Source organism: Medicago truncatula, chromosome 1 (assembly GCF_003473485.1).
Source record: "Medicago truncatula cultivar Jemalong A17 chromosome 1, MtrunA17r5.0-ANR, whole genome shotgun sequence".
In the NCBI taxonomy this organism is placed as follows: domain Eukaryota; kingdom Viridiplantae; phylum Streptophyta; class Magnoliopsida; order Fabales; family Fabaceae; genus Medicago; species Medicago truncatula.
In genome coordinates, this window is record NC_053042.1 from 53998827 (window position 1) to 54142574 (window position 143748).

The 143748-nt window shown below is 33.5% G+C and overlaps 14 protein-coding genes and 2 long non-coding RNA genes across 23 annotated transcripts in view; 13 read left to right on the forward strand and 3 right to left on the reverse strand.

The window, feature by feature from the left end:
• LOC25485533 (putative lipoate-protein ligase A) overlaps nucleotides 1–1587 on the forward strand; it is a 4182-nt gene extending 2595 nt beyond the window's left edge. Inside the window, exons 3-5 of one of the 2 annotated variants that reach the window (XM_013614768.3) lie at nucleotides 138–376; nucleotides 579–727; nucleotides 1025–1587. In XM_013614768.3, coding sequence (XP_013470222.1) covers nucleotides 138–376; nucleotides 579–727; nucleotides 1025–1237 — 601 coding nt within the window. In that variant the 3' untranslated portion in view covers nucleotides 1238–1587. The remainder of the gene's footprint in view (nucleotides 1–137; nucleotides 377–578; nucleotides 728–1024) is intronic. The other variant, XM_024771886.2, reaches the window with a different exon arrangement.
• Nucleotides 1588–8287: 6700 nt separating this feature from the next.
• LOC25485534 (GDT1-like protein 4) lies at nucleotides 8288–11914 on the forward strand. 2 transcript variants are annotated; one of them, XM_039830034.1, is made up of 12 exons: nucleotides 8288–8471; nucleotides 8567–8635; nucleotides 9196–9255; nucleotides 9380–9427; nucleotides 9663–9751; nucleotides 9867–9903; nucleotides 9983–10030; nucleotides 10424–10492; nucleotides 10579–10623; nucleotides 10723–10784; nucleotides 11053–11125; nucleotides 11731–11914. In XM_039830034.1, exons 1-12 carry the CDS (start codon nucleotides 8454–8456, stop codon nucleotides 11767–11769), a joined length of 657 nt encoding a protein of 218 aa, XP_039685968.1. In that variant the 5' UTR covers nucleotides 8288–8453; the 3' UTR covers nucleotides 11770–11914. The 2 variants fall into 2 exon arrangements, with proteins under 2 accessions (XP_039685968.1, XP_013470223.1); XM_013614769.3 differs by having other exon boundaries at nucleotides 8297–8471; nucleotides 11400–11907.
• A 4329-nt stretch (nucleotides 11915–16243) lies between these two features.
• Nucleotides 16244–20817, forward strand: LOC25485535 (protein SEEDLING PLASTID DEVELOPMENT 1). Its single transcript, XM_013614771.3, has 9 exons — nucleotides 16244–16873; nucleotides 17361–17575; nucleotides 17776–17926; nucleotides 18043–18234; nucleotides 18435–18597; nucleotides 18685–18935; nucleotides 19101–19277; nucleotides 19367–19528; nucleotides 20326–20817. The coding sequence occupies exons 1-9, from the start codon at nucleotides 16430–16432 to the stop codon at nucleotides 20629–20631; spliced, it is 2061 nt and encodes a 686-aa protein (XP_013470225.1). The 5' UTR covers nucleotides 16244–16429; the 3' UTR covers nucleotides 20632–20817.
• A 4314-nt stretch (nucleotides 20818–25131) lies between these two features.
• LOC112417082 (glycine-rich RNA-binding protein RZ1B) lies at nucleotides 25132–30332 on the forward strand. Of its 2 annotated transcripts, none has more exons than XM_024771906.2 (4): nucleotides 25132–25278; nucleotides 25350–25480; nucleotides 28579–29060; nucleotides 29828–30332. In XM_024771906.2, exons 2-4 carry the CDS (start codon nucleotides 25370–25372, stop codon nucleotides 30063–30065), a joined length of 831 nt encoding a protein of 276 aa, XP_024627674.1. In that variant the 5' UTR covers nucleotides 25132–25278; nucleotides 25350–25369; the 3' UTR covers nucleotides 30066–30332. The 2 variants fall into 2 exon arrangements, with proteins under 2 accessions (XP_024627674.1, XP_024627682.1); XM_024771914.2 differs by lacking the exon at nucleotides 25132–25278 and adding an exon at nucleotides 26069–27683 and having other exon boundaries at nucleotides 25344–25480.
• Nucleotides 30333–35199: 4867 nt separating this feature from the next.
• On the reverse strand, nucleotides 35200–37821 carry LOC25485537 (40S ribosomal protein S3-3). The gene is made up of 6 exons (XM_013614773.3): nucleotides 37432–37821; nucleotides 37191–37338; nucleotides 36925–37096; nucleotides 35943–35997; nucleotides 35715–35846; nucleotides 35200–35565 (listed from the first exon to the last, which is right to left on the reverse strand). Exons 1-6 carry the CDS (start codon nucleotides 37459–37461, stop codon nucleotides 35389–35391), a joined length of 714 nt encoding a protein of 237 aa, XP_013470227.1. The 5' UTR covers nucleotides 37462–37821; the 3' UTR covers nucleotides 35200–35388.
• A 1525-nt stretch (nucleotides 37822–39346) lies between these two features.
• Nucleotides 39347–42663, forward strand: LOC112417083 (uncharacterized). The gene is made up of 2 exons (XR_003007560.2): nucleotides 39347–40284; nucleotides 41155–42663. It is a non-coding gene; the product is annotated as an uncharacterized lncRNA (long non-coding RNA).
• Nucleotides 42664–46005: 3342 nt separating this feature from the next.
• LOC25485539 (uncharacterized) lies at nucleotides 46006–47930 on the forward strand. 2 transcript variants are annotated; one of them, XR_003007564.2, is made up of 2 exons: nucleotides 46006–46377; nucleotides 47219–47930. It is a non-coding gene; the product is annotated as an uncharacterized lncRNA (long non-coding RNA). The 2 variants fall into 2 exon arrangements; XR_003007562.2 differs by having other exon boundaries at nucleotides 46009–46377; nucleotides 47247–47930.
• Nucleotides 47931–63987: 16057 nt separating this feature from the next.
• On the forward strand, nucleotides 63988–66092 carry LOC25485541 (uncharacterized). The gene has a single exon (XM_013614777.3). It carries the CDS (start codon nucleotides 64101–64103, stop codon nucleotides 65889–65891), a length of 1791 nt encoding a protein of 596 aa, XP_013470231.2. The 5' UTR covers nucleotides 63988–64100; the 3' UTR covers nucleotides 65892–66092.
• A 3165-nt stretch (nucleotides 66093–69257) lies between these two features.
• On the forward strand, nucleotides 69258–71018 carry LOC25485542 (uncharacterized). The gene has a single exon (XM_013614778.2). It carries the CDS (start codon nucleotides 69258–69260, stop codon nucleotides 71016–71018), a length of 1761 nt encoding a protein of 586 aa, XP_013470232.2.
• Nucleotides 71019–72311: 1293 nt separating this feature from the next.
• LOC25485543 (uncharacterized) lies at nucleotides 72312–74497 on the forward strand. The gene has a single exon (XM_013614779.3). It carries the CDS (start codon nucleotides 72514–72516, stop codon nucleotides 74296–74298), a length of 1785 nt encoding a protein of 594 aa, XP_013470233.1. The 5' UTR covers nucleotides 72312–72513; the 3' UTR covers nucleotides 74299–74497.
• An 11565-nt stretch (nucleotides 74498–86062) lies between these two features.
• On the forward strand, nucleotides 86063–88191 carry LOC25485544 (protein NUCLEAR FUSION DEFECTIVE 4). Its single transcript, XM_013614780.3, has one exon. The coding sequence runs from the start codon at nucleotides 86132–86134 to the stop codon at nucleotides 87917–87919; it is 1788 nt and encodes a 595-aa protein (XP_013470234.1). The 5' UTR covers nucleotides 86063–86131; the 3' UTR covers nucleotides 87920–88191.
• A 940-nt stretch (nucleotides 88192–89131) lies between these two features.
• LOC25485545 (protein RNA-directed DNA methylation 3) lies at nucleotides 89132–96986 on the forward strand. 3 transcript variants are annotated; one of them, XM_039830035.1, is made up of 19 exons: nucleotides 89132–89423; nucleotides 89584–89846; nucleotides 90100–90255; nucleotides 90370–90528; nucleotides 90615–90698; nucleotides 91362–91426; nucleotides 91516–91851; nucleotides 92000–92051; nucleotides 92152–92307; nucleotides 92398–92547; nucleotides 92638–92734; nucleotides 92830–92979; nucleotides 93067–93121; nucleotides 93211–93275; nucleotides 93446–93518; nucleotides 94417–94453; nucleotides 94596–96324; nucleotides 96355–96429; nucleotides 96568–96986. In XM_039830035.1, the coding sequence occupies exons 1-19, from the start codon at nucleotides 89231–89233 to the stop codon at nucleotides 96621–96623; spliced, it is 3951 nt and encodes a 1316-aa protein (XP_039685969.1). In that variant the 5' UTR covers nucleotides 89132–89230; the 3' UTR covers nucleotides 96624–96986. The 3 variants fall into 3 exon arrangements, with proteins under 3 accessions (XP_039685969.1, XP_024627701.1, XP_013470235.1); XM_024771933.2 differs by having other exon boundaries at nucleotides 94596–94689; nucleotides 94780–96429; XM_013614781.3 differs by having other exon boundaries at nucleotides 94596–96429.
• Nucleotides 96987–99881: 2895 nt separating this feature from the next.
• LOC25485546 (serine/threonine protein phosphatase 2A 57 kDa regulatory subunit B' beta isoform) lies at nucleotides 99882–103408 on the forward strand. The gene is made up of 2 exons (XM_013614782.3): nucleotides 99882–101192; nucleotides 102665–103408. The coding sequence occupies exons 1-2, from the start codon at nucleotides 100056–100058 to the stop codon at nucleotides 102992–102994; spliced, it is 1467 nt and encodes a 488-aa protein (XP_013470236.1). The 5' UTR covers nucleotides 99882–100055; the 3' UTR covers nucleotides 102995–103408.
• Nucleotides 103409–111029: 7621 nt separating this feature from the next.
• On the reverse strand, nucleotides 111030–117621 carry LOC25485548 (probable pectate lyase 18). Its single transcript, XM_013614784.3, has 4 exons — nucleotides 117250–117621; nucleotides 116259–117153; nucleotides 115940–116145; nucleotides 111030–111417 (listed from the first exon to the last, which is right to left on the reverse strand). The coding sequence occupies exons 1-4, from the start codon at nucleotides 117378–117380 to the stop codon at nucleotides 111159–111161; spliced, it is 1491 nt and encodes a 496-aa protein (XP_013470238.2). The 5' UTR covers nucleotides 117381–117621; the 3' UTR covers nucleotides 111030–111158.
• Nucleotides 117622–135971: 18350 nt separating this feature from the next.
• Nucleotides 135972–140235, forward strand: LOC25485549 (uncharacterized). Of its 2 annotated transcripts, none has more exons than XM_024771957.2 (4): nucleotides 135972–136243; nucleotides 137990–138997; nucleotides 139094–139258; nucleotides 139838–140235. In XM_024771957.2, the coding sequence occupies exons 2-4, from the start codon at nucleotides 138455–138457 to the stop codon at nucleotides 140144–140146; spliced, it is 1017 nt and encodes a 338-aa protein (XP_024627725.1). In that variant the 5' UTR covers nucleotides 135972–136243; nucleotides 137990–138454; the 3' UTR covers nucleotides 140147–140235. The 2 variants fall into 2 exon arrangements, with proteins under 2 accessions (XP_024627725.1, XP_024627728.1); XM_024771960.2 differs by lacking the exon at nucleotides 135972–136243 and adding an exon at nucleotides 136290–136410.
• A 2395-nt stretch (nucleotides 140236–142630) lies between these two features.
• On the reverse strand, nucleotides 142631–143647 carry LOC25485550 (transcription repressor OFP13). Its single transcript, XM_013614786.3, has one exon. The coding sequence runs from the start codon at nucleotides 143479–143481 to the stop codon at nucleotides 142717–142719; it is 765 nt and encodes a 254-aa protein (XP_013470240.1). The 5' UTR covers nucleotides 143482–143647; the 3' UTR covers nucleotides 142631–142716.
• Nucleotides 143648–143748: the final 101 nt, after the last annotated feature.

The window sequence follows — 143748 nt, forward strand, 5'->3', positions numbered from 1 at the left end:
ATAAATCTATCTAGCAAATGAATGTTACATTCTACAGGCCACTTGTTGATTTGCTTTATTTATGTGATGCCTCCTTCATTCCCTCGCTCTGAACATGGGAAGTAGGATTTGATGTCAATGTGAAATATTTTACATAGGAAACTTTCAGAACTTGTTGAAGTCAAGTCTGTGTTGCGAGATCATATACCTATCATCAGAAGGTTTACTGGGGGAGGAACTGTTATTGTTGACAACGGCACTATCTTTATTACACTGATATGCAATAAAGACGCTGTTCCAAATGTTCAACCCTTTCCCCGTCCAATTATGTCATGGAGTGGTCAATTGTATGGTAGAGTTTTTGAAGGGCTTGCTGATTTCCATCTCCGTGAAAATGGTATATTGATTGAGTCTCGTATCTAGATCTTTTTTACAATGTTTCTAGGACCATTCATTTTTTGTGTTAAATGAACACAATAGTGCAGAGTTATGTTTAGTTCAATGGTTCATTTAAAGTCTGTGTTTAAAATTCAATCTGTTTCATGAATTTTATAATGAATTTCTGTTCCAATTCTTTTTTTCTTCCTTTGTGTTCTAAGATTACGCGTTTGGTGATCGAAAGTTTGGTGGAAATGCTCAATCTATAACCAAGAACCGGTGGGTACACCACACATCTTTTCTATGGGATTATGAAGCCAAGAACATGTCTTATCTCAAGTTACCAACAAAGGCTCCCAAGTATCGATTAGTAAGTTTATATTTCAATATTTCTTTGCCCCCTGCTTGCATTTTTGTGGGGGTGGTGGTGTTTTTTATGTCCCATCCTACTCATCTTGAGTGGATTTGGGTTACTTTATAATAATATTGGCTGTTAAAAAAATAAAAAAATTCTTTTCTCTACATGAGAGTTATTAATTCATCAATATGCTTTATACCATTTAGAAGTGGGTTATTAATATCTCCACACATTAAACTCAAACAGTGTTAAGATTACTTGCTTCATTTGTTTATCGATCAATGCTTACATTTGTTTGCTTTGGTGCAGACAAGAGATCACATGGATTTTATATGTCGAATGAAGGAGCATATGCCAAGATCAGAATTTATAGAGAGAACTATAAAGGCGGTTGGAGCTGAGTTTTCTGTGAGTCCCGTTAGCTTGGAGTCCGTAAACAATGATTCTGTTTCTGAATATGTTCATACTACGAAGCTACTAACAGAGCAGGAAATTCGGGAAGCTTCTATTGTTCAAACTTGAAAGTATAGTTACAAAAGGACTGACAATAATTTTTGAGTAGCATGCGAGAAAAAATTCGTCGATGGGGGAAGGAGGATGCTGCTGAGGAACTTGCTTTCCCAAGTTGAGTGCTGATGAAATTTAAATGCCATGTATTTGAAACTGTTGTCTGATCAATTTATACTAAATAATTCTTTCTGACCAAATTTTGCTAAAATGTTCTTGTCAGTAGGTATTGTTTTTATTTCATTCTGAATTCTCTACTATCATCTTCTTATTTAGATGCTATTTTTCTCTCAATACTTTCCTTTCTTGTAGCTTGTAATATCGTAATCTATTAAAATAATAATAATTTTCTATCATTGTTTTTATTTTGCTGATCTTTTGTTGGATGTTTGTTTTCTTTTATTCTGCAACTTTTTTAGCAGTGTTGTCAAATAGCGGTTATCCTGTTGTAGCATAGTGGAATTTGAACAAACCACTATTGTTCTACGATACACAATTTAGTATAAAATATTGTCAAATTGCAGCTATGATGTGCTATAGCATTGTACCGTAGCAGAATTTAAACAAACTGCTATTTGAATGATATGCGATTGACAATATTGGTTCAAAAGCATATCTGTTTTAATGTGGTGTCCGCCCATGGACTAGTTCTGCGTTTAAGTTGAAATTTTCATGTCATGAGACTCAAGAAGGAGCAAATTTAAGAATAAGAATGTATGGAGTAGCCAATGTTTAGATTTTTAGTATTTGTGTGCGAACCCCTCTCGTGCCAAAAAAATAAAGGGGAAAAAATGTTAAATGTAATTTTGGCACAAGAGAAGTTCCAATCATGCATAGAAGGATCAACGGTTATCTCCGCGAGGCTTAGATCAGTTGATATGAATATCGCATATTATATACAGAGGCTGAGGTTCGAACCCACAGACATCCCAAGGGCCGGGGTTCGAAACCCGGACATCCCACATTTAAAATATGTGAGTTTTAATCACTAGATTATTTTGAAAAAAAAAAAAAAGAAGGATCAATGACTGGACCATGCAACTATAAATGCGTTTGGATTTTAAAATCCAAAGTACTTGTTTTTATTTTTTATTTTTTATGTTCTAATTAGAATTGGTGTAAGAAGCGACTTTTTTTTTTTAATTTTATAATTAGAATTGGTGTAAAAAGCAACTAGCGACGGTTGAACCAAGGCTAAAACGAAGTTAATTTTTTTCACTTTGAAAATGATAAAATTTTGATTTTATAATCCGAAAATTAAAGTATAATTTTGGAATTTCAAAGGAACTAGAAACTTGGAGGATGGAAAGAAAAAATCTCAAATATAACTGATATCATCGTTATAGCTAAGAATAAGGTCGCTGTCTTGTTCAAAACCCGCACGCCATTTTTGAAAGCAAGAGTAGTATAATATAATAATACTAATATTCTGATTAATCTGAAAAATTAGTATTTGTCCATTTGCGATTGGAATTTAACCCAGCTATGACCTTTGCGAAACGACAATAAAATAGGGATAACGATTCAACGCAAATCTTTGGTGTTGCGTATAATTTAAAGTGATTTGGTGATATAGTAGTATAACTAACTTTACATATATTGCAACCATTTTTTTATTTTTAAACGAAGTGGTGAATACCATGCAGACAATTGCTAGATCTCAAATTTAAATTTGTACGAAGAGTTACACTTACATCCATCAATTGTGTCCATAGTCAAAATGATAAACCGTCACAAACTCATATAGGCATAGTTTTAAAACTCGGTTCGGTTGTCGACTCGGTAAGGATACTGGGTCACTGGGTTATTGGTCGAACCATTAGGTCACTGGTCGAACCGCATGATAGAACCGGATTAAACCGGTTGACTCGGTTAGATGACTCAGTCTCTATATTAAATTTGTATTGGTATTAAATCGGATTGAATCGGATGACTAAAATTTAAAATTTCCCAAGTTCCTTGCAAATTTACCATTTTTTAAGATATAGTTTTCCCAATTCATTTCATTATATTTTTTCCCTAATTGATTGCCCTTTTAAAATTTTTTAATCTTCATAAAAAAATGTCAAAAACAATGTTAGGCATGACATTTTTTTTTTTTTTTAAGGGAATGCATGGTAAATTTCTTTTTGAGGGAAGGGACGCATGGTATATTTATTTATTGATATAAATATAATATGTAAAAAGACAAACTTGGGCCAGCACAATATCTCAAGTTAAGTGAAAAGGGAAAACAAGGGCCCAAATCCATTGTCCCCTCTATTCACAACCCTAATTGGAAATTATCATCTCTCAAATGGGAGTGTTTGTTGCCGCCACTGCTATTTTACTGTCTCTCTAGTCATCTTTTCTTCAACTCACCTTCTCTCTAGTTCTCCAACAAATCTAAGACAGATGTGAATAAACAAAGAACAAATCTAAACTTCTCTCATCATCTTTTTCAACTCTATGTAATTAAAACAACAAAGTGATGTGTTTGAAAAAATGGGTCACCACTCGATTTTAGCTTTTGGGAAGAAAGCTGATGCCTGAGAGATGACCGCCTTCATACATCCCTTCTAATTTTTTTTTATTTTTTTTTTTTACTTTTCAATGCATTGAATCGGTCCGGTTCATTAAACCGGCCGAGTCGTCGGTTTTTACCGGTTTTATCCGAGCCACACCGGTTTTCACCGGTTCAAGTGCACAGCCGATCCATTAAGCTGCTCGAACCGAACATACCACCGATTCCCGGTCTGACCGGTCCGGTTTTTAAAACTATGCATATAGGCAAAGTGGAAAACGTTTTTTTTTTTTTTTTGAAGGAAGGCAAAGTGGAAAACGTTAAGTTCCAATTCCGCCAGAAAATATCAAATATATTTTATTTTTTTTCACAAGTGAAAATAACAAATTTCATATTAATTGTAATTAATTTTTTTATGCAATTCTTTTGATCTCGTCAAAATTTATTGTATTCTTAAAATTACAACCAATCAATTAAGTTTGAATGGTTAACAAGTTTCATAAGAAGATTTAAATTTGATTCCTGGATAGAACTATTCTTGATATATTTGTTTGTAATAAACAGTGATTTATTTTTTCAATTTTAAATATGAGGATAGAGTATCCCATAATGTCAAAATTTTGAAATGAAATTAAACTAAAAAAATCAAATAATATCTGAAAACTTAATTATGTGTAAACCCCGTTAATTTTTTTAAATAAAATGAATCACGTGCTTGGCACGGGAAGTTACACTAGTATTTACTCCCTCCGTCCCAAAATGTATGTCACTTTAGAAAAAATATTTGTTCCAAATTGTATGTCGCTTTACAATACCAATGAAAAATTAATGTTAGTTTTCATATTATATCCTTAACTATTTATTACTACCTCTTCTTTCAATTCCTTCATTTATCTTTCCCATATCATTTATTGAGGACAGTTTTGTAAAACAACTCATAATATCTATTTCCCACACAATATCTTCTTATCTTCTTATATATTAAAGTTAACAAGTAAGCCCTAATTTTAACCTAAACCCTATTGCATAATTTTACTGTTTTAACCCTAATGTTCACACCTAATCTCCTATTTTCATGAACAATCCTATTGCTCTCACCTAATCTTCTTATCTTCTTATATATTAAAGGTAACCCGTAAGCCCTAATTTTAACCTAAATCCTATTGCATAATTTTACCGTTTTAACCCTAATGCTCACACCTAATCTTATATTTTCATGAACAACCCTAATGCTCACACCTAATCTCATATTTTCATGAGCCCTAATTTTAACCTAAACCCTGTTGCATAATTTTACCGTTTTAACCCTAATGCTCACACCTAATCTTATATTTTCATGAACAACCCTAATGCTCACACCTAATCTCATATTTTCATGAGCCCTAATTTTAACCTAAACCCTGTTGCATAATTTTACCATTTTAACCCTAATGCTCACACCTAATCTTCTATTTTCATGAACAACGCTAATGCTCACACCTAATCTCCTATTTTCATGAACAAAGCAAATCGGCATCGCTTTATTTCCCCTATTTCTTCAAAACAAATCGCCCTATTTCTTCAACAAAACAAATCGCCCTATTGGAATAAAAGGGTTTTGAAAGATTATAGCAACATTTTTTTTTGTTAATATTACACTTTTCATCCAAATTAGAACTGAACTCTCTTTGTTAAATATTTACCACAAAATGCACCTGAATTTTGCAATCTATATAAACAGGTGGAAGAAACATTTCAACAAACAGTTAAAGGGTATCATTTACGGTAAAGGCCAAATATTCGATAAAAGGAAAATTATTTAAATAAAACATTTTACATGTTCAGGTTAAGAATGAACTATTTTTAGGTACATAATATAACATTAACATATAATTTTTACAAAAGAATGAAGTAACATTTTTTCAAAAAAAAAAGAAAAATATGAAGTAACATACCAATAATATAATATTGACATATAATTTTAACAAAAGAATGAAGTAACACACGATTGATAAAAATTAATATTTTTTTGGTGAATAAGCGTGGTGTCTGAGGTTCGAATTCCAACATCTGCATATATTTGGGACCACATATTTCATTCTCTTTGATATGCATTGAGATTTGTTTTTGTCTACTATATCTACAATGTATATGACCCGTGCGGCAGCACGGGTGGAAAGTCTAATTAATTACATTTTTTAATATGTGTGAAATGTCTAAAACATCATATAATTTGGGACGGAGTAACATTTAGGAAGTTGCTTGATTTGTCACTTTTCCTAAACTCCAATAAACCGAGGTTCATAATGTTTATTGATCAGCTTGAGGCAACTTCCCTAAATTCCATACTAAATAATTGATTCAATATATAGCTTGAAAATCACTACTCATCACTCATCCAACCAAAAGGAATCAATTAAAGATGGTAGTAGCCTGAGTATATTATCCGATAATACTACTTTTTTTTAGTGCCACTGAATTGATAAATGAAAACCTCAAAACAGTTATTATTTTGGCCAACTATGGTCGGTCACTGCTGGTCTTTTCTATTTTTACATGTCAATGTTTAGATATATATATGTGGCAATATCCATCCCAGCATCTGTCTTTTTCTATATCATGGTTGTTAAATTTTATTCATTTGTATAAAGTATAAAAAGAAACATAAATCTTCATTTTATAAAACGTTAAAAGGCGTTGCTTTTTGTCAAGAAAAGGTCATCACTTTATTTGCTATCCTTATTTGATTAATTCTTTTAATCAAATAAAAATGTCTTTTCATCCAAGCTAGAGCTAAAAAGTTCCTTACAATTTACAAACACTTGTAACCGATACAACAATCATTTTGTCACAATCAAGTTAACCGATAAAAAGTTCCTTGTTTGATTAACTTTTTTTTTTTTACGACAAAAAAAAGCATATATAATGTTTTATTTTGATTTTTTTGATAATGTTAAGCTAAAGTAAAAGAACTAAAATTAATTATAATTAGTATTTAGTAAACCAGGCAAACAAAATACCAGCTTGTAGTTGGTTGAATGGTAGAGGACTAGGACAACATAGGATATGTTTTGGAGTTCAGGATAATAAATAGGAGGGGATGAGAGAGCTCAGAAAAAAAAGGTGGAAAAAAACAAAAAGAAAGGAAACATACACATATAGTCTTTCAATATAAATTTCTCTAATATGGAAAAATAAAACATTACATTAGACAAAGATTTTTGAGAATTTTGGATGACTAATATTAATTCTTTATTTTTTTTTTATATTTTTATAATACTCTCAGAATTAAAAATATATATGTTACTTATAAATATTTTCTTCCCATTCACCGCAAATACGTCCTATCAATTAAGGTGAAAAATATATTTATTTTTTCTTCTTCCCCTCCTTCCAAACCCTTCCCCATCCCACTCCAAACGCTCAAAGAGAAACCTTAAGAAAATGGTTAAGGGTTGAGAAGATAATTCATCTTACACAAGAGATTAATCGCCACTAAACCAATAAATAAATGGTTATAATAAAATAACCAAACAAGCAAGTACGTTAATGAGTATGACAAATACAACTTATATAGTAAAACAATGCAAAAACATTTAACATATTAATGCGTGAATTCGTACTCATAATTTTCCTTTTTTTAAATGCGTACGTGTTTCTTTAAAAAGAAAAGTAATCTTTACCAAAAAAATGTGTATGCGTTTTGTCGCTATAGTCTTAAGAAAAAAAATTAAAGAAAAATACTACAGGATGAATGACTCAGCATTTATTATTAAATAATTAAAAGTGTTTTTTGTCTCTGGTGAAATAATTAAAAAGTGTTTTTTTTGTAGTGAATTAAAAAGTGTTTTTTTTTGGAATTAAAAAGTGAATGAATAAGTGAGCATAACTCAGTTGACAAGAACAACGAATTATTATATGTAAGAGTTGAAGTTCGAATTTCGGACACCCCACTTATTCACTTTGTAAGGTGAATTATAACTAGAGGAGTGTTATTTGAACAACCATTTGGTTGACAACTTTTGGGACAACCATAATTTACAAAGAAAAAGTTGGTATTTGCACGAAAACCAAAGCAATAGAGAGATAAAGTAAAAAGTAACGTGAGTATGAAAGAGAAAGTTGTTGCAAAAGTTGTCACAAAGTGGATGTTTAAATATCATTTCTCTTATAACTATTAGGCTACTTGAAAAAAAAAGAATGAATAAGTATTTCAAAATTTGATCGTAAAATAAATAAATAAAAGAAAATGTTAATTAGTGAGCACTAATTAAGACTTTTAAATGATAACTTATCATAAAAATATGTATAATTAAAGTATCAAAAATCAAAATATTTAATTTTTTATAAAATAATTTATTTATTTGAAATCCTGACCCGGATCGGATCACTCGTTAACAAGACTATAAATAAAAAAGAAGCACATATTTGTTTGATGCTTAAATATAATTATTTATTTATTCAGATTCGGTGAAACGGAATTGAATGCTATACTCTGAATTTGTGATCGGATCGATTAATATTTAATTACTGTATCACAGTGAAAAAAAGAATCACGCAGTTGAACGCACGCGCGCACTGTGTCTTCTTCTATTCATTCATAAATCATAAATCATAATCATATCAATTCAGTGTTCGTTCGTTCAATCCCTTAACTGGTAGCAAACAATTAACACTCAAGCAGAGAGAAGAAGAGAAGAAACAACAACAACTCTCTCTCTCTCTCTCTCTCTCTCTCTCTCTGCAAATATGAGCTCAATTGTTCAGGTTTTTCCTCCTATCAATTATTTCATCTCAATTTTTCATTTTCTGTTTTTATGTCAACGCTAATTTCATTTTTATATTTGTTTCATTTTGATTAGGGTTTTACAAAGTCACTCGCCATGACCGTTCTCTCTGAGATCGGTGATAAGACTTTTTTTGCAGCTGCGGTTAGTTTCTTACTTACTTCATTCTTTAAATTCCCCTTTTTCATCATTATTATTTATTTTCTCACCTCAAGCTACCTCATCTCAGATATCACACTCTTTATTTATTTAATTTCATTTCATTCATGTGTTTCAATTTCACCAATCAACTCAATAACTATTCAACTTTTTTTTTTTTATAGATAATAAGTGTTCCAAGTTAATTAATTAATTATGAATATAGCAAACATTATTCAGTTACAATTCATTATTAGTAAAACTTCATGGCTTTATCTTTGTTGGAAGTGTTGTTTCATTAATTCAGTTTCAATTTCAAATGTTAGTTGTGTTGTCTATTATTATTTCATCGCATAATTCCTGAAATCGAAGGGGTGTTAATAATAATATTTGTTTTTGTTGTCTCAAGAGTAAAATTCAAAAGTCTTCACTGTTTGATATATTTGATGCTTTTTTTTAAGATAACAAATATATCAAACAGGAAGGGCTTATGGTTTTTGTTTTTCTTGTCTTGAGACTAAAATTAAATAATATTGACTGTTTGATCATTTGATGCTTATTTCAAGATACTGGCTATGCGACACCCACGACGCCTTGTCTTAACGGGTTGCCTCGCAGCTTTGATAGTAAGAATCTTTTTCTCTTTTTTTTCCCCTTTCTTTTCTAGATTTGTTATCTTTGTTTTCAAAGTAGTGGTATTTTGGTTATTATTTTAATTCTCATAGTTCCTTGTAAAATTTTGAATTATAGGTGATGACAATTCTCTCTGTTCTTGTTGGTTGGGCTGCTCCAAATCTGGTGAGCATTCTTTTTTGCCGGTTTAACTTCAGAATCATCATTGTTGTTTGTTTATTTCTAGATCATTTAAAGCTGTTATCTTATCGTGACTCGTGGCACTAAAACTGTTTGTGCATATATTTTGATAAGATATTCAGCATGAATATTATAGGCGTTATCTATTCTAACTCTTGTTTGGCTGCATTATCCTTTTTCTTTGATTTCTTCCCTTATTGATTTTCGTGCTATTATGCAGATCTCTCGTAGTTGGGCTCATCACATCACGACGTTATTGTTCTTCGGGTTTGGACTTTGGTCCTTGAAAGAGGCTATATTTGGAGAAGGGTGATGATTTACTATCCCCTCACCTCAACATGATTATACATTTCTAATGAACGCAAGTTATCATCTGAGCAGGAGTTTTTTGTACTCATTTGTAATGAATTCATTTGATGGACAGGGAATCAGAGGAGTTGGCTGAAGTTGAAGCTGAATTGGTTGGTTTTTCAACTTTATTTGATTTCTTATGTTAAGTCAATTTTTATCTTCTTGACAACACCCTTGTATTGTAATTAGGACAAAGATTGGAAGGCTAAAAATGGAGCCACAAAAGATAGCAAAAAGGTAAAATAATATCTGTCTAATTAAATATGTGTTGCATTCTTTATGTTTGCCTCCATGTCTCACTCTTTTGATCTGAGCATGCATTAAAAGTTTATATCAGTCCCTTAAGACCATGTGCGGTCATATTATGTAGTATTTAAACATTTCCATAGAAAATATTTTGTTTACTTCATGTGATATTGATTACCAACTGGCTAAGATATCTTCGGAAAATCCTTAGAACTACTACAACTGAACAAAGAGTGAGTTTCTTGAATATCTATGTTAGAATTAATTGCTGTGAACTTATTCATACTTTTTGAATAGGAACTTAAAATTTTGCAAGGAAAGCTTTAATACCAAAATCTTCAATTGCACTACTTCTTAATACACATTATTTGTCTTATTTTTCAGGTTGATGATGCCACAAAAAAACATAAACGGCCATTTTTATCTCAGTTCTTCTCTCCGATCTTGTTACAGGTAATAAATTAATAGTATCTTCATACAATATTTAACTAAATCCAGAACTATGTCAAATTTGATTCCTTTTCATATCCATTCTGCAGGCATTTTCTATCACTTTTTTTGGGGAATGGGGTGACAAGAGCCAGGTAAGGATAGTTAGAAAACATGTTTTATTTTCTTGTATATATTGGAGTGCATGTTTCATCAGTCGTCGTTACTAATTAAGCATAACTTTTTTTGTTCAGTTGGCTACCATAGGTTTAGCTGCAGATGAAAACCCGTTTGGTGTGGTTCTTGGAGGGATTCTGTAAGTTTTGACTATTGATTTTGTTTTTGTCTGCATTATAGGATAAACTGATTTCCTTCAAGATTTTGACTATTTTTTTTTGGTTGCTTGCATTTGTTTCTTCTTCATTAATTTTTTTCTAGAATTATGCATAAATGCCTGTGTACCTTGCAAATGTGACTATGTGTAGTGTTTGTTTAGAGGCCTAAATATGTAAAAGATACGTCCAATGCCTAAGGTGTTACAAATTTCTTAGAAGAGGACTATAATTATTAATTGTTTATTACAGGGGGCAAGCGTTGTGTACTACTGCTGCTGTTATTGGAGGGAAGAGTTTAGCATCTCAGATTTCTGAAAAAGTGGTAATATTTTTTATTTCTTAATTTTCTTTATATTTACATTACAAGTTGTCCATATGTTTTTGTCGCATTTTTTTCCACTTTTTTTAATTCAGGTAATTTCAAAATTAGTTTAAACTACCAAAAAGTAAATGAAGAAGAAATAATGGAAAACTTGATGGAATAATGTAGAATAGATGCCACACTTTTTACGTTATAGTGTGCAATTCTAATTTACGACACTACAGTAAATATTAAGCGTGCATGTCATCTAAATGCTGTATTCAACATTTGGCAGATTGGACTATCAGGTGGAATTCTTTTCATTGTTTTTGGTATCCAATCATTCCTTTCTCCAGTCTAATGATGAAGTCTATGCTATTGGTTAGTGATTATTCTCAATGCCTTTCTTTGACAAGATATGTTTAATGAACATGCTTGTTATAGTGGTTGAGATTGGATGCCAAAAGAGCTTGCCTTTCCACCTTGGGTCAAAAGCTTTCATTCTTTTCACCCTTTTAAAGATTTTATTATGGTTTATAATAAAGATACCCTTGTAGAACTGAACAGACCCAAATTTAATGTAGGAAGTTGATTGGATTATATTCCTTTTCAACACGTACTTGCAGGAACGGATTCTCTCACGGGAGATTTTCACAAATTTGTAAATGTTTATGAAGAGAGTTTTCCCATGACAAGGTTGTGTGAAATTTGTCATGTGAAAATTAGCATAAAAGGATCCATTTCCATGTGCCTACACTTAATTGCTTTATCTTCATCTCTCAATCTTTTGATGCATGTGTGAATTTCCAATGCTTATTGCTGGTGGAATAAATTATTTTTAAAGAAAAAAAAAATGTTTCTTTAATTTTTCATGTTTTTTTTTATTAATTGCTGTGCCCCTGGGATGCTGTCTAAGCTGGTAACTGTGAGAATGACCCTGCCTATGAAGTAATCAAACAAGATTGAGGTGAGGTAGGAGGGAAGAAAAACCAAGCTTGTTTGTATGATTGAGTTTGAATGCTTGATTTTTGGACTGTTGACCCAATACTCTTGCACTGTGACATCTCTGTCCATGCACGCCTGTATGCTGTGACGGATCCAAAAAGTGTAAGTTGTGGTTGCAACACCTATATGGGGATCCTGCTCCTCTAAAGTTAGTAATTCACTTTAGAATGTAAAGTTAGTAATATTGACCATTAATTAACAAATCAAAGGTAGATATTGTAGGCCATCATTACAAATCACGAGTTTGTTAAAATAGCAATCCCTAATTTTCTCACTTCACATTTTAGTCACTTTTGAGGATCCTAATCCCCTATATGGTATATATGATGTTCAAATTTATGAAAATCTTAGCAGGGACAAATTCCCCCAATGTCCCCAACATCAAGCCCTCCCTTGCTTGCATTAAAATGGCTTTCCTTCATTGGAGCACAACATAAGGATCTATTTGATTTGAGAAAACTTTTCTAATGTCTTCTCCCTTCTCTACTAATAACTGCAAAATGCTATCTACGCCTTTCCAAAAAAATATTACAAAATGCTATGTTTTGTCACCTTGTTTCCTGCTTTAAAAATTTATACTGGAAATGTTGGAAACAATTAACTAGAGGAGAAGAAAAGTAAAAGTAGTGCGGCTTTTTATAAATATTAGCGAATTTGAAAATCAATAGATCCTGTAAGTGAGATTGACAGAAGCCATAAATTCCACGTCACACAACGAATCATAATCTTTTCTTTGCAAGGGAGATACACTTAGATCGGGTAGAATAGAAATCTCTCAAGTGTTGTATGTAAATCCATTTGACTCGGATGGATTTTTTGTTTAGAATGGTTTCTTGCTATGCTAATACTAATTAGCAACAACCAAGCTTTATCCCATCAAATGGATGAATTTTGGTTGTCACAAAAGTTGTCACATATATGGATGGTTAAATAACACAATTCTTTTAATTATAGTTTCTCCTTACACACAATACTTCCATGCCAGTTAACTTGTGTACATCTACTAACTTTTCAAAAGCTACCTACTGGGTTAAAAGTTTGAAGTTCTTGTAGTGACAGTAAACATATTATTTAGTTTTTTTTACCCAGAATTTAAAATTGGATTTTGCATTTCAACCGTTTCATTGCTTCCCCCTAATTTAACTTCATAAAAAATTTGAACTTAGGAAAAAAACCATTGGTGACTAATGGAATACTCAATTTTGAGAAACTTTCGTGAATTAGGGATTACCAGGTCTCTTTCTCGAACTGAAGGGTTAATACGAAATTAAATAAGTTACTAGTAAGTATGTCTTGGTCAGCAAATCCAAGTGGACACTTGTAAATGAATAATGTGCAAGATATTAATATTTTTTAGCAAAAGATCTTTTTGATATTAATTACTCCCTCCGACCCATAATAACTGAGTCATTTGCAAAAAAATATTGTCGCAAGAATCTTGATCCATTTCACTTTCCAATATAACATTAATTACTTTTTTTTAATTATAACTCTAATTAATAATACTTTCACCACTCTCAATTCAATATACTCTACTTTACATTTATGATAAAGAAGAATAGACCAGTACACACAAAACTATTTTTCTCTTTCTTTCGTTTATACACTTTTCTTAATCTGTATGAAATGATAAACTGACTGAGTTAAACTGGGACGAAGGGAGTAATATTAACTTAATGCCTACAAAGTACAAAATGTGTGTATCACTAGATATCTTCCGTCAAGCAAAAGAGTTTGCTCAGGTATTCTTATTTGTTTATGGGTTATGTTAACCGGTGCCTTCGAGCACAGGTTAAGGAAACAAAAAAAATAAAAAAGTTTTAAATTAAAAGAAATACTTTTTAAACTTTTAATGAGTTGACTACATAAATATCAATGTGATATTAATATATTTACTACTTTAACCATTATCCTAGGACACCCGTTAACATTACACTTTGTTTATTTAATGTATCTAAACCGGTTAGTCCAAAGAAGTTTGCTTGTGCAAATTCAAAACTGGTTTACGTTAGCTGTTTTTCGGTTTTGGCCCTACATCAGTCACCAACCACCAATTGTTAGAAAGTCAAAAACTATATTGTTTGAATTTTCTGATATCTGTGATTATATTTTGCTGTTGCTTCTTTCTTTCCTTTAACTAAAGTCAAACATTATTATTAGAGTTTTTGTTTTAAAGGAAATACTATAGTAGTTTCTTTAACTCTGTAATTGTCCACATATACACCTATCAAGTATCAACGCTCCCACCTCTAAAAAAAAAAAAAAAAAAGCTAAACTCCACTTTTCGCCCCCTAAGTTTTAAAATGTTGCAATTTTGGCCCCCTATTAAAAAAATGGCAACAGAGCATATTTCCCCTAAACATAGGGGGCCAAAATTACAACATTTTGAAACATAGGGGCGAAAAATACAGTTTAGCCAAAAAAAAAAAGTATCAACGCTCCCACAATTTTTTGGAGATATACTTCACGAGGACGTCATGTTTTATATCTATGTCTTCTTTTGACACAATTTTGTGTATGTCTGAACAGCATAAAATTCATATTTTTAAGATATACTTTCGATTATCGTAAAAAACAGATATATACCTCCGAAACAACAATACCTACATTCAATTTTTTTTTTAGAGGGCACAATACCTACATTCATTATTCATTTTTTTCCGATGAATCAAGAACATTCATATTCATTAAGTTTTCAACAAATTAATTTTTAACAAGAAAGAGTAGTATATGGTTTCCTGACGTAGGAAGATTGACTGCACGTATTAAAGATGTGATATGTATGAAAGGTTCGGTGTGAATAGTGCAGATTTGAAATGTTCGATTGACTTAAATTATACCTTTTTAGAAAGGGAATCAGACCAGGAGTAGAATACATCGCTTCGTCATGATGTATGAGCATTTTAAGCCATCCGGATTCATCTGAAGACCCAAAACCAGATTTTATTATTTCAGCTCAGTTTTATTATTAGTCTATTTTGTTTTTGGGAGATTAGTCACTTTAATCCCTGAATAGGAAATGAGTCGTCACTTTAGTCCCTGAATGCAGATAAATTGCAAAATAGTCCATGAATGTAGACTTTGTTAGTCAATTTAGTCCCTGAATGCAGACTCCGTTCGTCAATTTAGTCCCTGAATGTAGACTCCGCTAATCACTTTAGTCCCTAAAATTGACCAACAGAGTCTACATTCAGGGACTGTTTTGCAATTTGTCTGCATTCAGGGATTAAAGTGACTACTTTTTTTCCATTCTGGGACTAAAGTGACTAATTCCCCTTTGTTTTTTGTTTGGATTTTCGGCCCATTAGAGTTTTGTTATTTCCCTAGTATTTAAGCTTAACATTTGTAGTCTAAGATACAGTTTTTCATTTAATAAAATTATTGAGAACTTTTCTCAATTTCTGGTGGATTCCAGAAACCCTAGATTTATCACTTGCAACTTGTTTGTTTATCATTCTAGGTTTAACGCTTGCTTAACTTTGCTTTCTACTGTGTCATTTCCCTACAAAAAAAGAGTAGTATATGGTTAAAGGAGTCACGGTGTATTTATTTTTACTCAAGTCACGGTGTTAATTCTAAATAATTAACATTGCTATTGTTAAATGATCCGATTGAGTCTCAATTTAAGAGGAGGGCGCTCATATACTTTTACACATTCAACAATTTAAGAATATATGAAAAATATGAGACTCCAATACAATTTAGTGCTAAGAATTTAACTTTGAAAAGATTGAATTTGAATCTTGTCAAAAGACAATTGTAAAATATTTACTAAATAATTCCCATTTCCTTATGCATCAAGACATATATAGATCAACACATATTTTAAATCTGTCTGACAAAAACCCTAAATGATGAACCTAATGATTATTGATTAATGAATGATAACGAAAAATATTTTAAGTAGTGATTGTGATAGAGCAGACCAGAGCCAAAATAAGAAGAAATAATAAATAAATAAATAAAAAGAAAAGTCGATGGTAGGAAGATTTTTGCGTGACGGAAAACCATTGGCCAAAATGTGTACTTTTGTGTGGTGAGCAGTGCTCGTTCGTTTGATTCTTCTTACCAATAATAATAATACTCATCTCACTCTCATGTTTGTTGCTTCCTTCTTTTTTCTTCCCATAGAACACAAAAATAGATACCAAAGAATCTTCCCTCTTCTCTTCACTTTCATTTTCCCATTCTTTAATTATTACATCATTTATCATTTATTATATATATATATATATATTTTTTTTTTTATATTACTATAACTAGATCAAACATACAGAGAAACATAACAAAACGTTAACACATAGGAAGAGGAGATAGAGAATGAGAGCAATAAATTCGCATGTTGTCTTAATTGATCTTCACTGCACCTCATGGCAAAGGAACAACAACCTTAACAATAAACAACTGTTTTCTTCATTTCATCGTTCATCATCTTCATCAAGAAGACTCAATAAAGCGATTCAATCTTCCAAATCATCTTCTTCAGCTTCTCCTCAAATCCGACGACCCTCCGATCGTTACCCAATCAGAAATGGATCCTCACCGTCGAATTTGCAACCCGAAACCACCGCAGAGCTTGATATGTTTCTGGAACTTCTTCCTTTGGAGATGAGGATGGAATTGTATCGTCACCAAGAGATTGGTGGACTCATTGAAGTTGTTATGGATTTAGGTAGAAAGCCTCTTGCTAGATTCCCTTCTGGTGATTGGGTCATTTCTCAACGACCCATTAACCATGATGATTTACGCCACGCCATTTCTAAGGTACCACTCTACCTCTATTTTTTGGATAAACAACTTAATTAAGAGCTTATGATAAATATGGCTTAACTCAGTAGTAGTTTGCTAGCTAAGTGATTTGTTTATTTGGAAATTGTTTTGACTTGTGATTATTAAACTTTACTCAGTTTGTATTTTTAATGTGGGGTCCAATGTTCTTTATTAACTTTTACATTAATTAATTGGATTAAATTAGTCTTTTTTTTTTTTTTTTTTTTTTTTATCTCCCACTTTTACGTATGATGCATCATGCATGGTTAAATAAAATTTATACCTTTGCATTCATCCACTATCTGCTACTAGCTTATGCCTAAACTTGTATTTTATCAGCTATTGCTTTTTACCAAACTGAGTTTTTGTAGTGTGTGTGCTAATGCTAGCTAATTGACCATAACTAAGTAAATGTCGAAAGGTTCCTTTTTTTGTTGTTGAAGAGTAATGGATATAATGGTTGTTTTGTTTCTTGTTATAGGTTGGTGAGTTTTCAGATGACAACCGATCTGGTATTGATAGCTCTTTGCATCGTATAAGTGCAATTCGGAACCGTCAGATGCAAATTATTGGCCTTACTTGTCGTGTTGGTCGAGCGGTGAGTGGCAGTGCTAAAATTATACATGATCTGGTTGAGGGAGGAGGTTCTATATTGGTCATTGGACCTCCTGGTGTTGGTAAAACTACCTTAATCAGGTCAACATTTTAATTTTGCTTTTTACTATGTCTGTATGTGGAACTGGTTTACTATGCAACTGATTTTCGCTTTCATTTTCTGTTTTATTTCATGTTTGTTTCTTTGAAAATGCTACTGGACTGTGTTTGTTTCTGTTTTCCTATCAGTTTCCTTTTTATTTTATCTAGTTTGAATGTCTGAAGAAGCTTTGATTGTGCAGAGAGACTGCTAGGATGCTGGCAGATGAGTTCCTGAAGCGCGTAGTAATAGTGGATACATCCAATGAAATTGGAGGTGACGGAGATGTTCCTCATGCAGGCATAGGCAGGGCGAGGAGGATGCAAGTTCCAAATGTTAATATGCAGCATAGTGTTAGTACTAATCTCAGTCATTTGGCTTAATTGACTGCTTCATCTTTATGAAAATTGTTTTGATAATTTGTAATCTAAGCTTCTGTGGTGCTGTTTTGTTTTGTTTATTTGTACAGATTATGATTGAAGCAGTTGAAAATCATATGCCTGAAACCATTATAATTGATGAAATTGGAACAGAACTTGAAGCATTAGCAGCAAGTACCATTGCTCAAAGAGGAGTTCAATTGGTTGGAACGGCACATGGAACAACCATTGAAAGCATAATGAAGAATCCTTATCTTCAGATCCTTGTTGGTGGTATAGAGGTGCAAAAGCTACTCTTATTTATTTTCCTTCAAGTTTATGATTTATAATAAAGAATTGTTAGTTAAATAGATCCATCCATTCCAGTCCCATCCTTCTTTCAAAGATTGAATCAATCTAAATTTTTTTGTAGCATATCCTAATGAAATATGTATAGCGCGTGTCCACGTTAATGATGTTCATTGGTCATTTATTTGAATAGAGTGTAACTCTCGGGGATGAGGAAGCCAGGAAAAGGAAAGTGCAAAAGACAATTCTAGAAAGGAAAGGACCACCTACATTTACATGTGCTGTTGAGATGATATCCAAAACTGAATGTCGTGTTCATCATAGGTTAGATGCAACTGTGGATGCTCTTTTGGCAGGTATTCCTCATCTTCTATAATGGAATATCTTATTTCACATCTAACTGACTGATGCAGTAACTAACTAGAAAATCTTCTTTGATACAGGAAAACCTCCAGTATTTGAAGTCCGTCATTGGGATGATTTTTCCAATGATTTGGTGAAGCATGCTCCAATACCTGAGATAAGCCATGAAGAAACATCGGATTTAAATTTAACTAACACTAATATCACAAGTTCTGACAGAGAGTATGACGAGGATGATACATACTACTATCCCACTCGATCCATGAAATGGAGTGATAATAGTGGATCTGTGATCAAGAGGAGTTCACCAATGCAAGTGTACACCTGCAAGGTAAATTATTTTAGGGTTTGCATGTGCTGGTAGAGAATATTATCAGGATTCAGGAGCTTCGATAACTGTCTCATTTTCATGTTCCATTGAAGGAACAAATTTCTTAAAACTCATCTTATTTTTTTTCTTAATAACGGGCACTGTTTTCTTGTTGGATGAATTTAGATTCTTGAAGCTGATCTAGTACAAGTAGCAAAAGTGATGGGGTTTGAAGATTTAATAGAAGTAACTGATGACATTGGAACTGCTGATGCAATTCTTGCATCCGGTTCTGAGTTACGACAGAATTCATGGATCCGTGGTGTTGCGAAATTCCACCAGTTACCTGTATTTGTTCTCAAGGTGCCCTTTTGCTATTGCTACCTCTTTCAGCAATTGCTTCAATGTGGTCTCCTTTTGCCTTATAATGAATTTTTGTTCCTTCATTGCAGTCCAATACCATGGCAAAAATGGTAAAGGCAGTAAAAATGATCCTCGGGCTAGAACCCTTTGGCTCCACGATGAAGAAGCCATCAAATGACTCTCCAGATATTGAAATTGACGATGACGAACCAAAGCACAAACCATCGCTGGAAGAGATTGACGCCTTAGAGGTACAACCCTTTTCTGTCCACTCAATTAGTATCTAATTTCTCTTCTTGAAGTCCCATCTTCTGTGCGAAATATTTATCTATGCTGTGTACTAGAAGTCTAGCAATTGCTTCACGTGCTTAGTTGTTTGGGTCTTAAAGAATGATTGGCCTTTTCTTTTTAGCGCATTTATTGATTGAATTCCTTTTGTGTATACTCATTTGTGTTGTTTATAAGTATTCTAGTTTACCACTAGCAGTTCTTAGATTTGGGTTGAATCTAACTTATCCTGCAAAATTGGCTTGTAAAGTATAAAATGTCTTTCACTTATAGATACTTTTTAATACTATACCACATTTAATGTGTAACTTTCAACACACACTCTTAACACCTATGTCTTGACATTATAGAGCGTGACCCAAGTGACCTATTTTTTTGACATAGACCACCCAAGTGGTCTGATAACATGTGGCCCAACGGATCTTTTACAGACTCTAATCTTAGAATTTGAATTATCTAACCTCCCTAAACCGACTTGTGAAATTTGAGTTATCCAACCTCTCTAGACCAAATTGTAAGTTGAGGGATGTCTCTCACTTGTAAACATTTTTTAAGATCATATCACATTTAGTCTTAGGACTCTATCCATTAATCTCAGTTTCTGATTTTTTAACTCGAGGGCTATTTTTCGGATAAATTGCTTTCATGTTAAACAATTGTGTTTGAATTGGAAAAGTCTACATTGCCTAGATTATTTATTATTGTGTTATCTATGTAATATCGACATTATGATAAATTTTATTGTATTCGTATATGGCAGGAGGTTCGGCTAGCGATAGAGTACATAGTGATTCCTGGTGGAGAGGCTGTGGAACTTCTTCCAAGACGTTCTGAAATTATTGACCGGCAGATTGAACTTGTGCAAAGCTATCAGTTGGCTGCTGAAAAGTCAGGTACAGATCAAAACACCAGGTTGCAGATTCTTCCCTTGAGGCTAAGTACCAAAAGATCCTCCAAGTCTAGTTCTGTTTCCCGCAAGAAAAGAAGTTCTACCTCAGAAAAATCTGCTGGTAGTGATGGCGGCAATGGTACCACTGTCACTAGGCTTCCTATTTTACCTGAATGATTCAAAATTTTCTCCCATCCTAACATATTTCCCTTCATTGGTTTGTACATGTATGTATGTAATAACATGTACAGTCGTGTATGTGGTGTAAAACTGTAAATAATTTATTTATAGTATTTTGTTCATCCACAGAAAATACAAAGATTTCATTCCTGGAATGTAGTTCGATATTTAATTTTTTATAAATTTATTAAATATTGTTGACTCATATTAGTAATTAACGAAAGCCAAGCTAGCATTAGCATTAAAAATTGTACGTATAGAAAAGACTAAAGACAGATGAAGATCCTTCCAGGCTAATTGTTGAAGTTGAGAAAATATATTGTGTTTTTTGTTAAGTTTTTTGTGCTTAGATTGATTGTTTTTGAGAGACACTGAACTTGAACCACGAGGCAAGCAGAAAAACGTTACATGAATCAAACTTCGAGTCATTGGACGTATCCGTACTGCCTCAAAACCCTCTCGGGCAAGTGACGGTACACCCTACGAACACCGCACATAATCCAGCCTGAATACCAGAAAACCTCCTCTAAATCCTGGATCTCCCTGTGCTCTTCGTACGGCCTCTAGCATACGTCATCAAACTGTATACGATCAAGCAGTGACCGATACGTGACCCCCTCTCCGTGACCCTTCTGAAGCTTCCACCTCGCCGCAACCAGATAGTTTTCCATGTAGTCAGTGTTGGGATCAACACTGTAAAAGCCAGGAAAATGCGCCAAAAACCATGTTTGCACAAACCAAACAAATCACATTTAAAATAAAAGTTAAGGTTCACATTTATAAGTTTCTTACAGTGAGCAGCGTCACGCTTCCCCCAAGAGCTCTATCTCCAGGCCTACACGCCTCAGCTAACTCGTCGTATAGGTATGCGAGTGTCATCCCTCCCCAGGAATAATTACGCATCCCCGCGTAGCCCTCCTCCATGGTTGTCAGATAGACCAACTCGATACGTTTGTTGCTTCTATCACCAAACAACAAGCATCCTACAAGATATAAGAGATAGGACTTCACACAAAATGTCCTAACCCTCTGCAGCTCCTCCATTTCCTCTGCATCCTCCGTATCCGCCAATACGTTAGCCCTACCAAGGTGCCTCGTATATAGCTCCCTCAGCTTCGGGTAACTAATGTACCCGCCGTACTCTGTACCACAAATTTTCTCCGTCTCCTGGTTGCGACACACCCAAGTGCCTCATCAGTAGTGCCGCTCCCTCATGTTTCGGCATCTTCTTCCCATGGCTCAATAGTCATCTCCCCCAAGGGCATGTGAAAAGTACTGGTCTTGGGATGCCACCTCTCGCATAGAGTCATCAGTAGGGCATGAGGCACAGTGGCGTAGCCCGGGTAAACCAAATCATGTAACCCGCTCTCCCTAAGCGGATCCCAAAACCAATCCTAATTCCCGTTTGGGCGTCCGAGACTCAAGATTTTAGCCCCATGATTAATCGGTTTCACCACACGCAGTTTAAGAACCTGAAATAATAGAAAAATAAACATAGTTTAAACAATTTATACATTAAACAATGTAAACATTTAACTAAACAAAATTAAACTTAACAAATTCAAAAATAAAACATAACACAAGTAAACCTTAAAACTTAAATAAAACACATAACAAAATAAATTTAAATCATAATTAAACATAAAGAAAACAATAAAAGTTGAAATAAAGAAAATATAAAGAAAATAATTAAACATAAAGAAAATAATTAAAAAAAAAAACACATATAAAAGTTGATATAATAATTAAACAAATACACATAAAAAGGAAATAATTAAGCATAAAGAAAAACCATTTAAAAAAATTACAGTTACGTTTTCTGAATTATACCAAAGCGGCAACGCCACATGATTGGCATAAGAGTGCAGCAAAGATAGGTCGTCCGATCCTCCAGGAAAGGGAGGGTCCACAGATAACACCTCTGGGGCAGCAGCTGCTGCAATGTTATCATCATCTCCTACATGCTGCTGCTCTGGTATATGATCCTGGTCATACCCACCATCCGTAACATCGTGGTGTACCTGGTCCTGATAATTCAGGTACTCCATCTGCTGGCTCGGATCAACCACCTGCGACTCTTCAGGCTGTGTAGCCTGAGAAGCCTCCTGCGAACTCCCTGAACCATCCACCCTCCGGCCTCTACCCCTCTTTGGGATGTGGCCGCTTTGCCGCTCCCTCCGGTGGCTCTGAGTCATCGCAGACCTACCACCAATCATCTTAGATGGATCAATGGGGTCCTGATCGGCCATATCTACAGAAAAAATTATAAAATTAACATCATTCAACTTATACATTCAACCACTTTATCAAACACACTAAACCTAAACATAACCTAAACTTTCACATTCAACCACTTTATCAAATAAACACATTGAACCTAAACATTATCATACACACTATCATTCACATTCAAACATAAATAATCAAATGCATTATCATACACACTCAACCTAAACATAACCTAAACTAAACATAAACATTCATCTTCGTTGAAAAATTAAAACCACATTCAATCTAATTCAATATATACTTCTTCGAATTACAATCAACATCATATCCATAACCTAAACTAACTAAATAATCAATAAAATTGTCATTGAGGCATTTTATCAAACACTTTGTGTGCAAAGTATCAAACATACTCAAAATGTGTTCTTTTGCCACCATTCAAAACCATATTATACTCTAACATCATTCAATCATCAATCAAAGTCAGTACATTCAATTATAAACTACATGCAATCATCAAAAATTCAATTCCTACATCAACCCTAACCACATGAAAACTACCATTTTTTTTTTTAAAAACCTACACAAACTAACATTATGATTAAAATTGAGTCAAGATACTTACTTGTGATTAAATGGAGATGATGCACTTGATTTTGCTCAAAAATCGAAATGGGAGAAGTTGTTTGGTTTTGGAAAGTTTTTGAACACTTGAACAATACTCAGAAAACTGAGTTTCTGCTTCTGTTTATGTTAAGTTCGCATCGGCAGTTAACTGCTGAGGAAATCTTCGGGAGTTAACTGCCGCCGGTTTTCTAAAACTTCGGCAGTTAACTGCCGATGAGCATTTAGGTAAATTACTCGCGTGTCTCAGCTAAACCTAATGTGTCAAGAACAATTCTCAAAATGTTACTGTTAGGAATGAAATCTATTTTGCAATTAGGCTGATAAGTTAAAAAGTAAGTATATTAAATATTAATTTTTTCTCTCCGATAAATATATGATAATTGACTTAAAACTGTTATAATCCTATAAATATAGTGATAAATCACTTGAAACTCATATACAACTGCAAGGTTTCAAATTTTAAACACGGATGAAATCTTTCAGCCTAACAATCACAACATTATCAATTAAGTTAAAATCTACCAACGTTTGTTGACTCAATTTAAGAGATAAAGTACTACTGACCTATAGTGTGATTACAAAATTCACACACCTTCCACATTTCTAAAAGGCTACACATGATTTTTGGTCTAAAATAATTATTCGTAGGCTAGAAGATTTTGTTTTTCTTTTCCCAAATGTATATTGTTGAAGTTGCTTTGAGAGTGGAAAGAAATTGTTTCCTATTTTTCGATGTGGATAATGCCCTTTGCACGTAATTATAGAGACTAGTCTCTCTCAATACTGGATTCAAATCTATAATATTTAGTTAAATTGAAAGAGATCTCATACTAATCATCTGAGTGCTCTTGCGTCAAAAAAAGTTGCTTCTTTAATTTTTCTTTAATTTCATTCTAAAAAAATAAAATATTGTGTACATTATTCTTTGAGTAAATTACACAATTTAATCTTTAACAATTTTGTTGTTGCTCAATTTTGTCTTCTACAGGAAATAATATTCAAACTGGTCTCTAAATTTTTTATACCAAAAACAAATTAATTCTTCCATTATTATGAGTCGAGAACCAATTTAGATGAGACTCCCTTTTTAAATGACAATATTGTATACATTATTTTAAAAATATTATACTAAAGTGTACATTTATAATAGGGTTAATAGTGCTTGTTTTGGACCTTCATGACAAATTTCACCCCCTGTAATTTGAGAAAATTTTAGTCTACCCTCTTGTAATTTGAGCAAATTTCGGTTTATCTCTTAATAATTTGAGCAAATTTCAGTTTACCCTCTGTCATATCATCGAATATGCACATCAAATGACCTAGGGAGTATTTTGAAACAATTTTTTTTTTTCAAGGACCGAATCCAATTATTTTTACATGAAACAAACTCGGAAATGACCTATATAAAAGGGGATAAAACATTATTAATCCTTTATAATAAACATACTCGTAGATAAATTGACAAACATCATTTAAATTTCACACACAATTTATAAGGTTCAAGTTCTAACCTAAACAAAGATGTTATTTCAGATATGGATATTGTGAGCTAAATCTTACAAACTATAATAATTTTACTAATAATTAAATAAAATAATTTAGTAATTTTATTACTTTCTTAACGGAAACATATGTTATGTATGATTTTTTTTAACCTTAAAAAGGACGTCAAGTAACGACAGTCGGAAATACTAATAGAGCGTTGGTTTTGGAATCTTTGACACTGTTCCAACCTTCAACCTCAAGGGTTTCCTTCAAAACCCTAAATTTCCAAAATTACTCATTTTTGTAAGCATCTTCTTCATTTTCAAATTCTATAACATTTCTTTCTTCAATTATACCCAAAACCGTGGTTTCAGGATTTGCGAAATTGGAAGCAATGTCTGGAAAAGAAGAAAATCGAATATTTGTTGGTGGATTGGGTTGGGACGTTACGGAACGTCAGCTTGAACATGCTTTTGATCGTTACGGCAAAATTCTCGAATGCCAGGTACCTCTTTCTCTTCCAACCCTTTATTTTCCCCAATTTGTTTCCATTCTCAGCAAAATATACCATTTTTTTTTTCAAAATTAATTTTTTTTAGCTGTAGTGATTGTTGTCACATGGATAATTTTATTTTCCTGAATGGGTTGGTGTCAGATTTACAGTTTATTTTAATTATAGAAATTTAAAGTTGATTTTTTTATACCATTTTTGATGTTTTCATGTAATCCAGCTTTGTTTTATTATATTTTTTATTAAAGAATTAATCTTCATAATTATTGTAATTTTTGGCATGATTTTGATTCTTGACATTGCGTAGAATTGCGGTCAAATTCAGCTTTTATGATGATCGTGGGACATAAAAAGTCACCACGATTTTGCGACCTAGATTGCGTCATGGACCTTTTCTTAAAACTGTTAAGGTCTATCAGTTGTTTATGTTAGGGAAGTTGCGAGTTTTGGTTAGGATGCACTCTATTTTGAGTGTGTTTGTTTACTAATTGAAGAATTTATTATGTTTGGATTCTTCACTAATTTTTTTCTCTGTTTTTCTGGAATGCTGTTGTGAACCTTTTGATCTTTGAGATGCGGTAGGTGGGTTTTTTGAGTTATGTTTTAGCAGAGTGATCTCTTCATGTTTGAAGCTCGTTTTCAATTTTCTGATAAAATAGTAGTTTGTGGTAAAGGTAGAGCTCAAGGTGGAGATTAGTATGGTTGAGATATGTTGAATTCGGTGATATGAAAGTAGCCAAGGGAATATCAGTCTGATCTGTTTGCTATTGTTCCGAGAGACAAGGTTCATTAGTAATAATTTTTATATAACTTGGAAGGAATATTTGGCAGTAAGATTGGGCTGAAAACTGGACAAAGTTGATGCCATATTGAAGCATGTTATCCTGTATTTGTTTGTTGAAATGAACGAATATGTGCCATGTCTCCGCTTCCTTCCTCTTCTAGTAGTAAATCTGTTATGCGACGATGATACTGATGACTACACTACTAGTGGGATGCGTGAAAAACTTTTTGTGCTGGAAATTCCTTGTTTTGCTTCTGGTTCTAGATCATATAATTGTAGTGAATTATAACGCGGTATACCCAGAGCAGATGGGTATTATTGGCTTCTGTCCCATATGCTGCCTTTGCTTCCGCCTTTTATGTACTTTCTGCAACCCATAGCAGGTGTGTATGACCAACCACCATACACCACCGACAGGTCCTGTGAGTACTCTAGTGCTGCTGAGCTTAAAGTTTTCAAATCCAAAGCATTGGGATCATAGGCAATTGCTGCTCAGATAGTGGGTTCGTATCTCACCAGTTGGTCTACCTGTTATAGCTAGTTTTGAAGGCCGAATGATTTTTTTGAATTACTTACCACGTTTTACATCAGAATAGAATTGATTAGTTGGAAAGTTTTGCATTAGTTTTGAATGGTTTTGCTTTTGTCAGTGTAGTTTTATAGAAAGAATCCATATCTGCACGAGAATTATTTTCTGCTAAAATGTCGAGGTGTTCACCAAGTCAGTTAAGGGGTGGCAGAATTACATGAAATGCTAGGCATATTATTGCAGTATAATCAATGTTATGCATTTGTCTTGCATATGACGAGCATATTGCTGCCTAAGATTGATTATAATTTGCACCTGGGGAGGAGAATACTCACAGAAGGTGCTGGTGTGCGTAAGAAGTGAAAGCATGATCTCCATGAGGAACAATGTCAATGCAATGGAAACCATGCCTGTAACTTGCATGTTGTCTTTGAGAATTTCGAAAAAAAAAATATACGCTGGTAGATATATTTTGTTTTGAAGAGCAGTCTCTGTGATATTTGTCATAAAATTGGAGCTACAACATAGTGGTTTAGCAACTGTGGAAGCGAAATCAATACTTGGTTTTTTTCCTTATATGCTGTTCATTTGTGGCTGCAATTTGGTTTAATGTTAGTTCCACTGATTGAGAAAATAGTGGTATTCGACATAATACAGTGCTTTTTAATCAAGTAAGTCAGATGCTAAGATTATATTTGTTGGATTAGACTGTTTAAATTTATATCATGAAGTCATGAACCAGAATGGAACAAGTTGAAATTCTTACTCAGATTGTGGAAATGATTTTTGTAAGAGATAATTGTTGTCAAATATGGGCTTTGGGATTCGTCTGAATACTTAGCTGTATGAAAACTATTCTGGTGCTTTGTCATCAGAACACAGAAGTAAGTTGTCTGGTTATACATTTGCTTTATAGTGAATGCTGTTTGCATGTTTCACGTAAATAAAATACTGAAACTCCTTACTCAATGCACAAGTTTCTATGGTCACAATTTGCAATTTTTTGTTTATAAATTTAATGTCCCGGTATTTTTTTATGCTTGTTTATGTAAGCGTCATTCTTTGGACCTATAGAAATTTTGAGTAGTTTTGCAGCAATTGCATTGCTGTTTTAGTGGCTAATTTAAGCTATGCTTAGTTGACATTAAATCTGTCAGTGTCTGAGAAAATTATATGTATACTTAGGAACTGGTTCTGCTTGGTAACTTAAATTGTATCTATAATTGATGGGGATGTGGGAAAAGAGCTGGTATTTGAATAGAGAGAACTTCTGTAAAGAACTGATAATGAAATCGATCTTTGAAGATTTTTTTTTTTTTTTTTTGCTCTTTTGTGACATGAACTACTTATATAGGATACAATGGTGAAAAAGGGCTCTTTTGTGACATGAACTACTTATATGTTGTCTTATTTTTTCACCATTGTATCCTCATCTTGTTTGTATGATGTGGTTCTATTTTACTGGTTTTGTAAAGAATTTAGTTTTTTTTTTTTATGAGAATGTCTTCATATGTATATGACACTTTGTATAATTACTGAGTAACTTGACATTTCTTATTAACTCTGACTGGTTTAGCTAATTGTTCTATTAAACATGTTTTATATGTTCAATACAATTAATCTTGTTTTGCAATAGTTACAATAATGGCCTCTCAACGGCGTTTGCATCAAAAGCAACATTGATATTTTTTTCATAATCATACATGCCGGTAAAAATTGTTGACATTAATTATTCATATTTCCATTATCCGGCATAAGTTTCAAATGTTCTTCCTGTAGATCATGATGGAAAGGGATACAGGACGTCCACGTGGATTTGGGTTTATTACATTTTCAGACCGTCGGGGAATGGAGGATGCAATCAAAGAAATGGATGGACGGGAAATTGGTGATCGCATCATCTCAGTCAACAAGGCACAGCCCAGGATGGGGGGTGATGATGCAGACCAACGTTACAGAGGTGGTTTTTCTTCTGGTGGTAGGGGAAGCTATGGGGCTGGAGATAGGGTAGGACAGGATGACTGTTTCAAATGTGGGCGTCCAGGGCACTGGGCCCGAGATTGTCCTTTGGCAGGAGGTGATGGTGGTCGTGGTCGGGGTGGTGGTTCATTTTCTTCACGTCCTAGGTTTGGAGGGGATCGCCTTGGTGAACGTGAGCGATACATTGATGATCGTTATGACGGAGGACGTTATGGGGATAGGGATCGTTTAGACAACCGAGACTACAAGTATAGTGGCCGTGATCGCTATGCTAGTGACAGGTATAAACAATTAATTGTTGCTACCGAATTACACCACTCTTGGTGCTTTTGCCATAGCTATAAAATAATTATATTAATTATACATTTAGAGTATAAAACAATTATAATAATTATACATTTATGTCTAATTATATTTATTGGTTTATAACTTGTTTACATGGATATTAACAAATGATAGAAGGTTTATCTAAAACTTATTTAAACTGGGAGTGCATAGTTATTAAATTTATTAGACTTTTAAAAATAGTTGAATGATTTCCGTTTAAAATGTTATTTTTCTTATTTTGTTTAATTGATAATGTGGGCAACTGTGAAGACTGTGATTGAATAAAGATTTGATTAGGCACTGGTCTCATTTCCCTTTTTAGTACTCCCTCCGTTTCAAAATGAGTGTTGCTTTAGCCAATTGAACACAAATTAAGGAATGGAATGAAATAATCATTAGACATAACACTTTTACTAAACTGCCCTTACTTTATAATTATAAGAAAAAGACAAACTTAAAGTTGCATTGAAAATTGTGTGAGAGAAAAGTTTGAGTATTTATTGAGGTGGAAGAAAAAAATTAAAGTTGTATTGGAAATGTAAAGTGACATATTCATTTTGAAACAATTTTTTTTGGCTAAAGTGATACTCATTTTGAAACGGAGGGAGTAGTATTTATTCATTTATCATTAATGAAAAAGATAATTAACCCCTGGTTTCCATTTGTCATTCCTTCTGGTCTATGTATTTGTTACTTCATTGTTTTGCTGAAAATCGTGTAGGTATACAACTAGTGGAGATCGATCTGCAAGTGATCGATATGGCAGTGGCTCAGACTACCCGCAAAATGGTTATGGGAAGGAAAGAGGCTATGACCGAAACGGTGGTGCGCGTGGAGTTGCTGATAGATATGGAAGCGGAATGCCAGCTCGTGATGAAGGAAGGAGTTATAGGGGTAGACCTGGTCCTTATGACCGCCCAAGCAGGGCTGCTCGTCCACCTTCATTTGACCGCTACTGATTGCTACTGTTGCATGTTGGTTTTTCCAGTGAGAGATTCTAACGCAGGGGCAACATTAGGGACATAGTTATTGGTTATGTAGGCACTCACAGTTTCAGACAACCGCAGGATTCTAGTTTTATAGATTATGGATTAATATTTTATTTCTTTATTCAGATCATTTTAATTACTTCCTAGTTACTTCCTCTCGTTTGTTTGACGCTGGTCACGAGTTTCCTTTCAAATGCAATTGAACATGGCTTTATGGTTGTTTTGCAGCATTTAAAATTGGTGGTATTGCAGCTGGTACTGATATCTGTCTCTGTGTTGCATAGTTGTGTTTACTTAAACCTTTTTTTTTTACGAATGTTTTTTCTTTTCTTGTACAATTTTTGTTACAAGTGTTTACTTGAAACTTATTCATTCAAGTTTCTTAGTTGAAGTTCTTCAAAGATTAACGAATCGTCTGGGATAGTAAAACGAAAGGAAGAGGAATGCAAGGAAAAAACATGGGGAGCAAATCGTGGTAGCATTCACCAACAACAATGAAAGACAAAATGGAATAAGGGAAAAAAGCATAGGAGAGTGCGATCAGTCATTTTGTATATTTTGAGAGGACATTATGGATCTGTTTGGGAAACTCCAAAAAAGAGCTTTTAGCTTATAGCTTATAAGCTCGTTTGACAAAAAAAGCTCTGTTTGGTAACACTTTTTTACCATGAGCTTATAGCTTATTTCACGAGCTTATAAGCTATTTTTCAGAAGCTATTCCAAGTAGCGTTTGAGGTTATAGCTTATAGCTTCTCACTTTTTCTTCTAATTTTACCCTTATTATTTCATTTAAATTGTATTTTTATCCATTATAATTTTTATAATAAGCTACGTAATAAAGACTACTATCCCTTTATTCCAATTTTTGTATATATATCAGCTGATCTTTTTTTTTTTTTTTTTTGAAAAAATATATACCTTTGTTTTTTTTTTTTACGAAACAAAATACTATCATTCTATTAGTGTTATTTTTTTTTTTTGAGGTAAGTGTTATTTTCTTTATTCTCTGTTATTAGTATTACTCTATTAGTGCTACTTTTTTTTTGTTTTTGAGGTAAATGTTATTTTCTTTATAAAGTGGAAACACTTAAATGATAATAAATATAAGATAAAATTTTAGTGAATAAAATTTAATTTAATTTATAATACATAGGATATATTAAATTAATAAATTTAAACTATTTTTTTAAAGAAAAATTAGTTTACAAAATTACAAATACTTAAATTAATGATATAATTTTTATTATGAATTAAGAATATCCTTTATGTCATTTTACATTTATCAGCTAGTTGAACCGTTATTTTTACCAAACACTTCAGTTAGCTTATCAGCTAAAAAGCTATCAGCTATAAACTATCAGCTAGCGGCAAAAGTTATGGTGCATAAGTCATTTCCTTATGCACCGTGCATAAACACATCACAACCATCAGATTTCTATCATTTTGAACAAAAATGGTTATGGCTCACTTTGGGGGTGTAGGAAGCAATTATGTTGGGATTTATGCACGGTGCATAAGGAAACCACTCCCTCAGCTAGCTTATCAGCTATCCGCTATTTTTACCAAACATATGTAGAAACTTGAGTATACCATTTTAAACGGGTCAAAACAGTTATACACTTCAACCGTAACTTCTATCATTTAATTTTTATCTATCTATAATTGCTTGCACATGAAAGATACCATAGAAAAGTAAAACAATATTATAATATCTTATTATATAGTGCAATATTTCCCAATTTTTTCCACGATATTTATTCTGTAGAAACATGTTTAGCCTCCAACATGGTTTTTTTTGATGTTGAACTGTTTCTTCTTTAACATATTGAAACTCCTATTGCATTTTCTCATATTTCCTACATGAGCTCTTTTTGGGGCTAATTATATTAAGGCTCATTTAATGTTTCATTGGCTCCCTTCTTCTTCCTTTATCTTTCTGGGAACCTATATTGGAGGTTTTGTCCAGTTTGAGCATTACCTTTGTGAGTGGCAGGACCAAGGTCTCAAATTTGAAGATTTTCCAGTCCTCCAAGGTCGATATCGCACGACAGTATACTTCAAAACAGCAGTTCTTGATGGTGTCTTCCCAAATGACCCAATTCCTTGGCACCAAAGGCTCCATATAGTCATGGTCACTCCGTTGTTCAGCTGGACATCATTGCAAAAACAGATTGGTTGAAACGATCTAAGTTCTAACCTCTAAATAAAAAAAGGTTTGATGGTTTCCCATAATCCACCTCTTTCCGCACCTCATTTGCGGCATTACACATGAAAAACATGTGCTTCTCTTTCTCCTCCAAGGAAATACTTTTGCGACAATCTTACGCGAGTAAGGCAACACTCCACAGAGATACTTTTTAGAACTGAGTTCCACGACGTGATAATATGCAAACATGATTGTGTATCTTCCATTCCTAGTGTGCAATTTCATCTGAAACTTGCTATATTTTGCCACAATGGGATCTTTAAAATCTCCTCAACTTCTCTCACTTGGAAAATATTAGATATCACGCCATGCTCCGATGAGGAGTGTTGGGATCAAGAAGTTGACCTACTACGATAGCATATAGCAACAAAAAAAATTAAAATGGAAAAAATGCTATTGTCAAATTCTTTGACATACTCTTTTGGACAATATCTCAAGCGTGAAGCCACCTCACCCGATTACTTATACATTAATCTTGGCAACAGCTCTACGGTTTAAACCCCCCACCCTTTTCCCCTCATCTCATTCTATCTCTTCTCTCAATCTGCAAGTGCAAACCACTCTTCCCCTGCATTGTGGATCTCTCGATGAAAACTAGGCTTTACACTAAGTTTTCTCATTTAATATCGAAATTGGATTTTGCAATAAAAGAATATCTTATAACATGTGTTTTCTAGTTTCATAACAAGAAAGGAGGCAAGGGGATAGTGAGCTTTTGGATTCAAACAACGATGAAAAGAAGAAAAAAAACCAGTTAAAATTTACGAAACCAAGAGAACTTATTAACGAGTGTCCCTAAGAAAAATGTTAGTTCGACTTTAGCATTCCTCTATAAACTAGTAGATTGGTGAAGGAGAAACTCTTGATTAGTCTCCTTATAAAATATGTTTTGTAAAATGTTAAAATTATTCAACACAGCACCAAATAACACCAACTTAATTTAATGTTATATATCCAGTTTCTTAAAAGTTGTTCAATATTTTCTTAGATACATAAATATCGAGCAAATTATTATGTAATTGACAAATGTCCAATTATCCGAAGGTTTTTTTTTTTTTTTTTACAATAAAACAAACTTCATTCAAACATTGAAATAGTGTGAGGACAACCAATTTGGCTGTGAGTTGGGACATTCCCCATCTACATTTTGAGTACAATCAATTATTTGAAGTTTGGTGTGCATAATAGTTAAAGCAGGTGACATTTAGGATGGGTAGAGGGAATACTTTCCCACCATGATAAAGTATCATTTATAACCATTGATATATTATTATTTTAAATGAATGGTTTAGATTCACTTAATTTTTTTACCTGCAACCTATTGGCAATCTTGTTATAATAGTACCTGTGACCCCACAAGTAATATTTTTAATTCAATCTGAGCTCAATTTAGGCTTTATATTTTGATTATGGGCTTCAATTTTTCTTCTAAGAATGAGCCACGAAAATTATAAATAAAATCAAATATCGCTTTTCAAAAAAAATGTTGGCACCAAAAGTTTTTTAAAATACTTCCCATTTAATTTCCAACCATTAAATTACAATTTTTTACTTTTGTTATTTTTAACTGCATTTTAGTTTTGGAAATCACAATTTTTTTGAAAATGTCATTATTAAAACCCATATTTTAATGTTTCTTTTCTTCCATAAAAAATATTTGACAAGATTTTTTCAATTTTTCTGAAATGGTCATTATTAGAACCTATATTTGAATGTTTCTTCCATAAAAAAAAAAATACAAGATTTTTTCTATAATTATTAAAACCTATATTTTAATGTTTGTAAAAAATATAAAAAAATAATTTAGAAGAAGATGAACTTCATGAACACCATGGATGAACTCCTATGAAAGCATGGATATTAAAAATCCAGAAAAAGAAGAAAAAAAAGGATTCAACAAAAAATTATAAACGATTAATCTGGGAAAAGGATACATTAAATGAAAAAGAAATAACACCAAACATTTTGTTTAATGTATCCAGAAAACACCGAAGAAAAAAAAAAGGATTCAACACAAAATAGCACCAAGAACAACAACATGGATACCTTAAATTAAAATAACACCAAACAAAATCATGCTAACACCGATATGGCAAGGAGATGAGATAATAGAAAATAAATCTAGAACACATTTTGATATTGTGTTGTGCTAGATGATAACTAGATCATGAACAAAGATGACTGTGTCTGAGGCATTGTTGTGAAACAAAATGTCAGATCTATGTTGCCGAAAAAACAAGAAGATAAAAAGGGCATAATGGTCAAATACACTCATTAAAATAAGAGAATTGCTTTTTTATTATTTTTTATTCTAACTTGTTAAAGAAAGTAAAACAGCCACCATAAAAATGGAACTTTCCCATGGTGGGAAAGAATTCCTCCTACCCACCCTAAATGCCACCGTTAAAGCAACATGACAATATTCAAAGATCATCTATATTGATGAAGCCAACATCACATTTAGAGATGACAAAAACATTTAGAGATATCCGTATATATAAAGTCCGGACATAAAACAAATACCTTAATGGATATCAACATGTAACATGCTATCTATGTTTGTGCCATGTTTATTGAAATCTGCATATAAAAAGGTTTTTTTTTTTTTTTTTTAACAATTATTGTCAAGAATATTTACTAGATAGATATCCAAATTAGAAATCATCTCTCAAGTCTCAACCACCATAGGTATCCAAATTAGAAATCATCTCTCAAGTCTCAACCACCATAGATATCCAAATTAGAAATCATCTCTCAAGTCTCAACCACCATTAAAATGATAGAAGAAACGATCAGAGGTAGACGTCACGAGAAAATAAGAAATAATGGAGAAGTTAGAAAAAGCAGATAAAATGAACAAGAAAGCAGAATTATACTGCTTACGAAGGAAGCAAAATATGAAAAGAAACAATAATCAATGCTTAAACACTTTTTAACCGAGTATAACAACTTTCTCAACTTATTCTAAAATAAAAACATCTTTCTTAACGAGTAAAAAAACTACAAAATTTTGAACGGAGTGTTTGAAAATAAACATTGCATACGAGACCAGCTCCTGTGAAATTCTCCAGAAAAATTAAAACATCTTTAAGCAACAATAGGCACCTCAATATTGGTGGTGGGCAAAATAGTGGCGGGGCGGTTGTATACCTCCTCCTCCTTTGGAGTGTGGATAGTGACAATATCAGGGAGGGGAGTTTTAGGACCTTGTTTCCCTTTAGGATCCCAATCAAGCATGATCTTCACTTTGATACCAAGAACACCCTACAAGACAGTAAGGAAAAATTTGTTAGCAACAATAATCCACAACAACAAAATGAATAAACAAATATCAAGAACCAAAATGAATAAATAAGTAGAAAATGTTGGGGACAAAATAATTGTATCATGTACAAGGAAGAGCAGAAGCAAACCTGTCTGAGGAGCACATGTCTAACTGCAGAATCAATGTAATCTTTCACTGGCTGCCCAGAAGAAAGCATGTCTCCATGCTTGAACTTCATTGATTTAGCTCTTTGAGCCCTCAATTTTCCACTGACAATGACCTTATCAAATAAAACAATTTATAACCAAATTAGTGATTTAGTAGACAAAAAAATGATATAAGAAACGAGTTTCAAAGCTGTTTCTGCGGAACAAACCTCACATCCCTTGGCACCACTTTCCATAACAAACCTCAAAACACCATAGCAGGCCCTGCGACAAATAGTTCAAGACACGGTTAATGATGTCACTGCAAAGACAGAATTATATCCGAGAAAGTATAAATCGGAAAGTTTTAAATATTAGCATGCCTTGGATAAACAAACACTAGTCATGGAAAATGTGAAACATTGTAGTTATAGATAGACAGCTACGATGATAACGAAACTATCATCTTTATAACTATTAAACAATTGGAGCAGATTCATTACAAAATTATGTGTTTATGTAACTAATAAATCTTGCGTATAATACAATTTTCTGATAGTGGAGTATATTACAGTCACCAAACAATATGGGAATTTACAGAGGAATATAATATTAGACATAAAGCATACATTAACCATGAAACAAAGGTTTCAGAGGAAGCAGTAACTATGCTGTGATGGCTAACCAAAGCATTTTCCTTTCTAAAAACATGAAAGTAGTCAGACAACATAAAGTTTCGACTCAGCACAACATCCAAAACTAGTCTAGTTTAAAGCAATTAATAAATGAAATAAAATCAACCACTCTTCCAGCTTCCAAATTGATAGAAAAACATTACCAAATTATCAAACATGACACAAATTCATAAAAAACAGAAAAAGAAAAAAAAATTGTTCGATAATAATGTGCATTCGATATCGAATAGGAAAAATAAAGGGCATATAAACAGGAAGAAAAAAACAGCAAACATTAATTTTGTTTATCAAAGGCAATACATTCATTGACATTTCTGTAATAAAATAAAATTTCCTCTAGAATAAGAATATAAATTTTGATAGCATATATGTTAAGCACCAATATCAATATAAGCAGAAAAATAACCAGCAAAGTCAAATTATTACTATGCAGCAACATACATATATATAGCATTGCAAGACTCGTTAGCCATTAAACATAATCCAATGAATGATTTAACATAGTAATCATATATACCTGCGGACGGCAAGACCACCAAGGAGCTTGTAACGAAGAGATTCAGCTTGAGCAGCAGCACAAAGTCCTCTATTGCTGACCTTTTCAGCATAAAGTTGGACACTGTTCTCAGGAAAGTTAAACCTCTTATGAATCAATGTGGTTAGCTCTCTAATCCTCCTTCCCTTCTCACCTACAAAATCACAAAAAACAATTCATATAAAATCAAAATGAAGAATAAGAGTTATAAAATTTTGGAAGATGATGAATGCAAAGCAAAAACACACCAAGAACAGCTTGGGTACGAGTAGCTTTGATGATGATCTCGGTGCGAATAGGGGTAACCCTAATCTCAACACCGGAGTAACCATCTTCAGCGAGTACACGGCTCAGAAACTCGTGCATTTCAGCGTTCAAAACTCCATCAGCAACAACCTACGACACAAAACTCAACAAATTTTAAACAACCAAAATGCTGCATAAAGCTAAAAACATTATCACGACAATGCTAATGATAATGGAAGTTACCTTTCTCTTTTTGCTCATTTGGGTAGCCATATTTGCAGTATTCAACGACGGCACAAGATCTGCAAAACGACAAAACCCTTATTTTGGAGGAAAGTGGCAACGGGTGAGTTTATATAGAACTTATTTTACGCATACTTTTAAAAACCGGCTCGGACCGGCCGGTCGAATCGGTTGGACCGAGAACCGGAGGGGTAAGTGGTTCGAACTAGCTAACGGATCGGCCATGCTTTTAAACCGGAGTGAACCGGCAAAAACCGGTGATTCGCCGGTTTTTCAGAACCGGACTGGGTCAGTGATGGAAAGGAAAAAGAAGCAGAAGAACGGAAGAAAACGATGGACGCAGAAAAGTTTTAATACTTGAAAACATCTTCATCTTAAGTGGTTTATGCTTTCACTATTTTAATTGCATCTTTGACATGATAACAAAACATATTGATGTAAAAGAAGAAGAAAAAAAAGTAGAATGTGAAAGGGAAAGGTCACATGCGGAAAGGATAGAAAGAGATGGGGAAGGTGTTTGATGATTTTTTTTTGGGAAAATATAGATAGACACCCTTTTTTTTCATACCACTCTTGTATACACTCATGTGAATGTGAAACAAAGGATAAGTAGTTATTTTAGACCCACATTACCACATGTTGCATTTATATGCGGGGGTTTAAGGGGTGTATGCCACCTATGTGTGTCTATGTATAAGCACTCTTTTAACAGAATGTAAACTAGTTGGAGAGATTATTGTTTAGAGTGGTGTGTATCTCTTGGAATTGTAACCAAGCATATTGACTATTCTTTGAAAATTCCAGAAGTAATAGTAGTCTGTGCCGTGTACAATTACTGCTATTTTAATTTTTTTAACTCTAAACTAATTTTTTTTTTGGATAGGATTAACTCTAAAATAATGTGAATCTCATTTGGGAAAAATAAAATAAAATGTGCATCTAATCAAAACATATTACTGTATGCAAGGTGGATTTTTGCTTAAAAAAATATATGCATGGTGACTTTTATGTGTTTTGTTTTATTAAAACGTAAATAAATATTTCTGACATTTTTAGGTTTTTAAAAATAATAGACATTGATTCATCAAGTTTAGTCTAGTTTTTTTTTTTTTGACAAAAAGTTTAGTCTAGTTTAACAATAAACAATATTATTTATAAACGCCAATTTGGATACCGAGTCAATCGGTTTAATTCAATTCAGTCATGCGGTTCGACCAATGATTCAGTGGTTCGACCAATGACTCAGTGACCTAGTAACCTCACCGAGTCGATCATCGAACCGAATTTTAAAACTGATTTTCAGGGTTTTACCATCAACGGCGGCGAAGACTAGTTCCACTTTTTTATTTTTGGGTTAAATATTTTTTTAGTCCTTATATTTTGCGCCAATTCGAAGAATAGTCCCTACATTTCATTAAATGTTTTTTAAATCTTCACATTTTATTTCCGTTATCAAAATTAGCTCTGCTGTTAATTCTCTAACGGAATGTTGATGTGGCAGTTCGTGGGTCCCAATTATTTATTGAAATGTAAGGACTATTTTTCAAAGTCACGCAGAATGTAGGGACCAAAAACATATTTAACCTTAAAATAATTGGGACCCATAACTGCCACATCAGCATTCCGTTAAAGACATAAAAGCAGAGACTAATTTTGATAACAGAGATAAAATGTGAGGATTTTAAAAACATTTAATGAAATAAAAGGACTATTCTTCAAATGGGCGCAAAATGTAAGGAATATAAACATATTTAACCCTTTATTTTTTATTGTGATTTTTTTTATGAAAAGTGAATTTTTTTTATCGACGGTATTTTATTATATCCTTATCTATTAATTTTATTACGTGTGCAGCAACTTAATCTATTCCATCTAAAAAGAATGCATCGCACCAATTTCATTCGTATCCTAATAATTCTTCTTCTTTTTCTGTATTTCCAAATTCTCTCTTTCACTTCCTCTCTCTCGCCGTCTCCTTTATGCCAACCATCTATACTGCTTACCTCACACGCTAACACCCCTGTTTGAAACACTCTCATCTATCGTCTAGCTTCATTCCATGACACCTCTATTTCTCTCCTTCTCTCCCTCTCCATGATCGTACTTCCCTTACCATGGCCAACCCAATTGGTTTCTGAATTAAGAACTTTGTTTGAATTTGATTATGATATCCCTGCTACTATATATTTGATCTTAATTCTACATCTATGATGTTTTTGTTGCTGTAATTTTCGTTTGCTTCAATCAGTTTTATGTTTTTAACTTGTTTTTCGTGTTGATTTTAAGTTTGTATTCCTATTTGTTGATGTTTAATTGTTGATTTCTGAACAACCTCGCGACAGGCGTAATTGTATTGCAGCAGGTTTTATTCCTTTTCATCTGCTATGTGTGTTTTAAAACAATTTTAGCATCCAACGACCCTGTTTTCTTCGCTATACATTCGGGATGTATGCTTTCTTGATAAATCCCTCGCTACATGTGTAAGTTTTCATCGTTCAATATATTATATTTTACTGAAAAATCTATAGTCCTGATTTTTTCTGTAACCCTATTATGTTTTTACTTTTAAATTCGAATTATAAATCTTATAATATGTGTAAGTTTCTTTTTTTTTTTAGGATTCAGTTTTGGACTGCAATTTTTCAGGTTTCTTTTCTTTCTAGGATTTCTCTTAGTTGAGTGAGAAGATATGTAACATGAATTCTAATACTTTTATACTTCAGGACTGTCCTTTGTCATTACTGTTGTTAAGCAGTGAGTAGGGTATTGTGAAACTATGACAATTTTCGTTTTTTACAGTAACGGATACACCTTGGGCTGAAAGAGTAACCTTTGTATGTCAGTCCTTTTATGGTATGCAAATTATGCTATTTGCTATGCAGATTTTAGGACACTTTGGTTCAAATTGCTATTTGTTATATAACTTATATTTATGTATTGAGAAATCTATGTACTGCTTCAAATTGTTCTGCAACTTTTATTTGGTGTCCTTGTTTCTTAACAATACTATATGTTTCATCCATTAATATTGAGTGCATCGATACATAACAAAAGATGAGTTGGGAATAATACTATGACAATAATCATGGATAACATTAGATGTTTAGCCTACATGGTTAACTTCAATTAATACATAAAAATGGCTTTAGATTGTTTTTCTGCATTAATGCATTTTATCATTTTAGTATATTTTGGAGTGAATGCGAAAACTGATTTTCTTTGGCTTGACTATTGGTATTTTTAAGCAATAGTCACTAATTGCATCAAAGTTGTCAACCAAATGAAAATAAGAAGTGCTTTATTTGTGTTAAGTGTCTGCTTAATGAAAATTTATAGCATCCATAAAGATAAATCATTTCACTTAATTGTAATTAAGATTTTTGTCTCCCACAATTAATTATGCAGACTATTTATCATTACCTTTTTTGTCAGATTACTCATTGAGTAGTAGTAGCTAAAACATGTGAAAATGCATACCTGCTGCGGCTCATATTAAGGCTATAATAGGGGTTTCCCATTCATATTGATCACCATTTATAGCAGGCCTCTTTTACTCTCTTTCTTCAATCAGTTTTTGTGAATTGTTCCTGAGCTTATCAACTTTAATCTATATGCATTTCTTTAGATGTTTTTTTATTTTATTTTCGACTTTTAACTTTTGCATATCTTAACAGCTCTATAAAGAACTACTAAAATATGTTAATGGTGTTGAATATTGTTCAGTACATTTAGCAAAGCTACCAAAAGAGCTGATGTACGGTGCTGACAATTTAGCCGAGTCATAAGGAGGATTGTCGTATGGGTAGGTGATTCGGCTGAGTCACAGAGAGTGATTCAATTTGAGGTAAGTAAATTACACAGATGTTCTGCTCCTAAAGAACTTGAAGCTCTTGAAAATTCAATGTCACATTGAGAAGTGTATAAATTAATGTTATACTTATGCTTAATACCAACAAGCTATTGATTTTTCGAATGTGCTTTATTTTATTGATTTGTTTTAAGGAATAAATGTAAGGCTTATTGCCATTTGATTCTAATTACACGTGTTGAATTAGTTTATATATGCTAAGGTTATCATCATGTAGAGAGTATATGCATACATGAATCTATATAGATGAGTTTCTACAAATTGTGAATTATTTCCACTGCATCTATCGTTTTCTGACAGCAGGAACTGAAATGTTGCAGATGCTCAGCTTAATATATTGAGAGTTTGTGTGCTCAATGTAATTCAATTTATAACTAAATCATAATTGTACATTGTTTAGAAAAAAATAGCATTTCCCTAAAAACAATAATTGATGTAATTCGAAGAGTTATTAAAACCAACTTTGAGTAGTATACATTACCATGTTCAACTCACAAACAACAATAATTGTAGTGCTGTTTTTTGTTTTTTCTGGTGTATTTAATTTTGAGCCGTCTTTTTAAAATTGTCTTTCATCTATTCTTTTCCATCTATTCTTTTCACAAATGCTTGCAATATATGCATGAAGTATTTTAGAATTCTCTATAAATAAATACAATTCTGCTACCCTTACTAAGCATTACAAACTACAGTTTTGATATCCTGCTTTTCTGTTACAAACAACCTGTCCAGCAAACGGTAACTTTATAAAAATCATTATATCTTATGTGGGAGACTTCATTTTTGCATAACTAATCCACATCATGCATATTGAATTTCATGATTTTTGGAGGTTTACTGATGCAATAATATCTCATGATTGTCATATATGTGTGGGTTCACTAATGCAATTTTTGGAGGTTTATATTGCGAGAGAAAGATATGTCAATTATTGGAGTTTCAGGACTGTTGTTGCAAGGCATTTGGCAAACATGTATGGAGATTTTTGCTTCTTTGTTGAAGTTAAAAATACTGAAGTAGGAAGGAAGATAATTTAGTTGTTGGGTATACTGGTTTATGCATAAATGTAGCACGAGATATACTCAATGACGAATGAAAAAAGTGCAGATCATGCAATGCATAAGAGCAATGGTGCAGGCGACAAATAAATATTATAAGTGTTTATTTGTTTTTGTGCAAGAATACTATAAGTGTTTATTAATTACGTGTATAGTTTGTGATACATTGGTGTTGTACTTTAAGTATTTGGTGTAATTCAAAGTTGTAAATATGCGCGGAGCAAAAGGTGTATGATCTAAACCTCATTAGACTCATACTATTGTTCCTTAACTTAATGAATTTATTTGTTGTCTTATTCCAAAAAAGAAATTTAAAGAAATAACAAGTTTGATTGTATAATGACAGATGTGGAATAAAGTACAACGGAAAGCAGAAATTTTCAAATACGAGACCTTTACATTTAACCAAAATTAATAAGATCTTTTTATCAAGTAAAATTTTAAAATATAAATAAAAATTGGAGACCTTATTTAACATCAACTTTTTATTTCATTTCTATGATACACTTTATACAATACAAACTATATTATACAGTGAATATGACCCGTGCGGCGCACGGGTCTTCAATCTAGTTGATATATCTTTTTGATGTTGAAAATAAACCATAAATTTTGACATAGGTTTTTGGACAAAATTTATGGTTTATTTTTAGTTCAACTGATAAAAATGTCAAAATTGTTAAGTCAGACATTGTGATTGGGATTCAAACTCTTTTTTTTTTTTTTTTTAAGAAACAACTCATAAGGTTCAAGTGATTTTTATCATTTCGTTTATCAAGCAACAAATGTTTTATTAAAAAAAAAAACTTAGATAGAATGGAAAATTGCATTTTTATATTTAATTTTATATAAAATATAATCTATGTATTTTGCTGTTACATGATTATTTGTTTACATGTGAAAAGGAAAGTCGGGGGTGTGTGGTGGTGGTGGTGGTTACATCCTTACAAATGACATCCCAAGAGCATAAGCTAGAAAAGTCGGGGAAATATTAAAATGAGCCTCCTTAAGCACAATTAGAGGGGCTACGTTACTAGCTCCTTGTTTTGCTATCATGTATGCACAAACATTCATTTTGCGAAAGATGTGATGAAAAGATATTGTAAAAAAATTCTGCATGAAATCTCTAGCTCATTACCATAATGATGAAATGTTTCTTATGTTACAAGTTGAACCACATGCAATGAATATGAAAAACACATTATTTTCCTCAATCCAATCTGCCAACAGAGTTTGATGCCCAGTAAAAATGCTCGTATTTCCACATGGAGAATATTAGACAAACATATAATCCCATAGAAACAAAATTGAAATGTTCCATCATGGTTACGCACTAAGTCACCAAACCCATGATTAGTAAGAGCACTTCCATCCATGTTGAGAACCATGCCATCCACATCCCATTTATGTCAACACACCTCACAAGTTGTTCGAGTGGAGCAGGAGGCTGGACTTTCAAACGTCTGCTTGGAAACTTGTAGATAAATAAAAATAGATGTTGTGATCTGGTATTTCACATGACTTATTCCCTCAAAAATAAATTTGTTGCGAGAGATCCAAATATCCCACATTATCAATGGAGCTAAGATACCCACTTCAACCACTAAGGTCGCTATGATCTTCGAAGTATTATCTAAACCAACCTTGTGACACATTGCTTGAACATCACTAAACTCACAATCAGTATGTTATTCAACTCAACGAGGACATATCATTAGACAAATAAAAAATGGTTCATCTTCATTGCAATAAGGGCAAGTGGGAGTTAAAAGAACTCCTTGATGACACAAGATACTTCTACTGGGGAGAGACTTGTGGCATGTTCGCCATAATAAAAATTGCACACTACCTTAGAGATGTAACTTCTAAATCCATGCCCAAGATTCTTGAGAAATTTCATTATGATGTTGTGATAAACGCCAAGTATATTCACTTTTCGTTGTATATTGACCAATCTGACTAGCACTTCAAACCTAACTATCTTTCAAGGAATCAACAAAACATGGTATTGGAATAAAAAAAACTTGTATGATATCATAGACAACCGATATTAAAATCTTGTTAAAAAGAAAAGGACAATTATATATGTTATTTTATTGATTAGAGTATAACTTTGTCCATGTTATTTACAAATATTTCATATTATTTACAATTTAAATAAAAATGTGCTTATATTGAGGCTTTTTATTATTAGAGCATGATTTCCAAATTATTTAAGACAACCATGTATATAGGAAGAAGACCGACTATGTTTATTTTTACTAACTTAATTCCATAAACCTAGTTATATATTTTTTTGGATAATAACAAGATGGTCTAAGCCTAACAAAGAATAGAACTATTGTCTAACAAGACGCGAGTAGAATCACCAACTATATTAACTAAAATAACAAACCAATATAAGTAGGACAATGCTCATATAACATCAAAGTGAAACCTTCATCACAAGCTATATTTGCGAGCGTATCTGCACAAGTATTAGCTTCTTCGTATTAATGATAAATCCAAACCTCTCAATTCATCCAACAATTGCCTAATATGTTGTAATAAACTCCAGTCTATTGTCATTCTCACTTTCAAGAGAGAGTAGTCGCTACTACCCAAGAGTCAACCTGAACCTTCAGACGCACCCCAAAGCTCAGCTACATATGCATCACAACTCCCCAATCCATTTGAGAAACGACAAATCCACTCCACATTGTCACCTTGCAACACTCATCCACAACTGACTATAGATCCCTTTTTAGACACGCCGTCAGTATTGGAACATATCCATCCTATAACTGGTGGCTTCCAAGAAATATCCTCCATTACTCTCCTGCCACTAACACTGTGTTTGATTGGTGAGAAATAAAGAAGAGAGAAGTATTGAAGAGAGAAATAGGAGAGAAATGTCACATTTCTCCTGTTTGGGAGAGAGGCTTATTTGGTGTGGGTCCCACGCTTTTTATCTTCTCTCCAAAATTGAGAAGAAAGACGAGAGAAGCTCTACTTTTCAATCTATTTCCTTTTCTACCCTTGCTTTCTTCATATGAATGGCATAGTATTCTCAAGCTCTTTGTTCACAACACTGCAGGGAATCATTTCTCCAAAAAAAAAAAAAAAACTATAGGGAATCGTTTGGCCACAGTGTCCGTTATACCATGAAAAGGAAGAAGACCAACCACACACTCTTGTTATGTCTATAAATTATTTCGGTGCTTGAGATTTGAGAGGTGGGTCTCATAATTAGATCTACAAAACTGCACTTCCATGCATCAACGAGTGAGTTCAAGATTCAAGAAGGAGAGGTTATTTGATTTTTTAATTAAATAAAGTATGTACCTGTGGTGGAGAAATGAATGAATAATTATGGATTGATTTGGTGTTGTGTGGATCAACAATGGTAATGGGAGTGCAATAAGCACTTTATGGATTTCTTGTATTTTTTATATTATTTGGATCTAAACAATATCAAGGTTATTTTAGTACTTTTTATAAACAATCAACACTTCTTTCTCTTCAATTTCTCTCATCTATCTCTCATTCCAAACAATACATCAAATCTATTCTATTTCTCTCTTCTCATACTCTCTCTCACCTATTTCTCTCTTCTCACTTTCTTCTCGCAACCAAACACACCCTAACACTCTGTTTGGTTGGAGAGAAATAAGAAGGAGAGAGTTGCAGAAGAGAGAAATAGAAGAGAGACTCTCTATTTCTCTTGTTTGGTTAGCAGAGAAAAAAGAAGAGAGAAGACTGCAGCGTGGGTCCCACTCAAAATCTCTTTCTTCTCTCAACAGCGAAGAAAATGGAAAGAAACACACTAGTCTTTTTTATCCCCTTTTTGCCCTTTTCTTTTCAGTTTTCACGGCAATCTCTCCCGCGCTTCCTCTCCTCCCACCTTTTTATTCCTTTGGGTCATTATCTTCCTCACTTATCCTTCAAGTTTGGTGATGGACCTGCAACTTCTCTTGATCTATCCTTCTTAGATCTCTACAGTACCACATCAAAACCAGATCTGAAAACTACAAATCATAGGTATGAATGTATTGAAACTTTTTAATGTGTTTTTCTTTGTTCAATATAGATGAATCTACCAATAAGTGTTGTTGATCTTATATAAAAGGGCATGCAGTACCATGGGTGTAGTGTGTTTGTCAAATTTTTGAAACTTTTTTTATGATGTCTTTCTTTGTTAATTTGGTCATATGATTGAGATTAACCTTTGTAATTTGGTCATATGGATTGTTTCGGCTCATTTACAACATATTATAGTTCTTATCTGCTATTTATAATTTGGTCATCAAACTGATCACAAAACTGCAAAGAACGTATGTTGCCTATAATCTGGGGTGTTGGTGAAATAAAATATATTGGGTTTAGGCTTTCTATTATTATTGTTTTAGAAGAAATTAGGAAATATAATATGAACCGTTTGGATTATTTATTTGATGTTGTTTAGAGTTAAGATTAATTTTTGGATAGTGAACAAATTGAATTTGACAGCTTAGAAAATGAAAGTAGTGAGAAAAAGGTATGATGAAATTAATTGGGTTGACTGAGTTAGCTAAATTTATGTGACTAATTTAACAACCTATTAATTATAGATCACATGCTTTAGAACATCCTATTACTCATTTTGGTGTGGTGGGTGAGGTTCTTCGTTGTTACTTGTTACTTGCAATTAATTTGAGGAAATCTCAATTAACAAAAAAAAAAGGGAATTAGGAAAGAAAATAAAATTGAAGTGGCAGAATTAGGAATTATATAAGCAAATATTAGTACTAAATTGTGTCTAATGGATGGCTTTCTAATGATGGTGAAAAAATATTCTCAAAAAAAGATATAATGCTTGGTTAACTTCTGATCCTTGTGTTAGAATCAACGTACTGATATATTTGATGAAGGGCAAGAAGAACCAATTGTTGACTCATACAGTCCAACATATGGGAAATCACATCAATCCACATGAACATCTTGTTCTCGCGGAACAAAGCGTAAGGCTCCAATGAATGATTTGTGGAGGCTCAATTGGATAGAATGACGAGTGGCATTGGACTCATGGCTGATGCTTTGAACAAAGGTAATTCAATTTATGATCAATTGCATGATGTGGCTAAACAACAAATAGAAATATATGCACAACAAGTTGCAGCTATTGAGAAATGCAACGAAATCTTGAAAAATTGTAGACCTCGAGTGTATACAGGAGCAGATGTATGGAATATGCTTGATGAGTTGGATCATCTGCTGCCACAATTTCGTTTTAAGTGCTATGAAGTTCTTTGCAATGATAACAAAAAGAAGGACCTGGTTTTTGGTGTGCCCACTGACATGCACTTACATGTTCTCTTACAAATGATGAATGCTAATTTCTACCATTGATGTTATTTGATATCTTTTTGTGTCATGTATATGACTCTTGTGTGTATATGTAATGAGGACACATTTGGTGCCTATAATTATGCTTGTAACATGACAAGTATTTTGACATGAAATATGCGGTAGGGAAAAAAAAAAAGCACTATGTAGTTGCCACTTTAGGCAATTGACAGTAGATGATATATATATGATATAATGATTTTGTGTTAGGCCAACTATGGCATTTCTTATTGTTTAAGTGGCTTATGCAAATTCAATTATCATTTTGAGAAGGTAGTTTTCTTATTATACACCTTTTTTTTTTAGTGTTATGTGTATGAAGTTTATGACAGGTTAAACAATCCAAGATGCCATAAGTGTTTTGGTTGTTGAGTATCTGTATTTTCCGTTATAGTTTAGCAGTTTTGTACAGGTTCTACTATGTGTTTTAAAGATTGATTTTTACATCTGTTTGAAGATTGATTATTTAGGGAAGAATGATTTTTGAAGATTATGTGCTTGAACAAATGTTCCATTTATTCAGTCAGTTATTAATGGTTCAACAGTGATTTGAGGGGTTGTTCAAGCACATAATCAAACTTCCCTGATGATTGTGCCTGTTGTTATGGAACCACGAGAGGTTGAAAGCGTAAGGTTAAATTTTCTTGTGGCCCATAACTCTGTTCAAGCACATAATCAGATGGTCCATTTATTCATTGTGCAAAATTTTGTGCTTGATTATGTGTTTCAGCCCCTAAATTCTCTCGTGCTTGAAACTGTAAGGCTCAATTTATTCATTTTGGTACCTCATATAAAATAAAATGGCTCTCTAACATCAGTTGTGCCTATTATTATGTTGTTGCAATTTACTTTTTATTGTGTTTGTGTACTTCTTCTACAAGATACAATGATAAAAAAAAGTTTTGGTTATTAAAAAAATAAATAAAAATTATCGAGAGCACTAACAGGATCTCACCCAAAATTATAATAATTAGCTTTTGTAGTATTTTGTAGCAATTCAAGTTTTGGTAATATAAGGTTTAGAGTGTTAAATTGTTTCATTATAACAAGGCTATTTTTGTCAATGTCTAAAATATTGTCATTTCTCTCTCTTCTCATTTTCTACTCAACCAAACAAGAGAGAGAGGAGTGTAACCTCCTCTCTTATATTTCTCTCATCTTTCTTTTATACCAAACAACCTCTTAAATCTACTCTATTTCTTACATATTTCTCTCTTCTCATTCTCTCTCTCACCTCTTTCTCTCTTCTTAATTTCTTCTCTTTGCCAAACAGAGTGTAAGGAATGATTATGTTGATCGTCTATGTAACAATTAACTCTTTGTAATCTCTATCTATTACCATCATATTTATCTCATCCATCTATTTTTGGCCACCTAGTTGATAACGTCATTTTTACGAAATATATTTGCTTTGGATGTTGAGTTACGTTTTTTTTTTTCAATGATTTTTTGATGGCAACTTATATATATATATATATATATATATATATATATATCCAACTTCTTCCAACAAAAGAAATATAACGAAATAATAAAGGGAGAACTAACTGGCTAGCTATTTTAATTCCAGCTGCTTTCTCATATCACATACACACCCACCGGCTTCAAGCATAAAAAATCAGCATCACGGTCATACATATCAAGCATGCTCATCCATTAACATTTAATTTGGTGTACTACTTCAGCTTATCATAATGAAAGTGAAGTGAATAATTCAGTCAGATCTGTCTCACATTCTCACTAAATTAATTAATTGAATGTATATACTCTTTCAGTTCCTTAATATAAGCAAAAAAAAAACTCTTTTTCTTTGTCCTAAAATATAAGCAAAAAAGACATGCTTTTATCCTTATTTTTTTTAAAATCTCTTTTACAGAAAAAACTTTTTTTTATTCTCATAAAATTAAATACAAATTAATTACATTCAATTTTCTCTCTCTTTCATTTTTTCATAACCAATAGCCAATAGAAATTGTTTTTACATCTTCCTATAAAACTTTTTTCAAAAAACAATACTTCAAATTCTTATATTTTAATTTTTTTAATAAATGTGATTTTTTTTCTTCTTATAATTTAGGATGGAGGGAGTATGTGTGAAGAAAAGTCTAGCATAATACCTTTGACTTTTCAGTATGACTGAATTACTACGCTATTTCTGCGGGCGTGGAATTGTGTCTCTTCTTCTCTTTAATTTCCATGTGCAACTTGGAATGAAACTCTGAGAGCCAGACTCAGTCAACTCATACTTCAGTCCCCTTTCACATTTGATAACAAATCCAAGTGTTTGAGCTTTTATGTCTTTGTTTGTATGTCTTTTTCCGTTATTTAGTTGACAATGCACTCCTTTTTTCAACTTTTTGACAAAAAATAGTACTTAGTCGATGTTATTAATAGTCAAAATTGAAATCAAAATACAAATGATGATGACTTCTTAAATTTCAAAGATAGGTAGTAATCACTATTAGCAAAGATTTAGAAAAAAGAATATCTAAAAGACTAATAAAAATCTCAAAGGAAGAACTGATTTGATCCAATAATTCAAACTATTGTAAGCCACATCAATGCTCTTAGTCATGGCCACACTTATCCGCCACATAAGCATTTGAATGACATATACAACAAATGTTCGTCACATAAATGATAAGAAATCAAAATAAATTTTTTGATGAGAGATTAACCTTATCAAAAACATATAAGAGATTGAAATTAAATAAAGTTGAGTAGTTCAACTAATTTAAGTTATGATTTAAAAGAGATAGAGTTTTTGAGTTCAACCCCAACAAATAAATTTTTATTTGGTAAAAATAATCTTTACTTTATTAATTTTAAATTTTAAATAGTTTTGTGAACGATACTTAAGCCCGGTTTTGGAGGTGCAAACAGCTCAACCAAATTAGGCCTCCAAATGGTATGGATAAAAAATTATAGCCTAATAATATCCACCCCACTCAAATAAAATAAAATAAAAAATCATATTTTCCTTCTTTTTCTTTCTTCAATACGCATTTGGATTTCTTCTAGACTCTAGTTCTCCTTTCTGGATATAAAGTTGATGCTATCAAATCACCCTCAATTTGTATAATCACTTAATCAGTCAATTTGAAAAACTGTTTCATTGAAAGAATCACAACAATCATTTCTTTTTCGCATAAATCATTAGTTTTTCCCTTACCCACAACGGAGGAGTGACAAATCCAAACAACATCGTTAGGTAAATTTCACCTCTCTTTCACTTAATTTTTTTTATTTCGTTTCATGTTTAGAAGTTCTTATGATTCTGATTTTTTAATGAAGCTTAGCTACACAAATTTTGTTATAAGTTGCTTAATGCTTATCAGTAATTACTCTTCAAAATTTCAATGTATAATTGTTAATTTTGTTGAATGTTGCAAATATATGGTTCTAATATATGTTGAATGTTGAATTTTTTTTGTTATATGTTGAATGTTGAAAAATATAATTGCTAATTTTGTTATATGTTGGATGCTGAATGTTGATAAATTTTGGTATTTGTTACTAATATATATCTCCTAAATTTCAGGTTCTACATTTTTTTTTCATTCTTCCTCTATGCCTCCTAAATTGCCTCCTAAGATTAGAAAGTTTTAAAAAAAAACTAGCATTGTTATTTTATTAAGGGTCTATTTTATTATGAGAGTCGAACCTCCTATTTAATAAGAATAACCTTGACGATACCATATGTGTACTACTAGCAGTAAACTATTTGGTATAGGTTATCATACTCGAAATTCAAAATTCACTTTTTTTTCTTTCGCACCGGTTTCCGATCCACCAAAGATGGGCGACTAATCCGGCTTGTGCGTAGAAGCATGCGTACTGGCCAAGCGTTGTTCTTCCTGAAAATCGAACACGCTATTTTTCAGATACATCCTTAGAAGGAGCTCCTTGCCACTTGAGCCCAAACAATTTGGTTTACTAATCAATTCACTTTGTTTAGCACCTAATCAATCCTTTTTTTTTGAGTTAAATCTACATGTATAAACCATTTATTATATACTCATAGTTTATCTTTTAGTGGACTCGTGCTTGGTCACGCGTCTAATAACAAGTACATTAATACTTTTTTTTTTTTGAGAGAATCAATACTTTTTCTTTTTGATAAAAATCAATACTTTTCGTTGATAAGGGAGTTTGAGCAAATTCACACTCAAGCTGACATATGAATGAAGAAAATTGACAAGTCAACGTTCGAGCAAATGATATGTATGGAGCCACGTGCGCTCCTATATAAAAAATTGTTCTATACGTGACCCGACATCTTTTTGGTGGTGGTTGAGGTTTGAACCTCAGACCTGATATATATTATGCATTGTTTATATCAACTGAGCTAAGCTCGCAATGACATACCAATATCTTTAAAGTAAACAACTATCTTTAAGATAAAAAATAAATAATATTATATATTAATTAACAAATTAAAAATATATATTGTAGATACTCGTAAAACATCGTAAATTTGTTAAAATAAAAAGACTTGATTTTTTTTTATTTTACTTTTTATTCAATTTAAAATATCTAAATTTTTACCGTTTTTACCGTATCCTCTTTGTTCATAATGAACAAATTAAAAATGGTGGTGTCCTTCTTTGAGATGTTAAGGAAAGCAAACTGCACTAGAGTCTAAGCAAGAAAGCGACCGAAAAGTATCTTTCTTTAGGATATATCCTCAAGGTTTTTTTTTTTTTTTAGGGTGTGTTTGGTTTAGAAGAGAATTTGTGAAGAGAGAAATAGGTAATAGAGAGAGTAAAAAGAGAGAAAGAGATAAGAAATAGAGTAGATTTGATGTATGGTTTGGTATGAGAGAAAGAGTGAAGAAATTGAGAAGAGAAAAAGATATTATTTTTTTGAAATGACAAATAAGCCATTGTTTAAAAACATATCTAATAAAAAATGCATTTCAACGTCTTTTGTCAAATTTAATTTACTTTTTGGTAAATTATATTATTATCTTTGTTTTAATAAAAGTAAGTATATTATTTTCTTGCTTATTAAAAAACACAACGTTGAAGCAGCTTGCCAATTGCGACAATTCATTCTTTCATTTCCATGTTGAAAAAAAAAAACTAAAAACATCACTATTTCTCCAATTGAAAGCAGGGGCAAAATTGTATTTGTCATAATTAGTCAGCTTTGTCCTCCCTTTCTTCGCTGCTGCATAGGACTATAGGAGAGAAACCATCATTCATTCAAATATGAGTTACATCTTCGTCGTTGTAAATTTTTTTGGAACTTGACTAAAACTTAAATTTCACACGGAAGAGAAATATGTTCATTCATAAACAACACAAATAATTAAAACGAAAATATTCAGTATTCGAAATATTCAAAAACATATTAAATGCAAATAAAATATCCATAAACATTGTAGTATTCAGACTAGCCAGAGACCATTTGCATTATCACCGCTTTGCACGCTTCCGGTGGACACTGAAGAATCATTCTAAGTTTGTCTTTATCCTTCATGACAGCACAATATATCTTAGTCAATGAATCTGTGTCACACCCACACTCCTTTATTAAATTCCAGGTTTCTTCTCCTGAAATCGGAGGCAACTCATGTTTATGACGTTCTCTCGTTATTTCATTTCCTTCGCGTATTGCTGCATTTCCTTCTCTGAGTGCCTCTGCAACCACATTCATTGACTCTTTAAGTTCAATAATCTCATTTTTTGCCTCTTTGTTTTTAACCACTTTCAATTTCTTCCTTTTGCCACCACTTGCAATGGGTGAAGGATCTGGTGATTGTGTTTTAGGTACAGTAAAATCGTAATCAGGAACAAAACTCTCCAAATTCACCTCATTTTGAGCAACGTGACCATCAATATCTTGAATAGTTTCAATGAAATCTTCCTCGGTGGTCGATGCCCCTCGTTTTCTGGTTTGTTTAAAAGTCCCAGATTCATCTCCATCAGCTCGGTTGGGTCCATGGAGTTTCAACATTTTCTCATAATTTGGAAATGGAACAAATCTCCAACTTGCTGCTTTTGGTTTCGATTGAAAGTAGGTTTTAGACAATTTATAAAACTATTGATTAATAAAATATTGCAAAATTCAAGATTTACAAAATTTACCTCAATAGAGCTTTCCAAACTTCTTCCTCGGCATCCCATAACTGTGTAGTTTCAATCCAAGAAAACCCACTCATACCACCTTTAAAAATTTCGTTATATTCACTGAAGTTTCTTTTCAAAGTTTTCCAGCGATTTTATACCTTTAACTTATCAATTTTGTCACTAAACAATTTCACAAGTTCAGCCGTAATATTATTATATGTTGTTGTCGTAAAGTTACCGTTGACTTTGTTACCTTTTTCAAGTTCTTGCATGAAAGCTTCAACAAGAGCATCATCCAAGGCTCTATTCTAACTCAAAGTCCCAGAATTACCATTGTTGGTTGGAATTTGCTTTTTTGATGCCATACTATATGAAAATGGTCAATTATAGCACAATTAAATTAATAAATATAATCAACATAAAGTCCCAATATCATTCACTTGACATAAAAATCAAATAAACATTTATTCCAAACACAAGTATCTAATAAACATGACGATAAAATCAATACTACTTCCTCAAAGAACAACAAACATCAAAATAATAATTTAAATTACAAGGTAATCCATTTAGGTCTAACCATCATTTTCATAATTCGACCACATTTGATGTGCTACACCATTTTTTATTAAAGTACCCATAGCAAATTCATCCCTATCACTTGATGCTTGATGATTTTCATGAGATGCATTTTGATTTGCAAGTTCAGCATCTACTTCAGCTATAAGGTCTTCATCTGGGTCTACGCTCATTAGATAGTTGTGAAGAATGCAACATGCAAAAATGATTAATTTTTGCGCTTTGACTCCATAAGTGGGTTCTGTTGAATTCGACAAAATCTCAAATCTTTTTTTTAACACACCAAAGACTCTTTCAATTGCATTTTGTAAAGATGAATGCCGAAGATTGAACAATTCTTTAAAATTTTGGGGTGGATTTCTTGCCGAATATTCTTTCAGGTGATACCGAACTCCTCTATAAGGCATAATAAGTCCACTTGTCAACATGAAGCCGACATCAACAGGATAATATTTTCCTATGGTAAAGGATAATACTTGTCAACATTAATGTGATGGTTTGAAACAATAAATGTAATAGTTATATGTGTATGGTGATTCTTATATTACCTTGAGGAATTTTAAGTTTATCTTCTCGTGTTAATGCGTTCTTTATTATTCTTGAGTCAGAGGCAGAGCCTTCCCATCCCGCAAGCACATAAGTGAACTTTAAATCAAAAGTGCACGCTGCTAAAATATTTTGTGTTGGGTAGTCTTTCCTACCACGATATCGAGGGGCATCTTTTGCAGATACTTTAACTCGTATATGTGTTCCATCTATAGCACCAACACAATTCTGACATAATATTTTTTTATCAATAAATATATGTATATGATCTATCCAAATATTGCTTATATTTTATTGTTGGACAAATTATTAATAAAAAATTTACCTTAAAGTATGGGTAGAATCTAGTGCTACTAGAAATTTCCAAGGGGATCGTTGAGCCATCAGGTTGTACGATAAAATTTTCTTCCAATTGAAGAATAGCTTTCAATACTTGATGGAGATGACGGCTAATTGTTTCACCCGAATGACGAAATCAAAAGTTGACTTCACGATTTTTAGCATTATGGGTTAGTATGTAGATTGATTTTGCAACTTGTTCTTCCACACTTGACCATCGTGTAGGTCGTAAGCCCCCTTCACTTTATAACATATCACATAGCTTAAAAAAAGTTCGAGGACCCATTCTTAATATATTTCGACTACATTTACTATTTCTAATTCGATACATTACTTCTTCACGGACCCTTTCTCTCTCGGAGCTCATACTATAACTTATTTTTCTTTTACGAAACACTCGTAAATAACAATAAACAATAGCACACATAAGTTGAGCTACAACCCTTCGACGCAAATCAAACTATCTATTGATTGCAATTTCCCGATCTTGATTTTCCATCTAATTCCATAAGATATTTATAAAATTATTTTCTAGATAATATATAACTCATATCCCACACAGTAAAATGCAACAACTTATAAAATAAATAAATTAATACAATTAGAAGAAAAAAAGCTGCAACTGACTTGAAATAATAAACTAGAATATCCTTCAAAAAAAAAAAAAACTAGAATAAAAAGGAAAAAAAAAAACAAACAAGAGATCATTGATCATCATCATGGGATAATGGATTATAAAACAATAAAAAAACGATGATAAAAATAATGGCTTTGTTAACAAAAAAAAGAAAACAAACATAAAGAAGATTATTCATTATCATCACGTGACAATCACACCGGTGGTTTTGAAAACATCACTAACATATCCAATAATAACGTGAAAAACTAATGATCAAGAAAATGTGACAAAGCAATATAGATAAACATTATTCATCAATCATATGACAAAAATTAATAAGCAATACTCACATCGTAAAGTTCTGAAACAACGACAACGACAGCAAAATAAGAGTAGGGTTGGAAGAGTAGTTACAGGTAAGAAATAACAATGATCGATAACCTAATAATAAAAATTGGGATAAGGATATTCTTGGAATTTTAAAATAATTTAAGGATAATTTTGACAGTGTAATAAAATCTTAAAGAGCTTCCCTCCCCTTCCCACAAAAAAACTCCAATTTAATGGGAAGCAATAAATGAGCATATAAGGGATTTTTCTTCCCTCCCCATCCCTCAAAATTGAACCAAACAAATAAATTTTAAAATATCCCCTCCCTTCCCTACCAAAAATCTCCAACCAAACGGACCCTAAAGCTTGAACAGTCAATAAAACTATACTACGGTGAAAATCTTTGATTATTTTTCTTTGACAATTCATATGTGGATTTTTAGAAATTAATAATAATATTTTTTTTATAATGTGATCTTTCTTTAACATGTTTCTTTGTGACAAAAATAATCAATATTCAACCAATCAAGTTTATACAATATATCGAAAAAATTCAAAGCAGCTAAAATAGAAAAGACGAAACTTCTTTTAAAATTTTCTTTCTCCTTCGTTCATCGAAGAGGATGGTTTTAGGTCATTTTTTGACCTAGAATCATCCCTCTCATTTTTTTCCCATTTTCTTTCAATTTAAATAAGTGGTTTTCACATATATTATCACGTGTTTCCTTTTGTATTTTTTGTGATTTCGTCGTCTAAGTACGGCGTTGTGTTGTTCGTCGTTTTTTGTGGCATTTGATTTCGCGTCTTGTCGCGGTGTACGTTTAGTCCCTATTGAAAGATCGACATCAGTCAATTACAAAGTCAATGATTTTGTGCGGCGTTTGATTTCGCGTCTTGTAGAGGTGTTCGGTGACTTAGATTTTATCATATTGTCTGTAGGCATTTTTCCGTCGTATGTTATTAACTTGGGTGCTGAGAGTTTGTTCGCAATTTCATCCTTTACGTTTTTAGCGATGTTTATATCTGATGTATCTTATCAATTTGAATGAATGAATATCGTTTTGTTTTTGTCAAAGGTAAAAAGAAATTAATAATAACACTTTTTTTTAAAGAAAAATTAATAATAATACTTCTATATGTAAGACCATCCACAACAGAGCATCCAAATTGGGTGCTTAAATGAGTCTTTTATGTCCACATCACCCATTTTACGGTAATACTTAATAAGTACCAATTTTCTCCAACCCAGCACCTCAAAAGAAATTATTAAATAGGTCCCACAAATAGTTCTATATCATTTACCTTTCAATAAAATTTCTTTACTTTATTAAGATTTATTAAATGGAACCCGCAAAAAATAAAGAGAGAGAGTGCTTCCATAACCACCCTCCTCCATAGGCACCCATATATTATACTCTACAATGGAGGTGTCTATTTAATATATGGTGTTAAATAGGTGAAATACACACCATTATGGATGATCTAAGAGTTTATAAAATAATTTTGTAATCTCTAAGATCATCCACAACATAGCACCTTAAACTAGATGCTTAAATTAATTTCATATGTCAACATCACTCATTGTACGGTAACACTTAATAAGCACCAATTTTCTCCAATCCAGCACCTCAAAAGAAATTATTAAATAGGTCCTATAAATAATTTTATATCATTACATTTCAACAAAATTTATTTATTTTATTAATATTTATTAAATATGACCCATGAAAAATGAAGAGAGTGAGGGTGCTTCCATAGCCACCCTTCTCCATAGCTACCCATATATTAAACTCAAAAATGGGGGTGCGTATCTCTTACTCTTTAATCTTATTAGGTTTGCAACAACTAAACCTAGAAAATTCCCTCCAAATGATCCGCATTAATTGCTAAGTGCTAACCCTAATTATATATTTCCTTCCAACACTTCTTCAATTTGAAATTCAAAAATTTTTGTTAGAAACCATGAATTGCATTAAATTACATCTATTGCTATACCTCTTGGAAAATACACAACTCTTCAACCAAGCACACATCTTCAAAATAATTAATACATTGTATAAGATCTCTTATGTTATTAAATTCTATGATATATGCATATATGATATGTAAATTGGAAAAATATATTATTACTTTTAATAAATATCAAAGTGTAATTATTCTTTTTAGAGTTGTACGTGTAATTTAGAAATTATATTAATTGAAGTGACTTTGTATTTCATGTAAGTGAACATTTATTACAAGTCAATTTTTGATGTTTAATTAAAAAGGTAATAAATAAAATTGACCCGTACAACAATATAATATTGTATTCTTTTTATCTTTTTTCTTTATATTTTTTTTAAAAAAATGAGAAGATAATGCCCCAATAATATATTGTGATAAAATAAAACAACAATCTTTAATTGATTAGTTTTTCAAAACTAAAATGTAAAATTTAATAAGATTCAAGTGTCATTGAAGGACATAGTAAAACAAATTTGATTGTAATATTGTATCTCTAATAATCTAATTTGTGTTTATTGATCGACCCATAATCTTACGAGTTAAAGATTAGGCTAAACTGCAGTTTTGACCCCCTAACTTTCATAAAGGTGCGATTTTAGTCCCCTAATAAAAAAAATTACAATTTAAACCCCTATGTTTTAGCCCCTTTGCAAAAGAGACCTTTTGGTCAATTTTGACCGGGTCAACGCGCATGTGTCATGCCACATGTGTATTTTCCCATTTATTTTTATTGAAAAAGCCAATTGTGTAATACTTGAATTAAAAAAAAAAATTAAAAAAAAATGGAAAGGTTGGCACGTGAGACCCCCAATTCTTCAACCCTCCTTTTCATATTCGACCATAACCAAACCTTGTCTTCTTCATCTTATTCGACCATCTATTCTTCATCTGTTCTTCTCCATAACCGAACCTTCCTCTGTTCTCCCCATCGTCGCATCTTTTTTCTTCACCGTAGAACCCGTACTCGCCGTCGCCGTCGCCTTTCCATCTTCTTTCCACTTCATTTTCGCAACAAACAGAGATGAACAATCAACTGGAATTTGATTTGTGAAGCAGAAACGAAGTGAACATGAAGTGATTGGGGATTTGTGAATCAACTGAATTTGATTTTCGGAAACTTAGGGGTTTTGCTTTTCACCTTAGAATGTGAAAGAAAGAAAAGAAGTGAAAATGAAGTTCTCTCACGTGCCAACCTTTCCATTTTTATTTTTATTTTAATTCAAGTATTACACAATTGGCTTTTTCAATAAAAATAAATGGGAAAATACACATGTGGCATGACACATGCGCGTTGACCCGGTCAAAATTGACCAAAAGGTCTCTTTTGCAAAGGGGCTAAAACATATGGGTTTAAATTGTAATTTTTTTTATTAGGGGACCAAAATCGCACCTTTATGAAAGTTAGGGGGTCAAAACTGCAGTTTAGCCTAAAGATTATTCATTAGTCTCTATTATAGTCGACAAGACCCGTGCGTCGCACGGGTTAAAATTCTAGTTTAATATAGTGCTAAATAGATGTAGCATCCACCATTGTGGATGGTATAATAGTCCAAATAATTACTGATACTTTAATTGTTGCCCAAAAATAAAATTGAGAAATGACAATTATTATCATTGATTTTGTAACCTCTAAACTAAGATAGTAAGTAAATTGGAGTAAATGACAATTATTAAGAAAGTAATTGTTTAGTAACCACTACAAGTAATCGATCTCATCCGTTGATACGCAAATATGATGGACGTCTCATATTTTGTCAACAAAAAAAAATACATAAAAATTACATTATTTTCAATTGAAAAAGAATAATGATATGAAATAATAATAATAATAATATTTAATGCTTAATATTTTTTTTTATCAATGGTTTTAATACTTTTTGAGGTTGCTTCTATAGTTGATGTTCACTAAGTTTTAGTTCACTCAATGCCATGTTAAGCTCGCTCCAATTCAAGTTTTTTTTTTTAAGGCTAATAAAAATATATAGAAGAAATGAAACAAAGAACAAAACGCTCCAATGCAAGTTTTATATAATTGCTAACATTTATAATAAATTTAGGCATAGTTCATCATATGATGGACGTCTTAGATTAAATGACATCATCTATACATTGGTCTTCTCCCTCTTCGTTCATTTCACATTTCATCTAAACTTTTGTGTCGGTAAGGGCAAAGGGGAGAGAAACCAATTTGTACGAGTTTGATCAATACACTCTTACTTTACTTCGAGGAGGAGCACACTCCCAAGTCTCAAGCCAATACTATCAGTCACTAAATCAACCCAAATGGGTTCTCCTCATCACAAATTGAATAGGAATTTCTGATGTTTGCATTACATATCCAGGCATGCTAGACATCGATGACTGAGCCAAAACAATCATACCTTGAAAAGAAAGAGATCTAACCATTTTTTTTTTAATGGTAAATATTATTCATGTCGGAAAACCATCGTTGACTGAGCCATTCCATTATTCCTTGAATATGTGAATACCAACACAAAAAATATGTTCAGAAGACAATTTCTCTCTGCAACATTCATTGAATTCAGATCACTATTAAAATGCAAGCAAAAATTGGTCAACATAAATTATTGTATTTACCAAATACATCAACTTATGTTGATTTATTTTTCCTTACATTTAAGGACGGAGATAGTATGTGCTTTACATCATTTTTTACGAAGCTTCAAATGCTTTGCCAATATTAAATCTGAAAAGGTGATTTAAGATTTTATCAAAATCAACAATTGTGTCAAAAAATCAAAATCAACAAAAGTTATGGTATTCCCTACTCGACTTTTAATTTTAGACGGAGAGAATATTATGTTTGTAACTTTTACTCTATACTGCAAAACTAGGTGGGATTTAGTATGAGAATGGGGAGTTCTTTTCCTTGATGGGAAAGTTGAATCTTGACCATTGATATAATAGTTTTTTATTCCAATGGATGTGATCTTTTACCTGCAACTTGCTAAAACATTTTGTTGGCACATGGTATACCTTTTACAGCGCCCCCACCTGCTTATTAATTAACATTATTTCATCAAGGTTATTTATGATTCTAACCAATGTTTATAATCATATTTGTGTTGAGAAAGATTTGCAAAATAATGAAAAAAAGTTCTACAAATAATTGGTAACTAACCACAACAAAAACTTGCAATTAGTGATATGCAAAATAAATCCTTATTTTGATATACAAAATATGGGTTAATAATATTTAAAAGATCAGATCGGTGTAAGATCATAACTTCGATAGTGTAACGAACAAGATCGGTGAAAGATCTGATTGAGTTTTGCTTGATTAAACAACAAACTTTAGATCAGTGGGGTTAATCCATGGATGCCATAGAATACTGTCGAGGGAGAAGGAATAATATAGGTTGTTGTTTGAAGATTTCTTTGTTAAGAAATGAAGATGGCGTTTTCAGTTTTTTCATTGGATTTGTTGAGTTTCGTTTTTTGCTTTTGGAGAGAAGGAGGATGGGACCAAAGCGTGTATATTGTTTGTTTTCTTCTCTAAAATTAATCTGAAGTCAAGTAGTAGTAAAAAGGGGGAGGTGTAATAGGAAAAACAAACAACATTAAAAAACTGTTTTTTTTTTGTTCAAACCAGTTACAGAACCTCCACCTGGTATGGAAAAGGACAGTTTCCCATGGTGGAAAAGAACTGTCCGATCCCAGGCTAAACGCCACCTATGTTGTTATCTTAACAAATTTAAACATATGCAAGAGTCACGGGGAATTTAAACTTAAGGTGTGGTTGATTTGTTATAAAATGAAGGAGAATACAAAACAACTCTACATGTTTAGTGTTTGATTTTTAAAACTGTTTCAGGGACATAACAAACTGGAGGAGGCAATGGACAGGACAAAAACTGAAATTTTTGTCCTTCACCAAACCACAACACAACTTTTTGTCCCACGTACAAGTTGTCTAAAACACAAAAATAACATTTTGTCCCTCAAAAATCATATAAAACAAAATATTATTCAATACCATAAAAATAAAAATTTGTTATGTATTATTCTGTCTTGTGCTGTGCTGTTCTACTTTGTACTTAATGTTTTGCAAACCAAACGCACGCACTCTCATTTGTTCCAACCATGTTATCCCTAATTTTTAACCGGTTGTTGCTCACAATTTCACAAATGCACAATATCAGTATTTTATCCAAATTGAAAATTTAGAGTCCTAGCGAAATGACATAATTTTATTTTTTTTGTAAATAAGCAAAAGGACAAACTTTTTTTGGTGGCGGCCGAAATTTAAGCGGACCTTTGCATATATTATACATCCCTGTGAACTGATAAGCTAGGGTCATATGATTATACTTTGTCTAATATTATCAATTTTTTTTATTTTTGTCAAATAGCCTAGTAACTGAAGCTCACACATTTTAAACCTGGAAAGTGGGGTGTTCGAGTTTCGAAATATATTACCAATTTTTAATTGTATGCGCATGTGACTACATACGTATAGATATCAGAAAAATTTATGATGATAATTTGATTATTTTTCAAGTAACACTACTAGTTGACCATTCAATATAAGGATGCAATACTACGGATGCTTACTTGGACTTGATAATTTAATTTCAAAAGTCTTGCCATGGTCCCATTGGTGATTCTTCAAGACTTTTCAATTGAACTTCGTTTTTTGGAAAAATGATTTCCATTAGAACCAGATCGATGCCGGGTAAATGATGTCATTGACCCCAGATATCTTAGTCTAAAAATTAGAATCAAATTAAACAAAGTTCCAACAACCTTTTTCGTTCTAACAACCTTTTTTTTACAAAATGTTCTAACAAACATAAAGGATCGATTGTTTTGATACCCTATCAAATCTTTATTTGATACGTTGTAAATTAAAATTGATCATTTCTAAAATTTGGTAACATCCCAAATATAAATTAAATCTTAAAATGAAATTGTCATTGATTTTCCCTTGAAGAATTATATACCGATTCAGAATTCCGTTTCTCTTACAGGATTCATAGGCCAGAGCCTCATAAGTTAAAAATATAATTTGAAATAAAATAGTTTCGTTGAAGATTTTCTTGTTTGCTTGAGAATGTTACCTAGACGTGGTGTTTTAAATTCGGATTCTCTTGCTTGCGTTGTAAGTTGTGGTTAAACGAAAACTTTTCTGGAGTTGTTGAACAAAAGCTTAAAACATCTATTCTTTTAATGTTCTTTTTTTTAGATGTATTTGAAAGTTAATCTTGAATTCATCAAAGACATCAATAGGAAGGCTTCATGTAGTTTTGGCTAGCATGCATTTTGTAAATTTGGAAGGAACATAAGACTATTTTGTCGAAAAGATTCATCGGTTGTTGATATTGTTGATAGGGTGAAACTCCATCGTGGTGTTGGCATAAAGCAAAATTTCAAAACATTTGTTCTGATCTAAATCATTGTTGGTCGAACCCAATTGTGTGCTTTAAAGTGAAATAATTATTTTATCTTTCGATGTAATTGTCGTTTTATGGTTTTGTTTTTGGTATTATTCTTTGCATGACTTGTGCTTGAATAGAGTTTTTTTTTATGCATATGAAACTTGAAAAGAGTTTTACATCAATTTTAGTTTCTTTTTTAAAATATAACCATCTAGATTGTTGGAGGAAACATGCATAAGAATAATAATATCACTGAATGTGAAAGGTTGGCCACATCGTTCTTCTCCATATGCAAAGAAGTCAACAATAGCAACAAATAAGAGCGCCAACATTTGTTTTTCTAAATTTATAAATATTCAATTCAGCAAGTTGCTCCATCTCATTTATACCTCACTACTTCTATAACCATAAGTGGCAGCAAGTGCAAGCTAGCTAGCTAGCTATTGCAAGAAGAAGAAAAAAATATATCTTCTTGCAATTCGCAATATTATGGCGGTAGGTAATTCCATTGGTGTTCATGGTTTGGGAGACATGAAGAGTCTCACCGTCCAATTCATCACCGGGCGTTGGTTCGTCATTTTTGCCTCCTTTCTAATCATGGCAGCAGCCGGAGCCACCTACATGTTCGGTCTATACTCCCCAGACATAAAAACAACACTTGGCTATGACCAAAGTACACTGAACCTCCTTAGTTTTTTCAAAGACTTTGGTAGCAACGTTGGTGTCCTTTCAGGACTAATCAACGAACTCTATCCACCTTGGGTAGTTTTGACAATAGGTGCTATTCTCAATTTCTTTGGTTACTTCATGATTTGGTTATCAGTTACCAAAAAAATAGCAAGACCACAAGTTTGGCAAATGTGTCTTTACATTTGTATAGGTGCTAATTCTCAGTCTTTTGCAAACACTGGTTCACTTGTGACTTGTGTTAAGAATTTCCCTGAATCTCGCGGCGCGGTTTTGGGAATTCTTAAAGGCTATGTTGGTCTCAGTGGTGCAATCATCACACAGCTTTACTCTGCTATTTATTATGATGACACAAAGGCTTTGATTTTGTTTATTGGTTGGCTTCCTGCTGCTATTTCGTTTGCTTTTCTTCGAACCATTCGATATATGAAACCTGTTCGACAAGTTAATGAGCTTAAGGTTTTTTATAATTTCTTGTATATCTCACTTGGTCTTGCTGGATTCTTGTTGGTTATGATCATAATTCAGAAGAAGGTTAGTTTTTCACAGAGTGAGTATGGTTTAAGTGCTGCTGTCGTTATTTTCTTGCTTTTTCTACCACTTGCCGTTGTTTTCATTGAAGAGAACAAGATTTGGCAGAGTAAAAAACTTGCTTTGGTTGATCCTTCACCAGTGAAAATAGTAACAGAAGGTGAAACAGTAACTGAAACAGAAAAGGTCAACTCTGCTGTTTCAGTTTCAGCTCCAAAAAAAGATCCAAAATGGTGGGAAGATGTGTTCAATCCACCAGCAAGAGGTGAGGATTATACAATACTTCAAGCACTTTTCAGCATGGACATGTTGATACTATTTGTGGCATGTATTTGTGGTGTTGGAGGAACTTTGACAGCAATTGATAATCTTGGTCAGATAGGAACATCACTAAGATATCCAAAGAAAAGCATAAGCACTTTTGTGTCTTTAGTAAGCATTTGGAATTATCTAGGACGTGTTTTCTCAGGATTTGTTTCTGAACATTTTCTAACAAAGTACAGATTTCCTCGTCCTCTTATGCTTACTATGACTCTCTTTGTCTCTTGTGTGGGACACCTTTTGATAGCATTTGATGTGCCAGAGGGTCTTTATGTAGCTTCAGTGATTATTGGATTTTGTTTTGGTGCTCAATGGCCATTACTTTTTGCCATTATATCAGAACTTTTTGGACTTAAATATTATGCAACTTTGTATAATTTTGGAAGTGTAGCAAGTCCCCTTGGATTATATGTGCTTAATGTGAAGATCGCTGGTCATTTGTATGACAAAGAAGCAAAGAAGCAATTGGAAGCACTTGGAAAGCAAAGAATAGAAGGGCAGGAATTGAATTGTGTTGGTGTTGATTGTTACAAGTTATCTTTCATTATTATCACAGCTGCAACATTTTTTGGTGCTGTTGTTTCACTTATTTTGGTGGCTAGGACCAGAAAGTTTTACAAAGGTGACATATACAAGAGATATAGGGAAGAAGCTGAAATGGTGGAGGTAAAGAACGTAGAAAAGACAGAGGAAGATGACAAAGTTGGTCAACAGCAGCATGTTGCGACAACTTGGAATTAGGACAAATGGTTAAGGACGATATTATAGATCATAGATCATATAAGTGTAAACATGAAATTTAAAATTTGTCATACATATTATAAAGTATAATTGTAGCTTTATGTGTGTTTGTTTTTCTTTGTAGTGATGTATACTTGTCATTTTCTTTTGTCACACATTCAAAGAAAAGAAACTTGATTGCATTGTTATACAATAATTTAATGCAATATGTCCGGTTAGCATGATTGTGTAGGATTGAGACCTCGAAGTATGCTTAATTCAAAGTCTGAGATTTGATTCCCTCGTGTGTTAACAATTATTCTGTTGGATCAGTCCATACAGAGTTGTGCAGCTCTTACTTCAATCGGGATGATCTCGCTAAAGGATGGTGAAATTGGTTCGTTGGATTAATGGGTGCTTAGCCGGACACTGAATTTTTTTTTCTTAAAAAAAAAAAAAACTATAGTTTAATGCAGATTTGCTCCTTTACTTACATGCACGTTGATGGTTTGAGGCTGTGTGTTCCAAACATGTTTGAACGAATCCATGTTAACTAATGTATTGGTGCTGTCAGTAAACCAAGACCTCTGTGGAATCGAGATCATTTCCAATATTTCAACTCCGAAGTTATGACTTATTTAGGTTAGAACGATGAATCTGTTCATTTTTAAATTTTAATAGGCAACATGATTAGATTAAAATTTGGATTCAACCAAAAGGGACAAAAATTAAACTTTTTAACTTTATTAAATTAAACCAAATTAATTCTTAAACCCTAATATCAATCATGTTAATTATCAAAACTAGTGAATTAATATGCGGACACATACCTGAATTTATTCATAATCACTGAGTCTCCTTGTGATAATGAGATGCAACCGTGAAGTTTGGTACGATATTCTCCATAGACAACTATCGACTCTGAACTCTTTCTTTAACAACAAGGAACTTGATCTTTATGTGTTTCAACTTCGTCGATTTTCTGTTGTTATTGGAAATATACATGTTGATTTACTGTCACAATAACTTTAGTGTATTTTTATATAAAAAAAAAAACTCCACATCCACTATGTCCATCCCTGTAACAAAGCTTCGCAATTGTCTCAAAACATGTTATCTTTGCATCCAACAAAATCAGAGTCAGTATATCCAATGTTCTGAAGCTGATCTAACCTCTGATATGCGAGAATGTAGTCTTTTGTTCTCTTTAAATATTGCATGACTTATTTCGTTGCTTTCTGATGCTCTAATCATGGATTGCTCAAATACATGTCCAACATCCCGTACATTATATCTAGACACATACAAACTTGTGCATACATTAGACTCCCAATTGTCGATGCATAAGGAATCTTCTACATCTCATTTTCTTCACTGACTGAGACTAAACTTGTCACCCTTATCTGCGGGGGTATCTCATCGTTTACTGTCTTGCATGTCTTATCTCTTGAGAAAATTTTCAATATAGTCTTTTTGTGACAATCCAATAATACTCTGAGAACAATCATAATGTATGATGCCCAATACAAAAGATGTGTTGCCAAGATCTTTCGTCTCAAAATTCTTATCTAGAAATCTTTTGATTTCTTGCAATAAATCTACATCATTGCTGGCAAGCAAAATATCATCATCATATAAAACCAGGAAAATATACTTGCTCCCACATAACTTATGATATGTACAATCATCAACCAAATTTACCTTAAAACCAAACGAGATGATCACTTGATAAAATTTGGAATACCATTGCCGAGATGTTTGCTTGAGTTCATAAATGAATTTCTTAAGTTTGCAAATCATATCCTTTGAATTTTCTAAAACAGTTTTTTGGCTGCACCATATAAATTGTCTCAATAATGTCACCATTTAGAAACACAATCTTTACATCCATCAGATACAACCGAAGATCAAAATGCTCCACCAATGCCATTGTAGTCCTAAAAGAGTCTAACAAAGAAACCGGAGAGAAAGTCTCTATATATTCAATGCCTTTTTTCTATGTAAATCCTTTTGCGACAACACTGAGCTTTGTACCTTAAATATTGAGTTTCACACCTTGTGGCAATAGGATAAGATCTCAAACGTCATTGTCCTTCATGGCATTGATCCACCTTTTAGAATTTGAATTTTCCATGACCGCATCATCATCAATTAACTTTGTTTTTTCGAAAAATAATTTCCAATAGAGCTGGATTTCGATGCCGGGGAAATGATGCCATTGTCCCCATATATCTTAGTCTAAAAATTAGAATCAAATCCATCTGTTGGTACACAAGCAAATGTAAATAGGAGGAAAACTTCATTTTCGTTCAGACAAATATAAAGGATCAGTTGTTTAGATACTCTACAAAAAATTCATATTTACGTACGATCAAATATTTGTTTTGATACTTTGTAAATGGAAATTGATCATTTTTAAAATGAAATTAAATCTCAAAATCATTCATTTTCACTTGAAGTATAATATAACCATCTAGAATTCAGTTTCTCTCACATGATTCATCTGCTAGAGCCTCAGAAATCAAAGATATAATTTGGAATAATTAAAATTGTTTCTTTGAATAAAAGATAATTTGGCTAGGCAAGGTGTTTTAAATTTTGGATTCTCTTGCTTGTGTTGGAGGTTGTGGTTGTGATGAAAACATTTATTTTTTAATGTCCTATTTTTAGATGAATTTGGAAGTTAATCTTAAAGTGGTTGAGCATCCCATGCGCTTTATCAAATATAACTAGTGACCATGCTCCACAGTTGTGTGGCTTTTGTTTATCATCAAAGGTATCAATGGAAAGGCTTCAAGTAGTTTGGCTAGCGTGCATTTGACAAATTTGGAAGAAACACAATAATAGATTTTTTCAAAAAGAATCATGGGTAGCGGATATTGTGGATAGGGGAAACTACATTTGTGGTGGTTGCATAAAACAATTTCAAGACATTGGTTATGGTCTAAATCATTCGTGGTCGAACCCAATTGAGTGCTTTCATGTGTAATAGTTATTTTTTTCTTTGTTGTAATTGTCGTTTTTTGGTTTTGAATTTGATATTTTACTCTTGTACTCTTTTTTCTTGGGATTATTCTCAATTGAGGTTTTGGTGATTTGTATCTTAGGTTGTTGATGTTATTCTTTGCGCCTCTTGTGCTTGAATAGTTTTAAATATATTTTACCTTTTTTTTAGAAAAATCATAACCAACTAGATTGATATGGAGGAAACATAGGTTGGCCATATTGTTTTCTTCATATGCAATAAGTCAACATTAGAAACGAATAAGGGCACCAATATTGGTTTTAAACAACTTGCTCCATCTCATTTATACAATAGCACTTCTACTTCTATAAGTGCCAACAAAAGTGCTAGCTATTGCAAATTTGCTTGCAATCCAAGTAAATATGGCAATTGGTGTTCATGATTGGGGAGACATGAAGAGTCTCACCGTCCAAGTCATCACCGGACGGTGGTTTGTCATTTTTGCCTCCTTTCTAATCATGTCGGCTGCCGGAGCCACCTACATGTTCGGTCTATACTCCAGCGACATAAAAGAAACACTTGGCTATGACCAAAGCACACTAGACCTCCTTAGTTTTTTCAAAGATTTTGGTAGCAATGTTGGTATCCTTGCAGGACTAATCAACGAAATCTCTCCACCTTGGGTAGTTTTAGCAATAGGTGCTATACTTAATTTCTTTGGTTACTTCATGATTTGGTTATCCATAACAAAAAAAATTGCAAGACCACATGTTTGGCAAATGTGTCTTTACATTTGCATAGGTGCTAATTCTCAGTCTTTTGCAAACACCGGTTCACTTGTTACTTGTGTTAAGAATTTCCCCGAATCTCGCGGAGCTGTTTTGGGAATTCTAAAAGGATATCTTGGTCTTAGTGGTGCTATCATCACACAACTTTACTCTGCTATTTATTATAATGACTCAAAGGCTTTGATTTTGCTTATAGGTTGGCTTCCTGCCGCTATTTCATTCGCTTTTCTTAGAACCATTCGGTATATAAAACCTGTTCGACAAGTCAATGAGCTTAAGGTTTTTTATAATTTCTTGTACATCTCACTTGCTCTTGCTGGTTTCTTGTTGGTTATAATTATTATAGAGAAGAGTAGTAGTTTCACACAGGGTGGGTTCGGTTTAAGTGCTGCTGTGGTGATTTTCTTGCTTTTTCTCCCACTTGCTGTTGTTTTTATTGAAGAGAACAAGATTTGGCAGAGTAAAAAGCTTGCTTTGGTTGACCCTTCACCAGTGCAAATAGTAACAGAAGCCAACAACAACCTCAGTTCAACAACCTCTGCTGTTTCAGTTTCAGTCCCAAAAAAAGATCCAAAATGGTGGGAAGATGTGTTCAATCCACCGGCAAGAGGTGAGGATTATACGATACTTCAAGCACTTTTCAGCATAGACATGTTGATACTATTTGTGGCATGTATTTGTGGTATTGGTGGATCATTGACAGCAGTTGATAATCTTGGTCAGATAGGAACATCACTTAGATATCCAAAGAAAAGCATAAGCACTTTTGTGTCTTTAGTAAGTATTTGGAATTATTTAGGACGTGTTTTCTCTGGATTTGTTTCAGAATATTTTCTAACAAAGTACAGATTTCCTCGTCCTCTTATGCTTTCTTTGACTCTCTTTGTCTCTTGTGTGGGACACCTTTTGATAGCATTTGATGTGCCACAGGGTCTCTATGTAGCTTCAGTTATTATCGGATTTTGTTTTGGTGCTCAATGGCCGTTACTTTTTGCCATTATATCAGAACTCTTTGGACTTAAATATTATGCAACTTTGTATAATTTTGGAAGTATAACAAGTCCAATTGGCTTATATGTGCTTAATGTGGCGATCACTGGTCATTTGTATGACAAAGAAGCTGAGAAACAATTGGAAGCACTTGGAAAGCAAAGAATAGAAGGGCAGGAATTGAATTGTGTTGGCGTTGATTGTTTCAAGTTATCTTTCATTATTATTGCAGCTGCAACTTTCTTTGGTGCTGTTGTTAACCTTATTTTGGTCGCTAGGACAAGAAAGTTTTACAAAGGTGACATATACAAGAGGTACAGAGAAGAAGCTGAAATGGTGGAGGTAAAGAACGTGGGAAAGACAGAAGAAGGTGACAAAGTTGGCAGCAGCATCGGCATGCGGTGACAACTTAGAAATAGGGCAAATGGTTAAGGATCATATCATAGATCATAGATCCACAATTAAGTGTAAATATTAAATTTTCCCTTAAAAAAGTGTAAATATGAAATTTAATATGTTGTCATGCATATTTTCTATATCTATCTAAAAAGGGAAGACACGATTTTGAGATGACTTTTTCGTTTTCAATTGTATCTTTCATTTAAACTATTTTGTTTACAATTGTATAAATTAATAATTAAAAACTATGAAATCTCATTAAAATAGGAACAGCACCACTACAATAGAAATTTAAATCATTACTTAAAAACTTAGTTATGAACTTATGAATGACTAACCACTCACACTTGAAAACCAATAATATTCCCCTCAAGTGTAAGTTTCCACCACTTATACTTGATCCAAACACTAGGATCTCAATCCTGCTCCCACCAAGCTGAATTTGGGTTCTAATACCACTTGTTGGGGAAATAAGGGGAGCGACGAAAGCAAAAATAAGTCAATATTCCCGGAGCATAATAGAGGTTGACACGACATCTCCATCCAAAACCTTAAGACATTAGGTATATGAGTCACATATCTTATATATCCAACATTTTACACATTTATAGCAATGTGCGACTAACCACTCATACTTAAAATCCAACATTTTACCAGAGTTCTCAACGTGATATTAGAATCATATAATATCCACCATGGATTCTCTAATGCATACCTTTTAAGATATTATCATCCTCTTCATTCTATCTTTGTTGTTTGCTAGCTACCATTTATTCTATTCTTTTTCATTCAATGAATGTTTTCTCTAATATGAAAATATCATCAGGATCATGGATATTGCTCTCTCACATCAAGAAACTCCACAATAAATAATATTATGGGTGTTCAACAATAAGCCTTTCTAGTGAAAGGTTTGTTATGAGTGATATTGCTATTTCTTTGTTTCACAGGTTTCTTGCCAAAAGTTCATGTTTTTATTCTCTTGTTGAAATTTTTCATGCACCCAAAAAATATGGTGGTAAGCTCCTTTAATTCTACAGTATGGAAGTCAAACTTTTTAATTCTCAGTATGCTTTTATCATGTCGTTGAGTTCATATGATTGCTCATTATGGACACACTGCTCTTTTCATATTACTACTTTTAATTTTATTCCTGCTTTTATGCAACCTTTTGTAAATGTGATGTTGGAGGTATTCCTCATCAGCAGCAGTTGAGTTAATAAATTACTAATTAAATTTTTTATTTATCAAATTTTGTTGGTTTCAAACACAACTTGTATCCATGACAATCTTGTTGACTAAAAGATATATGTATAAGAGATAGAACTCATGATTAATTTATCCTATTGTTTGCTGACTCATCAAAATAAAAGAAATTGATAGCAATTTTAATTTCTGTCTCCATCTCTCTCTATTTAATTGAACATACCTCATTTATAACAGCAGTTCACAGCTGCAGAGCTACTGCTAAAACTAAAACTAAGTAGTAAGCACCAACAATATGGCGGTTGGTAATTCCATTGGTGTTCACGGTTTAGGAGACATGAAGAGTCTCACTGTCCAATTCATCACCGGACGGTGGTTCGTCATTTTTGCCTCCTTTCTTATCATGGCAGCAGCCGGAGCCACCTACATGTTTGGTCTATACTCCGGCGACATAAAAACAACACTTGGCTATGACCAAAGCACACTAAACCTCCTTAGTTTTTTCAAAGATTTTGGTAGCAACGTTGGTGTCCTTGCAGGACTAGTCAACGAACTCTATCCACCTTGGGTAGTTTTAACAATAGGTGCTATACTAAACTTTTTTGGTTACTTTATGATTTGGTTATCAGTCACCAAAAAAATAGCAAGACCAAAAGTTTGGCAAATGTGTCTTTACATTTGTATAGGTGCTAATTCTCAGTCTTTTGCAAACACTGGTTCACTTGTGACTTGTGTTAAGAATTTCCCTGAATCTCGCGGAGCGGTTTTGGGAATTCTTAAAGGTTATGTTGGTCTTAGTGGTGCAATAATCACACAGCTTTACTCTGCTATTTACTATGATGACACAAAGGCTTTGATTTTGTTTATAGGTTGGCTTCCTGCTGCTATTTCTTTTGCTTTTCTTCGAACCATTCGTTATATGAAACCTGTTCGACAAGTTAATGAGCTTAAGGTTTTTTATAATTTCTTGTATGTTTCACTTGGCCTTGCTGGATTCTTGTTGGTTATGATTATAATCCAGAAGAAGAGTAGTTTCACACAGGGTGAGTTTGGTTTAAGTGCTGCTGTCGTTGTTTTCTTGCTTTTTCTTCCACTTGTTGTTGTTTTCATTGAAGAGAACAAGATTTGGCAGAGTAAAAAACATGCTTTGGTAGATCCTTCACCAGTGAAAATAGTAACAGAAGGTGAAACAGTAACTGAAACAGAAAAGGTCAACTCTGCTGTTTCAGTTTCAGCTCCAAAAAAAGATCCAAAATGGTGGGAAGATGTGTTCAATCCACCAGCAAGAGGTGAGGATTATACAATACTTCAAGCACTTTTCAGCATGGACATGTTGATACTATTTGTGGCATGTATTTGTGGTGTTGGAGGAACTTTGACAGCAATTGATAATCTTGGTCAGATAGGAACATCACTAAGATATCCAAAGAAAAGCATAAGCACTTTTGTGTCTTTAGTAAGCATTTGGAATTATCTAGGACGTGTTTTCTCAGGATTTGTTTCTGAACATTTTCTAACAAAGTACAGATTTCCTCGTCCTCTTATGCTTACTTTAACACTCTTTGTCTCATGTGTTGGACACCTTCTGATAGCATTTGATGTGCCAGAGGGTCTCTACGTAGCTTCAGTGATTATTGGATTTTGTTTTGGTGCTCAATGGCCATTACTTTTTGCCATTATATCAGAACTTTTTGGACTTAAATATTATGCAACTTTGTATAATTTTGGAAGTGTAGCAAGTCCACTTGGATTATATGTGCTTAATGTGAAGATCACTGGTCATTTGTATGACAAAGAGGCTAAGAAACAATTGGAAGCACTTGGAAAGCATAGAATAGAAGGGCATGAATTGAATTGTGTTGGTGTTGATTGTTTCAAGTTATCTTTCATTATTATTACAGCTGCAACATTTTTTGGTGCTGTTGTTTCACTTATTTTGGTGTCTAGGACTAGAAAGTTTTACAAAGGTGACATATACAAGAGGTACAGAGAAGAAGCTGAAATGGTGGAGGTAAAGAACGTGGGTAAGACAGAAGAAGATGACAAAATTGGTCAACGGCAGCATGTGGTGACAACTTAGTTTTTAAGACAAGTGGATAAGGATGATATTAATTATATAGATCATAGATTCATAATTAAGTGTAAACATGAAATTTAAAATGTTGTCATACATATTATACAGTATAATATGTAACATTATGTGTGCTAATTTTTCTTTCCCGTGATGTATAATTTTCATTTTTTTATTTGATTGCATTGTTATACTATAGTTTAATGCAGATCTGTTCCTTTACTTACATGACATGCACATCGTTGGTCAATGCCAAGTTCAAGTCTTTGTTTTAATTTATAACTAGTTACAAACCCGTGCTTCGCACGGGTTCAATAACGTTTTTGATAAAAAAAAAAATTCGAAAGAAGATATGTTAAAACGACGGAACATTATGATTCATCATAAAATATGTATGGGTTGGTTCCAAAGCATTATAAAGATCTGCTGTAGAAAAAGGGCATGTTCTATTTTGTTCAAAAGATTAGGAAAATAACATTATAATTAACATGATACTAATTTGAACCAATGAAGGAACCAATAATGTGCAGATTAACGTTACATAATAGTTAGGTTTATAAAAGAGACTCCAAGTGTCAAAGACTAACTAAAAAGAGATTTTTGCCAATATTTACATCAGACAAAATGAAAAGAACAAATGACATCCCAAAGTCAAAATAGTTTACGATTACAGTCCAAAGCGATACGTCAAAATAGTAGAAGTTCAAATAGTTCAGCAGCAAATATCTACTTTAGAACAACTCGAACGTGCAAGTTCTTCGGTGACTTTTCGAGACCAAATATGAGCTTACCACCTTCTATCATCACACGTTCTCTGCAGAAATTGATCCATAGCCCACCCAAGTATTTTTCATAGCTTGCTCTTTCGGCGGTAATGAGGCGACACTTATACTTTCTCTGTATGCGAATATAGTTACATATAATTTATAAAATAAAGGTAGCTTAACTGATTTAAGCTAAAGAAAATGTATCATGACTTCTAATTTATCTTCCTATTATCTTCCTATAAAGTCTAGATAAATACATGTATGTGCATTATATGAACCCCGTTGACCAATTAACATTGTTGAAACAAATGGAAATTAAGCATCACTCCCGCATGTGCATCTATAGCTAGCACCATTTGACATTGATGTCTTCGAACATTTGGTGCAACTCTTATAATACCATCCAAACTGGTTATGATTGAATTTAGTTGTTTTCCAAATAGTGATGAAGAATGTATCCTAACCCAAATTATGCACATGAAATAAAGAATAATGCAATATGTATTTTTAACTTGTGCATCAAAAAACTCAAAGCATGTCCGTGCATAAAAAAAGCAGACCATGACTAAGTTTATAAATTCAGTAATTGGCCTAACCTGAGGCAGATTGAAAAAATCGTTGTACAAAGTACGTTGAGAAGAAGCCGAACTCTAACTTAAGTTATGACTGATACTTTGACTCTGAGCTTGAGAAGTGTTAAGGTCACGACAACAATTCAAGAAACATGGTCAATAAACAATCAAATCAGATTGTGAAATAATAAGTTACTCTAATACTATATTTTGAAATCATAATGCAAACTTACTAAGTCTTAAACTTCTCAACAACCGGATAATGTAGGTTGATGAGCAGCCTCGAACCTGACCAATTGTTACATATATTTGGGTTGCCAATGACTACAAAATGGAAGAACTCAAGGTAAATAGATGGTAAATGATCAAGCTACGGAGTATTTTTCCCATAGTGTTACATCAACTATATTCTCACTGCATAAGGAAAGACATCTTTCAGGTCATTATCAAACTTATACAAAATTCTATCATCTGATGTTGACAAATTAAAAAATAATACCTTTTATCTTTCAACACAATGTTCGTACACGGTTTCTTTCTAGTCCCAATTGGTGTTGTCTTGACAATCTCATGAAGAAGCCCGATGATTTCTTAAAAAAAATATTACATCTATAATAATATTATAATCGGAGAAAACAAAGAAATAAATTAAAGCACATAACTATATCATATAAAATGTCAGATTTGAATTTTCCATCTTGAATTTCCTTAAATGACTTAAAACGAAATTCATGAGTAAGAACGTTAGTTAACTTGTCATACTTCTGCACCTTTGTATCAGAACCAAAAACAACCCTAAAGAGATTAAATACAATGTCATTATCAAACACATGACAATTATACAAAGTATAAGTCTTGTTTTCCTCGATCAAAGCCTTTCAATGCTCCAATTCTCTATACCGAGTTATTACATGAACTCGATCACCCTAAATTCGAGAAAGAAACCAAAAAATGTAAATAAATCAAAATGTACACTAATAAGTAACATTGATAAATCATAAAGGAAATTACAACAAATCTTAACCAACTCATCTAATCTTTGCATCACAAATAATGAGCTTCATATGTTGATTCTCATTACTACCATTTACAATCCAAGAATCCAGCACTCCAAATCCTATTTTCCAAATGTCCAAATCATTTTTTAGATCCTTAATGTAGTCATAATCCCTTGACATCCAAAGTCCTATATAAAGATACAATAATACATCATTTAATTTTATTCCCTTTGTTCATTCTGATATCGAAAGAAGCTAACATATTCCTATGTGATCAATTTTTGTATCATCAAATCAACCTGATCTTAAATGCACAAATTTCTGAATCATCAACTTTTTGGACGTCAATGATATGACCAAAACAAATTTCACCAATCAACTTTTGTACGGCTCAATCATATAGGAAAGAATAAACCAAATATGAAAATTGTTATGGCTTTATGATTACTCACAAAAACTAAAATAACCCACATACATCAATTTTTTTTCAACCACAGTACCAGAAGCTAAAATAACAATTGTGTCAAAACCTTATCATGAGCTAAAATTCAATCATCATGATTTATCAATGTTACTTATTAGTGTACATTTTAGTGTCTTTCAAAAAGATAAGAATTTATATTATATGATATTATATTTGTTACATTGTTGGTGCCATGGAAACATATATGTTTAGTTTTTTCGAATAAGAAAAAGATATGCATAGTTTGTTACAATATAAGGGTGCAAAATATATATATAAGTATAATTTTTCTAGGCATCTAGACCTTTTTTGAAGATAAGAATAAAAATAATCATACGCATTATGCAACGTCAAAAAAAATTATACGCAGTAGCGTAACAAAAAAACAGACACATATAAAGTATTACTCTAAGCGCTAATATGTGTGTTCGTATATATTTGCGAGGTTGAAGAAAGAAAATAAAAATATTTGGTATCATTAAATGACAGCGTGAATAAAAATATTTGTGAGGTTGTGATGATTAAACGATATTGAATTTAAATTTATAAGTGATAAAAAGATAATAAAATTCCTTTGAAAAAAAGGTAATAAAATTAAATGGGACCTCCTTAAAAATAATTAAATGGAACGATTCAAAAAAAAATTTAAATGGAAGAAAAAATCATATTGAAATATAATATTAAAAAATAAAAGAAAAGGTTCCCAGTGTGAGTTGAAAAGATGTGCTTTTGAAATAAATTGTCGAGAAGTAGTTTTTTAAAGTAACATTCAACAACTTTTGGCCAAAGCTCATTCCATTCAATTTTATGCATTAAAAAAAAATTACTTTTTGTAGTAAGTACTTAATTGATATTGTGTTTGTGTTTGACCTAACTTCTCCTTAAAAATGTAAAAAAGTTGGAAAAAAGCCGGGTCAAACGATACCTTATTCTCCTACAACGGCAATGTAGAAACAACTGAATTTGGGACAAAAAATTGAAAAATAGTTAAAAACATAAAAATTGGAAATAAAATATTTGGTATCATTTAATGACAGCGTGAATAAAAATATTTGTGGAGTTGTGATGATTAAACAATATTGAAATTAAATATATAAGCGATAAAAAGATAATAAATTTAAATGGAACATCCTTAAAAAATTAAATGGAACGGTTCAAAAAAAAAGTTAAATGGAAGGAAAAAAACATATTGAAATATAATATTAAACAATAAAAGAAAAGGTTCCCAGCGTGAGTTAAAAAGAGGTGCTTGTGAAATAAATTGTCGAGAAGTAGTTTTTTTAAAGTAACATTCAACAACTTTTGGCCAAAGCTCATTTCATTCAATTTTATGCATTCAAAAAAATTACTTTTTTTTAGTAAGTAAACAGCGTGAGTTAAAAAGAGGTGTTTGTGAAATAAATTATTGAGAAGTAGTTTTTAAAGTAACATTCAACAATTTTTGGCCAAAGCTCATTCCATTCAATTTTATGCATTCAAAAAAATTAGTTTTTTTTAGTAAGTAATTAATTGATACTATGTTTGACCTAACTTCTCCTTAAAAATGTAGAAAAGTTGAAAAAAAAACCGGGTCAAGCGATACCTTAATCTTCTACAACGACAATGTAGAAGCAACTGAATTTGGGATAAAAAATTGAAAAATAGTTAAAGTTATCAAAAATATAAAAATTATAAAATAATTAAAAAATTGTGAGGGGCAAAATGGGAAATGCACCCATATAATGGTGAGGTGGCAACAACACAATTCCACCAATTAGAAAATTACAAAAATACCCCTCCTAAGGACAAAATGGGAAATTTATAGGGCATCAACTTTAATAGTAGTATATAGATATTCATTTTCATTTAGCTTTTAATTAAAAATAAGCTTTGGTCAATGCTTGCAACAGTGAACATGACATATTTGTTTAAGATTGTTTGAGGCTGTGCTCCAAACATGTTTGAAAGAACCCATGTAATTGTAATGTATTGGTTGTGCAAATAAAACAAAGACATCTATCTATGGAATCGAAATATACTCCAATATTTCCACTCCGAAGTTGTGCCTTATTGAGATTGGAACAATGACTCTGTTCATTTTTAATTGGTAACATGAGTACATTAAAATTTGGATACAACCAAAAGGGGACCAAAATTATAAGAAAATATATAGTCGTTTTAAGTTATAAAATTAAATCAAGTACACAACTTGCAGTAGGAGGGCATTCCAAGCATTTATCATTCTCAAATAGTACAATTCCTCATACCAACGAAGACAGGGCAACAACAGCTAAACTAATCTCGGTACTACGACCAGGGTTGTCTCCAACAATTTGAAGGTCCCGTTGTAATTTCGACAATTTTAATTTAAAATGTATTGGAAAAAAAAACAACGTCAATTATAGTGATAAACATCTTCCTTGTAGTTAAATATATGAGCAATGGTTCTAACATGATTTTTATCTACAGAAAAATAGACATTTACCTATGGATAATTTATAATTGATAGCAAAATTATTGTATTCTTGACATTTAGTGATGAATTTTGTCTGTATGTATAAGTTTTTTTTTTCCTTTTTTTTCTCTTCAAATTGTGAGGGGCCCTCTAAGTCTGAGGCCGTCTGCAAGGGACTTGTTGCAATTGTACAAGGCCGACCCTTTGTTATACAATAGCGGATAGCTAAGAAGTTAATTTATAATTGATAGTTGACAAGTTAGCTTACAATTGATAAAATATCTTATTGAATTTGTAGTATTTTTTAAAATTAATGGTTGAAGTAGTTTATCAAGAAATATTAACCTAGTAAAAACAATAACAAAATGTGTAAAAATGAGAGAAAAGATGATAAACTTTAAGCTACCATCTAGATCAGCTTATCAAGAAATATTAACCTAGTAAAAACAATTTATAAACTAACGAGAAAAATAGCAGTTACCAAACATGTATATTTTAGTTGTAACAAAAAAAAAAACATGCATATTTTAGTCATATGAACTTATAAACTATATTTTAGCAGCTATAAACTAACTTATTGTGCTTGACAAACACACCCGTGACTTTTGCTTAATCTTGAGAAAGTTGTCACCAAAAACCAATTAAGTTTTAACTATGTGTAACATATATAGCTTACCAATCTAGAATCAACTGCCACTAGTAAATGCACCCAGAAAATGCTGCCTCAGATGTGATATAAAGGATTTACCAGTTCTTGTTCAAAAAAAATAGGAATTTGATTGTGAAATGTGATAGCAACATTAACTCCATCCAACCCTCTCTTTTCAAGGATTTTAATCATCTTCATTCCAATTTCTCTACATCTCTCTCAATCCTCATTAGTTCTTCTCTATCTCTTCACCTCTAAATTCAACTCATTTTTTCTTATATTCCATATGAGTACGAGCAAGATTTACTCTAATAATTTTTTGACATTATTTATACCTCACTTTTTATACTTATTTTGATTCATAAGAAAATAGAGTGCCTCCAACATCATAGTGACTCATGTGAATTTTTCTTATAACTCAAACTTAGGATTACATATTCCAATCTGGGATTAAATATCACTGTCATGTTCACAATTTTACCTCAAAATCTACCCTACCGCACTTGCTTTGCTATATGCTAAATCCATTTTCCATTTATGAGTAAATACCAGTGACGTTGGACACAAAGTGTGTAATATCATGTCGGTGAAAGAAATATATATGCTCACGGGCGTCTGGAATGAAAAAGACAAACACTATTAGCATTTAGCAGGCTAAGGAAATTGTGTAAGCAATGATTTTTCAGGAATCTAGTATATCTATTATTTTCTGCCTCATCAAGCAGACAAAAATATCGTGCAAGGAGTGGTTTCATACCTATAATATATTCTAGATAATGCAATATAAAGTTGAATTTTTTACTCAAAAATATATTCTTTTTTAGCTCCTAACTTTTTCAAAATTGCGATTTTGGTCCCCTAAGAAATATAACTACAAAACCGCCCCCTAAGTTTTGCATTTGTGACAGTTTTGGCCCCAAGGCCAATTTTGACTCGGTCTACTCTGACGTGACACCTTAAATGAGGTGCCACGTATTATTTATTTTTTTACCAAAAATTGACCTTGGGGAGCCAAACTGCTACAGTTGCAAAACTTAGAGGACGGTTTTGTAGTTTTTTTCTTAAGGAGCCAAAATCGCAACTTCGAAAAAATTAAGGGGCGAAAACTGCTATTAAACCTCTTTTTTATTTACTGCAAAGTTTCTTAAGACTAAGCAAGTAATAAAAAAAAATTAAAGCAAATGAAAATATATTATTATCTCATTTGGTTTTTTCTGTACAAATTATCATCTCATTTGTTTTTTATTTTTATTTTTTTTGGTACAATCTCATTTTTTTTTTTATTTAACTCCCTAGCATTATTAATCCACTTAGGTTGATCCGATCGTTGAGACCTTAAATCTCAAGTTCGATTCTGGTTAATGTTAATTTTAGTAGGTTAGTTTGACTCCTTAAAGAAACTCTTACGTTATTTTTTTTTTTTTTTTGACAATCTAACGTTACTTTTCTTGACAGTACCATGCATCGTGTCATACTTGCTATAATTCTCAAAAAGTGATTTTACCATTTATTTTTTTTTAACAAATGATTTGACATAATAAGAAAATAACAATTACGTGAGAATGGCTTAATTTTTTTTTTTTTGTCAAATACTCTAGTGTCAAAAGCTTACACATATATATGCATTTGTCCCTACGAGGATGGCTTAATTTAGGCTGATTTATCGATGATTTGGTTTAATTACATACAATGATCATTTGATAATTTGATGATTAACATCAATGTCGATTGACTTCTTCTTAAGTCATTCCATTTTGATGATAAATCCTTTTCTTTTACCAAATTTTGATGATAAATTTTGACCAAAACAAAGCGGCTAATAAATTTTGTCCCTACCAGATTGCAGGAAAGATTTTACTTCCTCCAATAGCATCACCCACCGATGTATCTATGTATGATTTTCAAACAGTGTGGTACAGCTCCCATGACTTAGAATTTAGATCAAGCTGAAACTGAAGCCGAAAAAGTAAAACAATGGTCCCGCTACTAACACAAGTCAACTAAAGAGTCTCTATATATGGCTGTGGCTATGCTCATGGATTGGTGGAGTTTCCTCTACTTTCGGATATGCTAAGAAAATTTAGGCTTTGTTTGAAAGTTTGGAGGGAGAGTTTTGAAAAAAAGGAAGAAGTAAATAAAGAAATCGAAGACATCGGGAGAAGAGAGCTTTTGAGGTTAATTTTTTGTTTATAATAAAAAATCCCCTCATTTGAGAGAGGGTTTTGGGGGTTATGGAAGGTTTATATGAATTTTTCAAATCCAATCTATGTTGTTATAATATTTTTAAAATTAAAAATATATTAATCATAAGTATTAGTTTATCATTCTCAAAAAAACTGTTCTTTAAAAAAATGTGAATTTTTTTGTCCATTTTTCTATATATTTCCAATCCTCCAAAGCCCTCCTCTCCCTTACCCTCCAAACTCCCAAACAAAGCCTAAATATTTGTCCACATTAAATGTTAATACTACTATTCAATTAAAAAATTCGATGAATATATACTTTTCAAAACAATACTACTCATTTCGATCACATTTATAAGCAAAAACACAACTTTTTAAATTTATTGAATAACTAATGTATCTGGTCTATATAAAGGGTCGAGTTCGATTGTATTGAAAAGAAGGGATTGAAATTACAATTTGTGAATGAAATCTTCAATTTGTGTATTGGAAGAAATGTGTGTGTGTGTGAGATGGTTATTATTAGATATAGGAAGCAAAAGGGCCACATAGAGAGAGATGATTTTTCTAGGTTATTTTGTGAAAGTTGATGAAGGTGATGTTGAAGATAAAGAAGAAATGGAAGCAAGAACATATGAAGATAGGGAAAAAACATTAGATGGTTTTAGTGTATTGTTACTTACAATAGACCTCAAAGATCATATAGTTTATTTTATAATAAATAGATCAAACAGTTAAGATTAAAAAGTGAATGAGGTTTACGGTGGAACATCTATAATGTTTGTTCACCTAATACATTTGGGATTAACCCTTGATAAAATGAGCTAAAATGAGCAACAAAGATGAACGTAAACGACTCAAACAGATAAAAAAAAATAAAAAAATTCAGCCTTATTATATTAACATTATAAACATCAGACAAATAAAAACATAGGTTACTCATAAACTAAAACAAAGAAGAAAAACATTCATACAATTGTAAATATCTACCTTAGTTTACATCTGCATTGCTAATTTATACCGATTTTGATTGAAAATTACAAAATCATCTTGATTTCATAGTGACTTCAAATAGTGAAAAATAGTTATTTGGTTCAAATGAAAAAGTGTGCACTGGCTGATTTATATCTTTACATGTAATGATACATCAATGTAACATTGGTCTATCATTTTAGTCAATACATATTTTCTAATTTTGACCATCGAACGATAAGTTTATATTATATAGATTATTTATGTAAAATTTTACGTAGATATAAAATTATTTGGCATGTTATTTGAGACTCATCAAAATTCAATAAATATATACTACTTTTTTTTCTTTTCTAATATACTACTTTTCAAAACAATATTAAATACTAATTTAAAATACAATCTTGAATACCGTAAAACAAAATGCAACATTGAATCAAAAGATATTCAAACATGATTAATTTTTAGGTCTTGTTAACTTGTGCCCTAAGGGCACATGTTAAGGATTCTAATAATAGCAAGTATTTATTGAAAAAAATTAATTCACATGAAATATTTAACTTTTGGTAAATAAATGAACACAATTTTCTATGCAAAATTTCTATGTTTAGTACATAAACATGTGCTCCAAGGATACAAGTTAACATTTCTCTATTTTTATTTGTTTACTATCCATAAAAATTATTTATAAAAAAAATGAATTTAAAGTTGTACACGTGTTATCTCTGTTTTTTATTTCTTTTTTAAAAAAAAAAAAAAAAAACTTAAATTAATAGTTTTTCATTTTAGAGTCCAAATTTTGCTTTACTTGCTCAAAATTTAGCACCTTGGACCCGCAGTAGATGATTAAACATATCCTCATGACTTAGGCCCTTGAGATCCGCTATGAGACTAATGTTTTGGTCTAAGAGATGTAGATAATATAGATGCACACAAATAGTATGATATTTGTGTTGCTCCATTGAAATAGTATGATATTCATATGCGCCTTATATTTGTGCGGATATCCGTTAAACAAGTTGAGGTACAAACATGCACGTTTGAATATTTATGTATATTTTTTAAATCTATCTATATTTTTAAACTTTTTTATTAAATTATTTAAAATTTAACAACAAAAGTTCATCACAATTTTTTTTTGGTGTTAGTTCATTTCCATCTTCTAATAAAAAAAGATAATAACATTCATACATTTCATCTCTATCAAAAAATCTTTAAATGAAACTATCCCTACAAGCATTGTAAGTTGACATCGTTAATGGTAACCCACACTAGCTCAATAAAATATTGATAGGTTTAACTAAAAAAAAAATGTTTTACCTGCTCACAAGGAATTATCGTTTTTTTCTAGGAAACGAGTTATTATTATTATTTTTTCTGAAATACACAAGGAATTTTTTTATTGAAAAAGTACAAAGAGAAGAGTAATACAAGAAAATGCATCATTATATAGATACGATGAAGAAACGAATTTCACACGCTCTATCAAAAAAAGGATCTTCTCTCAAAAAATAAATCAAAAAAAGGAATTTCTTTCGATTCAATATTGCAAGTTCAAAGTTGAATCCCCTAAAACAATTAAGGGAAATATTAACTTATGCCCTTAGGGTATATGTTAATGTATTAAACATAGAAATATCTTCAATTTTTTTTTTAAAATCTCTAAATTCTTTTAATAAAAATTCTACTTTATGTCAGACAAATGTACGTTTCTTTTGCCAGACTCCGTTTCCCCAATTTTTATCTTGTTTGGATGAAGAAGAAGCGGTTCTAGGAAATGTGATTTTATGTCCAAAACGCCAGTTCTGCTGAAGCTCATATTCCTAGCTTCTGCGGTTAATCCCAAAATCAATTTTTGTTTATTGTACATTGGCAGTTAAAAAACTCATTTCCTTCCTTCTTTGCCCTCAGATCTATATCGTTTTCTTCCTTCTCTCCCTCTTGAACAACCCATTTCAGTTTCTATTCTCTGTCTCAGCATTTCTGAATTTGTTAAACATTTTTTTCTTGTTTTCTTCGCATCAAGCAGCTTCCAGGATCTCTGTTTTTTGTTTTTTTCACATCAAGCAGCTTCCAAAAAATTTGTATATTTTCTTTTCTGTTTGTTTTGCGATGCGTTTTGTTCCTTCGCTTTGTTATATATTATAATCATTAATTAATTACTATATCTTTTTATTAGTTTTTACGTTTTTTTAGGAAAAAAAATAGTTTTTAAGTTATTATTAATATTGATTACGATTCTTCAACAAAACAAAAGAAAAGTTATTATATGGTCCTTAAAAAAAGAAGTTATTATCATGGATCCCCTAAAAAAAATATTGTTATCGATGTATACTAATTAATTATTTGAAACAAAAAAAATATTAACAAAATTGAAAAACCCATTTTGGTAATTATACATTTAAAAACAATTTTGATTCAATGTATCCAAACAACAACAACTTATAAGAATCATTTTTAACGAAGTGCATCCAAACAAAAATCAATTCACATCTAACTCACTTTTAATCAAAATCAAATCTTTCAAACTCAATTTTATCAAAATCAATTCTCGCCACCGCTATACCAAACACACACTTAGAAAGTGTGAAATTTTGACACGAGAAAATTCAAATGCACATGTACATTGATATCATGACAGCCAAAGAATTTATTGAAGTGTGCAGTTTCCAGTTAGTAAAGTGTAGAAAATAAATTTGTAAAAAAAAATAAAAAATAGTACAAAGTCTCGTCTATATAATGATTGGCAGACTAACACTACCTAGCCAACATCTTCAACTTCTGTTACTATTAGTGACACAAAAATGGCGGTTGAAGGTGTAAATTCATTGAGGTTATCTCAAACAAAAAACCTCATAATCCAAGTTATCACAGGACGATGGTTCGTGGTGTTTGCTTCTTTTCTAATCATGTCAGCTTCAGGAGCCACCTACATGTTTGGTCTTTACTCTAGTACCATAAAAACATCCTTAGCCTATGACCAAACAACTCTTAACCTCCTTAGTTTCTTCAAAGACTTAGGTGGCAACCTTGGTGTTTTCTCTGGCTTAATCAATGAAATCACACCACCTTATGTTGTTCTTGCAATTGGTTCCCTTCTTAACTTCTTTGGTTACTTTATGATATGGTTAGCAGTGACTAAAAAAATACCAAAACCGAAAGTTTGGCAAATGTGTCTTTACATTTGTATAGGTGCTAATTCTCAGTCTTTTTCAAACACTGGTTCACTTGTTACTTGTGTTAAGAATTTCCCCGAAACTCGTGGTGTTGTGTTGGGGATTTTAAAAGGTTATGTTGGTCTTAGTGGTGCTATTATCACACAACTTTATTCTGCTATTTATTTTGATGACCCAAAAGCTTTGATTTTGCTTATTGCTTGGCTTCCAGCTGCAATTTCCTTTCTTTTTCTTCGAACAATTCGATACATGAAACCGGTTAAACAGAACAACGAACTTGGTGTTTTTTACAAGTTTTTGTATATTTCACTCGGTCTAGCTGGTTTTTTAATGGTTATGATCATATTACAGAAAAAAGTGTCTTTTAAACAGAGTGAGTATATTGGAAGTGCTTCAGTTGTTCTAATTTTGCTGTTCCTACCTCTTGCTGTTGTCTTTGTTGAACAGAAAAAGAGTCAAAAGCTTGCATTTGTCGATCCATTTTCAGTTAAAATAGTAACTGATCAAGAAGTGAAAGAGTCTGCAGCAAAAAATTGTGATACTAATGCAATGGTTTGTGTTGTTGAAGTAAAAGAAACTAGATGGTGGCAAAATATTTTTAGTCCACCTGAACAAGGTGAAGATTTTACTATATTACAAGCCCTTTTCAGCATAGACATGTTATTGCTATTCTTTGCTGGCACATGTGGTGTTGGTGGAACTTTAACAGCAATTGATAATTTAGGTCAAATTGGAACCTCACTTGGATACCCAAAAACAAGCATAAGCACATTTGTTTCATTAGTGAGTATTTGGAATTATCTAGGAAGAGTTTTTTCTGGTTTTGTTTCTGAACATGTTTTAACAAAGTACAAATTTCCACGACCACTCATGTTCACATTGATTATGTTTTTATCCTGTGTCGGTCACTTATTGATAGCCTTTGATGTGCAAAATGGCATCTATTTTGCTTCAGTAATCATTGGATTTTGTTTTGGTGCACAATGGCCATTGGTTTTTGCCATAATTTCGGAGTTGTTTGGGTTGAAATATTATTCAACTTTGATGAACTTTGGTGGGGTAGCTAGTCCAATTGGATTATATTTTCTTAATGTTAGGGTCGCTGGTCATTTATATGACAAAGAAGCTAAGAGGCAATTGATTGAAAAAGGAGTAAAAAGAAAATTGGGTCAGGAATTGAATTGTGTAGGAGCAAGTTGTTTCAGATTGTCTTTCATTATTATCACTGCAGCTACTTTGTTTGGTGCCATTATTTCACTTATTTTAGTGGCCAGAACAAATAAGTTTTATAAAGGTGATATATACAAGAGGTACCGATCAGAGCAGGTTGAAGTTGAAGGAGCTACGGCTGAGATGACGGTGGTCCAAAATGACGGCAAGAGAGGAAAGGAAGAAGCAAAAGCTACAGTGATGTGATTGATTCATTGATGTATAGGGGTTGAATGTTGAATGTTGTTGAATGTTGATTGGTGTTTGAATGTTGATTTATAAGCAAATTTCACTACCACTAGGACGACAATGACTAGGAACCGAAAAAAAAATTCAATCCATTTTTGTGTCTATAGTATAGGACCGCTTTCTTTTTCAATACCCATCTTTCACTGTACTCATGTGATAAATATAGGGAATCAATTATAATATCTAATTTTGGCTATACATGAATGAATTTTGTGTATTCAACTTTGGCATTTTCTTGTGTCCAACATTTTGCTGTCTCAGCTACGTGCTTGGTTTGGCACCATATAGCAAATTGTTAGTTACTTGTTTAAAGTAAATTAACAATGATGATTACTTGTAAAAAGAATAAAAAATCACAATCATATTCATGAATCCAATTCAGTGGGAGATACTAAAAAGAGAGCTATAAACTTTTAATAATTGAAAAGAGAGCAAAATAAGATTCTATGCTATTTTATTATATTACTTTTAAGCAGTACATGTGACTACTATAAAATAGTAACCCAAGTATACTAAACCGAGTAAATTATATGCATAGTTTTTTTATTTTATTAAAAATTTCTTTGTTTACCTAGGCAATGTTCACTCATGTGAAGGAGTACCAATTACTCAATTTGCAATTGTAAAATATCAAGAAGACAACGAGTTTAAAGCTCTGTTTGTGGAAAAATATCTCACTCATGTCCCTATGAACATCATTAACTTACCAAAATATCCTTTATTCTAACAAATTAAAAACAATTTTTTTTTCTTTCTCAAATCCCACATATTCCATCAAAGATATGGATGGAACACAAGTGAGATAAATGATTTGGTATGAAATCATATCGGATGATTTAAAAAAGATAAATGATATTTGTGAAATCGTATCTCTATACTCATGACATTACTCTTTTAAAAAATGTTGGGAAAAAAATCTTGTTATTGTGAAAATGAAGGGAAGTAAGAGTTTGATTGATAGGGTATAACTATAAGGTATGATTTTTGTGTTTTGTGTTAGGCAAAGATAGCCAGGCTTGATATGCAGCAGAGCTTACTCTTAGGCCCAATTAACTTTATGGGCCAGGCCTAACTTTTAAAGCCCACAAGGGCCATGCCACTGTACTTGCAAATCCACGTTGACCACTTTTTTTCTAACAATAATAAATTTTCCTTTTCAATACATAAAAATTTCATTTCTGATTTATTGTTGTCTTTCCCAATTCACACTCACTTCACCTCCTTTTTCTCTCTGTGCATGCAATTCGCATTGGTTTCAATTCACCGGAAATGACGAACAAGGGCAAAGCTCCCGCCGTCAAGGGTAAAGCTCCCGCCGGAAAAGGTTCCTCCGGCAAACGGAAGAACAACTTCGATGACGACAAGACCGGCAAACGGAAGAATCGAGGAGTCGTTCAGTTCTTCGAAGACGAAGCCGCTGACGTCGATAGCGATGACAGCGAGTTCAGCGATTTCAGCGACGGTACATTCTCTCTATTCCTTCATTTGTTGATCTCGCTAGAAATGTTAGGGTTTCGTACACATTTCGTTCTTTCGTTCATTTTTCCGTGTCATTTTCGAATTTCGTTTTTTCATCGACATAGTTTCTAATGTTTTTTAGGCCTTTTGATTTTCGTGTTTAGAATCTTATGAAGATGAATTTGAGACGTTGTCAACGACGAGGAACGAGTCAGCTAAGGGTTCGAGTAGCGTCCCACGAGTTCCCAAACAGGAGCTTGTGGATGAAGAAGAATTTGATAGATTGATGGAAGAACGTGTTAATTCTAGGTTTTTCCGTTTTGCTGAAGATGGAGATGAGTTTGAGGATAAACCAATGGAGGATAATTCTTCTTTACATCATGCTCTTAAGGAATCAATTCCAACCATATGGAGAGTTAAATGCACTGTATGCACCTGAAAAGCGACTTTGTCATTTTGTTAACCATAGTTTCTAGCATTGCATTTATAATTTTTTTGGGGCTTCTATACCATGAAGCACATACACAGTCACGGACACACTGACACATTGACACTGGTAATAATTTAAGAAAACTACATAAGTGTCGGTGTTGTGTTAGTGTCGGTCGGATACACCTTCGATCAGAAGTTTCGGTGCTTCGGGTCTTCTATATTCCTTTGTTAAGCTTTGTTTGCCACAGGTTGGGCGCGAGAGGCTTTCAGCTATCTGTCTGATGCAGAAGTTTGTTCACCTGAAAGGACTGGATACTAAATTGCAGTTAATATCTGCCTTTGCTGTAGATCATGTGAAAGGATTTATATACGTTGAAGCTGAAAGGCAAAATGATATAAATCAGGTAGCTTTAATGATGGGGTTTTATTGGTTTAGAGTTAGATATCAATTATTACTACTGAAGTGTTTCTGCCGCTGGCTAAATATGTTTTCATTTGTTACAAATGTGTAATTTCAGGCATGTTACGGGATTACTGGTATCTATGCTACTCGAGTGCAACCTGTTCCAAGAAATGAAGTTTTTCATCTGTTCTCTGTTAAAATTAAAAAACCTGAAATTTCTGAGGGCATGTGGGGTCGCGTAAAAGGTGGTAATTACAAGGGGGATTTAGCACAGGTATTGCATGAGTAAAGATGTTGAGTTTTCATTTGCTATTCAACTTGTGAAATACTTATTCCCTTTATCTATTTTTATATTGCCAGGTTGTGGCAGTGAATAACACGCACAAGAAAGTTACTGTGAAGCTTGTTCCAAGAATCGATCTATTTGCTCTGGCTGCCAAATTTGTAATCTACGTTCCCATGATTTTCTCTGCTTTTTCCTTTCAATTGAAGTTCGACTGTTAGTTTTGATTATGCCTGTTTTCATTCAGTTGTTATTTGGACAAATAGATGCTAAACAACTAAAGCGTATTCACATTTTTTGTTTCTATTCTTGGAATATAAGATTAGAGATTAGTACAATTTTTGAATTTAGCAACGATAAAAAATTATACCTGCATCCTGCAGTTGGTAGGTCATGATGTTGTGTCAAAATCCACATTTACTCAAGTTTTGCAACTCGTACCTTTTTCCAACCCTTTGAATATTTGTTTTAACTTTGACCTTTCCATCTGATATGTCATGGAAACTATTGTACACATAAAAGCAGATTGAGAAAACTACAATTAGGTTTGGACTTGTAACCAGACTCGATTGAAAATGTATTCTTCGGTTTTCACTTTAATTACATAAGATCATAAGACCTGGAAGGGAATCTAAATATCGTAAGGTAAACCTTCCCGTGTCTCCATGAAATTGAGGCGGACTTGTATTACTGATTTTGTCTCAGAGTGATGCGAATTCCTATTTCTACAGACTGCTCTTTTTACTTCATCGTTCCTATCCTATTGTTGTGTACTGTACATGTAGACAAAAAATCATTGATGCATTTTATTCTCATTGTTGCAGGGTGGAGGATGTCGCCAAAAAGCTGCGGTACCAGCACCGAGATTAATTAGCTCCACTGAACTTGAGTAATATTGCATATTCTCCTATTTTCCTTTTTTTTTACTTAGTTTTTGGATAGTTAGTCTGATGGGGTTGTTTTTCAATGATTCTGCAGGGAGTTCCGACCTCTGATCCAAATAAAACATGACCGGGAAACTGGCAAGGTTTTTCAGGTTCTTGATGGCATGCTGCTCAAGGATGGATTTCTATATAAGAAAGTATCTCCAGATTCATTAAGTTTTTGGGGTGTTGTTCCCACTGAAGAGGAGCTATTGAAGTTTGGGTCTTCCGAAAACAATGACTCAAATGATATGGAGTGGCTTTCTAATATTTATGGCGACACAAAGAAGAAACGGGTTACTATTGCTGACAAGGGCGATGGCAAAGGAGAGGGCTCATCAGCTTCAGGCGCAGGAAATGATTTTGAATTATATGCTCTTGTGCGTTTTCGGTAAGTTTTTGTTAAACTTAGCATTCATTATATCATACAAATTCGCTCCTCTCTCTCTCTCTCACGCACACACGAACATGAAGACGTGCACACATGCACATCCTGCAGATCGATGATTTTCATATCTGACAGAGCTTTGCCATTGCAGCAAAAAGGACTTTGGTGTGATAATAAGCACAGATAAGGATGGTACTTACAAGGTACTATATTCGGCTTATGTATTGCCCTTTGTATAAGCTTTTGATTTTGATTGTCTATTGCATTTTTATAGTTATATTATAGTTTTCCTGTCTGTTGTAGATTCTAAAAGAGAGTTCAGAAGGACCTGTTGCTGTAACTGTTCAACGAAACGAAATAAAAAGTGCTCTGTGCGATCTGAAACTTAGTGCCCAGGACCTGCACCGTAAGACTATAGTTGTTAATGACAATGTTAAGGTTCTGGATGGTCCATCTCAGGTCCGATGCTTATTTCTGAATGGATTTTTTTCTGTATGTTTGAATCTCTTCTCACCCTTGATATTTTTAAAATATTGTGTCATTTTGCAGGGTAAACAAGGCATTGTTAGACATATCTATCAAGGGATTGTCTTTCTATATGATGGAAATGAGGAAGAAAATGGTGGTTACGTCACAGCTAAAGCTATCATGTGTGAGAAAGTCAAGCTTGCCGTTAGTGATTTCAGCGCAATTGGAAAGGTCTAACATCTTATCTAGTACCCTCCTTGGTTACAAACACTGAGAACTTGTGCTTATTTTTGATATTTTTACTCATTGATCTATACTCAGGATAGTGAACCAGGTCCTTTAGTCTTTGACGATCAACCATCATCACCAAGATCACCACTCTCACCAAAAAAGCCATGGCAAGCAAAAGAAAAGGATTGTATGTAAAGATGCCTTACTCTGAGACACGTCTTTTAACTGTGGATACAGTACGCTTGTTACTAATTTTCCTCAATTCAATAATTGTGTATGCAGTTAACCGTGGGGACAGTGATAGCTTATTTGCTATTGGCCAGACCTTGAGAATTAGGATAGGTCCATTGAAGGGATACCTCTGCCGTGTCACTGGCATACGTCGCTCTGATGTCACTGTGAAACTAGATTCTCAGCAAAAGTTTCTTACAGGTATGTTTATGGTGGTCTTGCACTTGATTCTTCAAATATCAGATCATCATCATTTTTGATAATTTCCATGAACTTGCTATCATGCAGTTAAATCTGAGCACCTTTCTGTGGTTCAAGGGAAGAGTACCGCTGTGTCAGCAAGGTATTTCTGAGATTCACATTATTGTTACTGCTTGTTTTTGTCTCTTTGTGAACATTTTTATGAGTTTGCTATTATGTTTCTTATTTCAGTGGTGATCCAGATTCGAGTTCATTAAATCCATTTGATTTGCTGGGCGCTGAAGGCAGCTCTGGAGGTGAGAATCCTTTATTCTCAAATATATTGGCATATCCTTATCCTTCAACTGGAAATAATTTTTTTTTTCATATAAAATGTGGTCTTTAATTAACATGCATGATAGTTTCCTTTGCTGTACTCTGTTTTCCATCATGTTTTGCTGAGATTTACATCTTTTCAAATGGAAAGGTTGGTTGAATAATAGTGCGGGAACGTCCACTGGAAGCGGTGGATGGAATGCTGGAGAAACGTCAGGTGAAAGGTATAATATATATTTCATAGTGATAGTTTATCTCTGTGATTTAATAAGCTCTATATATAAGCAACTTAATTATTCTTGATGGCTTCAATCGTCAAAAGGAAGGTTCACATAATATTTAGATATTGTTCAGTAATCTTGAAAGCAATGTTGTATATGGTGGATGGTAGTATAGAGTCGATGGCCAAATCTCCACCAATTAACTTAGGACCTATGGGGCCACCATTGTGGATGGTGTTTTACAAAATCTGCCTTAATATTCTACCATAGCTGCTATTTAACAACAACCCTTAAAAATCATAAAATAAAATAAAATAACGGTAAGCTCATGTCTATGAAGAATGGGGGGCAGACAAGGTAAGTATTCCACAGAATGGCACAAATGGAACACATCTATATGTCAAACATTCATTAATAAATGCATCTTATTTTGAAATTTTGAAATATACAAATATGGTTACTAAATATTACTAATACCGAGAAAGCATAACTAAATTATTTTAGATGTAGGAGCACCGTCCTTCTGATACAGAACACAGTCTCTTTTAGAAGAGTCTCTAATTGATATGAAGAGATTCGAATGCATATTTTTGGTGTTATAGGGGAAAGGGGCCCTAGTAATCCGTAGTTCGGCCAGGAGGTAAGAAAAGTCTAGCCAAGAATTGTTCCACCCAGGAATTGAACTCGGGTTCTCCTGAACAATTCGTCTTTGGTGGAGCTCATTGACCACTTGATCTCAATTGTTTGGTTTATTAGAGCGCATGTTTGTATAATTGTATTATTATTTTTAAAACAGTCGTGATAATTATTATTTATTTTCTTCTTATTTTACTTTCTAGCTTGCAGTTTATTGCTCCTTTTATTTTTTGTTTCCTCTCGTCTTATGGTAAATATTTTGCAGGAGTGCATGGGGTAACCCTTCGGCTCCAAGTTCTGTGGTATGTCTAGCATTGTAGCTGCAAAATACTGTTCACCCTTTTATTCCCCCTTCGACTCTTTCCTATCTCTCTCTATGGTTTTAGTTATTATTTTTCTGCTTTTTTTAATCGTTATGTAAATACAATTTTCTTGTTGTTGCAGCCAGGGTCTACCTCGGATCCCCTCAGTTCTGAGGGTAATGCAGAAGATAATGCATGGGGCACTAAAAGTACTTCAACTGCGACGCCCGCATGGGGTGCTGCAGTGAACACCGGAACCACATCTGAGACAGATCAGTCTGGTGGCTGGGGCACTAAAAGTACTTCAACTGCGACGCCCGCATGGGGTGCTGCAGTGAACACCGGAACCACATCTGAGCCAGATCAATCTGGTAGCTGGGGCACTAAAAGTACTTCAACTCCGACGCCTGCATGGGGTGCTGCAGCGAACGCCGGAACCACATCTGAGCCAGATCAATCTGGTAGCTGGGGCACTAAAAGTACTTCAACTCCGACGCCTGCATGGGGAGCTGCAGCGAACACTGAAACCACATCTGAGCCAGATAAGTCAGGTGGCTGGGGCACTAAAAGTACTTCAACTCCGACGCCCGCTTGGGGTGCTGCAGTGAACACCATAACCACATCTGAGCCAGTTCAGTCTGGTGGCTGGGGCACTAAAAGTACTTCAACTCCGACGCCAGCATGGGGTGCTGCAGTGAACATCGAAACCACATCTGAGCCAGATCAGTCAGGTGGCTGGGGCACTAAAAGTACTTCAACTCCGACACCCGCTTGGGGTGCTGCAGTGAACACTGGAACCACATCTGAGCCAGATCAGTCTGGTGGCTGGGGAAAAGGTGGAGGCAGCTCGGGTCAGTCAGAGCCTAATGATAATCAGAATACTGCCTGGGGCACTAAAAGTACTTCAACTCCGAAGCCCTCATGGGGTGCTGCAGTGAACACCGGAACCACATCTGAGCCAGATCAGTCTGGTGGATGGGGAAAAGTTGGCGGCAGCTCGGGCCAGACAGAGCTTAATGACAATCAGAATACTGCTTGGGGCACTAAAAGTTCTTCCACTCCGGCACCTGCATGGGGTGCTACAGTGAACACCGGAACCACATCTGAGCCAGATCAGTCCGGCGGCTGGGGCACTAAAAGTACTTCAACTCCGAAGCCCTCATGGGGTGCTGCAGTGAACACCGGAACCACATCCGAGCCAGATCAGTCCAGTGGCTGGGGCGCTAAAAGTACTTCTGATGTGAACAATAGCAATTGGAATTCTGGTGATTCTAATAAAACATCAAACTCAGGAAAGAATAGTAACTGGAACAATTCCTCTGGGGGTGCTTGGAATGAAAACAAGACTTCCAACTGGAGTTCTGGTGGTGCAAGTGAAGGCACTAATTGGAGAAGCAATGAAGGTCCAAATGAAACTTCTGATGACGGAGGTGGTGGGAGGGGAGGTTACCGTGGTAGAGGTGGCTCAGACAGTGGTGGCTATAGAGGTAGAGGTTTTCGGGGCAGAGTAGAGCGTGGGGGTTTTGGTGGCCGAGGGGAACAAGGAGGCTTTGGTGGCAGAGGTAGATCAGATGGGGAAGGTTTTGGTGGTAGATGGGGATCAGACAGAGGATCCGGAGGAGGCAGAGGCCGTGGAAGGAATGACCGACCTGGTGGTTGGAGCAACAGTCGTGATTCTGGTGAGGATGGATCCTCTGACTGGAAGAAGGGGTCAGATAATGTTGAAGGGTGGAAGAGTAATAATGGGTCTGGGTCTTGGAACCAGAATAGCAGTGACAAGAAGGATGGAGGGAACTGGACTTCAGCAAGTGGTGGAGCTAGTGGTAGTTGGAACAGTGATAGGCCAGGACAGGTGGCAGAGGCTAAAGACGGTGCTGGCTGGGCCAAGGGAACGGATTCTGGTGCTGGCTGGGCCAAGGGAACAGATTCTGCTTCAGATAAGGGTCAATCTAGTTGGAATGGATCAGCAGCAGATGGTAAGGAATTTGTCCATTTGTCCACTCGATTATATAACCGATTTTATAAGCTTGAGATGTTTTAAAATGAAAAAATGCTAGCATCTAATTTTTTGTATAAACCCTAATTCTTGAACCTGTGGCTGATTTATTATGTAGGTGCTGCAGGCTCTTGGGGCAAGAAAAATGATGGGGGTAGCAAAGGTGGATGGTAACTACTTTCTAGAACGGGCTAAATGAACCAAAGCAAATCGAGCTCTGCCATTTCTACTTGCTGATTTCAATCGTTTTTTGTAAATTTTCACCCATCTTTCTGCTGGAACATTATGTCTATTATGTTAACTTTAAATTATTGTAAACAGATCTGATGAATGACTAACCCGTTCTGCTGTGTTATTGCAAGGAAATGTTCCATGAAAATCAGTGTTCAGTTGTTTGTCACCATGTCTTTCTTTTTTAGGGGTGAATTACTGTGTTCTTTTGTTATATTTATTGACTTGTGTTGTCTTTCTTTTCTGGTAAACGATGTTGAGACGTGTTTCAAATGTATATTGTTGCTAATTTGTGATGGTTGCTAATATTCATTTTCACTTGTGATGAAGATGTCATGATATTAAGTAATGGGTCCGATTATGGCTGTTTTGTTAATTATAGGATAGGATTTTTGAATAAATTAGTTGAGCTGCTAAAGTGGTACATAAAAAAAATGTCAAATACGATAGTAACGTTTAAAACCTTCTCGTTAAATTAAATCTAGCATTTCATAATGGGTTTGAATTTGAAAACATTTTTAATGCATAAAATTTAAGTGCATGAGCATTTCATGTTAAATAGACTTAGTAAAGGTTGGTAGCCAGCTAGATAAAAGCATTGTAAGATATGAATTAAATTAGTTTTTTGTCCAAATTATACCAGGGTCATTTAAAATTCATGTAACATATTTGTCAAAGGTGTGCAAGGGGTGTGCAAGTTACCCTTTTGTTAAAAATACGTTACAAAAAATGCTCAGTTGGTTGTTATGCGTGTGACATGGCATAAAACACATCATTTGATGTCGTTTTGGTAGTCCTACGTTTAGGGTTCCTCAAAGAAAAGAAAAGGGGAGGGAAAATCAAAATCGATTGAAGGACAAATTAGGGATCTTTGCTCAAAGGTAAGCCTCATGTTGTTCTTTGCTTGAAATCGAAATCCAACCATCAGTCTGTTGTTCTTTGCTTGAAATCGTGTTTTTCTCCAAATTTTATTTCAATCTGTGTTTTCTTCATTCTGCATTTTCTTATTTCGACTGTTTTTGTGTCGATTATTATGGATTATAGTTTGGTATGGATTTTAGTTTGATGCGCTTGGAAGCCATTGATTTGAGAAATTCAAGTTTTGGTATGAATAAAAATGGAGTTAGGGTTTTGAATTTTGGGGGAAAATGGTTTGAAAGGATGAGGAAGATGAAGTTAGTCACGTCGGGTTCATAAAACATTGTGTTTTGAACCCAAAATCGAAAATGATTTGAAAGGGTGAGGAAGATGAAGTTAGTCACGTCGGGTTCATAAAACACTATACTTTGAAAGCGTTCATGCCATGTTACACATTTAACAACTGATTCATCATTTTTGTAGCATGGGTTTAACAAGAGGGTAACTTTGCACACATTTGTAAACTTAAAAGACTGATATGAGACAAATAATTTAAAGGATAGATCTCTTACAAACGTGAAACTTAAATGACTCATATGTAATTTAGTTTAGTTTAATTGTTTTAATCCATTTATTGCATTTTTTATTCAACAAAATGACCTAATAGCCAAAAAAGCTTAAAACCACGCCAAAAAGCTGTATGGTTTTTTTAATGAGAAATGTTAATTATTAGTTGTTAGATTAATATTTAATCCTTACTCTAAATTTGAACCTAGAATCTTTAACTTTTTTCCTTTAACTCAAATAAGTTAAGTTATCTATCACCTGAGAAAAAGTTATACTTGATGAATCAAAAACATATTCTAATAAAAAGTATGAGCATAATCAACTATTCTATATAATTTATATTTCGATATATTTATGTAGAAGTGAGTTAGACAATGACAATACATTCAAGCCAGAAATGAATTATATTGGTAAAATGTCCTAATTTTAGCTTCAAGTTTAAATTAATTATAGATCCAAAATTAACTTCAATCTTAGATAACATTTCACAATCAACTATAAACTTCCGATAAACTAAACTTTGAGATGAGGAAATAGGAGTTAATCAAAGGCAAAGCAAATCTATGGGTTACAAAGATAATACCATTTACCTCACTCAAGAATTAGTGTATGTATTTTTGAGTGACAAAATTTAATTTTGAATGAATTGATTATGTAAAATTGATCATAGTTAAAAATGGATTGAATAATAAATTTGACCCTAAAAATATGTCTGAAATCAAAAACTGCAAATCACACCTTTAAATTATTATCAATCTTATAAGCAAAATAAATTTCAATAAACATTATCCAAACATGTCCAAATTAATTGTGTCTACAATCACTTTTAACTCTCCCTAAAACCAAACGCACACTTAACTACAAATTTAATATAATGCATAATTTAAATAGGTTTAATTGCACTTTTGGTCCTCGCATTTAAACCAACTCACAAAAATGGTCATGTCTTTTTCAAATCGAACAAAGTAGTCCTTGTACTATCATGTTTTTTACACTTTTGGTCCTTGCATCCATTTTAGCTCGCAAAAACGATGATGTGTCACATTTTTTGGTCACTTCTCACATCTAATAAAAACATTTTTGAGAGTTAAAATGGGGGTAAGGACCAAAAGTGCAAAAAACATCAGTGTTTTTGGTTCTTACCTCATAAAAAATGTGGCACATAAGCGTTTTTGGAGCTAAAATTGAGGTAAAAACCAAAAGTGCAAAAAACATGATAGTACAGGGACCGTTTTGTTCAATTTTAAAAAGGCAGGACCAATTTCGTGAGTTGGTCTAAATGCGATGACCAAAAGTGCAATTAAGCCGTTTAAATATTATTTTATGTAGCATAATTTTTTTCTTCCTCCAATAATAATAGGCTTCTAGTCCTTTTTTTTTTTTATGGTGATTATGGCTCCTTAGGTTTTTTTTTTACAAGATTAATGCTCCTTAGTTCTTGCTCTTATGTTTTGATTGATAAATTTGAGCCATAATGTTTTTTTAAAATAGATAAAATGACAGTCACTACTAAAAACTCACATATAAAAAGATTAGCTAAGTTTTGAAATCACATCATTCAGATTATCATCACTTCCATTATTATTCCTAAAAAAAAAAGAATATTTGATTAATTTTCCATCTGTCATAGGCTTTGCTTACACATCCCAACACAGCTAAACATCATTTTTATCAATTATGACAACAATACAAATAGCTAAACATCTAATTATTTCCCTTTTCACAGTTTTCCACTTTCTTATTTATCCATTTTTATTTTAATTTAATTATTGATAATTGATTGATGTTAGTCACTGAAGAACGAACGAACGAACGAACAATAGAACAAAACAAAACAAAACAAAACGCAACTCAATTTCCGCATCTTCGTTTCAGTGCTTCATCTTCATTCTTCGTTTTCCCTCAAATTCAATTTCTAGGGTTTCTTCAATTCCAAGAAATTCCTCGAAAATGTTCAACAAGATCATAAAACGTGCACACAGGAAATCAGGGAAATTAACATTCCCTGAAGATTCAACAAACAGTGTCCAATTTTACGAAGTAGTTGTTAAACACGCATCACGTAGCTCCACCTTCAATTCGGAGCCACCAAACCTACCACCGAACACGGCGGCGCCGGTGAATCAAATCGTAATCGAATCACTTCCGCCACTCAAAGAAGTCCCTGTTTCAGAACGCGAAGCACTTTTCCTTCGTAAAATCCAACTCTGTTGTTATATCTGTGATTTCTCAAACACACTCAAGTTCATCGTCGAAAAAGAAATCAAACGCCACACACTTTACGAGCTAGTTGAAATTATTCAATCTTCTTCGTTTCAATTTAGCGAATTTCAAGAAGAATTGATTTCAATGGTTTCCGTTAATATTTTCCGTTGTTTACCACCAGCTTCTCATGAAAATACAGGTACCGAAACTGTTGATCCGGAAGAAGATGATACGTATTCGGATCCATCTTGGAATCATTTACAATTGGTGTATGAGATTTTATTGCGTTACATTGTTGCACCCGAGACAGATATTAAAATCGCCAAGCGTTATGTAGATCATGTGTTTGTTTTAAAGCTTCTTGACTTGTTTGATTCGGAGGATCAACGCGAGCGCGAGTATTTGAAGACGATTGTTCATAGGATTTATGGGAAGTTTATGGTTCATAGACCATTTATAAGAAAGGCTATTAACAATATCTTTTATCGTTTTATATTTGAAACGCAGAGGCATAATGGTATTTGTGAATTGCTTGAGATTATGGCTAGTATTATAAATGGCTTTGCTTTACCTATGAAAGAGGAACATAAGCTTTTTTTGATCAGGGCTCTTATTCCACTTCATAAACCGAAATGTATTTCGTCTTATCATCAGAATTTGTCTTACTGTGTTGTTCAGTTTGTTGAGAAAGATGGAAGGTTGGCTGATCCTGTGATAAAAGGGTTGGTGAAGTATTGGCCTGTTACGAATTGTCATAAGGAAGTTCTTTTTCTTAATGAGTTAGAAGAGGTTCTTGAGTGTACTCAACCTCCCGAGTTTGTGAGATGCATGGTCTCTCTTTTCAGACAGATTGGTCGGTGCCTTAACAGCCCTCACTTTCAGGTCTGCTGTCACTACCACATTCACTTTTGCTTTAATTAACTTAAACTTTGCATGTGCAGATTCAAGTATTGCTTTTTGTTGTTTGTTATTGCGTGTGTTGCAAAAAATACAAGGATGTGATATTCTTAGCTTTTAGAGGGATGTTTGCTTTTGACTAGGTTACTCGTAACTTGTAGTGTAAACAATCATGTATTCTATTATATCCATCTTGTCTACTTTTGTTGGATAACATACTTGAAGTAGGTGCTTTTGTATGGGTTGCTTGGATGTTGGAATGATATACTTGGCTACTGTTTTTTCCTTATGTTGGTTGGGAAACTTCATGTATTTTGTTCTCTTACATTAGCTTTCCTATCAAAGGGAGGGTAATCAAATTTGAGATTGTTCTGTTTTGTTAATTTCTGGGTACGGGTATATATATTTTTGGGTTAGGAAAGTTGAACTTTATTTGATTTAGTGACACGTTAATGACATGAAGAGTGGTAGAGGAAGAAGGAGGCAGCTGACTAGCTGAGGGATATTAGTGGAGTGGTATCTAGAGTAGAGGGAGGGAGAGAGAGCACTCGGAACATAGAAAAAGAGTTTATTAAGTTCAGTTGTACTCCAAGAGCATTTACAATGCAAGGAGATAAAAAAAATGTTTGATGTTCTTCAGTTATTTTTAATTGGCCCCAAGTTGGTAAATGTGATCAATTCATCTATTTTTACTTCAATGCAAGAATAATAGTTGTATAGTTGTGTTCGTAATTTACTTACTTACATATTATTGCCATGCTACTCAACTCCAATGCTAGAACAAATCAAAAACTACCTTTAGTTGTTCGTAAACTTTTAGATTATTGCATTAGAGATGATCTAAGCCATATAGGATAGGGTGATACTAAAGTTTGTTACACCTATATTTCTGAGGGTTATATGCTGTTATAAATCAATTGAGCAAGCAAAAAAAAAAAATACTATTGTTGTTGTAGTAGTTGTTGTTGTTGTTGTTGTTATTATTAATTCATGACAGTGATTAAGAAAAAACTACAATCATTCGTTTTCTTTTTGTTCTATTGGTTCATGGACTGTAGGATACTAGGATGAACATTTTTTGCAAATATGTGACATGCGCTTCATTGTTGATTAACTTGTTTTTATTTATCTCTGGGGATATATTAAGCTATAAAGTTTAAATGGCTTAGTTGGGGTTTAGTTGACTTCTATTTCGTGCTTCAATTAATCTGTTGTATACGTGTTTTTTGTATGTAAAATGATCTGATGCCTGGCTGTGATTTGCAGGGCCTTGGGAATCTGTGTCGGGTTCAGGGCCTTTCAAATTAGGACACTAGCTATGCATAATGCTTAATAGATTTTATTATAGTACCTGTTTGATAAATGATAAATCGTGTCCTTTCACAGTAGTGAGTAGTAAAGGAAAAGTATTTCGTTATTTTCTTTTGACTGCTGTCTGTCAATCGAATCTATGATAGGTTGCTGAACGGGCACTCTATTTGTGGAACAATGAGCACATTATAAGCTTAGTTGCTCAGAATCGGAATGTTATACTGCCAATAATCTTCGATGCTTTGGAAAGTAATACGAAAAACCATTGGAACCGAGCAGTGCATGGACTAACAGCCAATTTGAGGAAGATGTTTCAGGAGATGGATGCCGAACTGTTTGAAGAGTGTCATAAACAATACTTGGAGAAGGAAGCCATGGCTAAAGAACTAGAAGAGAAGCGGGAGTTAACATGGAAGAAATTAGAAGCAGTGGCTGCAGAGGCTGTTGTGAGGGATGAAATGGTTTTGGTTAACTGATGTGTTGTGCTACAACTCTTCTTTCCACATTGGTGTTTTTGCTGAAATTTCATTCCAGTGCTAGATTACTGCAAAATGTAAGTTGTAAAGGAAGAAAGCATAATTTTATTTTAGCTACAGGTGTGATGAACAAGAGGAGCAAATTAATGAGCTCGCGGATCATGTTTTTGCTAAACGAGGAATATATAGGTGCCATTCGTCATACAGATAAAATAGAACAGAACTAGTACTTTTTGATTTTATTTTTGGTTCCATACTTTTTAGTGGAACCAAAATTGACTACATTACTTTACATTCTGTTTTGTTATAATTTCAAATCAATATGCATAAAATATAGAACAGAACTCATATGTTCGATTCTATACTATTCTAATATCAAAGGCTATAGTGTTGCCCTTTCTTGTTTTTTATTCATTCCTTATATCCTCCGGTATCTTGTGTTAATTAACTGTAAATATACCCTTCTATTTCCCTTTTATAAAGTTGTCATTTAGCATTCCTAGTTTTTTTTTGAATGAATGGTGAATTTGACTTGATCCTATCCGAGGAAGAATATCTTACATGGTTAGAGGGCATAACAATAGCCTTAAGTAGAGTTTGCAATTGTAGACTAAGGAGAAACCAACTACATAATTGTAGACTTATATAATAATATAATTAAAAAAATAACATCCAAAAGGAGCCAAGAGGGGCTCGTGAATGGTTCAATGTGATGCTGGTGTTGGCGAAAAAGAACACCATAGTGGGTCAGATAACATCTGTGATGTTTTTCGGCAAACAAAGGCAGCGTTGCCAGTCTAATACAAGCACGAATGACAATTGCGCACACACGGTTGTTTTGACCGCGTCTGCACTAACCAAAAAACCCACTTTTAGGTGAAGCTTCACTGCTATATCACCTGTTCTCTGTGTCACATTCTCTGTTTCTTGGTGCGCAGGTTTTGCACTCTGGCAATCGTTTGCCCAAAAAGGTTGTGTTAAGGTAAATTACTTGAAAAACTCATAAAAATGATGACTTTTATGTGTGTGATTCATAAATTTCTGAATACATTCTGCTTAGATCAGACATATCAATTGTGGTGGCTCACTTGGTGTCATCGGTCATTCGACTCATTAGCCGATAGCTTAGCTATCTTACTATCTAGGCTGACCATGATTAACTTCATATAATTGATTGTCTGTCGATTTCAACAACAGAAACCTAAATATATTTTGAGTGTTACAGCCTCTAACAGAAAAAGTTAATAGAAGTTGTTGCTTTTTTCTGTTGGGTTGGATTATGAGATATTGGACATTTCCCAGCCAATTGTACAAAGAAGATTGGTTCTAATGCTTTCTATAAAGATCCTCAGTCAAACAAGGATAAGTCTAATCCGATGATTAGTAGCAAGGATAATGTTTGATCTCGATGTAAACAGTTCCTAACCAAAATACTACCCCTTTTTTTTTTGTTTAATGACAAATATTAGTAGAGTAGTGCTAGCAACACTCTCTTTTAGGCACTCTCTCTAACATTCACTTTTTTATTGGGTTAAATCAATGTGGGTCATACACTTTGGAAATGGAACTTACATAAAGTGGTGGGGTATGGATTGATTTTATCCAATAAAAGAGTGAGTGTTAGAGAGAGTCCAAAAGAGAACATTTCTAGCATTCCTTGTATTAGTATATTAATTATAAATTTAGTTTTCTCTTTTTCAAAACTTAAATCCTGAACTTTTAACTCTTCACCGCCTTTAAACCCCTAGTTCAAACTAGTTGAACTATCCAACCCCCTACCAAAATACTACCTCTAGTCTTGATCTTAGTATCAGTTACTCTAATGTTCCTCTCTCCAATAATTAGAATGATAACTCAAAGTTATTTTTTTTGTTTTTTGAAAGGGATGATAACTCAAAGCTTGTTACTCTAATGTTCTATTTAGTGGGATAAGACTTAGTTGTTGTTGATGTTATTCCCTTTTTATCAATAAATTTATTATATCTTAAGAGTAATATGCATCAAACTGTACCTTTTTTTGGGTAGCTTGTAATATTTGATTATATATATTTTTTTACAATTTAAAGGAACTATAGATTTCTTTTATTTATTGCACTTACATTTTTTTGGTGAATATTGTTACTTGCATTAGATTTCTTCAAGGAACACCCTTAAAAATTTGCTTACATCCTAAAATGATTAAAATACTTTTTAAATTTCCAATGCGCCTAAAACTCTTCCTCTGATCTTCCAAAACCTCATCGTCAAAACAAGTGTTTCTCTCATCTCTTTTTGTCAAATTTTTGCAATTTTTTAAATAATCAAATTTTTGCAAGTTTATGTTCTTTACATAAACTCTATTTCCATACGTTACGTGAACTCAGTTTACATAGGTTACATGATTTTATATAAAGTACAAGGTTTATAAAATGATGCATACATCAATTTGTTTCTCATACGGCTGTGTCAAGTCAGTTAACATCTATAAATCTGTGTTTCAAGATGTACCTAATTTATAATACATAAGCTTAGATAATTTGTTCATGTAAATTCTAAAGTTGAAACTTTAAACAACACTTACAATTCAAAAACAAAGAAAACACAAGAAACCATCATTGAAAAAGCACAACTTCTTCTATCTACGCAATAGAGTATAATGATCTTGTGATTCAATCACATATCCATAAATGTTTGTGTGTGTGAATAGATAGTGGGGTCAACTGCCCCCACTTGTTTGTTATATCACTAACAAATTCTTTAATATTTATGCAATGTGACTATACTGATAAGGTATTATTGTCCTCATATAGTCCATTGATAACATCACAAAAAACAATAAATCTAATGAGAATGCTAACGAGTGTTTTGAAAGGTATTGGTTAAAAAATTAAAAAAGACAATTTTGTGTAAAAAAATGTTATAACTATTGATAAAAATAACGTGTATTTACTTGACAAAAAAAACGTGTATTTTTAAGATAAATTTTTCATTTATGGAATTTATGACTCCAATTATTAATTTTTTTGGATTCATCCTAATGTGTGAGAGAGATAAAAAAAAAAGAAAAAAAAAATTGAAACATTTATGTGAATAAAGGGTAATTTTGATATTATTAAATTTAGGTGTAAGTGAAAAAAACCCTTGCATTATTATTAGTTTTCTTAGGCATGCATATTATTAGATATATAGATAGTGATTAGGCATGGCAACAAAATCCATACCCGCGGTTACCGGCTCGAACCAAACCCAATTTAACAGGTTTTCTCCGTTTTGACTGGGTTTGGGTTTGGGTTTGGGTATGGGCTTTCCCTGATTTCAAAACACGGGTATGAGACGGATAACGGGTATATAGGTACCCACCCCGAACCCATACCCGTCCCAAATGTAAAAATTTACTTTATGTTGATATGTCATGTTATTTTGTTTGATAATTGTCATGTTAATAAAAACTATCATTGATATTTAAAGGATCAACTAAATCATTCCGTCTTACAAATGTTAAAGTGAGCATATTGTTGGATAATGTATTACAACGTTGCTCTTGGGGATGCAAAAAACTTCTATTTTTTATTGAAAAAAATTATTCGATACGGGGATGGGGATGAGGTGGGGATACCCGAACCCGTCGGGACGGGGATGAGATTCAATTTCTCATCCTCGTTGAATATGGGTAGGGTAACGGGTAAGTATATGAGAATCGGGTATGGGGATGGAGAAGGTAAAACCTATCCCCACCCCGCCTCATTACCATGCCTAATAGTGATGTTTGACGAGAATGACCGTTGAAGTGAGGCAAATAAATCGTTTCATTTATGAGGTTAAGTTATATTATTTTCGCAAAGATATGCACATGGAGATGGGATAATAATTTCTTTAGTACTGGACGGTTTGACAAATTCTTTTTGATATGGAGACAGTCCATGTTAGCACTTCACTTTTTTTTTGAGGTAAGCACTTCACTATTAGTTTATTATTACGTAGAAAAAGCACTAAAATTAAATAAAGGAACCGAAGTTGACATGGCATCACAACTGCCACTTCATCCACTCATATCCGGTGGCATTTAGCATGGGAATGGAGAATTGTTTCTCATTATGGAAAAGTTTTTTTCAACCATTAGATTAAAAAGGAGTATTAATTTTATCATGAACTGTCTACACCATATTTTTTCCTTTGTCTTTTACATTTTTTTTTGTTCAGATCTGTATTTTTTCCTTTCCATGCTTATATACTTAACCATCATGGACTGTCTCAAGAGTTTCATATTTTTTATCCAAAAAAAATCAGTAATGGAAGCAACATCAACTTGCTTCTTCTGTGATAGAATCCCATCAAAATCCAAACTAGCTTCATCATCATCATTTGGATCATTTTGTTTATTAACGCGCAACAATGTTACTACAATCATGTGCAAAACTTCATTAAGAAAAAATGAAGAAGAAGGAGAAAAAATGATGCAACAATAGAAATTCAACTACCCTTTGGGAATATGAACAAGAATGTTCATGTCCATGAGAATATTGGTGACCCTATTGCATGAGAATATTCCAGATCTTGAGTTTTTTTTGCCTTCTACGTAATAGAGCAATAGAAAAAACATATAAACATAATGAAATCAATGTTGAAATTGGATAGAGCGCAAGAGTATGATTACCGAATTATCAAAGAAAAAAAATCCAGATTTGCACAAAAAAAAGTGTAAAAGATAAAGGAAAAAATATGGTGTAGACAATCCATGATAAAATTAATACTCCTCTTTAATTTAATGGTTGAAAAAAACTTTCCCATGATGGAAAACAACTCTCCATTCCCATTCTAAACCCCACCCTCAAATCCTATCTTTTATGTTTTTCTCTTCTCATATGAAACCTTAGAGCATAAATATCGATAGACTTTCTACCGTGTCTACACAAAAACCAATGCTCTCATATCAGAATACCATTGATATTTTGATTTTAAGGGGTTCCATCTTTTACTGCGTTCCTCCGCATGGAAACAGTGCCTTATTGTTTTCTTTGCATTAAAATATAATTTATAAGGTATTTACAAGCAACCAAAGAGACTTTTGATATATTATGGGTTTAGTGGGACCCACTTTAGAGTTTTGGAGGAGTGGTATGGATATTTAGAAAATATAGTTGAGTGATTTAAATAATTGAGAAGTGTGAAGTAATATAATTTATTGCGTGAGATCCATTTATACCACCCATATGAATGACATGGATATGGATGCTCTTAAAGATGAACTCTAGCAGAGTAGAAGCAAGCAACAGTCATACGACCAACTAAAACTCACACCACTTTCATAGCTAACAACAATAATGTCAAACGTAGCTCGGATTGCAACTTAAGAGATGTCGAAAGAGTTTTATAAACGAGTTTCAAGATTCACATCTTTAAAGCTAATATAATCACTAACTTACAAAAAATTGTTGGTAAATGTGATGTGAGTTAGAAGTTTAACATTGTTTAGAAAGGTGAAAGTTGAACATCATATAAAGAAGAGGCTAAAATATGGTTTTAGTCCTTGCAAATATGTCTCGTTTTGCTTTTAATCCCTGTAAAAAAATATATTTGTTTTTGGTCCCTGCAAAATTTTTTGTTTTTGAAAATAGTCCCTATTTTGCAGGGACCTTTTTTAAAAACAAAATATTTTGCAGGGACCAAAAACTACAAAGCTGGTTCAGTTATAATGTGTCACGTAAGCAAATCATCACAAAGTGGGGTCAGGGACTATTTTCAAAAACAAAAAATTTTGCAGGAACCAAAAACAAATTTTTTTTTTACAGGGACTAAAACCAAAACGAGGCATATTTGCAGGGACTAAAATCATATTTTAGCCTAAAGAAGATGACTCATAAATTCAATGTTACAGATTGTTGGTTAAGATGAGATTTCCAACTAACTGTGTGTGGTTGCTCTTGACTCAACGTGGATGATCCCTCGAGCTCCCCTCATGATCTAACAATGATATCAAAGTCGATGGTTCTATTAAAGGGATTGACTCCTTATATTGAAAGTCTTCCAAACCAACAATGTTCGGTTAGATTCTCATTGATGTTAGAGTGTCAATGGAGGTGCAAGTGTACGTAATGTGAATGACTCACACTTGAGAAATATATATATAGAGATATGGTACTTTGGTTTTTTTTTTCTTCAAAAAGAGGTAATTTAATAAAATACCAAAAAAGCTTTTGACCTTTATATGTTTTTCTTATGACAATTGAGTACAATTTAACCACAACAATCTTCGTGGTGAATTGAAAATATGACGTGCAAAACATAAAAGGCTTAATTGTACTTTTCCCCTTTATAATTTGCTAATTGTGCGATTTTGCACCTCATAGTTTTAAACGAGCGATTTTGCCCCCTATAGTTTTCATCCTTTCTGATTTTATGGTCCCATGACATTTAGTGCTGATGTGTCTGTTTTTTTTATCAATTAACGTGTGCCACGTGTGTAATTCCATTTTTAAAAAAATAAAAAAATGGTATTTTTCAGATTTTCAGCACTAAATTCTATTGTTGGTCACGTGCCTCCTTCTCTCAAAATCTGAAAAATACCATTTTTTTTATATTTTTAAAAATGGAATTACACACGTGGCACACATTAATTGATAAAAAAACAGACATATCAGCACTAAATGTCATGGGGACCATAAAATCAGAAAGGGAGAAAACTATAGGGGGCAAAATCGCTCGTTTAAAACTATGGGGTGCAAAATCGCACAATTGGCAAACTATAGGGGGGAAAAGTGCAATTAAACCAACATAAAAAAATATTCGAAGAACCAAATTTATTGTGAAACTTTTATTTCCGTTTGCATGAGTCTGCTATCATTTTCTATCAGCTCTTTTTTATAGAGCGTTCAGTTTTGAGACCAAAAATAAAACCATTCAATTCAAACATAAAATCACATACGGTTCTGATTTTTTATTTAAAAAATTCGATCTAATCTAAGAGCCTGTTTGGCCACACTTTTTTTCTCCTTTACTTCTTCTTAAAAGCAAAAGGAGGGCCAAAGTTAAAAATATAAACTTTGCAAAAACTTTCGTCTCCTTTTTTCATTGATCCTCCTTCGATACCCGACTCCAACTATTTTTATATTTTCATTTTAATACTGGAAACGTTGGTAGCTAACAACATATACATAATAAATAAGAACGACTCTCTTTTTTCTTTATGATATTACTTTCTGCTAACGATGTATACACACCTTATGCTATATATATTAATATTATAACAACGATTGTTTTTTTTATAAATGATGATAAAGAACTATGTTATTTTTAAGGTGATAAAGAACTGTGTTACAGTATTATCTTTTTAAAAAAGATATTATAACTTAGAATATGCAATCATATTTAGTTTGAAATATAGTATAAGAGAATATAGTATTATAGTCATATTTAGAAAATGGTTAAATGTTACAAAATAATTATTTAATAATAGCCATTCACTGTTATATTTTTTTTACAAAATATAGTATTATAGTTTTTTAGAAGATATAATATTATAGTTATAACCTATAGATAATATATAATTAAATTATTTTTAAATAATTATTCTTGTAAATTATTTGATGAGTTCGACCAATCAAGACAGGTGTGAAAAATCCAATAAATAAATAATCTTTCATTTTTCATGGAAAATGAATTCTTTTTCATATCATGGAAATTCAATTCTTTTTCATATAATGAATTATAAATATTATTCATTTTTATATAGAATTAACTTAAAAAAATGTTTCAAGAATTGATATTTCTTTTTTAAAATTTTCAGTCATTGATAATATCACAAAAAAAAATTACCAAAACAATATAGTACGACAACAATCAATGTTTTTTCTTGATATTTCACAACTACGTGGAACTTTTAAAAATAATTTTTAAGCTAACAAGACAATTATTACCAAACAACTTTTACTTTATTTTTAAAGCTCTTCCTTTTAAATTTAGTTTTAAAGTAATTTTTAGACCCTAAAAGTCAGGCCAAACACACCCTAATTATATACAGTTTGATTCGGATATATTCAAATTATCAAAACAGAAAGAGTTGTGCATAATGAAATATGATTTCTAATTTCTAAATTCTAAAATAAATTACTGTAACTTTGAACTTTTTTCCCTTTGATAACTTTTTTGGTATCAAAGGAATTCTTTTCCCACCCCAATTGTGAGATCATCATAGTAATGATAATAAAATATCATAGTTGGTGATAATGTCCAAATTGAAAATAATTAAAAGAGACAAAAAAGTTGAAACAAATACAATAGATGAGTAGGGTACTAGCGGTGCTGCTTGGCTGCTGGTACCTTTGAATATCATACCAAAGAAGTCCCCATCGTCATTGCTGGACCCCCCATTCCCATTGTAACCCTTGCTGTTGGCTCCTGTCGTGGTCCCACCACCGTTGAACCCGGGATATATATCCCCATTATCCCTGCTCAATAATTCAGTCATTAGACTCTAATAAAAGTACCTTCCTTTTGTTTGGTAGACATGTGAAATCTATTCTATAAACACTAATAATCATGAAAACATTGAGATAAGAATAGCAAGAAAAAATGGATATTTGCTTCAAATCTAAGGAAAAACAATGGCAAAGATTTTGTTTTAGAGTACATCAATTATAGTGCACAACTTGTTTAGACCCTTCAAAACATCGAAGCGACATAGTTAATAGTTCATTCACCCTACTTTTTCTCTTTATACATTATAACTTTAGATTAGGGAGGCACACCCTCGTGCAAGATCAGAAAGAACCATCAACTTCAATGAGGACTTGCAATAGAATTTGCATATAACCAACCAATTGAAAAATTCCGAACTTTAACCCAAGTCACAGCGGGTTGAACAGAAGGTCCAACCATCTGTGTCAACTAAAATTGATTCATTCATACTCAGGGGCGGTTCTTCTAAGGGGCCGGCGGAGGCCACGGCATCCCCCAGATTTTCCTTATATACAATATTAGCTGTATTTTATCACTAGATTTTAGCTGGTCCAGTGGAAAGGGGGTGCCATAAAATCCTAAATGTCATGAGTTCGAGACTTCCTTGCCTCATTTTTTACAATTTTATCTTCTAATTTTAAATATTGTATTAAAAAAAAGCTTCTGAGGAGATTCGAACCCCTGTTCCATTGCTAATTTGAATCGATTCATACCACTAGGATGGTTATTAATAATTGATATTTTTTGAAACCATTTAATATATATTCCATATATATTTGGCACCCCCAACAATTTAACTCAAGATCCGCAACTGTTCATACTTGCTTCAAATTGAAGTAAAGCTAAATACTTTAATAACTAAGAAATTTGACTAGTATCAAACTATCAATAGCAACATTAATTGGTTGAGGGAGCTTTAATTGCATTTTCTATTTAAAGGTGTGTGTATAACCACGAGAGTAGGAAAAAGTGAGTGGATCTCATACGTAAGAAAGACAAGCTTTTTAGCATGCAAACCTGGTATGAGTCAAAACATAAATGGAAAACAACTCTAGATAGGATGTGTTAAAGCTACATGCGTGACTAGATTCAATAAATTTAGGCAAAGAAGTCAAATACGAAATAAATTAAATTTGGTTGTAGTTTGAAATTTTATAAAGGGATCGAGTCACTCAATAGAGTAGGACTTGAATTCTTTGCAGCCAATGTAGAGATACTCTAAAATGGACACCACTCAATAGGGTTGAAACTAAATGCATACAAAATCACATAAATGAGGAACCAAATTTCTTAGGAAAAATGGAGAAGATCACCACTCTACTGACCAGTAGGTACACTAGATCATTGTACTAAACAAAGGTCATGTCTTCTTAATTCAAATTTGATTTAAGGCCATTGTGATCCAATAATGTCCCAGTCCTAGAGAATGGTAGTTACTTGGAACACAATTAAATAATAGAATAATCAGTTGCTAGAGAGAGATATGTAGAGACAGACAGACTAATCAGGCACTAAATGAAAGGTTAAGAAGGGTTTGAGACAGTGTGAGCAAGTAACAAGGGAGAGTCCCTTTCCAAATTCTGATCCAATAGCAACATGGTGAGCCGTGTGACTAGTTTGGGTCTAATCAGAAATGGGACCAAGAGGAAAAGGGTGCTCAAAATATGTTTATATTATGAAAGGTCCCACGCTTACTTGCTGGAAAGCATATAAAAAGGGAATATAGTTTCAGTCATCTACCCATAACACCCTCCAAAACATCTGATCTGACGTAAGGGCAGGTCCCTGTCACTCTACCCTGGAAACGTAGTCTTTTTCTATCTATACAACAACCCTGTTTACACACACATTCAGATCTTCTGTTGGAAAGCTTTTTGAAGATTTAGATTTTCTCTAACTTTGGAGGGATGAGATTTTTTTTTTTTATAACCATATGTTATAGATGATGAGAAATGATATTTGAACATCGATTTGGTCACAACTTTTATGACAACTTTCTCTCTTATACTCACATAATTTTTTACTTTATCTCTCTATTGCTTTGACTTCCGTACAAATACCTACTTTTTCTTTATAAATTATGGTTGTCACACAAGTTGTCAATCAAATTCGTTGTTCAAATAACACTCCTTATAGATTATAGATGCTATAGTCCATAAATCTGTTGGGTACACGAGGTAGGTCCCCTCCCCCCTCCCTGTTCAATTGAGTTTTTTCATGAGTAAGAGATCAAACTCATGACCACTTATTTAAGATGTCTAAATCTCTAACACTCAAACTAACCAGATATTGATGAATGAATAAGATTCAAGATTATGTATCTTTTGTATCACGATAGGTTAGTCGAAATCACGGTAGCTCAGTCATTTCATCAAACTCAACGTCATAGCAACAAGCACATTATAGAATGGCTGAATTGGTGAATAAAATCTTGTTGAAAGAGTATTTAGTAGAGAGAAAATCCCCCTCTCTATGGCCCCACCAATCTCTCCTGATTTATCTTCAGTATTTCTAGAACCTCTTTATCTTCTTTTTTGTATGAATACCTCTATATTTCTTCTAATTCCTCTTTTTCTATATTGTCTATAGATCCCTACAAACTCAGCATTCCTCTCTCTACTCTGCTCCCCAGACCTCTATGTCTCCTAAATTTTCCCTACACACTCATGTCTAGACAAGCCAAATAACAATCCGCACACATGCATCTCTCTGTTTTTTTTTTTTTTTAAATTATATTAATTATTAAGCATAACATAACTCTTCAAAATTAATTTGTAACGTCATGAGTTAGAATCAACTTTTTTGTGTTTATTTGAAAAATGAAGATAGAGATTCATTCCACACTTATAAACAGATCTTAGACCATAGTTCGGTTTGTCAAAATAATTTTCAAGCTAATAACGGATAATTTATAGCTTATAAGCTCATATCATTAAGATTCACATTTTTAGTAACATTTTTTCTCAAAAATTTATAGCATATTTTACTAGCTTATATTGTTTTCTAGTAAACTACTTCAAGTAGCATTTAAACCTCCAGGTTTCAGAAAAACTATTCAATTTTATCTTTGATATCTTAACAGTTAGCTCATCCTTATCATCTATCAACTAGCTTATCAGTTATTGGTTATAAAAAATCATCCGCTAGTATCTAGCTTATCATGTATCCGCTGCTTTTAACCAAACAATTTAACTTCTTACAATATAGCACTCCTTTTTGGCCATTGCTTCTCACATTAAGCAACACTAACCCTAAACCTTGACTTCTTTAAAAAAAATCTTCACCCATTTCTACTTTTAAAACAGTATGCTAATGAGTGAGTGATGTAAGAACATTTGTTAAAGAGGTAGTAATAAAAAAAAACTTGCCTTGTACTACTTAAAGAATTGAAAATGTAATGATTATAAATTTTCCTATAAAAATTTACCTCTTTCAATTCCTTAATTTTCCATTTTTTTTTATTTTGTCTTTAACTGTCACTAGATTATCCTTCAGTTCTAAAACTGCTAAAGATTGAGTTGCTTATTTAAGATTAAGAACCCTTCAATTAAAATGCTATAAATGTAGCTCAACTCATAATGGAGTAAGTGAATTTGCTCTTCCTAACCATTTGCTTTATTGGGCATGAATGTAGCTCAATAACAGCTTTCACCTCCAAGTACACTATCCAAAGGGGATCTAAACGAAGTTTTCACCTTTCAAAATCAGGGTAGTGCATCTCGTTCCACACTCAACTTTTTATGAGAAAAAGACGAATGCAAACAAAAAAAGTGCCCGTTGGGCCATGAGCAAGAGATTCCCAATGACCTCACAATCACGTGCAATGCATAGGCTAAAAAAAGTCCCACTTTCCCCCGATTCACACTAAATTGGTTTACTCCAATTTCCAACCTTGTGTTTACTCCATCATTACAATAATTTTACCATAAAAAGTTAGATTTAGCACTAACCCAAGTTTAGGAAAGTGGGAGCATGTTAAAATAACAAACAAACAATATTCCCTACACCTTTTCACAGTAGAATACTATACTATATTGCTCATCAACAATTTGTGTTTAGTAGTTGTTCTCGTGCTGTACCGCGTCCCTCAACTGAACATCACCATGTGTGTTTTTCATTTTATTAAAGTGTAGGACACTAGGACCATGTGGTCAGAGTGGAGTATACCAAAAAGACTATAGTAACCTTTTCTATCATAAGATATTATTACATGAAAAGACGAGTTTAGCCTTTCTATTCTAATGCCAGTTAATAAGAAGAAGACAGGTAATGTCCGTTGTTAGGACATCCTATTCCTCCTATATTATTAGTATAATTAATTTTAAACTTTTTATCAATTAAATAATGCAAGTGTTCAAAAGGTAAGGTGGTGGTGATTTTAATAGAGAAATGATATTTGTACAACTTTGTAACAATATTCTCTCTATTGTTTTTAACCAATGAAAAAGAGAATAAAGAAGTTGTCACAAAAGTTGTATCAAATAAATATCACTGCTCATTTTAATATAGTACCTGGGATCACCGAATACACCAGAGTACATTGTAAGCTGGTTAATTTGCTCCACGGATTTTGGCTGTACACTTGACGCCTCCGCATACTGAGCACTCATCCCCACCCCTGACGGTACAAAGAACGCTCCATTTACCATTATATCCCCCTCCGTCCTCCAATTCCAACCACTCCATTCTTTATCATCTGTATCCACGCGCTTTGTCACCTGAAAAATCCATCATTAGAATCTCATCTGCACGCGACACCATTGCGAGTACAAAAGCATATATTGGTTCCAAAAAAGCAAAAAGGGTAAAACAGTAAAATTAAAAGACGAACCTCTTTAGCATTTGCATCGGAAGGAGCTGTGTAACGGTTACCCTGACTGTTAATAGTAGGATTAGCACTACCTCCGATAGCATACATTTCCCACTGTGTAAAATCATTGTTAACAACATGAATATAACCAAGTCTACAACGTGGCATTCTTTGAACAAGTCCTTCACCAAAGTGATTAAACGCTATTGTTACTTGCATTCCTCTATCTGGAGTGTATTTATCATTATGACCTAAAAGCATAACTTCATCGTGATGACCAAAATGATTATTCGAAATTGTTATTGCAGTGGACCCCATTATAGCATCTATTAAACCGTCGGTGCAATAAGATAACGAGCAATGGTCGATCCAGATGTTACGTGAACCGAAGATTGATATTCCGTCACCGTCCGATATGCCTCTGAATCCTACATGCGTTGGACTCGCACGTATGTTAGTATTCCCCGAGGGTCTACAGTGATGAACATGGATATTGTGGATTATTACGTTTGAGATGTATTGGAGTGTGATGCAACCGTGGCCGGTGATTTGAACATTTGCGCCGCGACCGTCGACGGTTTTGTAAGAATTGAAGATGAGTTCGTGACGGAGGTTTATTGTCATGGAAGAGGAGAAGATTATCCAGAGTGGTTCGTCTTGAATCACGGCGTGACGGAGTGTTCCTGGAACTGGATTTGCTGGGTCGTTGTCGGAGGAATCTGTTACTATGTAGATCTGACCTCCTTTACCTCCCATGGCGGCGCGACCGAAACCAATTCCGCATTCCGCTAATTTCTGACGGTTTGCGGACCAGTTTGGGTCGCATCGCCAGCAATCGTCTACCGGGTTTCCAGTTAAACAAGCACCTTGATCTTTTGAGAGGAGTTCCCTTCTTGAAAATGACACATTGATTTTCCTGCATTAACAAAAAAAAGTTAAAATGTAAATGTTTATGATGTTTATTTTTGTTGTTGAGTAAAATAAAGACGAATGTAAATATTTTTTTGCTTACTGATGAAGTTCGTGAACCACAGCCTCAGGGTAAGGATGTTGGTGGGGTAAGGTGAGGTTGGAGAAAGCTTTGATTTGGGGTAAGAAAGAACACAAGAGGGACATTAAAAGAATGCAGCTCATAGGAAGCATTCTTTGTTTCAATGAATGAATGAATCAGCAAATAATAATGACTTGTGTGAGAGGTGTTGTTGGGGGTATTGTATTTGGGTAAGTAAGCAAGTAAAGGAAGAAGGGATTGATTGAGGGGTTTTGCTTTGGTTTTGTCTGTTTTTTTTTTTTTTTTGTTAGATAAAAATTCTTTTTTTGCTTCAGATGTCTTCCTCTTCAATGCACAACAACTTAGGAAGCTGGAATTTTTGGGAATTGGGTTGGGCTTTTATATTAAAAATACTAGGTTTCTTTTCATATAAAAAAACTAAGTTTATTTTTATAATAATGGTTGCGGTAATTATTCTTAAATTATTAAAAAATGAAAAAATTGAGTTGCTTTATTGGTGGGGTTTTGTTTATTTGAGAGATTAGAGAGGTTGTGTTAAGGACAAAAAAATAGAGGGAAAGAAAAAAACACCATTCCCTACCTTGGCTCTTGGTTTTTCTAATTCCTACCCTTTGCAAACACTCTCAATTACTCACATTCTTTGCCTTGCTTGTTAATCCTTTCTAAGAATTGCGGCTAAAAGATCAATGGTTGGGAAACTGCATAGAATAGAATAGAAAGAGAAACAAAGAGGCTTATCCAAATAGGTAAATAAATAATTTCTAATTTTCTTTCTTCCGCATCAAATTTAGGTACTTTTCTTTTTTGGTATTGTATCTTTGCCTTTGCGAAGATTTAAGATTCTTTTATTCCCAATAATCCCCCACCTCCACTTTCTTAGCTTTTTATCTCTTTATTTACTCTCTTTTTTGCGAGAATCTGTTTATTACTTTATGGATGAATCGGTGGGAAAGAGATTTGGGGTTAGATACTAATGAAAACAAAAATGCATCTTTGAGTCAATTAATTTATTGCTCTAGGATTTGGAATTCAAGCACCGTTTCTTCACCAAAGATTTCCTTTTCATTGCTCACGAAGAAAAGTAGCGAAGACACAAAGGGGGAGGGAAAAAAACAAGTATCTTTGAGGCTCGATGTGTAATTTAGTGCAAAGTTTTCTTTCCGTAAATCTAGAACACGAAATTAGCATATGGTGTACAAATTAGTGCATGTAACTTTATTCGTTAAATCAAGCACTCATATTCCTTCTCTATTTTTTTAATAATATTAAGAGGGATAGATCCCTCTAAAAAAAATATAAGAGGGATAAGTTGATCAACTAAACCGGTGGTGGGAACACCCTTACAATCCAACACCGAGATAGCTTGAAGAAAAATACATTTTGAATTAATAAAAACCATGAAATCCTTTTTTAAGCAATTGTAAGAAGAAGAAAATTTGTTTTTAGCTAATAAGTCTGCGTAGAAATAGCCTCTCTGAAGCAATATTGAATGGTGGTCGTTCAATCGAAGAGGTGAAGGACATTAAGAACATCTTTCAAGAGAAATTTGAGATAAGAGATTGAGGCTGATTGATTAAAAACAGTTGCAATTAGAGTAGAATCTGTCTAAAAAACGACATGATCAAGGTGAAGATTGTGAGCAATACACATGGCATGAACTAAACTTTACATCTCAGCACACTGAGAATGGTTTGCGAGCAAGATTACAATAGAAACCCTGTATAAGACTACATTGGTAGTCTCTAAGCAAATCTCCACAAGCTGAAAAGCCATTCATTTTTCTATGAGCTTCATCTACATTAAACTTGGTTGGGATTCCCATTTGATATGGATGGTGGTGCTAGAACTCTCCATTTTCACTTTGTTGGCAATATGGATAAGTAGACCCCCACATAGAATGGAATATTGATGAAATAAAACAGTTCATTATGATCCTTCTACAAAGCTAAAAAATTTCCAATATCATCGTCACCAAGGTTCCATTCAAGCCAAGGCATGAAACCTAGACTAAAGAATTTCGCCCAATAATATGGTTTGATGATTGGGGACCAAAATTTTATAGCTTCATCACAATCTCGCAAGATGCGCATATTAGATTCGGGATCCTAGTGGCAACTAGGATGGTTGTGGTCAGCAGTCAAATTGAATTTATATTTCTCATCGATCATTGGTCATCAATCTACCATGGAAAACTTTCTAAAGAAAAAAATGGATCCTATCAGGTTCATTCCACTTTTAGACCAGTTTAAACAAGTTGGAATCATTATTTCTCTCAATGAGGATTTTTATCCGTGAGAAAAGAGTATACCGAATTGAGAGAAAAATTTCCCACCAACAGACGCACTTAAGTTTGAAAAGCCTCATGGATAGGGGCTTGATAGCAGATTTTGGTGCAGACATCTTTGGATAGCATATGATTAGGGACCTCCCCACTTACATTCATTTCCATTTGCATAAAAACAAACAAGAAATATCCAACCAACCAGAATAGTATTATCAAAATTGGTAATTAGGGGATATATTTCCTATAACCATCCATCCTTGCGAAACCAAGTATCTTTTCCATTTTTAATGAACCAAGTTATATTAGAAGCAGTGTCCCCTCAAACATTAGAACAATTTTGTCTAATGAAAATATCTGGAAGACATTAGGTCCCAAAGCTTATCTGAATTAGCAACAAAATTTCATACTAGCTTTAACATGTACGCTTGGTTTAGCATACACAAGTTTTTAAATCCAAGAACACATTATATTCATCTTTAAGGAGGAAAATCTTACTCCACGAAACAAGATATCACTTTTGTTGTTCCCAAGTGGATCCCTAAATGAAGTTCCTGCAAATTATTTCTGGGTGATGAGACCTGCAACAGAAAGAGTTAGTTTTCCCTCTAGTTAATTTTTTTCTCATATTATCAATAAGAATGTTGAACGAATGTTTATAAATTTTTTGGTGAAGCATATCCTAAATAACACTCACGCTCATTGGTTTCCTTAATGTCTAGAATGCAACATAAATTGACAACAAGGTCATGATTTGTATTTTTAGAGAAGAAATCTTAGAATATCTATGAAAATTAAATTGACAACATAATATTTCTTAACTTAAAAATAAAAGAAATTATGGTTACCCAATGATAATTGATCTTTGGCAGTCGCACACCTCAATTGTACATAGGGGATAGGGCCACTGATTTACAAATGCTTACTCAAATACACCAAAATACATGTTGGCGACATGCATTATAAAAATAGTTAGTTTATTCCATTTTTTTTACATTTTTAAATTCTTATAAGTGGGAACAACTTGATAATTTTAAATCATACATTGTAAGGTGTAAGGAGAAACTTTGGTTCTTTTATTATTAGGTGTTCATAATGATATTCATTTCTGAAAACCACTCCCAGCTGGATTTATCAATTTGGAAGAAAAAAACATCGTACATTCAGATTGATAAATTCGTATAACACCAAAAAAAAGATAGATAATTCATATAAAACGGTATTTTTATCCGTTTGAATGAGCAAATCTAGACAAATGCAGTTTGTAATAGTCAAGGGTGGAAAAAATTGCTCTTCTTCCTTTCAGTTTTGCTCATTCCCGTTTTGCTTTTATGCCTACGTGAGTTAATTCACCTTGAAAAATATTCAGCGTGAATTAACTCACATTGAACATTTTTAAAGGAAAAAGTAATTTTGAAAGGGAGAAAAGCAATTTTCAAATAAAAACTGTATTATTTATTGTTCTGGGCCTAATATTTTGGTAATTGCATTACCAGGGTCCAATTAATCTGCAACCCAAAGAAATCCATTTTTTTAAAATTGTTTATTAGACACCCTTATTTTGTTCTTGGACATCAGAATTAACCATTTTACCGGTTCATTCACAAACAACATTTAATCACCTTTCCATATCTGCATGTACAGAAGCATAAAAAACAAAAACAAAAATCATTATTGCATGGAACGGTTATTATTAACCATATTGCTAGCAAGATCCAGGTGCTCATATCTAGGGGTGGACAAAAACCCGCGACCCGAAAAAACCCGCCCAACCCGGATCGAAAAAAGAGATGCGGGCGGTTTCAAATGGGTCTACGGGTTCAAAAAAGCACTTTTTCGGTTTTAGGCGGGTTTGTACGGGCTGGTTCGGTGGAAAAACTTGACCCCTCGGTGTCCGAACCCGCCCGAAAATGCAGGGATAAGTACACACATTATATACATTTATTTTTATTAAATTACTAATAATAATAATCAATTAGTTTCCTTGGAAAAGGGAAACCACTAGCCGTAATGTTAAAACCGTCAACTTTCTCTCTTGGTTTGATAATGTACCATTATTGCTATTAAAAAAATTAAATGGTCAATAACTCTATTTTATTTCCATTTCTTCTTTCCTTTGAAAGCTTTTTTTGGCTTTGAATCTCTACTCTAGCAGCAAACCAAAAATCATGGTCTCTTCTTGTTTAATGGATTACGCTGCCAACAACCATGATTTCGTTTTCACTCTATCTCTTTCTTCGTTTCCTCTGTGTAGAACAACCATGCAAGAACCGCCCCTTCTTCTTATTCTTCTTCTCAAAGCTCATGTTTTTTTTTTCTTCTGTTTTTTTGTTGTTGGTTGAAGCTTGATGATATAGATCTATATATGAGATAGTTGATTTGATTTTGGTTTTTTCTGGAGGTGAAAACAATTTTTGTTGGTGTCTGAGTACTTACCCGCAGTAACCGATCCGTGCAACCCGCAACCCGTGTAACCCGAACCCGTCCAATCCGAAGCTGTAAATGGACAAAGATGGGCCTATACATGAGAACCGGCGGGTTTGATCGGAGTGGGGTTTTAGGCCCGAACCCGCCCGAACCCGCCCGATGTCCACCCCTACATATCAGTGATTCAATAAAGTGTCGGGCTCTATTCCCTGTAGCAGTTTGAGGTTAGTCGTTCTACACTAGCTATCAAAGATTGATATGTATTTATTTAGGCTTTTTGATCCAATTGTCCCTCAAATAATTTTATGTTTTTATTTTGGTCTCACAATTAATAAAACGTACATTTTGATTCCTCACCTTTTCCTCTGTTTGTCAAATAAATCTTTGACTGTTAACTTTAACCAACTTTAAGAGTAGTCCATCGTAGACTGTATTAATTTTAATAATTTTAACCATTTGATCTTTTGTTTTAAAGAATGACCATTAGATTACGTATGTCTATTTTATCTTACGGTGGGTTAACAACAACTAACTATATATCCCATTCTTCATCTTCTTTCTTTCTCTTATTCATCATCTTCAACATCACATTCATAAATACCATCATCATTTATCCAGAAAAATCCAGAAAAATGAAAAGTAATCAATTAATTAATCCTCTTACCCTCCACTCCCATGCACACATTTTTTTTTTAAACATCATAATTTTATTTCAAACAAAGCAGCCTAGCACAAGAGGTGGCTGGAAGCAAGGTAGACAGGAACGAGTCCCAGCACGTAGGATCATCCGCTCCTATGTGCTCCCCACATCCAAACGTGCCTCGTTCTTGATTAGGTTCCTTTTTTCCATGTTTGCTGTCAGGAACGAGTTCGTGATGCAGGAACGTAAGATTAAAACGAGCTGAGCTTGGCTTAAGTGGTTTGGGCTAAACGAACCGGGTCGGGTAAAAAGATAACTCGGTTTTATATAAAAGATAAAACCCAAAAAAATTTCATTTTTCTGTTTCTTCTTCACCCAAACCCTAAATGCGAACGGTTGTTCCTCACCAACAGCTAGCACAAAACGGCAGCCACTTCTCTTTTCCGGCGAATTTCTCGCCGTTGTTCTCTCTCTACCCTCACCTAAACATGTTTTCCGTCGTTCTATCTCTCTACCGTCACCTAATACTCTTTGTTTTCATTTTTCTGGATTTTGAATACTTATGACTTATGACTTATTTTGAGTACTTTGATGATTATGACTTATTAATTAAGCTTAATGTACTTATGATTTCTATGTTATTTTTTTTGTATTATATATTTATATGATTGTGTGTGCGTGTATGGGAAATTACAATTTTGCCTTTGAGTGGGTTCTTACGAATCGTGTTACGCTCCCCGACTTTACGTCCCTTCACCGGCCAATCGAACCTACGTAGAAACTCGTTCCTTACTACATTGGCTGGAAGTAACAAAAACATAGCCTTAAAATTACAGCACTACACCAGAAGAAAAAAAAAACCAACAGCCACAAAACATAAAAAGGCTAAACAGATGCCGCAAAACAGATGCCTACTACCATCCAGCAGAAAAACAACACGCCAAGCAAACATTACACAACATAATTTATAGCAACAACACAGATGCAGCTGAACAGACCCAACATATCACCCCGTCAACTTGCAAACCAACAGCAGTCTTCACCTACTCACAACCCTTTCTGTCTTCGACACCGACTCGCAACCCTTTCTGCCGCCGTACGTCACACTTCCACGTTTCCATCGACGTTTTCGATGCTGAGATGGAATTCGAGTCAAAAGCTCAACCATAGGATTTGGTTCCAGATCTGACATGAGCAGGGGAAGATCTTGTTGTGTATGAAATTGGAGTTGAAATGAAACGAACCTTCTGTAAATCCGAATTAAAATGAAACTGAACAAAGAGAGAACTGTGGAGAAGTTGTTAAGGAGGAAGAGAAGAGGTGGATTATTAAGAGAGGATTTAAAAATGAAGATTGAGTTGTAAAGTGGGTAAACAGATCTGTGTGTAAAATTGTGAGAATAGATAGATTAATGGGTTTGGTTGGGTGGAGTTTTTTTTTTAATTTGTAATTAAAAAATGAATTTAAGTGTTTAATTTTTTTATTTTCTGGGTTCAAAGATAATGATGAATGAATGTGTATGATGATTATGATGAAGAAGAAGAGGGAAGAAGATGAAAAAATGTAAGAAAATATTAGACATGCATAATCCAATGATCATCTTTTAAAACAAAAGATCAAACGGTTAAAATGAACAAAATTAATAAGGTCTACGATGGACACTCTTAAGGTTGGTCCAACATAGACGTTTTGGAGTTAAAGTTAACGGTTTGGATTTATTTGGCAATCGGAGGAAAAAATGAGGGACCAAAATGTACGTTTTATTAATTGTGGGACTAAAATGAAAATTTGAAATTATTTGAGGGACCATTGAATCAAATAAGCCATTTATTTATTATGTGCTTGTGAGCTTGTCTATGTTGTTGAAATTATAGCAAAATGTCCTTAAATATCAACTTCAACAGAAAATTGTTCTTCCCACTTCAAAAATTGTTATGACACACCTGGAAATTACACATCATAACCCCAACGACAGCTAACTGCAGTTGGGTAGTAAACTGCAATTCCTGCTTACTGCTGATTGAGAAACGTGCCTCAGTGACTTTACTTTTTGGTGCATTATGTTTTTCTTGCAACTGATCCTATTTTCATGAATAATTTTGGCTTTAATCACCAAAGATATATCACAGAGGTTTGGCATGCCAAGTTTTGACAATAAAATCTTGGCGTTTCCGAAAATTGAGCTTGATGGGGGAGTTCATGCATATACACACCACACTTAATCATGATTTTAGTTCTTCCCTTACCAGTTTTGAAGAAGACTGTTTTAATTGCATGCCCAACCTAATGCGTTCTTCATGCAAGTATAATATCATCGCTGTGTTCTTTTTCTATCTAGCCATTCATCTTATTTGAGTCTTCTATCAACATTCTGCATAATGAGAAACAATCATGTATCTTCCACTCAAAGACAAACATTGAAAGACAATTTTATGGAATTTGTGGAAACTCAGATTGTTGAGCATTTTATTCTTATGTAGTCCAATCTTTAGGAATAGGGCTGGAAATAAGTCGAATCGAACTCGTCTGAGCTCGATTCGACTCGTTAAGAATTGATTCAGCTCGAAACTCGACTCTAGTTCGAACCGAATGTTTTTTTAAGCTCAAACTCGGCTCGTTTAATATTCGTAAAAGGCTTGGTTCGGCTCGTTAAGTTCAACTAATTTAAACCTCTTAAAAATTTTGGTCCAAAATTTAAAAAAATAAATAAATAAATACAAGAGACACATAATCAATTGATATCAACATTTTGAGCAACAATATGGCCCAATACTTCAAAAATAAAAAAACACAATTTAAACAAATAAATTGATAGAGGGAAACACAAAATTCACTGTAGTGAAATTGGGTCTCTACCACTACCTTGAACAGTGTAGCATATGCATCATTTATTTATTGGCAAAGCTTGCCATCTATTGTGTACCCACTGCCGATGTGGGACTTATGAAAACAAAAAAGAATGTTACTTTGATATTTACAAGCTTATTTGCTATTGGGAAATTATTGGTAGACACACCCTTTTCAATACCATTCTTGTACACCTGCCTATGTGGATGACATCTCTATAATTTTGTTAAAAAGCAAGGGGTAAAATTGGAATTTCAAATATCTGTTTTTTCATTCTTTCTCAATCTCACAGAACTCTGTTCTCATTCTCTCTTTACCCTCTTCCTCCTCCAACACCCTCTAGCAACCGCCGCCGCCTCTCTCCTTGCTTGCATCCATCGTTTGATTTTGACTCTCCCTGTATCTCTCTCTCTCTCTCTCCCCTGAAACCCCTTTCTCTCTACTCTCATACGGAGCTCTCTCTCTTCTCTCTTCTTTCAAATCTGAAAAAATTCAAGCAACTATACAGGTATATAACACCATTGGAAAAAAATAAGAAGCTAAAGGAAATGAAAAACACAATTAAAAAAAGGTTAAATGAAAAAGGAAAAAAGGTCAACGGTGGTGGCCGGTGATATAGTGGTGGTTGGAGGTCGAAAGCGGTGGTGAGGAGGATGATGGTGTGGTCGTGTTGACAGAAAGAGAGAAGCGGCGCCGGAGGTAGGAGATGAAACCGAATTGGGTTTTGGTGGCGCCGGTGGTGGCTCGTGGAAGGGATTGAAGAGAGAAAAGAAACAATAGTGTTTTTTTCATTTCTTTTTTGAAACAATATTTTATTTTATTTTTTTCTTTTCTTAATTGGAATATGCATTTTTTTATTATTAAATTTTGTCATTGGACAGTGGTAGAAATGTGTACAGACACGTAAGTGTGTTTACCTATAAGTGCTCTTTTTTTATTATTAAATTTTGCCATTGGACAGTGGTAGAAAGGTGTACAGACACGTAAGTGTGTTTACCTATAAGTGCTCTTTGCTATTAGATGTAGCCCTATTTTTTTTTTTTTTTCTTTCTTTCTCATAAGTCAAGTATAATAAGCCTCCACTTTATATCTAGATAGCATCACGATTGACAAGTAAAAACAATTAGAAAATTGAAGCATCTATGACAATTGGATATCAGCTGCAAATTTATGGCATATTAATCAATAATTGGGGCAAAGTAATATGAAAGTTGATTGCAATTTTCTTATAAATGTAAACATGTAATAGAAGACAAGGAATAATGGTCTTGCCTTGTTTATCAATTTTATATTTTACTAGTTCCCGAAATTTACCCTTGATACAGTACAATACCCTATCTTTAGACAATCTCTTAAAATTATAAACATGTAAACATTTATATAAATTAAATAGAAGGGAGTGTCAATTGATATATATATATATATATATATATATATATATATATATATATATATATATATTGAGCTGGTTCATGAACCAAACGAGTCGAGTCAAACATAGTTCAAGTTCAACTCATTTATTTAACGAACTTAATTTTAAGTTCAAGTTCGGCTCATTTGGTTCATAAACCAAGTTTAACGAATTAATTATCGAATCGAGTCTCGAACTATTTTCGAGTTGGTTTGGTTCATTGTCAGCCCTATTTAGAAACATTACCCCTGAATAACCTATGCTTAACTTGAGATGGTGAGCACGAAGCATTTTATTTTTCTTCCATGGAAACTCATAAAAGGAGGGACTTAATTCAAATAATAATACAGGCAGTAGGCATGATGGATAAAATATTAGCAAATTAAAAGACAAACTTACTAAAAATAGATACACAATCTAATTACAAATGACAAATATGAATATTGTTAAAAAAAGGTATAGGGGCACAACTGAGCGACGACGCACACAAAATGATAAGAATATATCTTCAACAAGTCCTTCGATTTGACGTTCTCATTTGATGAGTTCCTTCATGAAGTCAATGGAGTTTCTGGCCGAGAAAGCGGATTATCCGTGTACTAGATTATTGTGGTGGTAGATCATGTCAGAGACCGAGGAGGTTGGAATTGATAAGAGTAAACCATTAAATTAGGGGAAATGATAGGTTTACCATTTATGTACACTTTCATGTGGCAGAGGTATTTTAGTCATTTCATATCACACCATCACCATTTTTTGAATTTTTGCCACATATCAAAATTGTACGTGATGTTAAAGTGTGTATACCACCTAAGATGATATGTGTATAAGTGCTCTTAAATTAATTTCTAACTTTATAAAACATTCTCAATTTAATCATTAATATGTTGACACAAAAAACTTTTAAGTAAAAAATTAGAGTGATGATACATGTACCACCCCATGTGGCAATACACCCTTTACACCCACACAAAATTCTGACACGTGGCAACTTGGACCCCACACAAATAGAAGATAAAGTGTGGTTGTGAGATGAACTTACCAAAATATCCCTAATACATGAGGTGTACAATGGAGTGTAGAAATAAAGGGTGTTCATGTAACATTTTCCAAAAATTAACATGAACCTTTTTGAAAAAAATAAATATTCATTTGAAAAAATAATACATGGAGATATCTGCAATGAGTGATTTCGTCTTCTCTGCTCAAAATGATACCAATCTGCAAGCCACCAAAAAGCCACCTGACCCCCACACCCCCCCAACCCCAAAGATCTCTTTCCGTGACAAACTCTTGGGACCCTCTCAAGAAATCCAAACTCGTGCAAAAGAGGACATGATCGAGAAGAACCTTGTCCGTATTGAACTGCAAGATGGTAATCGTCTCTTACCAAAGGTCTACCTGGAACCAACAGTTTTCCAAGAGCTGTGTACCCCTTGGAAGGATGCGCTAGTCGTGAAGCTCTTAGGCAAAAATCTCGGATACCACACCATGAGAGATCGTCTTCAAAGAATCTGGAAGCCTCAAGGAGGGTTTGAAATCATGGACAACGACAATGGATTTTACATGGTGAAATTTGACTTGGCAGCAGACAAGGAAAAAGTTATAACAGGTGGTCCTTGGCTTATTTTTGATCACTGTCTTGCGGTCTCGCATTGGTCGCCAGAATTCGCCTCTCCAGAAGCTAAAGTTGATCGCACTGTCGTTTGGGTTCGATTTCCAGGTCTGAACCTTGTCTACTACGACGAGAGCTTCCTATTAGCCATGGCTTCTGCAATTGGTCGACCGATCAAAGTTGACACAAACACTTTGAAAGGGGAAAATTTGCCAGAGTCTGCGTCGAAATTGACCTCACTATCCCAGTTGTAGGTAAAATATGGGTTAATGGACATTGGTATAAGATCCAATACGAAGGGTTACATCTGATTTGTACTAACTGTGGGTGTTACGGACATCTTGGAAGAAACTGCACCGCCACTCCGACTGCCGTCATCCAGCCAACGCCGTCCCAACATGCACCTGCCGCCACCAATCGAGATGACCCCCAACGGTCAGAGCAGAATATTCCTTCACAATCAATTCCGTCCTCTCAAAACGGTAACGGTCCTTTTACTTCTCCTACTATTTTGTCACCTAATAATGGACAAGTAATTAACATTGATGACGGAAACAAGGAACTTCATGGAGACTGGCTATTGGTGACCAGGAAAAAGAAAAAGCCAATTATACCAGCACTAAATTCACCCAAAAACGGCGCAGACAAAAACAACCGTTTCAATATCTTATCAAATCTGACACTTAAATCCAAGCCTGGCCCACATAACCCTAACCTACCCCCACGCACCAAACAAAGCTCTGTTGCGCGCACCAACGCCACTGGCCATGAGACAAAAAGACGGCGCAGCGAAGACAATCCACATGACCAAACCCCGAGCTCTTTCGTTGACCCTCATCTCACTGGCCCAACACGCATCACAAAACCTGCGACTATCACAAATACAGCAGATACACATATGGATATTACCTTCAACACCCTTAAAGCTTCACAAACAAAAAACAACCAGAAGCATTTTGACACCAACCAAGCTACTGAACCGAACGGCATCATTCAGATGGTCACTAACCTTCCGCCAGAAACAAACAGTAACAAAGACAACATCCTACCAACTACTACCATTGATACAAACAATGACACCACTCATCCTACACTTAACCCTAGTGATGAAAAAGGAAATGTTAATACAGAAGAAGACATCCATGAAGAAGAGGATATGGTCCCTTAACCCTTCACCTCATCGTCCTATTTATTCTTTCGTTGTTATGGAAGCGCTCTTCGACATTTCTTTCCTCTCTTGGAACATCAGAGGGGCCCTTAGTAGCAATGCAAAAAGACATTTGAAAGATTTGATTAGAAAGCACCAACCAACTTTCATGGCTATTCTTGAAACTCACGTTCCATTTGCTAAACTCGTTGTTTTTTGGTCGAATATGGGATACTCCCCTGTACATATTATTGAAGCTAACGGTCATTCTGGAGGAATTTGGCTTTTTCAACAATCTGCCAGTAACTTCACCGCCACCATCCGTGACTCCAATCAATACTCCATAACCATCAACATCAGTCGTGGAGATGTCTCCACTTCATGCACCTGCATCTACGCTAGCCCCAACCATACCCAACGTCCGAACCTTTGGAACTACCTCATGAACATTAGCCAGACAATGGATGTCCCTTGGATGCTTATAGGAGATTTCAATGAAACACTTCTCCCTAGTGAACAACGAGGAGGCATCTTCCACCATAATAGAGCTGCTATTTTCTCCAATTTCATGAACAGTTGCAATCTGCTCGACCTCACAACCACGGGCGGCCTCTTCACTTGGCATCGCAACAACAACGGCATCTGCATCCTCTCAAAAAAATTAGACAGATGCATCGCAACAATTGATTGGCGTGTCTCCTTCCCGGAAGCCTTTGTGGAGGTACTATGCAGGCTACATTCAGATCATAATCCCCTCCTACTCCGCTTCGGTGGCCTTCCCCTCGCAAGAGGGCCTAGGCCTTTTCGTTTTGAAGCTGCTTGGATTGATCATCATGAGTACACAGACTTGGTAAAAAACTCTTGGATTCCACATAATAACAACATCCCAGCGGCTTTAGCCACAGTTCAAGAGAATTCTACCATCTTTAATCATGAAGTTTTTGGAAATATATTCAAAAGAAAGAAGCATGTTGAAAGCAGACTCAAAGGCGTTCAAAGGTATCTTGAAAGAGTCGATTCTTACCGACACACCCTCCTTGAAAAGGAATTGCAACAAGATTACAACCATATCCTTTTCCAAGAAGAAATGCTTTGGTATCAAAAATCTAGAGAGCAATGGGTTAAATTTGGCGACAAAAATAGCTCATTTTTCCATGCTCAAACGATCATAAGAAGGAAGAGAAATCGCATTCATCGACTCCAACTCTCCAATGGTATATGGACCTCCGATAGCACCATCCTCCAAGAAGAAGCTCAAAACTACTTCAAAAAAATTTTCGGTGGTCATCAACCCGCGACCACAAATGAATTCTATGAAGGCACGCCACCCTCCTTAGATATCATTGACAAACACTCCCTCACTGAACCCATCACTAAGAACGAAGTGTTTGCTGCACTAAACTCCATGAAACCTTATAAAGCTCCCGGCCCGGATGGTTTCCATTGCATCTTCTTCAAACAGTACTGGCATATTGTCGGCGACGACATCGTCCACATGGTCCAATCCGCCTTCCAGACAGGTCATTTTGATCCGGAGATCTCGAATACACTCATTGCACTCATTCCCAAAACTGACCCCCCCACTACCTTTAAAGACTTTAGACCTATCAGCCTTTGCAATATAATCTACAAGATTATCACTAAAGTCCTTGTGCATCGTCTTAGACCTATACTCAATAATCTTATTGGCCCTTACCAAAGCAGCTTTCTGCCTAGTAGGGGAACTTCTGATAACTCTATTGTTTTGCAGGAAATTATTCATTTTATGAGGAAGTCTAAGAAGAAAAAAGGTTATGTTGCTTTCAAGCTCGATTTGGAAAAAGCATTTGATAATGTCAAATGGGATTTTCTTAATTCTTGCCTTCATGAGTTTGGTTTTCCGGACATCACCATCAAACTTATCATGCATTGTGTCACCTCCTCCACTTTCTCTATCTTATGGAATGGTAACAAAATGCCGCATTTCAAACCTACACATGGCCTCCGACAAGGTGATCCGCTTTCTCCTTACCTCTTCATTCTTTGTATGGAGAAGCTATCTATTGCTATTAACAATGCGGTGCATGAAGGAAGGTGGACACCTATTCAAATCACCAATGGAGGTCCACGGATATCTCACTTACTCTTTGCAGATGATGTACTACTTTTCACAAGGGCAAAAAAATCTCAATTTCATTTCATCACTGATTTGTTTGATAGATTTAGCAGGGCTTCAGGCTTAAAGATTAACATTTCCAAATCCAGGGCTTTTTATTCTTCAGGGGTACACCACCAGAAAATCAACAGCCTAGCAGCTATATCAGGCATCCGTAGCACTGCTTCTCTTGGCAAGTATCTAGGTTTCCCTATGCTCAAGGGCCGCCCCAAAAGAAGCGATTTCAACTTCATTATTGAAAAAATGCAAACCAGGTTGGCTTCTTGGAAAAACCGTCTGCTCAACAGAACAGGTAGATTGGCTCTAGCAACATCCGTTCTATCTTCCATCCCTTCCTATTACATGCAAATTAACTGGCTTCCACAAAACATATGCGATGCCATTGATCAAACCACGCGCAACTTTATTTGGCGTGGCACTAGCAACAAGGGTGTTCACTTGGTAAGTTGGAAGAAAATTACAACCCCAAAGCGTTATGGGGGGTTGGGTATTAGAACGGCTCGAAACGCTAACACTTGTCTTCTTGGAAAGTTAGTTTGGGATATGGTACAGTCATCAAATAAACTATGGGTGAATCTTCTCTCTGCAAAATATTCAGTAGGGCACAACGTCCTCCATGCGTCTGCCACCACCAATAGCTCACCTTCTTGGTCATCTATCATCCGTGCCAAAGATATCTTCAAACTTGGTTACTCTTGGAGGCCAGGTTCGGGTTCTTCCTCTTTTTGGTTTAGTAATTGGTGTCACCATGGGCCCCTTGGTTCTTTAGTCCCTGTTATTGATATTCATGATGTCCAGCTCACGGTTAGAGATGTGATAAGCTTCAACGGACAACGCACGCAATCCCTCTACACCACTCTCCCTCATTCGGTAGCACAAACCGTTAATAATTTCCAAGCTTGGTTCAACCCTTCAATTGATGACGCCTTTATTTGGAGTCACCACATGAATGGTACTTATTCAACCAAATCCGGTTATTCTTGGCTGCTCAACCACACGGCAACACCAAACACCAACATTTCGTGGTCTTGGATTTGGAAAATTCAGGCCCCTGAGAAATACAAATTTCTTATTTGGCTGGCCATACATGACGCGGTACCAACTCTTTCTTTGCTTCATCATAGAAACATGGCTGGATCTGCAATATGTGGAAGATGCGGAGAAGAAGATGAAACTCTCTTACATTGTTTTCGAGACTGTAAATTTTCGAAATCAATATGGCAGAAGTTTGATTTCACGGACACAATGTTCTATTCCTCTAACTGTGTGCAAGATTGGATTACAAGTAACATTAACAGCGCCCGTTCTACCGTCTACCTCGTTTGTCTTTGGTGGGTTTGGCGGCACCGGAATCACATGTGCTTCAGTAACGAAATCTGGTCCCTTACAAGGCTCGGCTTCAGCATCCAAAACACGGCAGAAACGGTCATGAACAGTGTAACGCCCACTTTCGTTTAATCGTTTATTTAATCGAGTTTAGGCAATTATATTATAATTATATAATATATGCATGATTTTGATATGTTTTGATGAATTTTGATGATTTGATTGATGACGTGTTAAGTTATGAGTTTTGGAGGATTTGATAAGATTAGAGAAGTTATTTTATTGTTAAATAAAATAAAGATTTGAAAAATATTTAGTTGAGGGCTGTTTTGATATTTTAGATAGTTTTGGGGGAGAAAGTGAGATAAGATAAGTTATTAGAAAGAGATATAAATAGGAGAGGACCTAATATTTTTAGAAACTCATTGTACGTGAAAACTTTTGGAAAAGGGAGAAAAAGCTTAGAAGGGAGAAGAGCATAGAGAGAGCTGCGATTTCTTCATAACCAGGTAAGGGTGAGACTAATAATTCAATAGCATTGATTGTTGTAATTCTGATGATTAATTGACAAAGTTAGGATTGATTTAGAGAAGTTTTGGAATTAGGTCAAAACCCTAAAAATTGATGATCAAACGGTAAAACTTGTTTGGATTGATGTAAGAACCGTCCTTTAACCTTAGAATATGTTTAGGATGAATTCTGGAATCAAAATTAGGCTTTGAACCATGTTGTGTGATGGATTTTCGAGAAAAACCCTAGTCTGCCCGTGCTTCTGTTCATCGCTCGCCACGGCGAGTGATGATCCTCGCCTCGCGAGTGATGAACTTCATCGCTCGCCACGCGAGCCCCTTTCCTTCGCCTCGCGAGTTGTTTGGTTCAACTCGCCATGGCGAGCAACCTTTCCTCGCCTCGCGAGCCTAGGCAGAGTGCATGTCATATTTCGTGTTTCGACCTTTTTAGTTGAACCTTGTATGCCTATGAGTGCCTGAACATACCTAGTATTGATTAGGAATGAATGTAGGATCAGAGGGAACCCAGAACAAGCTTAGTTTGGGAGTTGAGTGGTACTCGCCACGGCGAGTAAGAACTCTCGCCTCGCGAGTACAACCAGAATGTAGTTTCCTGAGTGTTTGTGCGATCTGTGTCGCACTTGTTGATCAAGAGTGAACCCCTAACTGGTAATGAGACCTAGTGATGTCGTTTAATGCAGACTGTAGAGTTGTTTAAGTTATATTAATAATAATTGAATATGAACTATTGTATTGTATATTCATGCAAGATAAGAAGATGTGATAATGATACAAATTATGTGCTTTGATATAATGATATCATCTTGTTATGTGACCTGTTTATGCTGCTTCCGTTATTTAACTAAGTGCATAATTATATGATGAAGTTTAGCTCCAAATTATTGGATGCATGTTGATAAGTGATTACGATGTTTTGTTCATATGTGTCCATGCATAGCATATCATTGAGCTTAGTCCTCACCACGAAAATTAGGAGCTTTGTCCTCCGCACGTTTTATAGGAGCTTTGTCCTCCGCACGATTAAAGTATATTAATACTTATGATGACGATTGGTACCACATGCATATAAGGAGTCTAGGAGCATTGTCACATTGTCATGATTAAGATGCCTTGTTGATGATGAATGGATATGTGATTACGTGATAAGTGTTCATTGATTATGTTATGTTGTTTATAATGATTGGATATATGATTACGTGATAACTGTTTAGCATTTATGCAAAGTTAATAATGGAATGATTATGATGTTAATTTATGATTCGCAATTACATTGATTAATGTTATTTTATTATGAAATCTCACCCCTTCTGCTTGAAAATGTTGCCCTTCGTATGGGTAACTTGCAGGTGATCGTGCTTAGTGTGCAGTTGCCGTAGTGAGTGGCCTTGCCTTCACTGTGTCGTCTAGGTCGCTCTGATACGTAACGGGATGGGGTTTAATGCTATAACATGCTTCATTCTTTTACGTGAACTGCTTATGTTTTGATAAACTCTTTTGAGATACTTGTTGGGCCTGCGTGCCAAAACGTTTATGATTTATGTTTATGATTTTCCGCTGCTATGTTAAAGATATTTGTGAAGGTTAAATTATCATTTAACTGTTTTTGGATTACGTTTCTATGTGATATCCCGTTTATGGTTTTTACTCTGATAATTGTTTATGAAATTTGTATATTGGGAAAACGGGGTGTTACAAACAGCTTCCAATCTGCTACAAATTCTGCTGTTTCGGACCGCTGGATCAAATGGAATAGTAGTAACCAAAGCTGCATCATTCTCAATGTCGATGGGAGCTGTCTTGGCACGCCAATCCGAGCTGGTTTTGGAGGAATACTACGCAACAACGCGGGGCTATTTCTGAAGGCGTTTTCCGGATATATTCCAGCCTCTACGTGCATCCTGCACGCGGAACTCACAACCATTCATAAAGGCCTCTCTCTAGCAGCAAGCATGGGAATTGATGATCTAGTTTGCTTCTCGGATTCACAGCTCTCCATCAGCCTCATCACAGGAGAAGTACCTAAATTTCATGTTTACGCAGTGCTAATTCAAGATATCAAGGAGGTAATAGCTTCAAACAACTTCACGATCCTTCATACTCTAAGGGAAGGAAACCATTGTGCCGACTTCATGGCTAAGCTTGGCGCATCGTCTACTGAAGACTTCCTAGAGCACCACTCCCCCCCTCATGATCTTATTGTCAAGATAAAAGATGACGCTATGGGAACTTGTTTCCTAAGAACTTAATTTTCCTGCTTTCTGTTTCTTTTTGTTTGTTTTTAACATTAGCTTTGTAACCAAAAAAAAACCTTTTTGAAATATTCTTTATATTAGAGAGGTATTTGATTTTGAACAACAAAAAGTGGGAGAAAAAAGAATTTGGCGTGAATGAGGGGGGGGGGGCATCATTGGATTTAGTGAACCTTCAACATCCATCCAATGATAACAAGACATAGTACATCATCGTAGATCATTTGTCTCATTTGCACGCCTACTATATATACTTCGATTTCGTCTCTCCGCTTATTCTGCTTCTGATTGAATACAAATTACAAACTCTCTGCTCAGCCCCAGCGATCTCAATCTCTCATTCTACATCTTCCCGTTCAAATCTCGGTATGTTTTCTGTTTCTTCTTCATCCTTTGATTAGTATTTCAATTTCTTTGCGTTAATCTTCCGGAAGGGGTTCTCTAATCGAATATTTTGTCTTTTGTTGGAGCTGATTAACCACTTAGCCCAGTTACTTGGTTAAGAAATGAAAGATAGTAGTGGAATCATCGTGGTGGGTGCCGATTGGAATTTAAATGAGAATTTATTTTTCTGTACTTAGCTACGAGTAGTTGCATAATTCTATAAGAGGTCAAAGATAAGAGAAAAAAAAAACTAAGATAACATAAGCTAAAGCTATACATGTTACAACTAAAGTAACGAAATTTGAGTGATTTATTATGCTGTTAAACAGTACCATTTCAATAACAAAACTGTACTATTACTTGATTGTTATTCCATATTGTTATTATTGTCTGCATTTAGTATGCTATTAATTTTGAGGCAAATAGTCATTTTTGTTCCTGAATGCGTAACGAGTAGTCACAATTGTCCTCGATGTAGCGAAATTATAAAATAGTCATGATTGTACACTCTTTAGTCAAAATAGTATTTGATGTTAAAATGTTTCCTTTAACGCCATGACCTAAAGTGTGGTGAGTTAACATACGGAGGGTTAAAACGGGGAATAGGCATGATTGATGTAAGCATTTCTTGATCAGAAATAATAGCATTTGTTCTCGCCATAGATTATTTTGACTAATGGAGTGCACGAGCAGTTACTATTTTGTAATTTTGCTACATTGGAGGATCATTGTGGCTATTCTTTACCGATTTAAGAATGGAAATGACTATTTGCCCTTTAATTTTGTGCAGTCTTGAAGTGCTCGATACCTCATGTGACTGAATGAGTTATGCCATTTTTGCTTTTTTGCACTTCTACTGCTACTTTTTTCAGTTGGACATATTGGGTCTCTTAAGTAGAGTAATTTCAAATTTAATGCCCTAGATGAAGATACAGGAAATCAAAACAAATCAATTAGCTTGGGAATATGTTGTGATATATCTTGTTTGAAATGATAATTTTCCTGTCTTCCTTTTTTTTTTTTGAGGAAAAAAAAAAGTTTTACTTTTAAAAATAAAATTGGTAAAAAGTGAAATTGTTATTAATTAAGGTGGCGTTAATGAAAGTTTTACAATTGTTTATGAGGAGATTCGAACTCTGCCACTCGAGGTTATAAAATCAAACTCTTACCACTAACTACCCTGACATCTAATGGACTGTCTTCCTTTTGTTTTGCTTCTTAGTTGAAAAAATGAGGTCTAAAGTAATTTTTCAATGAGACCTGAATGTGTGGGTTTTCAGTATTTAAGGCGTGATTTAGAAAATCAAGAGATTCTTCTATGCCCCTCGTTTTGTATTTGTGTTATTCTTAATGGTAAGTTTGTGTAGATAAGCACTGTTTGCTGTTATTCTAACACCTTCCATTTATTTACTCATTCTGAGTGCCATTCAAATTATAATTTGCAATTGTAAAAAAGGAAAAAGAAAAAAAAAAAACACCTTCCATTTAAAGAGTTGACCCTACAGTAACAATTCTTATGTATTCAGATTTCCCTTCTCTGTTTTTGATTTCGTGGTTTTTCATTTGGACCATTCTACAAATGGATGCCTATCTTCTTCTTTTTTTGGATAATCTTAATAAACTACTTTTTTGTATGAAATACTTTTAGTGGGATTATAAGTTTCTTCATCATTTTGCATCTTTTCATTGTAGTTATGGAAACTATTAATCTTTGCTTATATATTTCAGGTGTATTGTCACTATTCATGAAGCTTTCTCGTAATAAGATGGATTGCATTAGTCAGTTACCCGACTGCATTTTGTCTCATATTTTGACAATGTTACCCATGAAAGATCTGTTGAAAACCAGTATACTGTCTAGAAGGTGGTGCAAGCTATGGGCTTTAAGGAGAGATCTCTACTTTGATATCCACAATGTTCTTGGTAGCGAGATGGAACTACTAGAAACTGGGGATCTCATTGATCTCCCTAGAGATTCTACTGTGGTTTGTTTTGCCGATTTTGATTTGAGTAGGGATGAATTTGTAAATCGAGTAGACCGGTTTGTCAAGAATTTTGAAGGCACAAATATTGATTCTTTCGTAGTGAATTTTTATTTAGATTGTGAACAAAGTAACAATATTGATCAATGGATAAGTTTTGCGATTGCAAGAGGAGTTGAAAGAATCAATCTACTTTTTCTAGGAAGGCCTTATGCACATCTCGGTCCTTCACGCAAACGTTACGAGTTTTCCTTTTTTTTTATTTTCGAAGACTAATGCTTCAACTCTAAAGCATCTACATCTACAAAATTGTCTAGTTTACAATATCACCAACTGTGACTTTATTCTGTTCAAAAATTTGAGATCACTTACACTTGGAAGTACTAAAGTGGATGAACTGTTTATTACAAGTCTGGTGTCTAATTTAGGATTACTTGATGAGCTTCACTTAATATATTGTGAGTTCAAATCATCAATGCCAAAGATAGTGAGTTCATCCTTGTGTTATCTTGAAGTTAAAAACTGCCATGTCGTATCCAACAACATCAAAAAGGGTGTAAACCTTTGTTCACTAGATTGCCTTAAACTCACTTCATTGGAGTACTTTGGTCCTGGTTTGGAGACCTTTTACATTAATACCCCTATGTTAAAGAGAATTCATATACCGGTTATATCTGACGAATATGTTAATGCATTTGCACTCTTGTCAACTCTTACTGAACTTGATATTCTGCAATTGGACATCTATTCAATGGTTAGTCGTAATGTGTTGGAACAGTGAGTTCTTTTTACATTTCTTTGTCTTTTTAATGATATATTTTGAATCTTACACATTCTTGTTCTTGTTCAGGTCAAACCTTTGGTAAAAATGACTCAACCACTCAGACATCTTAAACAATTGAACTTCATCATACAGTGGTCGCACTGGGACTTCTTAAGTGAAATGGAGTTTGATCTTTTGTGGATTCTCAACATCCTTCAAACTTTTCCTCAATTGCAGAAACTTTCAATCATGGTGAGTGAACATGCTTAATACCCATGTTTTATATATTTATTTATTTTTATGGTTATCATTTGATTTTGAGCCATGGCTTCATTCATAAATTAAGTTATTCTTTTGATCTGGTGAGTCATGAAATAAGATCATATATGTTTAAAACATCCTATTATGCTAACACCAATTGAGTTTAATGCACTTTCCTGTCCATTATCTTTCCAAATCTAACCTTTGATTTCAGGAGTTGAACTCTTCATTGGAAGTATTTTACATTTAGATTAGTGCTAGGAATACTCATTTTAATAATCTATTTTCAACAATAACTCTCTTATTAGGTGAAATTATGTGGGTCCTATCATTTTATATTTGGCGTATTTTTAAAATGATGTGATCCTTATCTATTTCATCCAATAAGAGATTAAGGGTTGGAAAGAGTGTGTTAAAGTGAGTGTTTCTAACACAGCTTTTATATATTTATAATTATACAAGCTTTTGTTATTAGTTTAGACATTTTTCTTAGACATATTGATTTGCATTCATTGGTATAAATTTGTCAATTTTAACTACCACTCCTATTTTGATTTCTCTTTCTGATAGCTCACATATCCAAAGATAATTAAAAAACAAAAAGTTGTCAAAGATGTTGAAATATGCTCTCATGACGAGATCAGAGTTATTGAATTGGGAGGCTGTGTTGGCAATTGGTATGAAATTGAGTTTGTAATGAATGCTCTGAAATATGCCCAGAAACATGAGCGAATAGTTTTGAGTCCTTATCGTCGAGAACACGACTCGGTGGATTGGAAATCTGATCCTCCTGTGTGGTCTCAAAATGGGTGTCAAAGGATTAGACAAAAGCTTCAAAGTGAAGATGTAGTTGGACGAGAAAAAGTTGTGTTTGTATAAGAGTATATAATTTTTTTCCTTTGTGGGTTGAGATGATTGATAGATTAATATTTATATGTAATGATATTTGAAAAAACATTTTTGCTACAATTTTTGGGACAATTTTGTTGTGTTTTCTTTTTATTGGTCAAAAACAATAGAGAGAGAAAAAGGAAGAGAGAGAATAAGAAGATAATGTGAGTATGAGAAAGAAAGTTGTACAAAAATGGTTGTACAAATATCATTTCTTTATTTATATTGCTCATAATTTTATTACTTGTGATCGTTGCAATAATAGCATTTGACTTTCAAGGAGTTGTTTGCCATGTTCGGCGATCTATCAAGTCCGGATACGTAGTACACGGGTATTAGTACGATATGAATGTTGATACACATAATTTTTTAAATTTCGGATACAATATAGTTAAAATACGTTAACAAATACCAAAACTTGCATAAAATTCCTGGAAAAAAAAAGTATTTGATTACTCTTCGTTAGTATATAATCATAAAAGTCACAATTTACAAAAAAATACATGTGATAAAATAAATAATGTGAAGTTTTTGTGTAAATCATTTTGTTTTCCATATATTAGGATATCAACAAATGCATCAATAAAAGAACTCAAAACAAAAAAATGTTAATTGATTGAATTTTCTCTTTCGTTACTTTCATCCACAAAAAACATAATTTTTATTTGGTTAATCGAAAAACAATTATATCGATTCATATCTTAAATTGAACCATATACATCTCTATTGAATTTTCACCATATAATCTCACTTCTTTACCCTTCATTTTTTTTTTTTTTTAGGATACGTATGCGTGAAGTATTATATAAGTATTTGTGTATATGTCGAGTATTTTATAAGTATTCGATAAAATATATTTTTAAAATTAAAATAATTAATTTTGATACTCCATGAGTATTTGCAGAATATCGATATATGATACGTATCCAATACGTCTCCATATTTGAATTATATGGATTTCATAGTTCGCAATGCAAGAAACTTATCCCCAAATTTTCAACTTTGAGAAGATTGTATGAGTTGCTCACCCTTTACTGTGCAGGTTTGCACTTCAGGCGATCTAAGTTCGCTTATTTGAGTTTTCACATATCCCTCGAACAAACATAATGGTGATGTTTAATTTTTTTTGGGTCTAATAATCTAGTGGATAGAGCTCACACAATTAATATGGAGAAGTGGGGGTGTTTGGAGTTCAAACCCCAACCCCTACATAAATTATACAATGTTCCTACCAACTGAGCTAAACTATGTGCATTTTTTTCTTTTTAAGATTTTTTTTTTAACTCATTTCAATAATCAAAATGTGTTAGATACAGTTTTTGATATAATGACTATAACTGATAAGGTGGTCAACTTCATTTGTTTTTTTTTTACAAGCAATTTCATTTGTTTGTTTCCATACAAACTTAACACTTACGTTTTCATAATATTGACTAAACAGGGCTATATTATGCGGTTCTTGTTTTCCTATTACCACACACACGAAGGGTTCATTTACTTTCCATATTCTATGTTTTCACCTTCAATTTAACTAATAAACATGACAATATAAATTTGATATGTTTTTAGTCATTTTCTTTATTTTTATTTTTTATGTATAGAGAAGTGAAGAATATGGGTTTAAACTCCGACCCCTACACAAATTATCTTTGATATCTACCAACTGAGTTACACTTACGGGACTTTCGACATTTTCTTTACAATTTATTGAAACAATACCAACATTTTTTAGAAATTTTAAAAATATCAAAACATTATTTTTATTGTTTTTCGAAAATGATATTCCTCTTAGCTTTCCTTCAATACTCTTTTTAGTACAATTGTTTATTTCATAAGTTTTCCATTTTATTGTTCGTAATTTTAAAAGACATACATTTTTCCAATTCTTTTAATTTGTCTTTCTCATATCAATCATAAAATATAATTTTGTAAAGTAATTTATAATTTCTTGATACAAAATTAACATGCATATTTTTAATTTTGTCAAAATAAAATATAATTTAGACCAGTGAGGTTTGGGAATATGCATGTTTGGTGTACCGCTTCATTTCCTTCCAAAAAGTACATCAAGGCTGTCGTAAAGATTATAAGGAATCGGTGGAAGCCAAAGACAAGATGAGAGTGCAACCTTCAAGAACAATCTTGTAGATAGTTTTTCATCAAATGCAGATTTTAAATGTGAAGAAATGGAGTGTCCAAGATTCCAACCCCTACTTCAACATATAATATGAAATATTTTTATCAACTGAGTCAAACTTACGGAGATGTATTTAATTCATTTATATCGTTTTAGTGTTGAATTTAGAACCATTTTAAATAAATAGTTTTTAAATTCTTCGGTCACTTAGATATCTTTGTTATTATTTTCTCCCTAAACATGATTAAAGTAGACTAAAACTCATCTTGTTAAGTTATGATTCAAGTTGTCCTGCATCATAACTTAATTAACAACAAACCACAAAACAAAATCACTATAACTTAATTTTCATTAAATTTTCTTTCAATCTACAAAATGTACAACAACAAAAAAGGTTAAAACTAGCTACATCTAATTAATACTAAGAAGCTGTTACATTATTATTATTATTATTATCTTCAATCTCAGTAATCTCACTCTGTCCCTCACATAGATACAAAGGTGAAGAAGAGGCAAAAGAAGAAACAGCAGAAGAATATAAAGTTAAATTAGAACAAGAGTTATTAGAATTATTAGAAGCTGCTAAACTAATCAACAAATCAACAAAAGCACCAACAATAAACCCATGATTATTTTTACCATTAACTTTCAAATACCAACTCAAAAGCTCTTCCAAACCATCCCAATCTTTCACACCATGAGACTCAACAATCTCTTCCATTGATCTCTTAAAATCTTCATATGGATCCTCTGACTCCATAGCTAACACAACACTTTCTTTGAATGGAAAACCATTAGCCTTCGCCTTTTCTAAGATCGAACTCGTGTCTTCTGCTTCGAAAAACAATCTCTCCGACTTAACTCCTCGTACCAATGTCTCCAATGATTCGCCGTCGTTGTAGCAATAGTAATCTTCTGATTCTGTTGAGAAACTTGCAGATTCAGATGATGTTGTGAACCATGATTTTGGTGTTTCTATATTAATGTTGTCTGTTTGGTCAAAAAACACAGAATTAACCGTTTTGAATATGTGATCATCAGCAGCAGAAGTAGAAGCAGCACCAACTCGAAAAGAAAGAGTTTTTGGATGGCCACAAGAGGGTAAGAATTGCCATGGATGTTGTTTTCTTTGTGAAATTTCTTTGGTTTTGAAAAGAGAAGGTAGTTTCAAATTTTTCTTTCCCATATTGTTTGTGAAGAGAGGGTGGGTTCTATGAGTTGTTGTTGTGTTAGGAGAGTATTCGTGTTTGTAATAAATTTGATGAGAAATGAGTTATTTAAAGCACAGGATTGTGATATGAAGCAAAAGAATATGACAAGGAAATGGGGTCTGGTAGGTGCTTTCATGTGTGAATTTAATTTGTAGGTTAGTAAAATTCAATGTTATTCAATGCACGCATCAACAACTGAATGTAACAGCACTCTTTTCAGAAGTGTCAGTCTCATATCTTCC

Bases quoted from the DNA above. Each gene is read 5' to 3' on its own strand.
- LOC25485534 (XM_013614769.3), top strand. The intron at 9,256-9,379 runs GTAAGAATCTTT...TTTGAATTATAG, and splicing joins GTTGCCTCGCAGCTTTGATA to GTGATGACAATTCTCTCTGT. The intron at 9,428-9,662 runs GTGAGCATTCTT...GCTATTATGCAG, and splicing joins GTTGGGCTGCTCCAAATCTG to ATCTCTCGTAGTTGGGCTCA.
- LOC25485535 (XM_013614771.3), top strand. From the start codon at position 16,430: ATGAGAGCAATAAATTCGCATGTTGTCTTAATTGATCTTCACTGCACC. The intron at 18,598-18,684 runs GTATTCCTCATC...TCTTTGATACAG, and splicing joins TGTGGATGCTCTTTTGGCAG to GAAAACCTCCAGTATTTGAA. The intron at 19,529-20,325 runs GTACAACCCTTT...CGTATATGGCAG, and splicing joins AAGAGATTGACGCCTTAGAG to GAGGTTCGGCTAGCGATAGA.
- LOC112417082 (XM_024771906.2), top strand. From the start codon at position 25,370: ATGTCTGGAAAAGAAGAAAATCGAATATTTGTTGGTGGATTGGGTTGG. The intron at 25,481-28,578 runs GTACCTCTTTCT...TTCTTCCTGTAG, and splicing joins GCAAAATTCTCGAATGCCAG to ATCATGATGGAAAGGGATAC. The intron at 29,061-29,827 runs GTATAAACAATT...AAAATCGTGTAG, and splicing joins GATCGCTATGCTAGTGACAG to GTATACAACTAGTGGAGATC.
- LOC25485537 (XM_013614773.3), bottom strand. From the start codon at position 37,461: ATGGCTACCCAAATGAGCAAAAAGAGAAAG. The intron at 35,998-36,924 runs GTATATATGATT...TATTTGTCGCAG, and splicing joins GGTGGTCTTGCCGTCCGCAG to GGCCTGCTATGGTGTTTTGA. The intron at 35,847-35,942 runs GTTTGTTCCGCA...TTATTTGATAAG, and splicing joins GTGGTGCCAAGGGATGTGAG to GTCATTGTCAGTGGAAAATT.
- LOC25485541 (XM_013614777.3), top strand. From the start codon at position 64,101: ATGGCGGTAGGTAATTCCATTGGTGTTCATGGTTTGGGAGACATGAAG.
- LOC25485542 (XM_013614778.2), top strand. From the start codon at position 69,258: ATGGCAATTGGTGTTCATGATTGGGGAGACATGAAGAGTCTCACCGTC.
- LOC25485543 (XM_013614779.3), top strand. From the start codon at position 72,514: ATGGCGGTTGGTAATTCCATTGGTGTTCACGGTTTAGGAGACATGAAG.
- LOC25485544 (XM_013614780.3), top strand. From the start codon at position 86,132: ATGGCGGTTGAAGGTGTAAATTCATTGAGGTTATCTCAAACAAAAAAC.
- LOC25485545 (XM_013614781.3), top strand. From the start codon at position 89,231: ATGACGAACAAGGGCAAAGCTCCCGCCGTCAAGGGTAAAGCTCCCGCC. The intron at 90,256-90,369 runs GTAGCTTTAATG...GTGTAATTTCAG, and splicing joins GGCAAAATGATATAAATCAG to GCATGTTACGGGATTACTGG. The intron at 91,852-91,999 runs GTAAGTTTTTGT...TTGCCATTGCAG, and splicing joins TATGCTCTTGTGCGTTTTCG to CAAAAAGGACTTTGGTGTGA.
- LOC25485546 (XM_013614782.3), top strand. From the start codon at position 100,056: ATGTTCAACAAGATCATAAAACGTGCACACAGGAAATCAGGGAAATTA. The intron at 101,193-102,664 runs GTCTGCTGTCAC...AATCTATGATAG, and splicing joins TTAACAGCCCTCACTTTCAG to GTTGCTGAACGGGCACTCTA.
- LOC25485548 (XM_013614784.3), bottom strand. From the start codon at position 117,380: ATGCTTCCTATGAGCTGCATTCTTTTAATGTCCCTCTTGTGTTCTTTC. The intron at 117,154-117,249 runs GTAAGCAAAAAA...TTGTTAATGCAG, and splicing joins GTGGTTCACGAACTTCATCA to GAAAATCAATGTGTCATTTT. The intron at 111,418-115,939 runs GTACTATATTAA...ATTATTGAGCAG, and splicing joins GGTGTATTCGGTGATCCCAG to GGATAATGGGGATATATATC.
- LOC25485549 (XM_024771957.2), top strand. From the start codon at position 138,455: ATGCACATCTCGGTCCTTCACGCAAACGTTACGAGTTTTCCTTTTTTT. The intron at 138,998-139,093 runs GTTAGTCGTAAT...GTTCTTGTTCAG, and splicing joins AATTGGACATCTATTCAATG to GTCAAACCTTTGGTAAAAAT. The intron at 139,259-139,837 runs GTGAGTGAACAT...TCTTTCTGATAG, and splicing joins TGCAGAAACTTTCAATCATG to CTCACATATCCAAAGATAAT.
- LOC25485550 (XM_013614786.3), bottom strand. From the start codon at position 143,481: ATGGGAAAGAAAAATTTGAAACTACCTTCTCTTTTCAAAACCAAAGAA.